This window comes from Aedes albopictus, chromosome 3, assembly GCF_035046485.1.
Source record: "Aedes albopictus strain Foshan chromosome 3, AalbF5, whole genome shotgun sequence".
NCBI classification, from domain to species: domain Eukaryota; kingdom Metazoa; phylum Arthropoda; class Insecta; order Diptera; family Culicidae; genus Aedes; species Aedes albopictus.
Genome location: NC_085138.1, coordinates 97,564,477 through 97,708,655, shown reverse-complemented (window position 1 = coordinate 97,708,655; position 144,179 = coordinate 97,564,477). Strand labels below are relative to the sequence as shown.

Sequence of the window (144,179 nt, the reverse complement as noted above, 5' to 3'; positions counted from 1 at the left end):
CCATACAAAAAACGATACAATTTTCTTACAAATCGAAAAAATCAGTCGGTATATAATCAAACATAGCCCAAACAATCATACAAATATGACAATTAATTGATCTTAAATAAACAACTTTTTTGACTTTTGTCGCGAAATTTTGATTTCTGGCCCATAGTGCGGCGCCGAGGTCGACCCGTCCATGCCGGTCCCCTGCCGGCTTCCGGTTGGACGGCGCCCCCGACTGTTGCAGGAGGTTAACCATTGATGTTCTCCTTCGCTTGAATGTTGTGTGAGTGCCCGTGACGAGGGCATTCTTTCCTCCTTGACGACCGGATTGATCGTGGTGTCGTGGTGGAGGGGTGGGTTGTTTGGAGTGGGACTTACCACTCGGATCCCGGGGAGATCGAGAGGTCCGAGGTGCCCAAAATTCAAAAGATACAAAGAAAAAATATTTCTTTAGATGTTTTTTATAAAGGTATTTTTTTAAAATTGCCCTGGTGTATCGAAATATTCTACAAAGATGCTTCAAATATGTATACCTTTTACTTTAGGGTTGAGCACCAATTTTACGAAAACATTGTTTTTTCTAGAATTTTCATGGAAAAGGGTCGGATTTCAAAAATTGCATGAAAAAGGGTAATTTTTCAAAAATCGGTCTGGCGGAACCTCTGAATATATTTTTAGAAAATCGAAATATTCTACAACAATGCATAATTTTCGGTACTTTGGTACACTTTCTTTTTTACACTACATTTTTTTAAGAGAACCCAAGGAAAATTTCTGGAGGAATCCATAATAAAGAAAAATGAAAAACATACAATCGTGATAATGCATTCTGAAAGAACACCTGCATGAATTTTTAGAACAATCCCCGCTGAAATCCTTCCAGGAAATCCTCTGAAAATCATGATCTGAAATCCTGAAAAAATCTCAAAGAAAATTTTAAAGAACTACATAGAAAGGAATACATTTCAAAAGAATTCTCGTTGGAATGATTTTTTGAAAGAATCTCTGAAGAATATTTCTGAAATATGTAACCCATGGAGAAACTTCTTAAGCATGGAAACTTTGTTGTGGTCGTCTAATGTTGCAGTTTTAAATTAGAATAAAATCGCTACCAAAGCATCAACTCCACTGACTTTCATGCAAAACCCCTCTCATGTTACAAACTGTGCCTTGCCTGCTCTGCACGTCCAACGGATCAATAAATCTTAAAAGATAATGACAGACTTCTGTGTGCCCGCAGATAGTGGATGAACCATTTGATCGAGCGTCCTGGCTGGCTGGCTGGCTGCCTGGCATCTGCTTCTATCTATCTCATCCAGAGGAGGGCTCACCGTTATTGCTGTTGAGAGCGGGCACTTTTGCGTAATAATCATCAGTTAATGACAATCTATTGAGGAAATAGCATTTCTTTGCTTTCGCTGAGGAAAACGTGAAGAAGAAGGGAATTGATTCTATGCCTCTTGGCTCACGTTTGACCTTTGGTTCAAAGGAAACGCGGGAGTAGATAAATGTGGATCCAATCGAGCTTGACCGTTTCAAATCAATTTTCTGATTCGGCTTTGGCGTAGGCTGATCGTAGTTCCAAAGAACAAATAACAGCTAAGCTATATTCAAATGTTTCCATTGGTATGAATGGTTGGTTGATTAACACTTTTTTCGCGTCCCTAAATTTACGAACATGAAAAGCTTAAAGAGAAATTAACATCTAAAGGCAAACTAAACAAATTGAGTTTATTTAATTAAAACATATTTTTGCTTCGGCGCTCTGAACGCACTCGGATTATGATGATTGAATTGTCTTCCACTCATAATTACACCAACGATACTAATTGCAAATCCACGTTTCCTCGACTGCATGAAGCTCACATACTCTGTGTCGTTAATCTGTTTTTGGATGATTCCACGTAAAAGTGATAAAAGTTTACGGCGGATATGCGATTAAACATGTACCAGCTGCAAAGCTATAAACAGCAACAACGTTTTAGAACCTGGATGACTCTGGTTCGGCAGTGATTATTGAGAGGATACTGCTCCATTGGTGTGGGCCATCGGAACCGTTTTCTCAGATCAAAGCTTTTTTGGTTCCGATTCGGGTCCTGAGTATCTGTGCAAAATTTGAGCACGATCAGTAGCGTCTACACTTTGCGCATTGCAATTGAAATTTATATGGGATTTTGTATGGAAAAACATACTTTTTTGCATTTTTGTCATAAATTGAAAAAGTTTGTCTGAAACTTTTTAACCGATACTGTAAAATGATATCCTAGGATGTTCTGAAAAACTTTGTTGAAGACCGCAACGCGATCCAGTAGTTATAACCAACGAACCGCATGCATGTATTTATGTTTAAACATTGAAAAAATAACAATAGCAACAAAATCATGCTGTTTCGCCAAGCAATGCCAAGGCTATAACTTTTTTCATAAGCATCAGATCACTTCGCGGTCTTCGACAAAGTGTTTCAATACACCCTAGGCTATGTTTTCACTTTATCGGTTACATGGTTTTAGAAAAATTTGATCTTGTTATGAGAGAAATGCAAAAAAGTGTGTTTGCCCATGTAAAACCCCATACAAACTTCAAACGCGATGCGCAAAATGTAGACATAAACGATTGTGCCCAAATTTTGCACACTTATTTGGGTCCTGAAATGGGATCAAAAAAGCTTTGATATGATGGGATACCATTGAATTTTTCGTTTTTCCATATAAACGATGACCCACTCTACTGCACCATACTGTATTCAGTGGCGTAGCAAGGGGGGGGGGCGATGGGTGCGGTCCGCACCGGGCCCCCGATTTCAGGGGGCCTCCAAATTAAGGAAGGTTTCTATTTAACATAAGTTTGAATAAAGTCTTAAAAATAGCGAAAAATTCCTATAAGTTCAACACTTTGCATAACTGCTTATAAGTATGTAGGGGGCCCTTCGTAATTATCAAGAGTTTTTTGGAATGGGCCACACAGATGACCCCAAAAGTACAAGAAAAATGCGTTAGAATTAAAATTGAATTTTACGAAATTCAGTATCGATATGGAAGTAAAATTCATGAGTATTGTGAAAACGTCCCTGATATCCTAATAACAGGACCAAACATAGTTGTTGACTTAGCTTAAGGTAGCGGTTGAAATCCAGAGGCCACAATTATAAAAATTAAGATCTGAACACATGTCAAGTCAAAACCGTATTAACACCGTTTTTTGCTTTCGTATGAAAAATAAGTGCTATCAACGATTTCACCAAGTATTTCTTTCCAAGTATTCTTTAAAGGGTTTCTGCGAGAATTCCTTCGGGCAAGGTAAATACTTACCTTGCCCTCGGTAATATGTATTACGATTTATCTAGCAGTTACTTCAAATACTTCTACCAAAATTCCTCTAAGATTTACTTCAGAACTTTTTTCATGGATTGCCTCAAGAATTCTTCTAAGCATTGATTTTGAAATACTTGAGTTGATACCTTCACGAACATCTCCAAGAATTTCTTCAGGAATTTCTTTAAAAATTTATCCTTCAAAAATTCCTTCATAGATAATTTTTTTACGAATGCCTTCAGGAATACCTCTTTGGATCCCTTCATAAAGTCCTTCAAGAATTATGTCATGAAGTCATTCAACGAATCCTTCAGATGAAACTTAAGGATTTTTTCCAAGGATTCTTTTAGACTTCTCCAAGAAGGATTCTTGCAGAAGTTCCTAATGGAAAATATCTTTGATGAATTTCTGAGATCATGCTTGATCAGGTATGGCTCCTGAATGGACTCTTGTGAGATTTTCTAAAGGAATTCCGGAGGAATTTCCGAACGAATCCTTGTAGAAATGCTTACAGGAAGTATTGGAGGATTTTTTAAAGGAATCCTCGAAGAATCTTCTAGATGAATTCTAAGATGTATTCGGAAAGAATCATTGGGTTGATTTTGGAGATATCTTTGATAACATTCTTGACGGAAGTACTATGAAGTAGTTGTAGAAGTATTAGAAGTACTATGAGGAATTACATCAAGAATTCCTGAAGAAATTTTGAAAGCAATGGGATTTTTGGAAGAATTAACCCCTCCTGGCCACCAAATTTAGTTTTTTTTAAATCGAGCCAACTCAAAGATTATCATTAACTCAAGGTTAAAAAAAAATCAAAAAATAAACTATGCTAATAATTAAGGTTTTTATCCACAGTTTTTCAAACCTCTTTTACTCGAGATCTACAGGAAATTTCGCAAAATATTTCTTCAAGAGAACCACTTCAATCTTGAAATAGAATTTTATCAAATAACACGCTTGGTTGAATGACTAATTTTTATTTATGTTTATTTATGGATTACGAGAACAGCATGCCAAATTTTCCAGATATGTTGGAACCGGTTGCGATAGGGAAAAGAAGAACTTTGTAGAACCATATGTTGCTATAGAGTGTTATGTGCTACTGCTACACGCATTTTCTCTAGTATTCAATCCAAACAAACGTCATTCTAAGAGCAAAATACCTGGGATTTATTTACGAACCCTTTCAAGGACACCTTTAGCAATCCCTTTATGCATTTATTCAGGAACTTCTTCAGGGATTCTTTCAGAAATTCCACAAGGGACTTCTTTAGGAGTTTCTCCTTCGTGAATTCTCCCTTGGACACCTTGCAAGGTTCCGATGGTGATTGTTTCGGACTTTGTTCCAAGAAATGCTTCAAGAATTCTTCCCATGATTCCTTCAGAAATTTTCACAGATACTTCTGCAAGGATGCATCGACGAATTCCTCCTGAAATTTGTCCATAGCTTGCTTCAGTGAATCCATCATGGATTGCTCCAGAGAATTTTTCAAGAATTCCTTTATGAGTTTCACCAGAGATTTCTCCGGGAATTTCTCCTAGGATATCTATAAGGGTTCCTCCAGTGATTGTTCCAGTACTTTTTTCATGGAGAAGAATTTCTCCAGGGATTCCCAAAATAATGTCAACAGAAATTCTTTCAGGTATGTTTGCAAGTGTTCCTTCCGAGATTTCTTCTGGGATTACTCCATATATTCCTTCAAGAATTCTACTAGAGATTGCTCCAACAATTCAATCTGGAAAAATCCGAAGTATTTCAGTAGGAATATCTTCCAGAAACCCTTAAAGGAAATTTTTCCTGAGATTGACTAAAAATTAATCCAGTTCCTTAAAACATTCTTTTGGGAGCCCAAAAATTATTGCAGACATGGATTCCTTCATTATTTTTTCTTACAGAAACTCTCCCATGAATTTGCTAAGAACGCTTTCCTGGGATTTCAAAAAGAATTCCTCGTGGGGTTGCTTCCGGGATTCCTCATGGGATTTCTTTAGGAATTCCTCTAGGTTTTCCTTCAGGAATTCTTCCAGGTTTTCACCCGGGAATTTCCCCTGTTTTTCTTTCAAGAACAACTCTAGAGATTATTTTAAAAAGTCCCCCAAGGATTCCCCCAGGAACACTTTTTAGAATTCCGTCAGGAGTTCCTCTTGGAATTCTTTCAGGAATTCCTCCAGAAATTAATTCCTCTTCCAGGGACTGTTTAGGTATTTTTTTAGGAGTGCCTTGAGGAACTGTTTCCGGGATTCCTTCAGGAACTGCTACAGGAATTCCTCAAAGAGTTCCTCCACGAACTCTTCTTAGAATTCCTTCAGGATTTTTCCAAGGATTTCATCTGCAATTTCCTCAGGAAGTATTTCTGGGATTCCTTCAGGAATTTCTCAAGGAATTCCTCCACGAATTTCTTCTGCTATTGCTTCAGGAATTATTCCAGGATTTCCTTCAGAAATGCCTCTTGAGAATCCTCCAGATATTCCTCCAGGAATTCTTCTAGAGACTCCTCCAGGAGTGTTTCTAGAGATTCATCCGGTAATCCCTACAGATATTCCTTTATGGATTCCTCCAATAATTTCTGCAGGGCATAACTCGGGAAATCTTTCGGTGTTTCTTTCTGGAATAAGCAATTTTAAAAATTCCGCTATAGCGCCTCCCAGGATCTCTTCTTAGGATTGCTTCAGCAATTCTTCCTTGTTTTCTTTAAGGAACTCCTTCAGGAATTAATTCAGTTCTTCCTCCAGGGACTGTTAATTCCTCTAGGAATTTTTTCAAGGATTTCTCTGAAAATTCCTCCAGGAGTTCATCTAGAGATTCCTCTTGAAATTCCGCCAGAAATTCCTCTAGGGATTTCTCCAGGAGTTCCTCTGGAGGTTCTTTTAGTAATTCCTACAGGCATTCCTCTAGTATATCTACCAGAGATCCCTCCAAGAAATCCTCCAGGGTTTCCTCAATGTATTCCTTCACTAAAGAGATTCCTCCAGTAATTGCTTCCTGGATTCTCCCAAGAGTCCCACTAGGAATTCCTACACAAATTTATCCAGGAAATCTTCAAGGGATTTTTTCCAGAGACTCCTACAGGAATTCCTCCAACGATTTCTCCAGGAATCACTTTAGGAAATCCTCTAAAAATTCCACCAGGAGTTCTCCTAGGCATTCTTCCAGGATATTTTTCAGGCATTCTTCCAGGGACGCCTCTTTGGATTCTTGCAGATATTTCTCCTGGAATTGCTTCAGGAACTCCTCCAGGAGTTTCTCCTGGGATTGTTTCAGGAATTCTTCCTGGGTTATCTCCAGAAATTCATGCAGGCATTCCTCCAGGAATTTCTCCAGGGTCTCGTCGAGGAAATCCTCCAGGAATTTCTTCAGGAATTTCTCCAGGAATTTCACCAGGAATAAACAAAAAAAAAAATCCATCATAAATTATGTCAGCAATTCATCCAGGAGTTTCTGCAGGAAACTCTCCAAAAGTTCTTCCAGGATTATCTCTAGGATTTCTAGAGTTTGTTCAGAAATCCTCTACGAATTCTTCCAGATTTTCTTCCAGCAACTGCTGCAGAGATTTCTCTAGGAATTCCGCTAAAAAATCTTCAAGGAGCTTCTTTAGGGATTTTCCAGGGGATTCTCCAAGGATTCCCCCAGGGATTTCTTCAGAAATTCCCTAGAGGATTTCTCCAGAAATTCCACAAGAAATTTCTCTACAAATTCCTCCAGGAATTTCTCAGGGGATTTTTCAGAAATTTCTCACAGAGTTTCTCTAAAGATTACCCCAGGAATTCTCCAGTAATTACCCCAAGAAGTTCTTCAGGAATTCCTCCAGCAATTCCTCTAGAAATTTATCCAGAAATTGCTCCTGGACATCATTCAGAAATTATGTCAGGAATTTTTTCAGAAAATTCTCTGAGTTTTTAGAAATTCTTGCAGGAAACTCTCCAGGAATACTTTCAGAAATTTTTCAGGGATTCCTCCAGGCAGTTCTCCAGGAATTTTACCTAAGATTCCTTCATGAATTGCTTCAAGGATTCCTCCAGTTATTTCTCCTCGAATTTCTCCAGGGATTTCTCCAGAAGTTCATCTAAGGATTCTTCCAGCAAATCCTCTAAGGAATTTTTACCGGAAATTCTCCAGGAATACATACAGCAATTTTTCTGGGATTTCTCCAGGTATTTCTCTAGATATTCCTCCAGGGATTTCTTCACAAATTTCTTCAAGGGTTCCTTTCAGAAATTCTTTCGAGGATTTCCTCCTTCGAAGAATTCCTCCAGAAATTCCGTTACAAATTCTCAAGAGATTTTTTAGAAAAACAAAAATAACAGAAATAGAAATATAATTCCTCTGAAGATTTCTCTGGAAGTTCATCCGGTAATTCTTTCAAGAATTCCTCAAGAGGTTCCTCCAGCATTTTCCACAGGAATACTCCTAGGAATTCCTCCAGGCATCCCTCCAGGATTTTATGCAGGGATTTCTCCAGGAACTTTTACAGGAATTCCACAGATACCACAGATTTTTTTTTTCAGGAATCCCTCCAGGAACTTCTCCAGAAAATGCTCCTAGACATCCTCCAGAAACTATGTCAGCAATTCCTCTAGAAATTTTCTCAGAGATTTTTCCGGGAAATCCTCCAGGAATACTATCGGGAATTTTTCAGGGGTTCCTCCAGACATTCCTCCAGGAATTCCTCCAGAGCTTCGTTCAGAAATCGCTTCAGGGATTCTTCCAGGAATTTCTCCAGGGATATTTCCAAAGATTCTTCCAGAAATTCTTCCAAGGGTTCTATCAGGAATTCCTCCTTGAATTTTTGTAGGGAATTTTTTCAGCTATTTCTCCAGCAATTCCTCTCAGAATTTCTCCTGGATTTTTTTCAAGGATTGCTTCAAGAATTCATCCAAGAATCTTCTCCAGGAATTCGTGCTGGGTCTCACTAAGGATTTTTCCAGGAATTGCTTCAGGGATTCTTCCAGCAATTTTTGCAGAGATTTCTCCAAGAATTCCTCAAAGGATTCCTTCTGAAATTTCTCTAAGATTTCCTCAATTTTTTTCTAGGGATTCCTCTCAGCTCCAGGAATTTCTCCAGAATATTCTCCAAGGAATCCTCCAGCAATTTATCTAGGATTTCTTCTATGATTTCCTCATGAGATGCCTTCAGATACTTCTCTAGGCATTCCTCCCATAATTTATACAGGAATTCCTCCAGGTAGAGTTTCAGAAATTCTTCCAGAGGTTGCTCCGGGAATTCCATCAGGGATTCTACTGGACTTCCACCAGGTATTCCTGTAGGAATTGCTCCAGGGATTCATCCAGGTATTTCTTCTTTAGGGATTTATCCAGTAAGTCTTCCAGGGATTGCTCCAGGAATTCCTCAAATGATTTCTTCAGAAATTCCTTTCAGGTTCTCTTCAAAAGTTCATTCAGGAGTTCTTTCGGACATTTCATTAATCCTTCAATCATTTTCATCGTCAATCATCTCCAGGGATGTACCCAAGAACTTCTCCAGGATTACCTGATGATTTCATTAAATTATTTCAAGAATTTCTGGAAGAATTCTTCCAACGAATAGTATTGGAAGATAATTTTTGAAGGACTTATACAGAAACCAGGAAATTCTAGAATAAGTAGTCCTCAAAAGGAGTTCGTAATTTCCAAAAGAGTTCAGCAATGAATGTATTTTAAGACATCATCAAAAAAAATCAGAGCTAAATAATGCACAAGTGAATAAAAATCCTTAATCTTCCAGAAATTGGTCACCGCTACTAGCACCACGTTGATATACATATGTAGAAGAGTTTTTTAACGTATTGTATAATATACAACAGCGTGACTGCTGAAGGGTTAAATATTTAAAGCTTTTAGAATATAATGTTATTATAGTAGGTACAAATTTGCTAAGGGTGCTTGCCCCCCTCTGACCGGAAAGCTGGCTACGCCCTTGACAATGCTTCGTAAGAAATCCTTGAAAGGACTTCAAGAAAAACCATTTGAGGCATTACAAAAAGAATTCTTGCTGAAATTTCTTAAAACAAATCTTGAAAGAATTCTTAAAGGACTCCTCTGGGAAAATTGGCTTAAGTCTTCGAAGCAAATCCTGGAGGAGTTTGTAAAGAAGTCCTTGAAGTGTTTCCTAGATGAATCGTAAAAGATATCTAAAAAGGAGTTCTTGTAGTTCCTCATTTGGAACACATGCTTGATGAAATCCTTAGAAAAAAATCTTAGATGCTTCGTGAAGAAAACCAGGACGAAATTGGTGTTATCGCTAGGTAAATCTTTAATGGTATCAATAGATGGAAACCTTGGAAGAATGCCTAAAGAATTTATTGAAAAAAAAACAATCCAATAAAAATTTTTGTAGGAATTTTAGTGAGAATGTTTGAAAGAATTCTTACATTTTTTTGTTATCATTTTCCTTTGGAAATTTCTTTTGGATCTTTTTCAGTAATAACTTTGGAAATCCGTGCAGCAATTCGTTAGGGTATATCTTTCAAAATTTATTTGGAAACCACTTCGGCAGTTACTCTGAAAAGTTCCTTCGGAAATTGGTTTGGGAATTCCTTAAGGATTTATTTTTTTCTGAATTCATCCTTCATTATTTAAGAAAAATCTTTGGCAATTCTTTTGAAAATTGTCTCAGCTATTGAGTTCGCAATTCCTTTGGTAAAAATTATCAAGAATTTTTTTAGGAACTCTGTTACAAGTTTCATCAAAAATTTGTATGGCAGTTCTTTTGAGAAACTGTTAGGCAATTCCTTTGGAAACTTCTTTGATCAGTTCTCGGCAATGCTTCAGCAATGGCTTTGTGAACTTCTTCAGAATATTTTTTCTACGGAAAATTCGTTTGAAGAATCCTCTGTTAATTACTTTGGGAATAACTTATTTTGAAAATGCATTTGGCGAATTTTCTGTAAGCTAACCCGTGAAAATCTTTGGTGGAGATTTTTTTGGCAAATCCTTCTAGCCATTTTTGTTGGATTTGATTATTTTTGGGGTGCTCTTGGACAATTTTTTTTAAACTATTTTTTCAATTCCTTTGAAATTTGGTTTGGTAACTCATTCGGAAGTTTCTGGGCAATAATATTAGAAATTGATTTAGGTTTTTATTTTTGAAATTATCTACGGCATTATTTTTCGAAATTCTTTGGGCAATAGTTTTAGAAATTTTTCAGGCAACCCCTGCGAGATTCCCTTCAGCAATTTCTTTGGAAGTTCCATCGGCAGTCCCTTTGCCAATATACCTGACAATTACTTTTGTAATTCTTTCAATAGTTCCTTTCAAAATACATTCGGTAGGTACTTTGAAAGTTCGTTTGCTAATTCGTAAATTAGGGCGGCAATTTTAGAAAATTTCTCCGTAAATTCCTCAGAAAATTTCTTAGGTAATTCCTCTGAAAATTTCATTTGATAATTTCTTACGAAATTCCGAAAAAATCTTAAAAAAAACACAAAAAAATGTTTGAAGGAATACCAGTAAATTTTTTGTTTTTTATTTGCCACTGTTCTTGGGGGAATTTCTGTGAGAATTCTTACATTTTTTTCATTCCTGAAGGAAGTTTGAGAGGAATTTCTAAAGGCCTCTTTGAATGAATTCCTTTGGAATTTTGAATATATCCATGGTAGAATTCCTTAATCAATCCCAGGAATAAGCCCAAAAATAATCCTCTGTAGAGTTCTTGGAGAAATCATTTAATAAATTAGGCAAGGATGCTTTATCCGATTGATGAAACCTTCACAGAGGTTCCTAACAAGATCTTTGAAGAAATTCCGAATGATTTGTTTTGAAGATATATTTAAGAAGTATTTAAAAAAAAATCTCGTACACTCCCGTTCAAAAGTTTGGGGTCACCCCCTCAAAAACATGTCATTTTTTTAGGCCCATATCTCCGCCAATTTGCGTCCGATTTCAAAACCCTAGGTTTCATTCAAAAGATAATAAGTCAAAGAAACTTTGAACATGATTTAAAAGAAACTTTTTCAAAAAAATTTGTATGTAAACTTAGCCCAAAGTTGCCAAATTTTCTAAAAAATGAATATAAACTTACGGCAGTGTCGCTGGAAGTTGGGTCGACCAAATTTTAAGATGAGAGCGGTAATATGACACATTTTATATTAGCTTTCAACTGCTTTTTACAGAACTTAGCTAAAAAATCTAGAAAAAAAGTTATTAAGTAAATTAATCCTTGATGTCATCGACCAAAAGTTTGGGGTCACCCCTCAATATGATGTATCGGCCAAAAGTTTGGGGTCACTTTCGTAAAACATGGAAAAGTGATTTGGTGATATCTTCGTCATCTATAGTTCAATTTTAATTATTTTTGGCTCATTTCAAAGATAATTAACTAAATTTACGTTTGATGTCTTCAACTTAACGTATTTAACGATTTTTGTATATAAAAATGTTATGTAAAGTTAGCACATTTTATCACGCTTCAAAAAATGAGGCAACTTTACGTTAAGTTTTAGTATGTAAATTTCAACAAATATGTGTGGTTCAATGTCTATGCAGTAAGTATCATTCATTTTGTTTCAAATAAGCCAAAAAGAATTAAAATTGAATGAAAAATGACAAAGATATCAACAAATCACTTTTCCATGTTTTACGATAGTGACCCCAAACTTTTGGCCGATACATCATATTGAAGGGTGACCCCAAACTTTTGGTCGATGACATCAAGGATTAATTTACTTAATAACTTTTTTTCTAGATTTTTTAGCTAAGTTCTGTAAAAAGCAGTTGAATGCTAATAGAAAATGGGTCATATTACCGCTCTCATCTTAAAATTTGGTCGACCCAACTTCCAGCGACACTGCCGTAAGTTTATATTATTTTTTTTGAAAATTTGGCAACTTTGGGTTAAGTTTACATACAAAATTTTTTGAAAAAGTTTCTTTTAAATCTTGTTCAAAGTTTCTTTGACTTATTATCTTTTGAATGAAACCTAGGGTTTTGAAATCGGACGCAAATTGGCGGAGATATGGGCCTAAAAAAATGACATGTTTTTGAGGGGGTGACCCCAAACTTTTGAACGGGAGTGTATGTATTTTTGAAGCGACTCCTGAAGAATGTTCGATGGGCTGGGCACCCTATATGAAATCTTAAAATTCCATTTATCACTAAAAAGATGATTGTAGGCATTCTTAAAGAATTCTCGAAGAAATTGGCAAAACAGTCTTAGGAGGAATCCTTGGAAAAACTTCTGAAGAAATTATTTGATTTTATCTTGTCAAATCAGGTATCTGTTTCCTTACTATTTATGCATATAGGCTCATATTTTCATCCTACTGAAAACAAAGGAATGAAGTGCTTTTTCGTATTTTAGTTAGAAGTGGGCACGAATGATAACAAAAATTACGAAATCCATCGGTGCGGTAATCGCTTTGTTTTCGAATAGGATATATTTGGGATTATAAGATTACTAAGGCACGTAGTCTTAATCAGGAATTCCCAGAGATTTTTTTGAAAGAATTTTCGGAGGAATTTCTGGAAGAATCAATAATAAATCCTAAAGAAATGCTTGACTGAGATGCTTGAATGGCAACTTAGAATGATTATTCAAAAGGTTTATCGAAATAATTTCTAAGGAGTCTTATCAAAAGTCGCTATGAAAATTTTCAGAATAGTGTTCAAAGGAATGCTAACAAAAATTCCTGAAGGAATCCTTGGGGAAACTCCTAAGTAGAGTAGATGAATATTAAAGAATTCGTTTGAAGAAACCCAGAAGGATTTTTGGATAGAATTCCTACAGAAGTTCCTCTAAGAATTATACATGGATTCTTTTGAAATTTCTTGAAGGATTCCTAGGATGAATCTCTTAATACAATTTTGAAGAAACTCTTTGAAGAATCCTTGCAGAAATCATTCAAAAAAAAATATTGCAGTAATTCATGAAAGAATCCTTGGAGGAATTTCTGAAGGAGTCCTTGGAAGAAATCCTTAAGAAAGATGAGTAATGAATGCTTGAGGAAATGTCAAGATAAATTCTAAAATAAATCAATGGATAAATGCTTTGGGGGTGTTCATAAACCACGTAGACCAAAATTTGGCTATCTCAGACCCCCCCCCTCCCCCTCGTAGACTTTTGTCCATACAAAAATTTTGAAATTTGTATGGAGCGTAGACTTTGGCCAGAACCCCCCCCCCCCCTCCCCCCAAAAAGTCTACGTGGTTTATGAACGGCTCCTTTACATCCGTGGAAAAATCATTTAAGGGATATTTGAAGGATCTCCTGAAAGAAACTATGGAGGAATGTTTGAAGAAATTCTAGAAGGACTTCTCTTCCTCTGACGGAACTCCGATGTAATTTCTTGAAAAAAATATCTGGTACAAAAAAATCATTGGAGAATTTTTTGTAGTGATTTTTTCTAGAATTTTTCAATTCTTTGATATTAAGATGAACAAATATTTCGAGAAATACTCGATGAAGCCTTTGCAAGAATCTTTTGAAGTACAGTGGCGTTTCGGTTTTATCACTAGTTGTTTTAATCACTACTCGCCCAAATTCACGGTTTTCTGTTCGATTATATCACGATTTTCATTTCGTTTTTATCACACCTGTTTTAAAACATTCCGAAATCAATATAAAATCAATACAGCATGGTCCAGTCCACCAAAACAGTTTAAAAATATAAGCTACGACTTATATATTTTGCAGCTGAACGATTTTGAATAAAAAATTTACATTTATTTCCATTGGCGTAACTAGGATTTTTTCCTGGAGGGGGCCCAGGGGGGGCCTGACCTGAGATGAATTTTAAGCGGGATGGGCGCCCGATATGTGAATATGCAAATCAGTATTGTAGTTTTGAGTAATCAAAATGACTGTTTCAGATTTGTTCATTGTTTTGTAAACTATATGAGTACGAACAATTCCTCCAAGCTCAATTCAGTGATTCCATCTTGGCTTCTTCCAGAAATTTGATCAAGAATTCATCTAGGGATTCCACTAGACATTTTTTCGGGGATTTGTCCTGGGATATCTATAGAGGTTCCTCCAGTAATTGTTCCAGTGCTTTTTTCGAAGTTTTCTTCAGGAATTTCTCCAGAGATCCTTTAAGGTATTTCTGCAGGTATTCAGAGATTTCTACAGGGATATCTCCATATATGCCTTCCAAAATTCCACTAGAGATTGCTCCATTAATTACATCCTTGGAATGATTCCAAGTATTTCTGCAGGAATGTATTTCAGAAATTCTTTTAGAAAATTTTTCTTACAGATTCTTAAAAAACACTCCAAGACATGCTTGAAAAAATTGTACAAAAAACCTTTAGGGATCCTAGTTTTTTTATCTGTATTAACGAGATTTTTAGCCCTAGGCTAGTTCATCTCGGGACCCACGCTTTACTTCCCTTCCGAAGGAAGAACTCACATTTTGCGAGTTTGTCGGGAGTGGGATTCGATCCCAGGTCCTTGGCGTGATAGTCAAGTGTTCTTCATCCCACCAGGTCCGCTCCACTAGGGATCCTAGTATTCCTTCAACAATTACTGCAGACATTGATTTCTTCATTTTTTTATCCAGGAATATTCCTACAAAAATTCTTCCAGGTATTCGCTAAGAAAGCTCGCCTGAGATTCCATAAAGAGTTCCTAATGGGGCTTGCTTCCGGGATTCCTCATCGGGTTTCTTCAGAAATTACTTCAAGAGTTCCTCCAGGGATTCATCGGAAATTTCTTCTGTAATTCTTACAAAAACGAATTCCGAGATTATTTTAAACATTTCTAGAAGAACTCTTATTGGGATTTCTTCAAAAACTCCCGCAGGAACTAATCCAAGATTTCAGGATTTCCTCAGGAATTTCAGCGGTTTCTTCAGTATTTCCCTTGAGAATTCTTCAGAAAATCCTCCTGGAATTCCCTCAGAAATCGAACTTTGTATTTTATCAGGAATGAATCGTGAGATTCCTCCAGGAACTCCTTCGGAAATTCCTCCATGATTTTTTTACAAGAATTATTCCAGGTATTCCTCCTGGCATGCCTCTAGGATTTCCATGCCAAGAATTTCTCCAGCTATTACCCCAGGTATTTCCTCAGGAATTACTCCAGGAATTTATTCAAGTTTGGATCCAGGAATTCTTCCATGAATTCCTCCGAAAATTCTGCATTCTCCAGAAATTGCTTCAGGGATTCCTCCAGAGATTTTTCAAAGAATTTTCCCAGGGATTCTTCCAAGAATTTCTCTAGAAATTTCTCTAAGGATCCCTCTAGGAATTTTTCAAGAGGTTTCTTTAGAAATTTCTCCTGGGAGTTTCTCCATGGACTCATCCCGGGATTTCTCCAGCAATTCATCTAGAGATGGCTTCGGGAGTTCTTTTAAAAACTCCAAACTCCACTAGATTGCTCCCAGAATTCTTCTGAAAACTCCACCAGGAACTCATCTAGAAATGTATCCAGAAATGCCAGTCCAGGAATTTTTCCAGGGATTTTTCAAGGAAATTCCCCAGGGTTTCCTCCAGGGATTTCTTAAGGAATTTCTCGAGATTCCCCCAGGAATTGATACAGGCATGTCTCCAGGAATTTATCCGGGGGTTACTCCAGGCATTCCTCCAGAAGTTCCTCCAGAGATTTCTATAGGGATTCCTCCAGGCATTAATCCAGGATTCCTTCAGAAGTTACTACCGCATTTTCTCCAAGAATTTATCTAGAAAATCCTCCAGGGATTCATTTAGAAATAACCCCAAGAATTCCTCCCGGAGTTTATCCAAGAAATATTCCAATAATTCTTCCTGGGATTCCTGAATGATTTCCTCCTTAGAAATCTCTAGGAATTTCTTCAAATATTTTTTCAGGAATCCTCTAGGAAATCCTCAAGGGATTCTTTTAAAAATTTCCCCACAAATTCTTTCTGGAATTTATTCAAAAATTATTCCAGGTATTCCTCCTGGCATTCTTCCAGGATTTCATCCAGGCATTTATCCAGGGACTCCTCCAGGAGTTCTACCACGAATTTCACCAAAAATTACCCCTGGTATTTCTTCAGGAATACTTTCGGTAATTTATTCAGGAATGGATCCAGGAATTCCTCCAGGAATTTCTTCGGAAATTCGTACAGCAATTCCTTCAGGAATTTTTCCAGGAATTCCTCCAGAAATCCTTCCAGGGTTTCCCCCAAGAATTAATCCAGGAATTTCTTCTCCGTGGTTTCCTCTACACATTCCTCCAGGAATTATTTCATGGATTCCTCTAGAAATTCCTCCAATGATTTCTCCAGTAATTCTTCCAGAAATTCTTTCTGAAATTGCTCCTGTAAGTCCTCCAGAAATTCCTCTGGAAATTTCTCCTGGAACTCCATTAGAAATTCCTCTCAGAATTCCTCTAGGAATATCTTTAGGAATATCTTTAGGAATTTCTCTATGAATATATTCAGAAATTTCTCTATGGATTCCTTCCAGAACTCCTCTAGAGATTCTTCCAGGAATTCATTGAAGGATTCCCCAAAGAATTGATTAAGGGATTCCTCCTGGAATTCATCCATGAATAGTTCCATGGAATTTCCCCAAGATTTCCTATAAAGAATTGTCCAGAAATTCCTCCTGAAATTCCTCATGAAACTTGTCCGAAAGTTCCTCCAGGAATCCCTCCTAAGGTTCCTCCAGAAATTTGTTTCAGGGATTTCTCCAGGGTTCTTTTCAAGAATATCTCCAGGGTTTCTTTCAAGAATTTTTGTAGAAATTTCTCTAAGAAATTTTGCGGAAATTCCTTATGAGGTTTCTTCAGAAATACCCCAGGAATTCCTTCAGAAAGTCCTTCAGGAATTCATATAGGAATTTCTTCAGGAATTCCCCTGGGAATTCCTCAGAAATTACTACCGCAGTGTCCCCAGGGGCTCCTCAAGAAATTCCACCAAGATTTACCGTAGGTATTTCTTCAGAAATTCATACAGGAATTTCTTCAGAAATTGATCTAGGAATCCCTCCAGGAATTTCTTCGGAAATTCCTACAGCATTCCTCCAGGAATTTCTTCCGAATATTCTTTCGGAAGATTGCTTCCGATATTCTTTCATGAGATTCTTCAGGAAATTCTATAGGAATTTTTCCAAGGGATTCCTCCGGAAATTCTTTCAGGTTTCCTCTAGGAATTAATCCATGAATTTCATCTCCAGGGATTCCTCTAGAAATCCGTCCAGGTGTTATTTTACGGGTTCTTCTAGAAATTCCACCAGGAATTCCTCCAAGAATATACCAGAAATTCCTGCAGGAATTCCTCTAAGGATTCTTCCGTGAGATTCCTCCAACAAGAATTCCTCCTGGAATTCCTCCAGAAATTCCTCTGGGGATTCTTCTAGAAAATTTATCTTGGAATTTCATCAGAAATTTCTCTAATGCTCCAGGAACTTTTCCAGGGATGCCTCCTTCAGAAATTTATCCATTAACTTTGGAGCCAAGGGCTGAAAGTCTCTTTAAAAAGACAAATCAATCAATCAATCCATTAACTTTTCCAGGGAATCCGCCAGGAATTTGTCCAAAAAATTTTCTAGGATTTCCTCCAGAAATCCATCTTGGAATTGCTGAGAAAATTTGCTTATGATTTCACAAAACAAATGTGCCTATGATGCTTCGTTCTATGATTTTTCAAAGTAGGTGGTGTCTGTGGAAAATGTTTGATTTTCACTGGAGTTTTCCGGAAAATTGGGCGACCCTGATTTTTTTCAATTCAGTTTTTCAAATATATATGATACCTACCTAATTTCATTAACCTTCAGAAACTTCATACCAATTTGTACGATAATAAAAAAAAATCCCCTAATGCTCCAGGCATTAGTCCAGGAACTTTTCCAGAGATTCCGCATGGAATTTTTTCAGAAGGTTCTCCCGGATATCCTCCAGAAATACATCTAGGAACTCCTGTGATTTCTTGAAAAATTCCTCTAAGGATTCCTCCAGGAATACATCCAGAAATTCTTCCAAGGATTCATCTACAGGGATTTCTGATGCGGATTCTTCAGATTTTTTTTCCTGAAATTCCTAACATAATTGCTCTTCGGATTCCACCAGGAATTCATCCAGGGATTCCTGCAGGTATACTTTCACAAATTACTCCAGGGATTCCTGCAGGTATTGCTCCGAGAATTCTTGTAATGATTTCTTCCGAAATTTCTCTCGTGATTATTTTTTTAATTTATCCAGCGGTTAGTTAAAAAATTATAGTATTCCGTTCATAATGTTTTTCAGGGATTCACCCAAGGGTTTTTTAGGATTACTTGTAGATTTTTTGAAAAATTTGAAGAATTTCTAGAGGAATTCCTCCAGCGATTTGTATTGAAATTCTTTTAGATAATTTTAGAGGGACATAGAAGCCAAGAAATTCTCCAAGAAGTCATCCAGGAATTCTTCCACAATTATCTCATGAACACCTAGTCTTTCACAAGTCCAATCATGAATACCTTCAAACTTACGATTACATCTTGCTGCACCAGTTTTTAAATATATTAAAACTTCCTCAATGACCATTTGAATTTGTGCGTTGTTTGATAGACGCACAAATACCCCTGGCCCACGAAATAAAAGAAATTAATAGTGACCAACTAGAAATCTTCTCCAGCATGGTTTTAATGAATACACTCGCGTTTACGCTTCACCTACGGACATCTATTCTCACTAGGAATTCACAAACTTTTGCTGGAATTCCATTGCTAATTCAACCAGAGTTTTTTCCCACATGATACTTGATTTCCATGAAGAAGCACTTAACCATATTTTGCAGTAATGCTGCTAGAAAATTCAAAGATTCATAAAGATACCCATCCAGGAATTCCTGGAAATTATCATTTAGATTTAATTTCTCAGCGATTTAAAAAAGAAGATGTACAAAGTATTGCTTTTTATATAATTCTGATTATATAATATTTCCAAACAAAACTAACTAATTACATAGACCATTTTGGACAATGATCTTGTAAAGAGCGACAAGTTGAGAATTGTCTCCAATAACTGTCAATTTAAACACATATTATTCCAAATAAATTTCTATTACTGTACATGCAGTTGAAACCCGGAATTTTCGACTAGCGAAGTTGGATTTTTCTCCAAATCCGTGCGTCGGACCTAACTTCGGAAGTGGTGCGCTGTATAGCTGTTTTCTATACAGCGCATCACTTCCGAAGTTAGGTCCGACGCACGGATTTGGAGAAAAATCCAACTTCGCTAGTCGAAAACTTCGATTTTCAACTAAATTGAGAATATAGATCTATGTTTGTCACCACGACAGTGGTTTTCAGATTTTTTCTGAATTCCATATATAAAGTCATGAAAATTTTCTGGGGGGGGCCTGGCGGATTCTGGGGGGGGCCTGGCCCCCCTGGCCCCCCCTCTAGTTACGCCAATGTTTATTTCTCGTTTCGCTAAATTCACGGTTTCGTTTATATCACGGTAATTTTTTTTTTTTTTGACCGTGATAAAACCGAAAAACCACTGTACTCTGAAGTACTTTTGAAAACATCCTCGGAGACAACACTGTAAGAATACCTGAAAGAGTGTTTAGAGAAATGTTGAATGACACCCTTGCATTAATCACTAGTAAGATTCTTGAAGACAAATCATTATTCAAGAAAGATTTTTTCAAAGAAAACGGTAAAGCAATCTTTGAAGGTACTCCTAAAAGATTACTTGATGCATTTCCTATATAAATTGTTTGAAAAAAATTCGACGTACCTAATTCTTAGGAAAAAATCTTACGCTCATTGATGGAGCTCCAGGATGTATCCTTGCAGAAATCCCCGAAGAAATTCATAAAGGAATACAGAAAAAAATAGCCATCCGTCAGCCAGTTTTCAACGTTTTGTACAAAATACAACGGCGTGATTATTTAGGAGTTAGAAGAATAGATTTATCATTGTAAAATATGTATATCTGTAATTTTCATGGGGCCCACAAATTTGGTTCCGCACCGGGCCCCCAAATCCCTAGCTACGCCACTGACTGTATTGCTGCTCTAAGCAATCATATCAAACCAATGGAATACACGTTTGCAAGCTAATGTTTACATTTGGATTTCAGAGTTTATTTGAAAAAAAAAAAAATGACTAGCTTTACTAAATCAATTTGATTTCTGGCGTATAATTAGACCACGCAATCCGAGGTACCCCTCTGTAAGGTATAATCCAGCATTATATTTTAAACAGAGCTTCACATTTGGTAACTCATGGCGTGTTGGCTACATTTTTAAAACGTTTGTTGGATTAGAGGCAATTGCGGTAAGTGTACGCACGTATATCAACCATTAGCGTGAGTAGCTTTTTCTTTCTTCTCGCTCATTCTCTTTGATATACACAAGAAAGAGCAAGATGAAAGACGCGGTAGGTGCGACGGTTGGAGGAAAACCAGAAGGAACTTGCTAATGTTAGGTATTCCTCAAAATATTAAAAATCTCTAATAAACTTCAGGAGGATTTCTATTACAAAGAAACATCTGAAAGAATTCCAGAATGAACTTCCGGAGGAATCCCAGAAGGGTCCGCAGGAATTCTAGACGGAACTCTTAGTGGAGAGAACTTCTGGTAGATTCGAAAAAGTAACTTCTGTTGGTTTCCTACAAGAAACTCCTGGAGGATTTAACAAAAGAATTCCAGAGATAACTTATAGAGGATTTTAGGAAGAAACCCTAGAAGGTTTCTAAAAGCGGCCAGCTTCTGAAGGACTTCCAAACGGAATTCTTGGAGGAAATACAGTAGTAAATGCTGGAAAAAAATATAGCGTTCTGGATGAAATTCAGCAAAAACTCTGTAGATATCCTGGAAGGAAGCCATTGAATAAAGCCTGTATCCGCAATAATCGGGACACAAAAGTATGGCTGTAGCTCTGCAATGAATAAGTGAAATTGGCCAAATAATTGACTGAGAACTCTTTGGTGTATGTTTATTATTTGTGCCAAATTTCATCAAAATCGATGCATTACTTTTAACTGTAGATGAAAAACAAACAGACGTGGTTTTAAGCATTTTGTACAAACATGACCAATTTTTATTCGCATAATAGATGGTTCTTTTAAGCTAAAGTTTAAAGTTCTATGATGATAATTATGAAATTTCGTTAGCAGTTATGATACTTATAGATACACTTTCTTGCAAAATTTCATCAACTTTGATCAATTGGTATGAAAGCTACTGCTGTTGATAGGTGTGAGTGTTAGGGAAAATTTTTCGTGTTTTCATGTGCGATGTTTGCCTATTCATAACTTTTGAATTTCTCTGCTAATTTTTATGTAATTTTGACAGAAGGTAGCTGATTATGTGTATATTTTGCCTGCAAAATTGTAAAATTATTGGTATAGTACTTTCAATAGTACAATCAAAACAATGAAGGGTGCTGACTAATTGCTTTCGGAGGGGCTAAAATCACGTTCAGTCCCAATACATGTTTCGACTATAAAATTGTTGATAGTGCATCAATTTTTTTTGAAATTTTGCCTATGCAACAAATGTGGATTGAGACGTTTGTGTTCGAAATTTCAGCCATTTCCATTGCAAAATTCAAAAGTTACAGCGCGAACAAGCAAAACTAGGGGCTGTACAAAATTCATTGGCGCACATTCTACTCTTTCATTGTTACAACAAAAAGTACTACTCCGATTCACATGAAATTTTGTAGGGGAAATGAACACATCTTAAGATATTATTCGGCCAAATTTGAGCTATTTTAATGTATATATTACAGAGTTATAGCTGTATTTCTGTGTCCCGATTATTGCGGATACAGGCTTTATTCCAGAAGGAGCTCCTATAAGAATTACAAAACGAACTCCTGCTGGAACATCTGAAGGAACCCTAATAAAACCTAAATAAATAAAACCCCTAAGATATTTCAGAGAAACGACATCTTCATTTAAAAAGAACTTTTGGAAAATCTAGAAGAAACAACGAAACAAAATCTTCTAGCCATCTAAACTTACACTTTTTTTTATCGAATTTCAGAAGATAACCCAACAGATACGACGAGATTACCAAGAAGAATTCCATATTCTTCTAAGAAGACTCCTAGATGGAACCCCTTGGGGACATGTGAATATAGTTCTGGGGGAATTCCAGAAAATTCAAAAGACATTCATGGAGAGATTCTTGGTAAAACTTCTAACGATAATCCCGATTAAATTCTTATTAAATTCCCAGTAGAACTCCTGATGGATTGTCTGGGAGAATTTCAAGATGATCTTCTGCGAAACTCCATAAACCTTCTTACACAATCCCACAAAAACGCCAATCAATTCTACATAAAGCTCTGTTCCATGGGATAGTTTTTCCTTCAGAATTCCACAAACTAACCGTCGACGTCCTAGAACAATTCCTCCCACCGTCGTTTGAACCCCAATCTTGCCAGAACTTACAAATAGCTTCTGCAACTGCAATAAAAGAGTCTCCATAATCCCAGGGGAATATCTCTTGATGCGTTATGAGCGTTTTCATCGAAATGTGCCAGAACACCATTGGAGTATCACGATTCGGACTTTCCTCAGGATTGAATAACTTTTTTTATGCGCACGCGAACAACACATTTATCTTTCAACCACACTGAGGAAGCGAACGAAAATTCTCTAAGTCCAGATCGTTGTTGTTTATGAAAAATCAAACATTTAGATTTTTTTTCTGTGTATGCATTTGTTTACAAATATTAAACGATTATAGGGCACTGCACGAAATTCACTCCTTTTCTTTCACTCTTACAAAAATTTTGTAATTAACAATTCCAAGAAGCGCCAAGGTTCCATAAAAAATTAAACAGTGTAGTGTCCTATATGGGAGAGCAAAGGGAAGGGAGGTGGCAGTAATTTTTCAGGAGGTCTCAAGGGATTCCAGCGGGGTACCAGGAGATTTCAGGGAAGATTTTCTGCCTCCTAAAGGGCTACATGGGATCCAAGGAAGTTTCAGTGGGATTACGGTGACATTTCAGGAAATTTAAGTGGATCTTCGGTGAGTTTAAGAGGTGTTTTCTAGGGTTTCAGGTGCGATACTTGGTGCTTCAATGCTGTTTACTGGGTTCCGGAAGGTCACAGATTCGTTATGCTCTGAAACCTCGTGTAACAATCACACCTGACCCTGTAACACCTTCGAAAATAATATATTCATGTGGCATGAGTATTCTTGATTTATTAGATGTGGGAACCATTAACTCTCTAATACCCCAATTTTTTTTATTATGATCTAGATATCATTTTTCGTTATCTAAAATCGATTTAAGCATGTTGTGGAAGATGATTCTTTTTAATTAACGATTTTGTGAATTTCGGTTTTTGATTTTTTTAATTTTTATATTTGAACATCCCCACATTTTATATTTTTCCTGGAAGCCTATTTGAGAGACGGATTTTTCGAGACGAAAACATTTTGAGATGTTATGATCATTGTTGAAATATTGTTATTTTTGTTTTTTTTTTCATAGCAAATTTTATTTTCCGTGTAATTTTAAGAAAATTAATTTTAGAGTGTATTCGGTTCCCTTAAACTATTTTACTATAATAGTATGATTTGGGAAAAATTTAAAATATGTAAATTGAAGCGATTCAATGCAAAATACACAATGACTTCTGAAAGGTGACTAAACATCAATTTTTCAATGATTTAAAAAAAGAGTAAATAAGCTTTAAAAGGCACCAAAAAACATTTTGAGATATAGATACAGAAAAGTCTTAAATATCAGCCAAAAATATAAAAAAATTGACTGTCCACGAGACAAAAATTACAAAAATGCTCAAACTATACCCCGTTTAAAGGCGGGGTTGGGTGTTAGAGGGTTAAATTTTGTTCCACTGATTCATTGATGGTTGTGACTCTCAGAACGCCCGATCAGAAAATCAATGCCTCCACTGCCTCACACTTCCGGTGCTTTAGTTATCCGGATGTTTCATTCGTCATTTTTTGTGAACCACTGTGATTTCATTGGTTCACATTTTTTACTGTTTTCAAATAAATACAATGAAAGTTTCTTCTGGTCATGCGTGAATGTTTTTGTTGCATGGTAGTCAAGACCTTAAACCCATGAATGTCATGGAAACTACAGTTTTTGACAATACATTTTGGATCACTGGATTCAGGGGCATTCCAGGAGTCTCGTAGGTATTTCAGAATTTTCAGTCGGTTTCAGGGTGTTCCGGGGGTAGGGGGGGCCGGTTTTTAGGGGTGCTTCATACTATTTAAACGTTCTGCAACCCCCATAATCCCTAGAAGTACCCATAAACGCCCTTGAATTCCTGAAACTGCTTCACAAAATCCCTTGAAACCCCATGAAACGCGCCTGCAATACCTTGAAATGCCCTTGAAACCTCCATAGTTTCATTGAAATGCTTTGCGTGCAGTACTTCGAGTTAAGTTTTATTTCAATCAACTAGTGACAGTGTAGTGAGTGCATGTAATTAAGTTAGGATTTGTGAATAAAGTTATTTTTTTTTATAAAAACCCGGTCTTCTGACCTAGAATTGGGAGTCCATTTGAAATATCCCTGGAAACCCCCTGAAACGACCGTAACCTGAAATGTCTCGAAACGCCTCTGAATCCCATTGAACCGCCTATCATAATCAATTTGAAAAGTCTCTGAAACCTCTTTGTTAAATCTTAAATCAGATTGTAGATCGTAACGTAATTATTGTATGGCCCAACTGCTCGAATATGATCATAGCTAGTTATCTCCTTTATTCCAATACCATACAAATAGCCATCGCAGCATGCGATCGCGTAGCCGATCGCTATCAGTATCTATCTTTGTACCGATTCTTTGCATCGATCATCCCGTATCTCGATAAAACCCGATAGCAGTCAGAATACAAAGTCAGTTGCAAATAAACCGTTCATAGCGTCAAACCGAATATCGTCGCGTTATATCCAGTCGAGCCAATAAAAGTTCCGTACTTATCATTCCCCAAAATCACTCCAAATTCGAATCCTACGCTCTTGAAATGCTTCTAAAAGACTTTGAAAGCTTTATGAACCGCCACTGAAATGCTATCTAACGCTTGGAAAACCTCTCGGAACGCCCTTGAAATGTTCCTGAAACCTATGTTTATGCCCTTTAAAGGCTTCTAAAGTTCCCTTGACTCCCCAAGAAACAATTATTGCCTCAAAGCAGTTTCTCAAAGCAGCGTTGTTAAGCTTTAAGTTGCATTATATTTGATTTGGAATAAATCTTTTTTACAACTCTTGTTCGCTCAAAAATGGAAATCTATTCAACTACAACCAATCATGACATTCATGTTTATTCAACGATCACACCTCGGTTGTGCAACTGTAGTTCAACACTGTTTGCCAGCCCATTATAAGCTCTTCTTTAACGTTTCTTAAACAAAGCTGTATGACGTGTTGTTGTTTAATCGCTTAAGACAAGTCTTAGAAACCATTGATTGCAAAAAAGTTTCTTAATCGCTTTTTTGTTACATTGGAATTAGAAAAAAAACTTTTCTTTTTTTTTCTTTTTCACATACATTTAAACTGAAATCACTCTTTATGACTACATATACTCATTTCAATCGAATTTGTATGACACAACCTAGGCAATAACTCGCAAAATTGATAAGATTCGGGACCTCGGGACCTATCGCTTCTCAGTTATCTGCATTTGCTCTGATCCAATCATGATTACATAAATCAGAAGATTTTAAGCAGTATATAAATATCCAATGCATGTGTAAAACAGATACCGTACATAAGTTGCTTAAACATTGCCTAAACATGTTTATTCGACTAAAGATTCGTCTAATCGTCCACGTCAGAAATGAAGCTGATCAATAATTTAATAGCCGGGGCCCGTAGCGTAGTGGCTACACATTCACTTCATAAGTGGATGGTCATGGGTTCGATCCCAGCCCCGGTACTTGCAATTTTTCGTCAGTTGCTCTTCACCCCGAGAGCAGCTGACACCTGACCCTCTTCTGAGCATATGCTCTAACAGACCCGGAAACTTGGATATCGGCTAACGGCAACTCATAATGGACCTCCAATCGGACTGGAAATGTACCAAAGAGCCACACAGCAACATCGTGCTCATCATTCTACCATGGACAGCAGCGCAAAGGCTACCAATTCGAATTAGAATTAGTGGAAAAAGAATAGAATACATTTAGGCGCTGTATAAAGTGTAAGTGCAACCGCGAATTGGAATCGCTCACGAAGTGCCCTTTGTCCACTAGAGCTGTAAATTATGCTAAGTGGTTGAAGAATAAAAACATAATTTAATAATCGTAATCGTAATGTTTTTGTCACGTTGATGAGCTTTTCAGTGAGCGTTGTCATCATTGGCCGTACTGGAGCCTAATAATAGCCGTACAGTTTCGTATGTAACGCAATGGTATTGTGCTGCAAAATTGGTGACTCTTTTCTTTATATTGCAAAGCAGCCGTTTAAGACGTTCCTGTCCATTGTTTTGCTGGTGTTGAGGAGGAAAGATGAGTTGGAATGGACAATGCTGCTGCATGTAATTGATGTTCCAGCCTGTGGAGCCTCGGATGCTCTTATTAAGCTCTCGATTAGCTATCATATTTACAAACGCAAACATGGCGAACGATGGCGATCAAGTGATACTATTACACTGCTGATCAACATTGTTCGTTAAAAGCGTAACATTATTTTAAAAGTACTGTCAAGCTATATCGGTGCAGCTGAATAAAATGAATAAGCAAGTGTTGTTGAACTTAATTTAAGCTTTTTTTTTTTTTAAATATCATATTTATAATAAAGGCATCTTATATATTGGAAACAGCGTAGCTTCAATCCACAGAGAAACAGACGTAACACTTAGAACAATTTCATTAAAAACATCAATCACACAAACGCAATCGCCCAATGCTAAACGTACTGAGTTTGGCCGGGTCACCACTAGGTGGCGGTAGTGAGCAAACGTCAAACAGGAGCAAAAACGAAGCCAGCGCCGCGAGTGGTCAACCGACCAACTACTGATTATTTGAATCAACCGTTAAAAAGATTATCGATGGTAAGCGATCAGAGTGTGACGTCTCACACTGGGACAGAACGCTGTTATGGACAGACAAATCCCATACACGGTCGTTTGCGAAAACCCATTAATGGGTGAAAAAACACCCATTTTCGCTAGAAGTGCCTCTCCCCATTTAATGGGTAAAGGATGTTTACCCATTAACGTGTAAAGGCGGTTTATGTCAGAAGATGGGTATTTATTTACCCATTATAGATAGCCGGCTATTTTTAAAAAATGGATAAAAATTCACCCATTTTCATGATTTTTACCGGGACGAATTATTCAGAGTTTTCATAATGCCTGGATGAGGATTATTAACCAAAATTACACCAGAATTTTATAAGTTTTATTTAAATAACGAAATATACATATCATTTGGCATACATTTGTAAAAATAATAATCGCTTTCCATCAAGAATAGATACTGCGAACTTTGATGTCATTCCGGAGTTCCGGAAACCTTGAGGACAGGCTTGAAGATGACATCTTGTGTAACACATCTGGTCTTTCTACTGAAAACCTCAGTGATTCAGGTTACCTCACTGAAAACAAAGATATCATTCAGGCCCCATCGATGGTTTTGATTTTAAAGTGTTTACCTGTAATAATTCATTGTTTATGTCTTGATACGCACCAGAGACTTCTCAAAAATTCCGAATAAAACACTTCGGCTGCGACTAAAATTATTGATAACTATTTTTTCTACCATTAAAGTGTAAAAAAATACCCATTTATAAGCTGAATAAGGATGATTCAAATGGGTATTTTTTTCACCCTTTTTATTTTGATAAATTTATACATTTTATGACAGATAAACATGCTATTCGAAAATGGGTGATTTTTTACCCATCAATGGGTTTTCACAAACAACCCAGTCAACCAGTGATCGTATAAGATGTTGAATAAGATGTTAAAGTGGAGGCGATATGCGTACAATTTACATGCGCCTAAATGGAGGCATGTACGCATATGGCCTCCACTTTATCATCTTATGCAACATCTTATACGATTACTGGTTGTCTGGGAACCGTGTAGAGCTCTGGATATCCATCCTACAGGTTAGTTGTCTTCAGAGAGGTGTCATGTAGGAGTTTTCACTAAAATATGGTTACATAATATTTGATCTAGACACAGCTGATCTAGATCAGTTTTAGCTTTTTTAGAAGCATTCTAGAAGAAAACTTCCTTCTGCAAAGATATTCATTCTGCTATTTTTGACATTTCTTTCGAAGACACTTATACTGTAAAATGCACACAAAAGGCACAGTGGGTCACTTTACTAAAAAGTAAAAAAAAAAAACGATTTTGATCAATACTTTCAAGTAAAAAATTTTGATTTTTTTTTGACTTTAGGTTAGCAAAAATAAATAAGAAAAAGATTATTCCATGACAAAAATCCAAATAATCACGAAAATTTGAGGTTTTTCTTATTAAAATAACTAAAGAAGGTGATCTACAATTTATTTGAGTGTTCAGGATAGAGACGAACCAGCCAAGGGCTGAAAGTCTCTTTAATAAAGACAAATCAACCAATCAATCAATCAATTTATTTGATAACTCATGAAGCAGCAGGTGGAGACAGCTTATTTTTTTGGCCAAAACATGTCAATACCACTAGCATCGATATTATGGGGAAAGAAAAGTGGGATAACTCGGGGCTTTTGATATACACTAGTATGAAATAACCACGAAAATAAATTAAAATTGACAGTTGAAATCAGGAGAACGTGCCTCTGGAGTCGAACTAGTGATACCTGATATCTGTCCATAAAAGCGTTCTGCCCCAGTGTGCGTCTGTTTCTCTGTGTTCAATCTTTATTACACCACTATTAAGTAACTAATGAAACCTACCATTAGTTCAACAACATTCTTTAAATTTTTGTTGGATTAGTTGTTCAATTTATAGAAATATGTTGAATAAATGTGCTGTTTTCACTTCATAAAAAATTTATTCGCCACTCTGTTCGACACATACTCTTGTTCAACTACTGGCGCTAGAACTTTTGTTAAATTGGTATGCTTATTACTGGTTCAGAATTGTTTCTTAGGGATTGACATGTCCAGATGCTCGAAGACACTACTGTACGGAGTTTCCTTGACTTCCTAGGGCATCCAAAGAGCATCTTCGTGTCTGACATACGTTTTACACATCCAAAATGATCATTGGCAGAATCTGTTCGAAATTCTTCAGTGAATAACTGTGGAAGTGCTCATAGAACACTACACTGAGAAGCGTCAAAAAGAAGAATGATTTACGATTTTGGTCAATCACATTCCCCGAGTGCACTTCTCGATGCATCACTGTACTTGGGTAGCCTTACAATTCCACGTCCGCGTTTTCGCATAAGCTCCTCCAGCCCTCCTCCCATTCTGAACTGTTGAGAACTTTAATCACAGAGAACAGACATCCAGGCTATAACAAATTTCATTCGGAAAGTTGTGTAATGATTTGAATCTTTACTTGAGTAAGGTTGCAAACCAATATACGATGACAACACTAACGCCACCAAACACCATATTGCCACAGTCAGTGGTGAATTGAAACATTTCAAGTGGTGAATTAAATTAGTATGGAAAATTAACCGATTGCAGCGCCACGCTATTGCCACTTGTGTTGCCGATTTCAAATGGCCGTTAAATTCCTTACACAGTTTTGGAACTGGACTTGGATGTCTGTTCTCTGTGCTTTAATATACTAAAGTTCTCAACAGTTCAACATGGAAGGAGGGCTGGATGAGCTTACGCGAAAAGAGATCCTATAGGATCTCTCGATTCCCGTTCTGTCCCACCATCATCGTCAAACATGCCTACCTCCACCGGCACGTTTTCCTCTCGGATGTGTATAATTTATGACCCTGACGTGAAGCACCCATTGCCCATCAGAACGTTGTTGTCGGCAGGATCTTGCATATTTCTTCGGCCGTTTGTTATCTTTTCTTCCTGACTGGCTGTCGGTGCGCGCGTTCTGAGATGTTGATATTCCTATTCTTCCGTTTTGTGTGCCAACTAAACGTATAAGCAAACGATCGGATACGCGGAGATTTGTCGGCTCAGATGATACCTACAATACTTAATTGATAGTTTATACACGCTGCTGGGCTGGCTGGGCGGAAATTAATCCGTTCGTTGCGCCAGTCGTCTGACGTTTTCGCGAAGAGCACACACGCGCAAACGAAAGAAGGTTCAACATGGACTCAAGGTTGAATATCTCAGTTATTTCTCAACCGATTGTGACAAACTACAAAATATTGCAATGCTTAAAAACTATTGAAAAAGGTATTGAGTGAGAGATTGAACAACTTTTTCCAAGCTACAGCCCTGGAGAAATCCTTTGTGGATTTTGGATAGAGATCCGCGGTGAAATTTCTGAAGGAATCCTAGGACAAGTCCTTAAGAAATCGTTGGAGGGAACCCTTGAGGCATTTCGCGGGGAAATTTCCGAAGGAGTTCCTTGACAAAATTTTGGAAGAATCCCTGAAGGACTTTCTTAAGAAACATCTTTGGAAAAACTGTTAGAGGAATTTGATTTCCGGGAAAATTCCTGGAGAAATCCCTAGAGAAAGTCTGGAAGGAATCCCTTGAGAAATTTCTAAAGGATTTCTTGAAGGAATTTTCGGAAGAATCCTCGAAGCAATTCCTGAAGGAATCTCTAGAGGAACTTCTTGACAAATTCCTGGTGAAACTCATTGAGAACTTCTGTAGAAAAGCCTGAAGGAACTCCTGGAGAAATGCTTGGAGAAATACCTAGAAGGATGCCTGGAGGAATTCCTGATTCAATTCCTATAGGTATTCCTGTAGAATTCCTGGAGGAATTCATGGAGGAATCCCTGAAGGAATTTCTGGATGAATCTCTGGAGAAATCCCTGGAAGATTTCCTAATTGAATTCCTGGAGGAGTTCCCGGAAGAGTTCTTGATGCAATCCTGAAAAAAATCCTTGAAATAATATCTGGAAGAATCTGTGGAAAAATCCTTGGAGAAATCCATGGAAGAATTCCTGGAAAAATTTCTGGGTAAATTTATAGAAGAATTCCTGGTGGAGTTCCTGGAGAAATCTCTGAAGCAATTGCTGGAGGAATCTGTGGAGGAATTTCTGAATAAATGCCTGTAGAAATGCCTGGAAGAATGCCTGGTGGAAGTCTTGAAGGAGTGCATGGGGGAGTCCCTGGCTGAATTTTCGGAGGAACCCAGGAGGCATTCCTGGAAGAATACCAAGAGGAATCCCTAGAGGAATCTCAGGATGAATCCCTTGAGAAAACTCTGGAAGAATTCCTTGAACAATTCCTGGAGCAATCTCTCAGATGAATTCCTGAATGAATTTCTGGAGGATTCCCTTGTGGAGTTCCTGGAGGGATCCCAGGAAGGTATTCCTGAAGAAACTCCAGAAGAAATCCCGGGAGCAATCCCAAGAGAAATTCCTAAATATTTTCTGGAGGAAGGCCTTTATTAATCCCTGGAGATGTTTCTGAAACATTCACGAAAGAATTCCTGGAGGGATTTTTTGAGCAATACCTGGAGCAATTCTTGGAAACCCCAATGAGAAATTCCTTAGGAAGTTCGTTAACAAATCCCCTGAAAAAAAAAATCTGAAGGAATCCATGGGCTAGTTCATCTCGGCAAGGAATCCATGTCTGCTGCAGTGATTTATGGACAAGTTATTGAAGGAATCCTGGTTGGACTTCTAAATGATTATTCGTACACAATTTTCTAAGAATTCCTGGATTAATTTTTGAAAAATCTCTCGCAAAAGAATTCCTAAAAGACATTCCTGCAGAAATACATCGAATAGTTCCAGATGGAATTATTGGAGTAATATCTAGCAGTATTTTTAAAGGAATATATGAAGAAACTTGAAGAAATCTCTGAAAGCTCACCACTTGCAAAAATTCCTAAGAGGATCTTTGTTATAATTCCTTTGGGAATATTTGGAGAAATTCCTGAAGAAATCCTCGAAAAAAGCACTGAAACAGTCACTAGAGGACCCTCTAAAAATATCCCAGGAGAAATTCTCAGAAGAATGTCTTGTGAAATCCCTAGAGAAATTCTTGATGAAATAAGAATGGATGAAACCATGATGAAATTATTAAAGGAAGCTATGGGAAAATTCCTGGAGGAATTCGTCGATGCATCCTTGCAGAAGTATCTGAAGACGATTCTGAAGAAATCGTTGGTGGAGCTCATGAAAGATTTCTTGGAGCATGCCCTGAATCGGAACCCTGCAAGACGTCCATGGAGGAATTTACGAAGGAGAAATTCCAGCAGAAGTCCCTTAATGGATTCCTGCATTATTTCCTTTTCCTGAAGAAATACCTGAAGGAATTTCTGAAGGTGTGCTTGGAGGAGACTCTTTAAAAACATCCATGTAAAGCCTCCGAGACCCTCGGGCCCCTTGTATGGCGTTGTCCATAAACTTCGTAGACTCAATTATGGTCATCTCAGAGGCCCCCCCTCTCCCACTCGTAGACTTTTGCCCATACAAAATTTTAGAAATTTGTATGGAGTGTAGACTTTGGCCAGAGCCCCTCTCCCCTTTACGAGTCTACGTAGTTTATGGACAGGCCCTAAGGAACATGATACTCTCCCTTGATAAAAAAATATCAAAAAAATACGATTAAATTTATTGTTACAACACTATTTTTCGAAAGTTATTCACCATTAAACATATTGTTATTTTTACAGCACACTTACCATCACCTTTATTGTTCTATACCATTCGGTGAATGGCAAATGGCATTTTAACAATAAGAAAATGTATCTCAACCATAACATTTCGAGAAAATGTTCATACATTGTTTCGTGAAAATAATAGAATGTATTGTGCTGATTTTGTTATTGCTTTACAATAAACTAAACAATCTTATGATTAGTAAACTGCCCACTGGCGTAGCCACGTGTGGGGGGGTGGTGTTTTAGAGTTAAAACCCCCCCCCAGAGCCAAACTTTGTTGAACAAATTTTCAGTATAAAGCGGTTTGCGACGAAAAAAATTTTTCGGCTGCGCCGCTATTTTCAAACTACGAATGCAATTGTTCATTACAGCTTACAAAATATGAGTGTCAAATCAAAAAAGGTATATTTAAAGGTTGAAAACCCCTCCCAGAGACAATTTCTGGCTACGCCACTGAAACTGCCATTAATACTTTATTCCAAAAGCTAGACTTTACATATACTGGCGTGAGTGAGAAATGGACAAATTGAGGTGAAATTAAAATTAATTTAATTATGTCATCGAGCAACGGACTCATGTTCCGTAACCGGTCGTTTGAGAACGTCGCGACCCGTTGGAAGCTTTCCGCTCACCACGCGATCTCTTCGACACAGTCGTCGATGAGAGGTGTGTGGACTTCCAACACACAAAAAACAATGCGCTCTCGCCTAGGCTTTACATATACAATATATGCGTAGTGTGGATGTACATCTCATTCCATCCGAAAGGGGTGCAATCTGTGGAAAAGATAACCTCGGAATTTTGTGTTGAACTTGAATTCAGGTTAGCAGCTACGTCTTCGAGTCTTCTCGTGGCGTAGCGGCAACGCGCCTGTCTAGTGAGTAGGAGTCGTGAGTTCGAGTCTCACCGAGAGGACGAGTAACTTTTTCGCAAATCTCACCTTAATTTGTCCATTTCTCACTCACGCCAGTATATGTAAAGTCTAGCTTTTGGAATAAAGTAAAACTTCCATTCGGCTGGTTAAGCCGCAAAAATCGATAATTAATTAATTTAATTATGCCATTAATAACAAATACAACTAATTGAATCACGTTAATTGAATCGTGGGTCATATACCAGACAACCAGTAATCGGAGGTAAAGGTAAAGGTAAAGGTAAAGGTAAAGGTAAAGGTAAAGGTAAAGGTAAAGGTAAAGGTAAAGGTAAAGGTAAAGGTAAAGGTAAAGGTAAAGGTAAAGGTAAAGGTAAAGGTAAAGGTAAAGGTAAAGGTAAAGGTAAAGGTAAAGGTAAAGGTAAAGGTAAAGGTAAAGGTAAAGCTAAAGGTAAAGGTAAAGGTAAAGGTAAAGGTAAAGGTAAAGGTAAAGGTAAAGGTAAAGGTAAAGGTAAAGGTAAAGGTAAAGGTAAAGGTAAAGGTAAAGGTAAAGGTAAAGGTAAAGGTAAAGGTAAAGGTAAAGGTAAAGGTAAAGGTAAAGGTAAAGGTAAAGGTAAAGGTAAAGGTAAAGGTAAAGGTAAAGGTAAAGGTAAAGGTAAAGGTAAAGGTAAAGGTAAAGGTAAAGGTAAAGGTAAAGGTAAAGGTAAAGGTAAAGGTAAAGGTAAAGGTAAAGGTAAAGGTAAAGGTAAAGGTAAAGGTAAAGGTAAAGGTAAAGGTAAAGGTAAAGGTAAAGGTAAAGGTAAAGGTAAAGGTAAAGGTAAAGGTAAAGGTAAAGGTAAAGGTAAAGGTAAAGGTAAAGAAGAAACGCAAGAAGGTAAGAAGAAGCAGAAGAAGAAAAGCTATGTAGATGGAATTTCTAAAATTTACTTTACAAATTAGTGTTGTTTCATTACATACATTTCAAATAATTCAGAAAACGCCGAACAACACAAAACGTAAAGTCGACTCGTCATCACCACTATCCTTCGCATCAGACTCATTTCTTGGCAATGGTTCTGTATGTAGTCGTCGTTGTCAGCGCGCGAGCATTGCTTCAGACAACCGAGGAAGACGAGATCCGATGGCAATGGACTATTCAGTGGAATAAATAAGAAGTGAGCAAAAAAGAACCACAGCACAAGCGGAAAAGGCTCTTCAAGCGGAGAACAAACGATCGCGCTTCGTCCGCCGTGCCATCTTCATCATGCCAACGAGCTTGGTTAGAGTTGCCCCATCGGAAGACGGACCGGTTCGACTTCGGCGACGACGACGACGACGATGGCGCAAAGGAATAGGGCTCAAAGAAATGCGCGAAAAAGTGGGAACAAAGAAATGGGATAATGGATGGAATGTGCGCTAAAATGTTTCGATTAGATGTGTTCAAGATCACTAACCATATAGATTAAGATGAGAAACATGACCTTAACGGAACTTCTATTGTATATTATTTGTTGACCACTTCTTCATTTTTCTAGCTAGACGACCCAACTGGGATAGAGCCCACTTCTCAGTCCAGTATTACATGAGTGAGTACTTCCACGGTAATTATCTGAGAGTTTTTTGCCAACTGACCAATTTGCATTTGTATATCGTGTGGCAGGTACGATAATACTCTTCAAAGCATCTATCGCTTTGGTTCACCCAATCAACAGTTCCAGTTGTAATTTTTAACGCTCACATGCTACTAAAGATGTCCTAAACCTAAGTTCTTCCCAAACCTTGATAACTGCCTCATTCAGGCAACTCCATTTCAAGTTCCCAGCCCCATCCGGTCCGGCCCAGCAGCACACAGCGCAGCGATAAGTAAGCATCTTCGTTTAAACTCCCATACACGATCATGTAGGTATGTGCACAAGCGCATAAGGATAAATCTCATGAGCTTTTACTTACCTACTCGCTACTCACTGTGTGGCTGGTCTAGCATGGCAAGGCACTCGATCGACCGGATAATAGGCCCATCAGGCAAGCAGCAACAAACAGCGCGCGATCAACGAACGCGCGACACCGTACGCCAGCCAGCCACCACAGCACAGCCAGGGCGCGCGATATGTTAGCTGGACACTATCGGGCGCGATCATCATCATCGCATCGCCGTTCGCCGTAGCTCGTCTCCGTTCGTTCGTCTGTTCGTTCGATCGTTTCGTTCGATGCTTCACGCGAAAGAACGCGATAGAATCGATTGAGTGCTGCTGCTGGTGCTGGTGAACTTCTTCGGCGAACAAAGAAGAAGTTGCCAAGCACCGCACACCATGGTACTACAGCCAGCGCAGCGCGAAAGAAAGCACGCACAGAGAGTGGATTGCGCGTCTTTGCTGGTTGAGGTGGGTTGCGGTGATTGGTGCGACGCGGTGCATGGTTCACGGTGTTTCATTTAACGTTGAAAGACAAAAAATCTATATTTATTTTTCACAGGTGAGTATCTATGTACAAGCAAAACTAATGATAGTGATGCAACTATGCGTCAAGTGATGAGTTCAATGACTGTTTACTAAACAGTGTTTAGGGTCTCCAACATCTCCCTGGAAATGCTACAAGCGTAACTAGTAGAGTTGGTCAGCGTTGTAGCAAAACAAAGCAAAGCAATGATCGTAGTTGCTACCCCGTGATTGACCAGAACAATCGAAGTTGCAAGAACCAATGAATGGTGCTTGGGTCTAGCTACACACTCTCAATGTGCACAACTCGAGAGTTCAATATTTTAAAGTCAATAACGGCGCCGGCCACGTCCTTAAGGTCATCAAATAAGGGAAGAAATGTTAGTTCGTCAACCGTTGTTACTAGAAACCGTGGAATCCACAGCATCCCTACAGTTGTCTCGGGAAGGAGTATTTGTTAGTAGGGTAGAGTAAGGTGTGGAGTGGACCTTGGAGCCACCTTTGGTAGGTGGTATGATCCACTGGTTATATAAAAATACACGTCACGGTCCTCATCACGATTATGATTTATTTGGTGGCGATAACCACCCCAACGCAATAGTAAGGGATCGCGTCAACATTGCGCGTCAGAATCTCCCTACCGAGAAAACCGACTGATTCACGGAAATAGTCGCGCGTCTCCCACAGTATTGAACTTAGAGTATACGGAGAATAAACTTTCTAGCTTAGATAGCTATTTTCGAATTATGTATTTTACTAAGGGTAGTCACATGTTTTACTTGTGATTTATGGTCGATGAGGAAATTTGGCCAATTTCTTTAAAAATTGTCAACGATTATTGTAAGCTGCAATGACTTTTTTCTAACATTTTTATCACTTCAATATGAGGTCAGCACCAGAGCTACAAGATTAATTTGCAGAAATCACCAGGCTCAAGGAGTCCTCATGAAAACGCTTTGTCAAAATTACCTCAACTCCTTCTAGGGTGTGAAGAAAAAAAATCGGAATGATCTCATCTAGTTCCATGTCGTCGGATGACCGCAACCACTCCTTGACCCCTTCAATTTTCTGCAATACCATAGATTACCAAGTGCGCATCCATTTTTATCACTTCACTAGGAAGGACAATGTGCACCTGCTCCAAACACGCGTCACTTTTTGATTTTTTTCCGCCGAAAAATGCAACGCGACCGAGTTCCTCGTCGAAACTGCACCAAACACCTTGTTGACCCAGTCTAGTAACTAGTGGCCTCTCGCTGTATCACAAATAATGTTTTATTCTCACATATGCTTGTGAACGCCACTCGTACTGCTCGTTCTAACACCTCGAGGTCAGTCTTGGTCCACTTTACCACCCCAAAGCTATAGGTCAACAGGGGCACAGCAAAGTTGTTGATTGCCTTCACCTTGTTGCCAGCAGACAGAAACCTCCTCAGAACACAGTTGGCACGATGCAAAAACTTGTCTTGCAGCTTCTTCCTGGCCGCTATGTGAAGTGGAGAATACTTCTAAGTTGAAGAAAGCCGAGGTATTTGTACGATTCACTTTCAACCATGATCCAAATCTTCTTCTGTTCATTGACACGGAAATAGCTGGCGTCCACTACTTAACCTCGGCGAAGATGGACTGACCGACATTTTGTCAGTTCCAAACTCCATCCGGATGTCGTTGCAGAACACCGTCACAAGTTGAAGTGGATGCAGCTTTTGCACTGACTGATTAAATACGCAAACAGCTACAGGTGGCCCATAAAGGTGTGGGTCATTTTTGAGTGCTCTGCTGAGGGGGTTCATCGCAATGCAGAACCGGCCACGGCTGGACCATAGCGGACTAAAGGTATTGCCTTGAAGTACCTCTTCCTGATACTCAGAGTTCTGTACCGCAGCACGATTGTTCCGTCGGTGCTCCACATTCCCATCGCTTCCCAAGCAACACACTTGGACGTTAATAAGTTCCTATAATTTAAATGCAACTACATTGAATGTTGTGCCCTTTGTACCAATCGTCTTATTAACGATTAAATTGCAACGAAACAAGCGCAAGAGGTGGAGCCAATATAAAACATCCATTTGTGTTATAAACGGTTTTAATTCGCAATCGATTTACAACCGAGATACAACTCATGGTCGAGTTACAAATTGTGACCGATTCGACAACTAGTCAGCTAGTCATCACATTCGTCACTGCTAGTGACTATGTGTCAACAGTTTCATCAATGTGATTAATAATTGTGTGGGTAAAATTTACCGCAAAAAAATGCTGAACGAGAACGTCAATTTTTGTGCCGTTCCTGATTTATTGGTAAATGATGCATTCTGGCTCGGTATTTCCAACGCGCCTCGATCTACTTATCATTTTACGAGTGAAAATTTAGACATTTTTAGTAAAACTATACGCGCCATATTGCTTTGACTGAGTTCATTTCAGCAGCTTATTTAATTCACCCGTATAATGCTGAAAATTAGTTTAGAATTTTTACTTGCTAAATCATGTCTAGGACAACATTGCTTCACACGGTAAGATATAAACAACGAAAACACACTTGGACGTTTACTTTTCGCCGACATTCAAGGGGATATCCATTTATAACGTAAAGGAATTTGATCATTTTTTTAACCTCCCCTCCCCTATTTTATTTATTTTTTTTGTAGGAACCCCAAATATTTAGATTTCAGTAACAAATTTTGAAAACGACGTATAATCAATGGTGTAGCATTGATTATACGTCGTTTTCAAAATTTGTTACTGATTTCTCAATCCCCCTCTCACCTCATACTATTACGTAATTTATGGATAGCCCCCAAATACCTGATGACTATTTCTAAATTTATCTAATGTCGTTTTCGGTTATTCATAGAGCGAACCTAGTTTCGCTCTGGATCCGCCCTAACTGCTGTCAAAACGTTCGTTTATTCGATCGGGTCGGATCCAGATCCGCCCCAGATCCGACCCAAACATGACGAGGTTCGCTCTGCTGATTTTTTCCGATCCAACCCGAGCGGGGTTCATCTGTCAAAATGGATGTAAACAATCCACCAAAACAAAACGTAAAAATCAAAATTTTCACCTCTACGAGCAAATATGAAGTAAAAGACCTTCATTACCGCAATTTACATAATCTAATTAGTGCGCCAATTAACATATGAGCATTCAATTATACGCTCAAAGGAAGAATTTAATGAAAATGCGCAACTGACAGTTCGATTGATTTTCATAATGTTTACATGTTGACTCGTTTGGGGTCGGATCTGGATCCGTTTTCGTTCGGTTATTGCGAGTCAGGGTCAGCTCTGACTCAGATTCAAAACCGAAAACGACATAAGTATTCTGCTAGCAACTGTGGAAGGGCTTGTAGAACTCCAGTTATGTTGTAATGATCAAAAGAAGATGATAAAACTTCTGTACGTACGGAATGCAGTGTTTGACATTTTGCCTGATTGGGAATCAAAGTTGGTTCGAAATAATGTCAAAATTTAAGCTCACGAAATGCTGCATCTTGTTGCCAGATATTTTTAGGAAGCTTCAGAACACCACTATCTAGTCCGACTGTAACATGTATTCAAACCCTTCCAGTGGTACCAGTCGTTCAGTACTACGTAAATAGTGCAAAATTTAACAACAAATGAAGCATTTACCAGTATATTCTTCATGGTTTGAAGAAGGAATGGTATAATGTATGAATTCTTTATTGAGCAATTCGGCACCAACATGTCAAAAGGGCGTAACTGCATTTACAACCAATGCTTTCTCACAAAGCTGTGGAGCGTATCCCATCCCTCTCGAGCAATCCACTAGCACAAATAGAAAGATAAAATCCTCCTCTTTCGATTAATAGATGTGAACTGCGTGAGATGAATGAAATACGACCCACAGCTCTGTGAGAAGGCATTGGTTGCAAAAGCAGTTACGCCCTTTTGAAATGTTGGTGCCGAATTTACTGATGTTTATGATGTTATTGCAATTTAATATGGAGCAACTATGGTATAATGTATAATAATAAATCAATTGTTTAAATATGAAAAACAACTTGCATTTATTTTACCTCCAATTAATTTTCTTACCACTTTAATTTTTATAAAATAATAGAATATGTTGAAAAATTCAAGCCGAAAATGATACATTTTATTTGTACATGACTTTGTTTTTTTCGAAACATTTAAGTTTTTAGAGTGCATATTATTATTTTCATGTATTCAAAAACCTTTTGTCACACATTTTGCAGCTTCCACCCCTTCTGCCAAAATTTTTTATTATGTTCTAAATTAGTTCCAAGTAAACATGTTTATAACAATCAGTATCAATGTTTTGGTTGTTTTGGTTTGTAAACGGTCGTAACTAAGATTCGTTGAAACAATCAGATTATACCTCTGTTACAAATTGGTTTCGCAAGTTTCAACTAACGATGACGTTTATTTACATTGCGCTAGTTGTTATAAGTATGTCATAACACAGTTTGGCTTTAAAAACAGGATTTTAACATCCGTTGTTTCATGAAAACTCAGTTGCAACATGTTTGCAACGATGATCATTTCTCTTTTAGTTGCAGGTGCTACTTGGATTGTTGCATGACCCTGATAACGCTTATGTCTACCTTGTACAACTGCATTACCTTAAGAAGCTACGGTACTGAGTCATACGCCTTCTTATAGTCGATGTACGCAATGGAATGACTCCTCTGCTTTTTGGCAACTTGACTGCACCTATGATGACCTGATCTTTGTAGCCTTGCGTGTTCTACTTAGCGTAGTTCAGTCATCGCGTTGTTGGCATCGCAGTGGTCTTGCATCCTCCTCCCCATTACGGACGACAGCTACTTGTACATACTCGAACGGCACATTATTGGTATGCACTTTTCTAGTTCAGCTGTGTTTTAGTCCAGCTGAAGAAAAGTGATGATAACCCTGGTAATGAACTCTAGAAGCTATATGGGGTCTTCTAGCACCATGTTGAAGCATTCCGCCATCCGCCCGTCAACCTTCATGAGTTTTGCAGCCCATTTTTTGGTATACCGGGTATCCTCACGTATATACATTGAACGGCTACGACCAGGCGGCCACAAGGCCTTGCTCAGAGCACTTGAAGCACGCCTCTAGTGGTTCATACATGTTGAGTGGGTACCCTGACTCTGATCTTTCCGCCTGCGGCCGCCTTGTCAACCTCCCCTAGAGGGAAGAGGGGATCTCGCACTGCTGCTTAACAGCGATTCAGATTCTCAGAATCGGTAATGTCAAAGGTACACTGAAGGATTTTTTTTTTTTTTTTTTGTCTGTATTAACGAGATTTTTAACCCTAGGCTAGTTCATCTCGGGACCCACGTTTTTACTTCCCTTCCGAAGGAAGAACCCACATTTTGTGAGTATGTCGGGAGTGGGATTCGATCCCAGGTCCTCGGCGTGATAGTCAAGTGTTCTAACCATCACACCAGGTCCGCTCCACAACACTGAAGGAGACTCGCACCACCGTCAGGGCTCTGACCTGCGCATTCTCCCTAAGACCCTGTTGGGCTAGCGCCTTGTATGGCATAAATGTCCCAAATGTCTTGTTATTCATCCGCCTCCATTTAGAAGACAAACGCGTCTCCCCTGTCGAGTTAGCGGACTGGCTTAGACTTCATTCTCAGGTTTCTCTTCTTCTCTACCGTAATCTAGAGGTTCTTTATTCCCCGATCCGAATGGTTCTTGGGGCTTATTCTCCTTGCCCCTTGACCACTTTGTAACCAGCATGGGTGCCAGGTTAAATACTATTGCGAGCCCAGGTTTCAGTCATGCAGCCCGAGCCTTGGGTAGGTTCACCCTCTCCCTACGAATCCGGCGAGCTGCGCGGCACATAACATAAGTGGAACTACATAGTCAGAGCGAAGGAAAAAGTTGTATCCTTTTCCAGGACGCGAAACTGTTATATCTTTTATAATAGGCGTCGAACTGTCACTTATTTTGGTAAACAAAAAACATCTGATCCAACCAGTATTCCAGTTTTGGCAAAGAATACAGGAACAAAGATTGGCATCTGAGATATGCACAAAACTAGCTGCTGGAAACTGTTACCGTACGGTAACTTGTTTTTGTTTGGTGTGGAGGCATAGGGTTACATCTTTGTAAAGCTAGAAAACGTTCCATTCAAATCAATCGGTCGATGGCTGCGGCGATGGGTCGCGTACACGAACCACCGATGGGTGGTGAATTTGGCTACTGTAGTGAAGGTGGCATCGATGGGGACCGGACGCAGAGAGAATCTCCCGTTCTCCAGATGGGGGGGATCGCTATCACAGGGGGCCTGAGCGAAATCACTGCTGGGAGCGAGAGCAGTTGTCTCCCGGTGATGAGACTGAAAAGTGCGACGAGCATTCAAGATCAAACGATAACCACGTGTACCGTAAAATCTTGGAAGTGTGTCGGTCAAGTCCCATAGCGGCTGGGCCTTGTGGGTAAATCTCCGCCTTCGTCCTCTGCAAGAAGGCCGGTTTCTTTGCCGAAAGGCCCGTGTAGCCAGGAAGTTCGCTTGGCCGCCTCTAGGCCCGCTAAACCCGGAAGGTCAATCCTTTCGCCAGAAGGGCGGGCGCATTATTCTAAAACCCACATCGCCGCCGGAAAGCCCGGAACGCCACTGGAGGATCTGCTTCGCCGCCGAAAGGGTAGCAGCGCTACTTTGGAAGCTCTTTTCGTCACCGGAACGCTGAACGAACCTGGCCGTCCGCTCCTGCATCCCAAGCTCCGTGATGCCAAACGTGTACCCGTTTCTTCGCCACGAGGCCAAACGCCTCTGAAAGCTCTGTCTCGCCGCCGCTCGCTTTGCGGCACGGTGAGCAGCTACGTCGCTGGTGAACCAGCTGTCTCACCACATAGTAGTGGCCCACTACCGTAACCTCCGGATCATCCGGTGCCGCCGGAACATCACCAGACCCCCCCCCCCCGTTGCCGACCGCTCACGGATATGCGGGGCCACCGACGTCTATTGTGCCACCACCGTCCAGAGCACCACCACCGGTGCATCATCCTTCGCTGGCCGGAGAGCCGCCACAACCGACCCGAAGTGTGCCCTTCCCGTCAAGCCGACCAATAAACGATTGTTCAGGTAAATACCCTCTTATTATAGGTACCACCCCATCCAAAACGCCCTGGGACCCGGGAGTCAAAAGAGGCCTTGTGAGCCCACCCTGGAAGCTGCCGTTGGCTGGACCAGCAGCTTGGGGCTTAGGCCGTCCCCTTCTGAGCCGGCGTGATCGACTCCCGGGGTCAAAAGTAGTTTCAAAACCCACTTATTCATTTTGTCATAAATTCATTGAAATCTTCGAAATAACACATACATGTTTCACATATCGATCTCCCTTTATATTTAAAACTCGAAAACGTATTTTTTTATTTGAGTTTTTAAAGTTCCACCACAATTTATGTCCTGTTTTAGATCTGAACGCGCTGTCAGTCTAGATCTATGAGATCTTTGTTTTACTCCACAGCAATGAAAAATGGTATACATGCTGAAAAATGGTATGGCAATAACTCATTTGCACGCAAAAAAATCCGTTCCGATATACGTGCACGCCCAGTCACGGCAACGGGAACAAACGGGAACTATGCATAGCAACGATAACAACAATAAGAAATGTACACCGTGAACTAGATGTCACGGTTTCTAGAATGCCCATATTGACAGCTGGAACTAGTTCCAGTTCACGGTGTATATTTGCTTGTTCACATATTTGCGTTTGTTTGTTCACGTTTATCAGAACGGTTTTCTGAGCGTGTGACATTTCGATGCCCTGTATACCAGCGTACGAACTCGGAAAGGCATCAACTTTTTGAGACAGAGTTCCACTTATGTTATGTGTGCGCGGTCTCATGCGCCATTGTCGAGCTTTAGGCAAGGAAAAAGTCAACCGTTTGGGTGTCCTCATCTTTGCATACATCGACCACGCTCCGCTCTTCAGCCAGAAGGTCATACTTCTTTTTGGCCAGAGTCACCGATGTTTCTAGTGTGATTCCATCAACTGCGATCAGCACGCTGGCGACTACCAGTGACTGTGGTAGTTCCATTTTATAACGTTGCATCAATTATCAATATATTATTGGTAAACGTTCAAAATTTCATTCAATTCGGTTCACTGGTTTCCAAGATATGACAGTTCAAAAAAATTGTTTCAAAATTATGTTTTACGAGAACGATTCTAGCTTCGCGAAATATCAACCAATGAAGCTCAAATTTGTACCAATGTTTGTGTGGACAAACAGTCAAAATTTGAGATTTTTTGTTGCATTCTATGAAAAACTACAGCACAATGATACATATTGCCCATTTTACTGGCATTTTACCAGATTTGCTGGTATGTCTGAAACATACTGCAAAAACTTGTAATTAGAAGGCACGAAATGTTGCTAATTGACAAATTGAGAGATGAAATTTGTGAAAAAAAATCGCGTTCTGGTGGGATTCGAACCCACGACTCCGTATTCGCTAGATCAGTGCTTTAACCATCTAAGCCACAGAACAGGTAATGGTTCTCCGGAATAGAAAGCCAAACTGACTCCGAAGCCGCACCGTGAATACTCCTCCCAACTAACAATCACTCATTTAACAGGCACCATTATGACTAATTAATTCAGCACAATGTTGAATAACATTTGAATTATTTTCACGTACAACCTATGTTAGGGTTTTGTTCACACAAATTTGGAGAAGTTATAAAGCATCATGTTGTGCACCATAGCTTAGTTTGTTGTTGTTCAAAGCATTTTACAAATGTAGTGGACAGTTGTTATTAAGCTTTGGCAAAAATGACTGAAAATAAATAAAATGCAAAAATGTTGAACTCTCGCGAGAGTAATTTTTTGCTCTCATGTTAAGAACACATGGAATAAGAGTTATATATAAAATTACCTAAATCCGGATTAGAACTCGAGACCTGTCGATTGCCAGCCGCATGCCTTCCTATCTGTGCTATCCTAGAGATGGTGAGATGCAGCACCCAAAACAAAACATAATCTTCCCATGACTCAATAATGATCACTCCTGAACTTGTGTTCAGCAGTGGTGAATTAGCACAACACGTGGTAATCAACTGAACAACGCCTTGTACTTCAACAACTGTTCAGCCCAAAATACGTGTTTTCCATTCTGATTTTGCTGTCAGTATTTTTATGGCATGGTGAGAAAACTTGTATCGAATGCGGCCAAAAAATATTGGTCCTTATTGAAACTATTGTTGCCAGACGTACTAATTGCGATATGAATATGTTTTTATTTTTATTAATTAATATCGATCTTCAAAAATGTATGAGAATATGTGGTGTGGTATGGTCTTGGACATGGTGCATTCACAGCATCTCTTCAGGTAATCTACTTATGCTCAGTCGAAGATCCGTTAAGCATTTTTTTATTTATGATTTTGTCATGCAATCTTGATATCATGTTCAATAAATAGTGCATAAGGATGTTCAGGGATACTTGAAATGTGTCGATTTCTGAATGCTGTTTGGTTATCTATGTGACTGTGGGAACAATATTCAGTAAACACGACAGCACTGAAATGTCAAATGCATCGATCCAAGCGTCTCGTACAATCGAACTGCTGCGGAAGATAAAAAATATAATAATTAAGGTACAAGATATCTTGTTACAGACTAATAATAATAAATAAATTCCTCATTTTTAAGTTGATTACGTCTCTTGGCACTCAATGTTAAACTACATAATTATATTTTGTTTAATTTTATGTAATTCGTTAAAAATATTGGTTCTTTAATAACTTGGTTGTCTAAACAGTTTTAGCCATGATTTATCCCATAATCCGAACAAAGTACCGAGTCAAACTATGACGGGCTGAAGGCGTTTATTTGACAAGTAAAAAGCACATTGTTCAGGAGCATATGCTTATCGATACATCAGCTTAATAAGATGCAGACAAATGTTTTATTAAACTCTTTTGTTAAAGAATCAATGCTTGTCGAATAAATTTCTTGTTAAACTTTTGAAAAGTGTTTTAATTTATCATTGTTGATACCGATGAGGAAAGTCGAACATTGACTACTCTCTCAATTGAAAAATCATTTCAACAGTAATGTGTAGAGCATAACCTTAGTTCAGCTATCATTACCATTATTAAGCAACAATTCAACAAGCTTGCTTGTTTGTGACTTGCAATTGTTAGTTGGGCTATTTCACAAACTCATCTCTCTTTTCGGCTTAGATACCAATCCACAACACACTCCTGTTTGTGCCCACTAACCAGAACCATTACCTGTTCTGTGACTTATGTCGAATTCGTTTTTGAACCTGGGTTGGAACTGGATCGGCGGAAAATGTGTAAACAAACAACATCAAACAAACTTTAGTACTAGCGAAACCGAAGTCGGGTTGGGGTTGAAACTGTGATCTGATCCAGTTCCAACCCAGGTTGGAACTGAATCAAAAACGAAAACGACATTAGTTGGTTAATGTGCCGGTCTAGCGAATACGGAGTCGTGGGTTCGGATCCCACCAGAACGCGATTTTTTTTTTACAAATTTCATCTCTCAATTCGTCAGTTAGCAACATTTTGTGCCTTCTAATTACAAGTTTTTCCAGTAAACTACAGCATGTTGAACTTTTTTGTGGGAGGAAAAAAGTTGCCTATCCTAAACATTTTGGCCACCTCCTGTAGTTGCCCTTATGACAAGGCATTTAACCGTTGTGAGTCCGACAAACTATTTCCTTTTTTCTACACCGTGTATTTTAAACAGGTGCTGGGAACCCGGGTACAACCCTGTTGACCGCATAATACTAATTGGTCGTATATACGCCTAAATTGCCGACCAACAGCAGGTTTTGGCAAAATAACGAGCTGTCTGAGTGCAACACCTTCAGGAACGTCGTATCAAAATGTCAAAGAAGCGTAACGCCTCATCGAGCAAAACAACACAAAATAGATTTATGTCTGCTTCTCTCTCCTTCGACGATCCCGGATCTGAGCCTGCTGGAGTTCCTTCAAAGATTCCTTCTGGGATTTCGTAAAGGATTCCTTTAGGGGTTCCTGCTAGGATTGCTCCAGGGATTTCAACTGTATTCTTTCAAAAATTTCTGTAAATCTTAAGAATCTTGCGGGATTCTTTTAGGCATTCGTGTCAGAATTCCTGACGGGGTTTCTCCAAAGATTCTTCCCGTTTTTTACATTCCTCCCGCGATTTCTTCAATTATTTTTGGGTGGTTTATCATTTCTCATGTAGCCGAATGTCACATTATCTTTCGATGTTACTTTGATAGTGCCTAGAATAGTAGAATAACACCATGAAACCCACATATTGTTCACGAATAAAAAAACATGGAGTAGTACAAACATTAGTTGAGAAGCCGTGTAGAGTATATCTGGTTGAAATTTTATATCAAAACATGGAATGATGAAGAACCTGGGCGTGTTAGTGGAATATCTATTAGTACGAGACACTGAAGAGGACCTTATAGGTAAGGTCGAAATACGTATCTGTCAAAGGATACAAATTAAAAGGGACAGCATTTCACGATTTTCGTTTTTTTTTTTTTTTTAATTTCTGATCATTTTACGAATGGTCAGTACGTAAAGACAGTTTGTGGGATACTTAATGAAAAACTCAATTGCTTTATTGGAAATCACTGCAGTAGAAACTACATGAAGTTACAAGGCCATGCATACTTTTAGGCGTTTATCGGGTTACATTTCTGCCCCAATTTATAAGTTCTGTTTTCTATTCTTTTTAAGTGATTATCATCTTTCTCCATTGTTTAGAGCTGTATTGTATCTATACGGATCAGAATATAACGATAACGTAGAAGTTGTGCTGAAATAGAACTTGAGAAAATTATCAGATACTGAGGACCTACAATGAAGTTTTTTTGGAACTACACCATAGACTTCCATTTTTTTCGTCAAATCATTTATTTTGTTGGAACTTGACCATTGATAATAAATTTATTTAAAGATTTAAATTGTGAGACACTTTTGACGTTAACGGGTTAATAGCATATATTTTCTCGATTCTAACACCTAACGAAGCATCGCGAGCTCGCACGGACAGAGTGCTGGAAAGAAAGAAGATCTCCGTGGCAAGATTATGCTCCCGGGGGAGGACAAGAGAAGAGGAACCTCACCGTCGTCGTCGTCGTCGATCGTAGTACGTCGGTACGGGCGGTGTTGAGCCTAGCCTGCGGGCACCTGTGGCTTTCGGTGTGTGAGTGCCTGCCCGGCATGCATTCCTGCTGGTGCTGCTGCTAATGCCGCGAAGGTGCAAGCGAGATGGCGTTCCCCGGCAAGAAGGCTGGAAGGTTCCCGTAGGATCACCGTCGTTTTGCAGCGCGCACCGGGAGGAAGAGCTGATCGTCACTGGCGGCCCGGGTCTTCGATCAGTTGTGAAAGATCGCTCGAAGAAATATGTTGGATTTGGTCTAGCTGCTGCTCGTTGTCATTTTTTTTCCTTCTGCTGCAGAGTGGGTTCAATAGTCTTTGCTTTCTTTGCTGCTTTATAATTGAGAAATTGTGTTTGAAGGAGGCTGAAGCTTCGAAGTTCGCGAGTGCGAATCTGTGGATTTTCTTGGGGTTCAGTGATTCCGCGAAGTTTTGGTGATTTGCGAGAAAAGTTCCTAAAGTGTCCTTCCTGTCTGAGGGGAGATCACACTTGGTTGAGCTTTTGTCCAAAATCATTCTCTAACTTTTTCGATTCTATTTCGTTTCGGTGTGAATTCCAACTTAGAAGAAAGTTTCGAAAAGTGCGGATTGCTTTCTGGGAGTTTGATCCTGACCGAGGAATACGTAAAGTGCCTGTTCAGTGTCAAGGAAGAGAATCGCGCCGGAGAAGCAACGAGGGAGGTTCCAGTTATCAGGAAGAAAAATTTAAATCAACAGAAAACCGAAGAATAGCGGCGAAACTCGAGATGAAGTCGATAATTTTATGTGTCTCGTTTATGCTGGCGTGCGCTGCAGGTATGTGTTTTGTGCCCTTTCGGGATCTTTACTTGAACAGAAAACTTTGGCGACAATCGAAGGAATAATTTGTGTCATAAATAAGTGAATATTGTTTCAATTTAAATGAATCGTTTGTTAATGTTCTGATAAAATTTGTGTTTAATCTTAAACAAATTTGATATTAACCACTACAATTTCTTTTGTTGAAAGTAAGTGAAGGTGAAGTCATTTCAAAGTTATTGTTGCCATCCCAATGTATGCATAAGCAGAATTAATTTTGGTGCCCTTTCAAGATGGGTTTACGCCTTGTTCTTCCACGATGACGAATGTTTGAATATCGTTTTCATCACCCCTCCTGGGGCGGTGGAATGATCCTAAGTAAATATTTGAATTGTTTTCCACTCGATGGGACAAGTGCGGTGTGGTACAGCATACAGGAAAGGTGTTTCTCTTTCTCAACACCCACCATTACGAATACGACGACGACGATGATCGGTTTGTGGTTTGAATGCTTATTTGGCCGGGTGAGTTCTGGATGAGCCAGGCTCATATCGTTAGTCCGAATGTGTTGTTTGCATAAGAAATTATCGCACCTCACCACCGGTCGTGATGGATCTCACTGTTGTGGTTTATGAGATTATTGTTAAGGATGGAAAATGATATCCTTGGAAGGAGAATGTGTTTTCCTAAGCAGATCATTAGAAAGCTAAACAAGTTAATCCCAAGATGTGGTTTGATGAAATGTTTCGACTCAAAACATAATAAAGTTGTAAAACATGATAGCTAACAGAATACTCAATACATTTTATTGTTGAAAACAAGAATTTTTTATGTTCCCCTGTTCAACTCTATGGTGAAATGTCTGAAGACAGTTCTGGAGGATCTCCTTGTTCTTGGAGATTTTTCTTAGATGATTCGCTGTCAGAATTTGTTTGCGACATATCTGTGGGGTTTCATTATACAATCATATTTTTTGTAGTAGAATTTTTGAAATCTAATGCTACGGAGAATATTGGTAAAATTTTGGAGAATTCCAGAAATATCGGAAATAAAAGCATTCGCGAAATCTTCGGAGCAGTTGTGGCTAAATAATTGTTAGGAAGCTTCTTCAACATTTGTCAATTCTTTTTAGACTTTTTAATACATCTCTAAAAGGATTTCAAATAAAATTATATTGTTTTTGGAAGAATGGATGGATAATAATCATAGATGAAAGAATTTTCTCAGATTTTTCGGAAAATGTACATTTTTATATGTAATAGGCAAGAATTTTCCTGCAATAGATGCTCAAATTTGAAATTCATAAACTACAAACAGCGAACATACATTGTTACGCTATCTTGAGAGACTATGGAAATTTGGCACGATTGACAAAATTTCCGAAAATCTATGGCAGAACTTTTGAAGACATGCGAGAAGGAAAATTTTTGCCGATGGAATTTCCAACAGAACTACTGTTGGCACTTTCAGTCCGTTTCGTGTGAACACTTTTAGTTAAATTTGTCGTAGAAATTATAATTAAATGACATGAATGCTGAAGTAATACTCACTCAGAAGAAATTGAGGGGCCCAGATGCAAAGGGGTGTAAGTAACCATTTGGTCGACTTCGAGCTGAGTAAATCAAGAAATTCTTCAGATTTCAAGCTTTAGAAAGATTATTTTTACGAAGATTGAAAAAAAAATACAATAAATCAGAGAAAATTGGGTCCATTTTAAAAGTTCCATACATTTTGAATGAGATAAAAAATTGATGAAAAATTTTAAACTTCATTTACTTTAAAGGTGGGTTTTGTCACTTACACCCCTTTACTTCTAACCCCCTCAATTGCATTCTTGCATACAAAAAATGAAATTCTCTTAAGAGTATTCACAGGATGGGATTCAGACGAATTAATTTTATTGTTTCTCACCGAATACTTCATGCAATTATCTAGCATGTTTATCAGAATACTTCCGTTTTTGTCAGTGATTCAAACAATCTCATCCGTATGTTCAGTAGATTCTCAACAAAACTCATGGATCGTTATCTATGTAATTTATTTGTTAGTTCATTAGAAAGCACCTGCTTTGGTTTCTGCAAGTTTTTGTTTTAAAGCAATTGAATTTTTTTTAAATAAATTCCTAAGAAACTCCAGAGACTGTATTGAAACTTAAAAAAAAAGTCCACGTTATGCCATTTAGTTTATCCACAAATGTATGGAGTTTGGGCCCGAAAAGTGGCTCAAGTTTACATAAAAAAATCAACCTTGAAAAAGTTTTTCTAAATTTATTCCTTCTGTCAGCCAGAAACTTTAGTTTATGAGCGTGATCAAGTTTGTAGTTTTATATGCTATCTCCAGAGTAGACGCCGCAAAAAGCCACAATTGATTCTATTGTTATAGAAAAAGTATAAACCCTTTAACTTTTCCTGTGCATGTTATAATATTGAGCTTATTATCAATGTACAACAAATGGTTAGAAATACACAAAAAAAACTTTTCAATAAGAGTCCAGTAAAACTTGCATATTAGGGCTGTCATTACTGCTACACTTTGAGGATATCAAGAGAGCTATTAGGATTTAGGATATATGACAATGCTTATGTAATTTCCAGGACTTAGTGTGTGAGTTGAATCTATGTAGGCATAACAGAGCTGCTGAAACAAACCTTGGAGAAGATAACACCGTTGTTTGAATATTTTCTTCAGCTTCTAATAAGAAGCTATAGAAAAACCCAGTAATCCTAGGAATACCAAGTGAATCTTACAGAAATATTAGATTCTCTTTATTTATGTATTACTTTAGATTTTAGAAGATAAGACGAATATATCCCCTTCGAGACGGAGCACAAAAAGAAGAAATTTCCATACAAATGGCTCAACTTTGTCTCCAGAACTTTTATATTTCTCAACAAAATAGCAATTGTTGTTCCTCATTTGCAAGAGCTACTCTTTAACTTTCATTTTCTAGCTTTGACTACCTTGATGAATCGAAAATTTTATTTTTTATTTTTTTATTTTGTTTACCACACTTTACACTTGCAAAGTGTATTCGTGTTGGATATTAGTTTAATCAATTATACGATTCGAGTATTATTAGTTATATATTTTTGTCCACGGATTTTGTCGGAAAGTTTGTTTGCACACATGCATGTATACATAACGGGTTAATTACTAAAACAGTTTACACTACATCAAACAAAAACTAAACAAATGAAAAAAAAACTGTTATTTCTCAACAGCACAATTGTGCTGGTTTGTCACGAAAGGGATATAAGGTTATACCAAAAACGTGAACAGGGTTTCTGTAAAAGTTGGTGATCCTGAGGGCAAACTGAAGACGATGAAAAAAAAGTTTGCATTCACAAAATAAGCTGAAAAATTGATCAAAAAGCTCATAATTTTTAATACTCTAACAAGAAGTTTTTAGAGAGCTGGTGATATCTAGAAAAGTATAAGAGGATATGGAACCTTGAAAAATAATTTGGCATTCCGGAAAGTAGCAGAGGATTTAAGACGCATGTCGGTGATTTCTCCATGCTGTTACTTTAAAAATCGAAACACATAGAAAATATAGATTTTTTGAAAAAAAAAACCAAAAACTTCCTGACATTACTTCAATAATTTGAAAGGTGTTGAAAATAGAAGACATGGATTTAAGGTTATTATGTGTCCAAATTCCTGGAAATTAAAATAAATTTATGGCGAAACAGAACACGGAAAGATTATAAAACAACAAAAAGAAAATACATAAATATTGAAAAAAAAAGAACTAGCTGATCAGATGTTTGTTTCCTGAGAATGAATTTCTAGATTCTATAGCTATAGCTCGCCAAAACTGTAGACAAATATGAAAATGATAAAATTATTCGTTATACTTCTTTGAAGAGTAGTTTACATTTCTAATGAAAGATTTTTGACGAATTCGAGTTTTTTTTTCTTGAAACAGTTGATACAGAAACTTCTTCTAAAATGCGGCTTTAACTGCATTCTGAATTTTCTGGGATGTTTCTAACAATTCCTGCAGAAATGTTTCGGAAAAATATTCAGAACTGTAACAATATATTTTAAACTGTGGCTCCGAAAATGTTAATGTTATTTTCAGTTTTTTATTTTTTTTTTCAAATTCAAAATAAATTTTCCTGCTAATTCTAGGTTTTCACATGTAGTAGATACCGTGAGCTGTTATTAGGTAAATGGACATTCGAAATGGAATTTATGTTTTGACTATTTTATTATTACACCATTTGTAGTGATATAAAAAATAAAATAAAAATACTGACGAATTTAACTTTTTTTCAGTTCTTCTTTTTTAGGTCGCAGAAAATTTTCTGCTTTTTTTCAACCATTTTTCAGTTTACACAATATTTGGTACTCGTTTTAATTTTATACCTCTGATGATGTTATAATGGAATCAAAATATAACGTGCTTCGAACTTTATTTTTGAAATAAAAATAATAAAAATTCCATTTCTATTGTTTGCAATTTTATGCTTATGAATTACTCTTTGTGAATTATTTTATATATTTCAGAATTAGATCATTTTTTTTAATACAGGTCGGACTCGATTATCCGGGGGTTCAATTAACCGGGGGCCCGATTATCCGGGGCTCGATTATTCGGGGAAAAGTTTGTTTTTGCTTTGTTTACAAATTTTCAGATTACAATATGTCAACAAATGTGATGAACATCAAATACAACACCTGTAAGAAGGATTTAGCCTATTTAAAAATTGTTTTTATTTTTTCACATTTTTCAGCTAAAATTTTATTTTTATAAAACATGGTTGTAATAATACTAGACGTTGTGTTTAGGCACTACAACGTCATGTATCATAGCTTCTATGTTTAACGAACAGTTTTGATTGAAGAACATCAAAAATAAAAGAAAAGAAGCATGGCTCGATTATCCGGGTGATTCGATTATCCGGGGTGAAATAATTTTGGAGTCACCCGGATAATCGAGTCCGACCTGTATTATACAAAAAAAAATATACAGTTTCCAATAAATAATATTTCATAACTTCCATGATAAGTGAAAGACGTTCAGTTTGGTTTACGCTATCGAAATCCACTTCCATTGGAAGATCAAATTCCTGTACAAATTTTGCTAGTAACTACTCCAGGACATTGGTAAAGAAATGTAGTTAGTACTTTCGAATGTTATCTGTGCAATTACACTCTAGATCCTATCATAAGTTTGCTTGGTTGACTTTGGAATTTTCACCTTTACTATATTCAAAGAATTAATTAACCCTGGAGGCCGTCGCGTCGTGTACTGAGTATACGGACCCAGAAAAAAACTCGCTTGTGGCACACAGCGTGAACGTTATGCCCAGGGCCAAATGTAGAAGGGCCGGGTGGTCCCCGGGCCCAAACATTTTGGGACCCCCAGATTTTTTTTGGTTACTATTGAATTCATGTTTCAGTTTGTTCAGATACTATTTGAAAATAAAAAAAAAAATCTCCCATCGCTTTTGTAGTTTCAAAGGGCCCTCACATCTGCTCGGGCCCCGGTCTCCCACAATCCTTTATTCGGGCCTGGTGGTGTCGCTGATGGTTTCACCAGAGAGTTATCCTGAAAAATTGCCAAGAATAATAAAGAATTTCAATAAGCATTTCAACAAAAAAATGTAACTTTCATAATTACATGTTGCTCTGTTGTTAACGATCAACACCATAGGCAAACTTATAAAGTTGATTTCTAAATATTGTTCAATTTCTAGTACCGTACATAAGCAGCTGTGTTGGTGAACTTTATTTTATCTTTTTCAATTTTTATTAACGAGCTTTTTAATGCGAGGCTAGTCCATCTCAGGGCCTTCACTTCCCTTCCAATACCAAATGAAGAACCCACATTTTGTGAGTTTGTTGGGAGTGTGGTCCTCGGCATGATGGGCATGGATAGCCATTCCTACCTAGCTTTTATAATAAAACACGACATGCGCTCCTATGTCGCCCCATTGCAAATACGAATACTGGTTATTAGCGTGGTTCAAGCAATCGTTTTTGCTCCACACCGCTTATTCGATTCATAACCAGATTCTAAGCCTTCTCCCAAAAAGTGAGCTGATTTGGTTGAAAATTGAGAGTGCACAAGCCCTTCAAAGTTTGTATGGGAATTACTATAGGAAAACTAAGTTTTTCATTCAATTGGCCGTAATATTTCTCTAAGTTCCCTAGAATGTTAGTTGACCCTTGATACTCCTAGGCTACTCTTTCAGCTACAACTTTACCGAAGACCACATTCATATCGGACGCCTCATTAATTAGTTATCGATTTTTATCCAACTGCAAAAACTTTAACAGTGTTCGTTCAGCTCCTCAGCAGGCAACATTGCTGCACATGGCGCCGGAGATAGCACACATAAATCATGGCTACTATGTTTCAAGGCAAATGCAGTGATGCCCATCGAATAGTGTAATCATCATGATCAAAGATTTTTATTCTGGATAAAAATCGATAACTAATTAATGAGGCGTCCGATTTAAATATGGTCTTCGGCAAAGTTGTAGCTGATAAAGTAGCCTAGTAGTACCAAGGGTCGACTAACTCTCTTGGGTGCTTGGAGAAATGCTACGGTCAATTGAATGAAAAACGTCGTTTTCCCATAGTAATTCCCATACAAACTTTGAAGGGCTTGTGTACTCTCAATTTTCAACCAAATCAGCTCATTTTTTGGGAGAAGGCGTAGAATCTGGTTACGAATCTAATAAGCGGTGTGGAGCAAAAACGATTTTTTGAACCACGCTACAGTGGTGATACCATTTTTCACCAAAAACGTCTGTACGTCAATGTCATACGTCTGTAATAGAGGACAAATCAAAACACTGCCAAACACTTCAGACTCAACTGACTTGCTTAAGTCATTGTCTTTCGTTTTGGAAAACATCAACATTCACCAACATCACTTTATTAACCACATCATTAGCCGACCAGAAAAATTGTCAACCCCTTGAACCTTCATCAGACACGCATCGCCAGGATGGCGCAAAATTGTTCCACCCAGGAGGGTTCTTGATGAGATCGTACCTACATCCCAGAACCTGAATAATATTCCGTTGAATGTTTTTGTTTTTTTTTATTATTATACCCTTGATGTCATCAACATCAGCACCTCATCAGATTTTGTACTCTTCAAAAGCTGTTGACGCACCTATTGCCGTTGCTTCCAACCGTGTAATTACCTTCCTTTTTACCTACCTCTCTTGAGTATGAAAATAAATTTCCAATACAATTGCTTTCATCCATTACATTGCACGGTATGGAAATGTTCTTCTCCATCACGTCTGGTTGGAAATCGGAATAATGTTCACCACGTGTCACACGCCGACCACCATTACTGACAGTCATCACAATGATAGTATCCTCTGGTGACGGGAATTTCATTTCCGTTACAATGATTAAGTATTGTTCCGTGCACTGCCACTGCTTAACTTGAACCAACTCTAAATATTTGCTACTAGATTTAACTGCAGATTGGTCCATGTGAAGGTTGTTATTTCCAAATTCATTTTAATCATCTTTCTAAAGTTTCAAATTCGTTCAGTTGTCTAACATCCAACTAACTTCAGACACACAGGATTCCAATTCGGAATACCTTCTTCCAGAGATTCGATAAGTTTTCTGAAAAAATAACTAAGATAAAACGGGGTTCGATACTTGCTAGTGTAAATAAATCTGAGCGTGTTCGTTCTTCGGAAATCAATTCTGCCATGTGGGAAATGTCTTTTGTTCTAAGCGACAAGACGAAATGGTAGGCACTTTACTGAGTACACCACTAGAAAAAAAAGCCCATTGATTTTTATGCATGTACTGCATTTCGCACGAGATTCGAATATCACAAACCTTTCAACCAAGAATAAATCGTGCTAGGGTATGTGTACCATTCCTTGGCCTAATATGCAAGCCGCCTTGACAATTTTGACCATGATGTGTGGACCCTATCACGCACTCTAGGCAGTGCATTTTTCTCCAATTGGCAATTGGAAGTAAACTAGCATGAATATTTAAGAACTTACTTAATTACGTTGAAAAGATTCGATGCGATGGTATGCAACGTTGGTCTACGGTACAAAACTTGGCCTATTAGTGGATACAACGTTGGTCTATTGCTTTTCAAGCGCTAAAACCACTTTTTCTCTAATTTTTTAATATTTCTGCTGAAGTAATATCGCTGTTTGTTCACCAATCTTACTTTAAAATTACATTTTCGGAGCCAAATTTTCCAAAAAACTATGAATAAATTACTTAAACTAAAATTCTTTCTTAATTTAGTAACGAAAACAACGCAACCCTTTATTATGTTATATTTTTACAGTCTCCGCACACAAAATCGTTCGTCCTGTTCATTCGCAAGCAATGTTGTTGACGTCTCTTTTTCGGTGTTGTTGACATCACACTTTACTGATGGGCCAAGATTTGGGTACATAGTGAAAAAAATGTCCTCAATATTCGGCCCACATTCAATTTGTAAAATTGTTATTTTTTGTTGAAAACAAATATACAAGTTCGAAATAGTGTCTTTGACCGTCGCATTAAATGTTAAGTTATTGAAAAGTCAATTCGAAATGTTCCAGAATCGTTCCATTTATGATCATGTGTATAGACTACCCACTAAGCCGAAGAATCATGACGTCTACAAAAGCAAAACAAAATGACATTTTCATTCAATTTTGATGCTCCAAAGTATTAAAATTGAAACGAAATGTTACAGTTGTTTGGCGCATAGCTTTTCCGATCTCCAGTTACGCGTGTTTGTTTGAGTTTTTGGTAAACGTTAAGATAGGCCGAACGAGGGGACTATGCCAACGAAGCATCCCGATACCCTATTTTTAGTTCTCGATGATTCGTTCAGTGGCCGCTCAAGGATCGAAATTATGAATGTGGGTCTCTCGTCCGCTCGGTGGAATTCATTGTTCCTCCGTTGACGCGATTCTCTTTTGCGTAAAACTTCTTCTTGTTTTAGCCACAATCACATCTCGAATGATGGATCGGAAATTAAGTTTATTGTTACGTAAGTTGAAAAACCGACAGTGAAGTGCATTTTGTTCTTCATCAAGTTGATAATGTATAATATGGAGAGACGGTGGAACGTACACCAGAACCACTGCTTATCTGGCGAAACTTGAGATGAGAAGCTTAACTATCATTAGTGGCATTAGTATGACAGAAACAAGAAATTACAATGTCGAAGAATTGAACAGAAAGCGGATTATACAGCAGGATAAAAGAAGCTGGAAGTTAAACCTTCAGCAGAATGTTTCCAACAGCTGTTAGCTCGATGACCTGAGTCCCTGACTTTGTTTCTCATACAAAATGAGCTCCCTTAATTGTTGCGTTTGAGATATTCATATCTTCGTCCAGAATTGTGAAATTCTGATTGTAATGTCCCCGCTCTGATGCACCGTAAATGCATCAATTTGGTTCTTGGCAAACCACAGATCTAAGAATTTACCCGGTATAATGCAAACATAGATGTTATCCCTTTTTAGGTCCGACGAGCGATAGCGATGATTTATTTGTGAATTTTTTTAATCGTTTATGGATCTTTTGTTACCTATTACTGATCCCACCCCTGTTTCTTCATTGGTACTTTTAGATTTATTTATGGGAAAATATTTACTTATTACGGAACGTTTTATTGGCTGCCGTTTCGCTTTTTTGTCTGTTTTTATTCCTTTCTCGCTTTCTATGCTTGTCGAGCGTCTAATCGTCTAATAATGGATTTCCAAGCAGCCGCAGGAGCTGCTGTCACCAACACAATTACATGTCAGCAATGTGTGTGGCAAAAGTGCAGTCGTTTAAAACAATCTATTATTTTATGTTGAAACTATTAAAAAACTTTTTGTTCTAACAAACATCCAAAAATTTAGACAAATAAAAATATTTGTATTATCAAACAATTAAGCAGTTCAGTTTGACCTAGAAATCAGGTTTTCGCTATAGTAAACTGAAAAATCGGTTGATTTGTACTTTAATTAAATTGTGTTTACAATTTACTTTTCTGTGTGTAAAGAATGGAAAACCCATTAAAAATAAACTGCCCGGTATCACCTGTGAGATCATGAAGTATAATCCTACAAACCGTTTTCGATTTATAATTTTTTGAAGAAGATAACTAGTTTTTTTAATACACTTTCATGATGCTGTTCAGTTCCTTCTACAATACCAGCTCGTTTGGGGACCTTAGGAGAGATTTAGGGACAACTCCGGTTGCCGAGAGAACAACCGGAAGTGTACGGACGTCTCCCAGGTGCCACATCTGCTTCAACTCCTCCGCTAGGTCGTGGTACTTGGTTATCGTGCCGGAGAACGTTGATTGGACATTATGGTCTAACGGTACAGCGATGTCGATGAGGGTTACCCGCTTCATCCTTTTGTCGTAAACCACAATGTCGGGTCGGTTGGCACGAATGAGGACGTCCGTAATGATCTCGCGATCCCAGTACAGCTTTAAGCTACTATTTTCCAGAACCGGGTCCGGCTGGTACTTGTAGTAGGGTACAAATCCGTCCACCAAGTTGTGTTTTAAAGAAATTTGTAGGTGCACAATCTTGCACTGCAACTTCGTTCTGACTAGAGATGGGAAACTGAATCTATTTTGAGAGTGAACCGCTTCCGATTCACTCTAAGAAAAGAATCGACTCTTTTGATCGATTCAGTAACTCATTTCTGTAACTTGAAGAAAAATATAATTTTGTGATTTTAGCCGACTCCTTTCTTATATGTCCAGTTTTCTAAAAAACTAGCTCGCAAGATGACGTCGCCATCTCAGCATAACGCAGTAAAATGCAGAATACACAGATTTAAGTTCTTTTAACTTAAGAATCGAATCACTAGCGCGAACCGGCCATACAATATACAAATGAAAAATGATCGATTGACAATGATTGCGATGTTCGGTTCTGTCTTTAGTGATGAAGTGAGCATCAATCCAACTCTTTTCGACAATTTGTTGAATTCGTAATGAACTTCAGCGAATCGTAACTCTTTTGAGAAGAATCATGGTTCACTCACTCGGTTTCGCGAATCGGTTCTTTGAGTCGATTCGCGAGTGAGTTACCCATGTCTAGTTCTGACGATCGAGGTAGGCTGATGCAGCTGCAACGATATGCTCGATCGTTCCCCGTGGGTACTGAATTGCATTTCTTACACCAGTCCTCCACGTCTTCGTGCAATATGTACCGCCGATAGTTCTTCGTCGCAATTACCCGGTCCTGGATGGCTACCATGAAACCTTCTGCTTCCGAGAAGAGGTTACCCTGCACCAGCCACGCGTTCGACGCCGCCTTATCGATGTGCTCGAGCTCCAGTTGATGGGGGTGCGTCCCATGCAACTCCTTCTGCTTCCACGCTACGATCATCTCGTCAACGGTCTTGATGTGGCAGTTCAGCTGTTAATCCTCCTGCGCCAGATGCAGGGTGCTGTAACCACATACAGTGCGATACATTTCATGACGGTTCTGGCTTTCTATGAAATATGCCCACAACTGCTGCATCTGGAGACACATAGTGCCTGGATATTGGTGACGCCTCTTCCTCCTACTGCGCGTGGCAGGGTGACTCTCTCGATGGACGACTTTGGATAGCGCATGCGGTGCTTGGTGAACGCCACTCGTACTGCTCGGTCTAACGCCTCGAGGCCAGTCTTGGTCCACTTTACCACCCCCAAAGCTGTAGGTCAACAGGGGTACTGCAAAGGTGTTGATTGCCTTCACCTTGTTGCGAGCTGACAGAAAGCTTCTCAGAACACTGTTGACACGATGCAAGAACTTGTCCTGCAGTTCCTTCTTGATCGCTGTGTGGCGATCCCGGTGTCCCGCCGGAAATGATCAAATTTAAAAGAGAACCAAACCCATACATGGCTTTTTAGATTTGGTCAACAATAGAAAAAAGTTTTATATCATATTTAGGAAGGCCAGTAGTGTCCCGGAACCGATTCCAAGTGTCCCACCGGAAGTGGCCTAATATAAAAGTGAACCGAACCCATAAATGCGACGCATCAAATCGAGGCTTTTTAGGAAACCTGATAAACAGTCAGCAAGAAACCAGTCTCAGATCACATTTGGGACAATCGATAGTGTATCGGAACAGGTTTCTTGTGTCCCACCAAAAGTGGTAATATGTAAAATTCAACCAAATCCAAGCTGGCGGTACATCAAATCGCGGCTTTCTCGATACTTGATAAACGCTTACTAAGAAAATAAGCTCAGACCACATAGCTTACTACCGGTAGTGTTTCCGATTCCGGTGTCCTACCAGAAGTGGTCAAAGATAAGAGTGCATCGAACTCATACATGCGGTTCATCAAATATCAGGTTTTTTTTTTGATAACCTGATGAACGGTAAATAAAAAAATAGTCTCAAATCATATTTAGGCAACCGGTAGTGTTCCAGAACCAGTTTCGGGTGTCCCGCCGGATGTAAAAGTGAACCAATTCCATGCATGCGACAAATCAAATCTCGGTATTTTTGATAACCTGATGAACGGTTAGCAAGAAAATAATCTCAGACCACATTAGAGACTCCTCTGGTGTTGCAGAACCAGCGTTGGATGATTCGCCGGAAATACAATGCAAGCGATACATATGTGTAAGAGAACAAAATTAGCATTAGCATTGAGCGAGTCGCACAAATTTGTATGCGGTATAGTCCTAAACCGCTGTTATGAGGGTTGCCTCCTTCCCGTCCATACCAAAGCACAAAGATTTGGGACTAATCTCTGGCTCTTAGACAAGACTGACACAATCCTTAAATGGTCGAGAACTGTCCTGGCCACGTCCTTGCGACAGCTGAGGAATGGGAAAGGATGGTTAGTTTTGGACACCTATGATAGATGTAGACAGCTATACGATCTCTCAGGCCTAGGTGTCACGGGAATTTGGGTGCTGCTAGTGGAAGGGTAAACTCCAAAGGACACGTTTAGTCAACATTCAGGCGCACCATAAGCTGCTTCAAATCAGTTGTCTGCCCAATTCATCCTGGTTTCATCGTCATATTGATGGCATTTGGTTGAATTACTAAATTCTTCTGTTGAAAATCTGAAATATAAAGTAAAATATATTACTTCGTGGATAGAATAAGCTACATATTAGTGATACGCTTGCCACAGTTAAATATTTTTACAATATTATATGTATTATACGACAAATTTGCCTCAATCCTTCCGAAATAAAATATTAATTAGCGGTAACATTGAAACACAAATACTACATAAACACGAACAAGTACATCAAACTTTGATCCTGGAATATTTATAAATAATATAAATATCACGAACAAAATTTGTTTTGGTAGATCTTACACCGCAACGCACCGTTCTAAGGTGATACACCCACGTTACGGGTTACATATGTGTAAGAGAACAAAATCTTGATGAAACTAAAGTGATCTCATCAAATCACGCCATTTTAGATTCCTGAGATGTAAACAAGGATGGGAACACTCACTTGCTGATTTCTCAGCCCAAAAGCGTGCAATCATATGACTTGAGATTTTTTTAAGTTCTACAAGTTTATTATTAAAATAATTAGAAAAAGATTCATAAAAAATGAAAATTGCTTGAAAATTGAAAAAGTTGTGGCACTTTAATTGAAAGCATCTTCTAGTTACTTGAGTATTCTGCTTTGATGCGTTTGCGCCTCCTCCGAATCTCAATATTCTTGGCCCAAACTTAGAGGTTTCTCTTTTTGAGTCATTTGAATCTAATAGAGCTTACAAATATGATTTTTAAAATGTTTTTCTTACAAAAGGAGAAACATTTCGTGCATTAGCATTATGAATTTTCTAGTGTTCAAAACAATCATTCCCTCTCCATTTCGCGAAGCACAAAGTAGCATAATTCCAAGAAAGAATTTCAAAGTAGAAAAACATAACAAGTTTGCAACCCACCTTTTTTCCCCATAACTGCCTCGAGGCATGAAACAGGTCAAACCGAGCATTCTTCTCTTGTTTGTTGATTCAGCTGGTTGATCACGACTAGTGCAAACCACAAACCAAGTCGATACCTACCAACCTGCTTGGTAAAAGTGCAAAGTAGTCCCCATCAGCTACCAATCACCGGTATGTACCTACCCGCGTGTAACCACACTTTCATCGTCTTCGATGGTCGGTCGTCGTCGTTCCGCATCGCCCCGTGAGGTACCGTTCTTCCAGATCCCCATTATTGGACGGACGACTTTGGACTGGGTCGTCGCATCCAGAATTTTAAACAACAGCTCGTCCGTTAACCGTGTGCTGCTGGTTGCCGCCAGCAGCGCGATTCGGAAGAATCGCCGGGGCTCTCACCTGTCCCTCTTTCCTCTCATTAACGCGCGTGAGACTGACACCGAGTGTGGTGCGGTAGCTGGAGGTTAATCAGCACTTAACCTCCCCGGATTCCGGGGAGCTTCCCTAACCCGATCCCAGCGAACCGTTTCGAGTGGAAACGGTTTTCCATTGGCGGGCGGGGAACCTGTTCGAATCTCTCTCTTATTTGGTGCAGTTGGGTATGTAAGTTGCGGTGGACAGTAGGTCACCGCGCGCTGGTTGCCACTTGCCACCATCAATCCGTCCATCGCATCGTGGTGGTGTGGTGTGATAACGGTTTCACCGGTCGACCGGCGACATTCACTTGCCGGTTACTACAACTGGAGGCGATGTGTCATTGCATTACCAATGCATTACGAGCCCTACAGGGAAAGCCGGTGTGGTCCCGGGCGGTGGAGAATGGGGCCTCTGATAGCTCCGAGAATGGGGTCAGTTGGGTATTTATGGTGGCAGTTCGTGACAGCATGGCGGTATAAACGGGAAGGGTGTACCGTTGTTTCAATAATACCGGTCGGATGACAATTGTTAATTCATGGGACCAAAGGTGTCGATGAAATAATATTATGACAATTTAAGTGCTAGCAATTAATTACCTTTCGTTCCATAAGGTGAGTGGAACGTTGATTGTGACAGCGTTATGCCGAATTTTTCCTGGATGAACGGGACACGTTATACCAACAAAAATTTTTGAGAGCACCTCTAAACATTTCTAAAGTGATTTTTCTTTAAACCTTTCGAGATCGTTATGTAAGTTTTCCTCCTGCAATTCCTGGAGCGATTCCTTCAGAAATACCCGGGTAGAGATGAATAACAAACCAATAACTAAAGAATAACATATTTTATCATTATATCTAAATTTGCAATTCTTTAGTTTTTTTATGAATGACACATGAATAACAAAATATGCTATCATTGTAAAACTTGGAATTGGCGAGTTATTATTGAATAGTATAATAACATAATAATAACAAATATTGCTATCATACCATCAGTCATAATTTACCATCATATTAAAATATGATATTATTTTGACATTCTTTTTGTTATTATTTTGTTACTACAATGGAAAAATCAGTTATTCTTTTGATGTTATGCCATAGAAATTTAGTTATTATTTTTGTTATTTTAACTCTTATTTCAAACAAATCAATAGCAATTATTTTTATTCAAACATTATATTTTAATGGTAAAATTTTCACTTCATTTGCCATTTCGCTCTACCCGGGTATGTATACTAATTCTTCCAGATATATTTTCTGAAAATCCTCCAGGAATATTACAAATGGATTTCTCCAGGAAAACTTACGTAGATTTACTTACCGAAATACGAGATTTAGTCTCGGTGGTATCCATGAGTACTTGCAATGTTAATGCAATCTATTTCACCATTTTGCTTTGCACTAGAAATGTTCGTATTAATTTAAACTAAAGATCGCAAATGGCTTTCTCCCCTCTATGTACGACATTCTTGAAATAAAATCCAATTGCTCGAGCTATATGTACTTTTATAGCCGGTCGCCATTTTTCCAACTAATTATAAAAATAGTTCTTTATAGATCATATCCATTCCTCGAGTCTCGATTCGCTTGCCATAGAATTCCTCCTCTTTCCCATAACTCTCCCTTCGATCACGGAGGAAGTTGACTCACCTCCTCTCACTAGCCATCATTCATTCTGGCACGTCCATTTCAATGAACCGAAGCACTAGCAATCAGTTGGCTTCCGCTGGCTGGCGGTGTGTCATCTTGATTTAATTAAAATCACATTTCAATATGAGCACCATCAGCCAGTCCGTTTAAAGAGCCATTCGGAAGAGCCTCCGGAATTCGTCGTCGTCGCCGTCATTTGCTTCCACAATCTACATACTAGCTAGGCTAGGTGCTTGTCCTCCTCGTCAATGCACCTGTGCCACTGTATAGGCAAGGCACCTCCTTTCCTAGTTTGGAAGCATCCGGCTGTTGAGCAAGGTGAATGACGTGCTTTTCCCTAGTTTTTTTTCCACTTTCTCGGCGACATTTGTATCCGTTCTGTTCGAAAGCCAGTGGAAGGATGTCAGCTTTTTTTCAATTTTTTGCTACTTCATCGCCCGGGTCGGTGATATTCTAACTTCTGGCACCAGGAGTTTTGAGAGGCTGTCATCAATTATGGGCACACCATCAAGTCACCACCGTCGTCACCTCCAGACTGCGGAAGAGAAAACCAACTTGGTAGAATATTCATGGTATAGGTTTTTGTATGTCGTTTTTTCTATGACATTTTCTGCATGAATTACTCTAGACGGGTCAACTACTGAGTACCTTAGTTCCATTCATGTCATTATTTTTGTTGCGTAGGGTAGGGCAGAGGGTCGGATAAGCTGAACTTCTTTGAGCCGAATCAAAACCGTCGTTTGATGGATACGCTAAAGCTAAAAAAGGTTAATTAATTTCAACTAATTTCAACATAGATTCACAATCTTACAATTTTTCAGTGCGACCTCTATCTCTTCCCTCACTGTCTATGCATACAACTATTGGCATCGGCTTTGCCGGATCTATGGTGTGCGCTGTAGTAATTGAATAATAAATTTATACACTTTCCGCAGTATGTAAATTGATACGGTCTTACTTGAATATTTTCTAATAATCTGTACGGTTATTCTACAGGAATATTTAACTTTCTAATTCACTCAATTAATTAACGTTCTAAACTCTTAGCCTTCTTTTCTCATTATTTCCATTTCATTTCCATAACGATCCTACGATGTCATAATCTGTCAAATTCCATGCTCCTATTTTGACATAGGAATCTTCGAAATAGTATCGCAACAATTTTAAAGCGCACTTTGGAAGTCCAGTCTAATTAAAATATTTATTTTTACTGAACAAATCCTGACGAGTATTCCCAAGTAACAATGAGTGCTGATCAGTGAGAGTAATAGCTGAACATTGGCTGGTCAATGGTGTCAGAGGCTGAATACAACAACAGCTGAATATTGGTCTGGAGTATGGCTTGTTCAACCTCGTAAGTCAGCAATACATAGATGGCTGAATATCCAGTTGAATAGAATATTATTCATCTGTGTAACCAGCTTTAAAACATACACCAACTTGTAGATTTAATAATCTCTTGCTCTACCTTTAAACAAATAATTGTTGACAGCTGACCCAAACAAGTTTTTTGTAGAGTTCACATCGCTTCTTCAGCCTCAATACAAGCTTAGTTCAATTCATGTTCTTGATTATTCAGACACAACAACTAATGCTTTCGTGCTCGAGGATTCGTACATAATTGTGTTTGGAGTAGGTACTAACTGTAAACTGTAAATCAGGAGGTCCGAGTTCAATCCCCAGTTTTCCTATAGATTAATTTATACATTCTCAAACATCTCTTCTGGAAATAAAAAGCCGCAAATGGAAGTGTTTATTTTTGTTTTATTTTACACAATAAATAAATCTATTGATTGCTGATTAAGCGCATATTAAGCCTCGAATCAGCCTTTCAATGAATCTCAAATCAGCCAAAGGTTGAATAAAATCACCAAAATTAGATGTTTAGGGGCTGAATAAATGATTATACCTCTTGCGCTCAGCTTTTGTTAAAATGAAGGCTGCTTTAAAATAGTTGAAAAAACGTTTGTACAGCATCAAATTGATTCCTGGGTTTCTGAATCATTTACTTTTGAAAAACACCTTATTTTTATCTTCAAATAAATATAACTGGAAAACGGTATGTTGTATTGAAATGATACTTTTGGCAAAGATGTTTGAGGATGTTAGAAGGACTGAAGAAGAAATTTATTTTACGTTCAAGTTCCAATGAAAACATTTATCTAATCATAACTTAGTTACAGCGGAATTAAAAAAAAAATAAAAAAAATAAAATAAAGAAATGTATGGAACGTCGTATGGAGTGTTACGAGTTTATTTTTTACTGTTTTATCCAAAAAAAGGTACTATTGTTTCTCAGATAGGGGAAATTGTGTATTTTCAGCAGTTTTGTTCTCTTCGCCATGAGGGGTTATTGAAAGCTGTTAAACTCAGAGTTGGCCTCAAATCCTTCCCAACGAAGCTGAATTATACGACCATTGTCTATTTTTTTCATTTTATACTTTTGCTCATTTAAAAAGAATAAAAATTCCAGGAAAAAAAAATACTTGGAACATTTGGCTATTCTGAGCTACTTGGAAAATATCGGGGCTAGAAGTCAGCTTTCTACAGAAAAAAGAAGGCTAAGGTTTTTGGAAAATTGGAATTATATGACTCTTTAAGAATTTCTACTAGAGCTGCATCAGATGAAAAGGAATTTGTAATTCCATTAAGTGTTTTACCAAGAATAACATCGGTGATTACTGCAAGAGTACCTTCAGAGTTTCGCCTAGGAAGACCTCCGAGAATTCCTCAAAGATCATTGGCAAAGATTTGAATAGCTATCGCTTTCTTCAAAATTTTCCTCAGAAGTCTTTCGTGAGTTGTTCTAAAACACCTCCAGAATCACCACATTAATTCCCTCAGAAATTACTCCAGAATTGTCTCACATGTTTTTCCAGCATTTCCTCCAGAAAACCAGGAATACCTGTCCACGAATTCCCCCAGGATTTCTCAGGAAGTTACCCAAGAATTCGTTACCTGGAATATTTCTTAAAATTTTTCTTCAGAGATTGTAAAGACAAAGACAATTCACACCGTCTTCAGCCAGAGGCTGCACAGACTGAACACTTAACTTACAGTAGACAACGGACAACACACAGAACACCCAGTGGCCCAGTGATGAATTTTTCGTTTGACGAAAAGCTTCCACCGACTGGAGCGGGAATCGAACCCACACTCCGAGGCTTACGATACGCCCAGACGACTGCCGCCGCTAACCGCACGGCCACAAAGCCCACATGTCTTGGAACTCTTGGTGGAGTTCCACCAAGAGTTTATTTTCTCGAAAATCTTCCTTGGATTTTCCCAGTAAATCACCTAAAAACTTTCCAAGGAATTCTTTCAGCAATTCCCCCTGAATGCCTCTCAAAAATGTTCCCAAGATTCCTTTACGAACTTCTATGAATCCTAGCATCCGAACATTTTCGATGGATTTTTTTTATTTCCCAGATTTTTTTAGAAATTACCCTTGGAATTCTAAAACAACTTGTTAAGAATTTCGTAAGAATTTTTTTCAGAAATTCTACCTTGAATCAGGAATGCCTCCAGAACTCGCTTCAGAAATTTCTCCTTGAATTCTAGTACAGGAATTTTTCTAGGAATTCTTCCAAAAATATCTCCAGAAATGCTTTCAAGAATTTTGTCAGGAATTCTTTAAAAAAATTCTTCCAGAAATTCCCAAAAGAGTACTTCAGCAATATCTTCTGCAATGGTATCAGGAATTCCTTCTGGAATGTATCAAGAGATTCCTTGGTATCTTCAGCAATTTATTCAGGGATTCTTTCTATGAAATCTCCCTCAGGAGCGTCTGCAGGGACCATCACAATTTTCCTAAATAATGAATGCTCTATAGACGAAGGCTTCTCCAAGAATATACCCAGGGGTTGCTCCAGAAATGTTTCAAAGAATGTATCTACAGAATTTTTTTTCAGAAAGTTTCCAGGCATTCCACCGGAAATGTCTCTCGGGATTCTCTCATAAATAACCCCATGGATTCTTCAGAAATATTTCCTGGAAATACCTGTCCACGAATTATCCCAAGGATTAAAAGAAAGTTGTTCAAGAATTTGTCACCATTTATAGTTTTTTCAGCATTCTTACAAGGCCTTAATTTTAAAAAATATAACTAAAACCTCAAGTTATTCCCCACGATTTTTTCTTAAAATTCACCGGAGATGCTTTCTTAGAATCTCCCAAGAATTTTCTCATTTATTTTCCAAAAATTCTTCCAGGAATTTTTCCACGATATCCTCCAAAAATTCTCCAGTGAATTTCATCAGAAATCCTAGCAATTTCTCAAGAAATTCCCTCGTGAATTTTTGCACTTTGAAATCTTCCTAAAATGTGCTCCAGGAATTTCACCAGAAAATCTCTAAAAAACTCTTCCAGGAATTCTTAAAAAAAATTCTTCCAGAAATTGTCGAAGGATTTCTTCGGAAATTTTCTTCAAAAATTCCCGTAGAAATTACCTAAGGAAATTTCATGAAAAAATCCCCAAAATATTTCAAGAACTCCCCCAGGAGATTCCTCAAAAAAAAAAAACACGAAAAAATCATTTAGAAATTGCCCCATAGAATTACTAGCATTATATTTTGAAATTCCTCACGAAATTTTTCAAGAATCGTTCAAGAATCCCTCCAGAAATTTCACCAAGAATTCCATCAGATTTTTTTCCTGGAATGACTCCACAATGTTCATCTGGGTGTTTTTTTTTTGAAAATTTCATTCAAGAATTACTTCAAAAATTGCCCAAGGAAATTTATATAAGGATTACTTCAAAAATTCCCTAGGAGATTCATTAAGGCTTGTCATATGTGCTTGCTTAAGAAGATTTCCAGGAATAGTTCACGAATTTGCTTAATTATTCTTCCATGAGTTTTTATTTAAATGTCCCATGGCGAATTATAAATATTTTTTCCATGCATTTGTCAAAAAAATACCACAGATTTCATCAGAAATGCCCCCGAGATTTCTTTAATAATTTCACTCTGGATTTACATTGTAATTTTTCTAGTAGTGTCTTCAGGATTTCCCTAAGAGGAATCTATCTGGCATTTCACGAGTGCTTTTTTAAATACACCGCGATACCCCCAGAAATTTACCACAAATTTCTCTTGAAGATGACTTCAGAATGTTTTCTGAAATTCCTCAGGAATTCTTCCAATCATTTTTAAAGAATTTTTTTTTTTGGGAATTTCTCAATGATTTCCCCAATCAAATTCTCCCGTGAATTTTACCATGAATTTCCCACAATTTTTTTAAGAAACTCCCTCATGAATTCTTTCTCTTCAGGAATCTTCCCAAAATCTTCTCCAAGAATTTCACCATTACTTCTTTCAAAAATTCTTTCAGAAATTCCGGCAAGGATTCGTCGAAAACTTGCCATTGAAATTTCCGGAGAAACTCTCTCAGGAAGACTCCCCCAGAAGTTGCTCTAGTAGTTTCAGTAACTCCTCCAAGAATTTTCCCAGAAATTTCCCGAGGAAACCTAGAATAACTGATCCATAAAACCCTCTAGGAATTTTTACAAGAATGTTCCAAAATTTCTTAAGAAAATGCCGCAGAAATTACTCCCTCATAATGAATTCCGCCAGAAATTCCTTCTGGAATGGCTGCTGTTTTTTTTTTTCAAATTTCTGCTAAGAATTTCTTGAAGAATTACTCCCGGAAACTTCTGTAAGGATTACTTCGAGAAATCCCTGGGAGATGCCTTCCGACATTTCGTTAGTGCTATCTTAAGAATATGCCCAGGAACTGTTCATAAATTTCCATAGAATTTATTCCTTATTTTTTTTTAGAAATCTCTAATGGTGAATTTGGAAGAATTTTTCCATGCATTTGTAAATAAAGTTACCAACATTTTTTTTTTAAATGCCCCCGAGATTACTTTACCAATTTCACACCGGGTTTATAAAGATTTTTTCTATGAGTTTCTTCGGCATTTCCCAAAGAGATTCGATCTGGCATTCCACAAGTTCTTGTGTATGTCGCTCGCTGTTATCTGTAGTGTGCAGTGCAAGTTGTCCCAAAAAGATTAAGAAAAATCTATGTGTTTTATGTTAAATGGCATTACAAGAAGCTCCAACTCTCTAACTGCATTCAAAAACCGCATAACGAGAGACGGTTGACTGCTTATCCCTTGAAAAAGGTCCAATACACGGGACCGAAACGTCGGGCTATGCCAAACTAGCCGTTTCAATGCTCTTAGACTGAGAAAGCCACAACAGTTCAACATTTTCTTCAATTTTTCATGAAATTCCATCCATTCCTCTCAATAATTTTTCCAAAATCTCCGCCAAGAATTCCACCAGGAATTCTCTGAACTGTTTTTCCAGAAATTGTCGCAAGTATTCTTCGGATTCTCACTGAGATTCCTTAAGAAATTTCCCGAAAATATTTCAAGAACTCCCTTAGGAGTCGCTGTAGGTGTTTCTTCAATTTCTCCACCAGGAATCATCACACACATTTCCCGCTGAAATAGGAAAATTCCTTGAAGAATCGCCCCAATGGGATTCTTTACAAATTTCGACAAAAATGTTCTAAAACTCTTGAAGAAATTTTCCCTGTAAGTCCAGTTTTCCAGAAGTCGTGTACGACACCTTTAAGAAAATATTTAGAACATATTCAGGTGTTCCATCAAGAATTTCATCAGGATCTCCTCAAAAAATTTCTCCTGGAATGGCTTCACAAATTTTCTCTGGGATTCTTTTAAATTTTTTCCCTGCTGTTCTCCAAAAATGCCCCCGTGATTTCCTCAAAAATGTTACCCGGTAATTCTTTAAGGATTTTGTTTTAGCGATTTTAGAAAGATTTATTCAACCATTCCATGAAAGCTATCCTGAAAAGATCCTCAGGGATTGTTCTTGTAATGTTTTCTAGTAATTTTATCCTGAATTTTCCAGGGGTTGCTTCAGGATTCCATCTGGAATCCCACAAGTGCTTCTTAAGAATGTCGTCCATGTTGATATTTTCAAGAATTCCTACAGAGCGTCAGTAAGGAATTCGCCTGACAAAACCTCCAAAAAACTCACACGAATTGATCTTCTCTGGATGTTTTCAAAGAATCCACAAAAAAAATCCCAATAATTTTCCAAGAATTGCTCCAGGGATTTCTCCACGATTTCTTCAACCTCTCAAAATTCTCTCGCGAATTACCAACAATTTCTTGAGAAATTCCCTCACCAACTTTTTCACTTCAGAAATCTCCCCAAAATCGCGTCCCAAATTTTCACCAGGAATTCTTTCAAAAATACTTCTAGAAGTTTCCAAAAGAATGCTTCAGAAGTTTTCTACAGAAATTTTCATTGAAACTTTTTCTGAAAATTCCTCAAGAAATTTTCCGAAAGTATTTGAGGAACTCCTCCAGGAGTTGCTTTGGGAATTTTCTCAGTGACTCATCCAAGAATCCTCCCACAAATTCCCGAATAAGTCTCTAAAGAATCGCCCAAAGGTATCCTTCAGGAATTCCTAGAAGAATGTCCCAAAATTCTTGACGAAATGTTTCTCCTAGAAATTTCTATGAAGATTTCTTCAAGAATTCCCTAGAAGGCATTCCAGAAATGCTTTCTTGAGAAGATTCCCAGGAATTTTTCCCCAATTTTTATAATAATTCTTCCATGACTTTTTGTAGAAATCCGCCATGGTTAATTCAGAGTAATTTTTCCATGGTTTTGTCAAAAAGTTGTCAAATTTTTTCTTTCAGAAATGCCCCCGAGATTATCTTAGCAATTTCAACAACTCTAGTAATGGATTCATTCATTCAGTAATTTTTAAGGAGTTTTTTCAGGATTTCCATAAAAGATTCCATCTGGCATTCCAAAAGAGCTTCTTACAACAAAACCAAAACCCCAGGAATTGCCCTAAAATTTATCTTGAAAATTATTTAAGAATATTTTCTAAAAATTCAGGAATTCTTCCAACAATATTTAAAGATTTCTTTCAGATTTTTTTTTTCTAGATTTCCCCACACAAATTCTACCGCGTATTTCACCACGAATTTTCCACTATTTTCTGAGAAATTCCTTCACGAATTCTTTTTCTCAAAAATCTTTCCAAAATCTTTTCCAAGAATTCTCTCAAAAATTGGAAGAATTTTTCAAAGGATTTGTCAAAACAATATAGCAGATTTCTTCAGAAATGACACCAAAAATTTTTTACCAATTTAACCCTGGTTTTATTTAATATATTTTTCTAGGAGTTCCTTCGAGATTTTATAATAAATACAACTGTTTCTTTAAAGAATTCATAAAAACAAAACAAAATTATTCCTTGTCAGTTATCTCAGGATTTTTGCTAGGAATCACTCTGGAACTCTATAATTATTTTCAAAGACTTTTTTCAATAATTTCTCCAAGATTTTCTCCAAGAATTTTTCCCCACACAGATTTTTCCGTGAATTTTACCACGAATTTTCTACAATTTCTCGAAAAAATCTTTGACAATTTTTTTTACTCAGAAACCTTCCTGCAATCTCCTCCAACAATTTCACCAAGATTTCTCTCAAAAGTTTTTCTAAAAATTCCCGGAGGACTGTTTCGGAAATTATCTACCGAAGTTTCCGTAGAATTTCTCTCAGGAAATTTATTAGGAAATTCCCTTACAAATTTCAAGATTTCCTATAGGAGTTTCCTTAGTAACAACTCCCGGAGTTTTTGCAGAAATTCTCAGAAAAATGCTTAAAAAATCGTCGCACAAGAAACCTTTAGGAATTCCTACAAGAATATTCTAAAATTTCCTGAGATAATTTCCCGGGAATATTTCCAGGAAAGACTCAATCAAGACAAGCTCCAAAAAATCACCAAAAATAAATATCGCTTCGGTGTTAGGTACACATCAACACAGTTCGTTTTGATTATTGAATTGAAATTATCGTTTTTCATACTTCGATGTCAGTGTATTTGATTTGCCATAAATTTAAGTACTTTGACCGTTTGCATCAAATTAATAATCTCCTATTTCTCCTTTCTCGCTTTACAGGTAATAACCATCAATAAGTTCCACTCAAACATAACAATTTCCCAAGACGCCTCTCTAAACGGTATAACAACATAATCATCATCATCACCACCGAACCGAGTCAGCACCTCCAGAATCATCCATATTCACAAGCACCACCCAATCGATTCGAAAACGTTCTCCAATATGTTTCAAGTCCTAACCTATCATAACCTCTAGAGGTCTAGAGTCCAGGTAGTAGGTTCAGGAGCGTAAAGCTGCAACCTCATCGTCGGTAATTGAATTCGATAGAGCCGCATCATGCACGTGGCCGGTCAGCAGCACAGTTCGGCCACTCGGCACCGTTCCTAGTGGCATCACTACTGTTGTTATTGTACCACTTGTTTTCCCTTCAATCATCATCGTGTGCTCCTCCTTCTCCTCCTGGGTCATGATGATGATGGTGCTTTAGAAGACTCCCACGTGCATATTTGCACCTTTACCGCAACTCGGATTCAGGAAGCAACAACATCAGGGATTAGTAATACTTAACACCATAGCTTTCTCTGTCTCGATTCTCTGCGCTCTGCTGTTCTGGATGTGATTGGCGCCCGTTCGCGGTCAGTTTCCAACAACGCAACGGGTTTGCGAATTCATGTTCCCGTGAATGACGTCAAACTGCAGCACGCTTCGCCAAAAATGTGCTCGCCGCACAGTTAGAGGGAAAGCAATGCCCCAAAAAATACGCAACCAGCCGGTATTTAAACGATCACGGTTGTTTGGTTGGTGTTTTGATTCCGGACGGAAAGAAGTAAACATCAGCGCAGCATCCCGTAAGAACCCCCCGGATGATTCAGCCGTTTCACATCTGTTGCTGGCGAGTCGGATACCTAGTTGAGATATGACCCTATCGAGGAAGAATAACAAATGCATAACAGGGCTCGGAAATTCTCCAGGAATGTCTTCAGGGATTCCTCCAGGAATGTCTCCAGGGATTCCTCCAGGAATGTCTCCAGGGATTCCGCCAGGAATGTCTCCAGGGATTCCGCCAGGAATGTCTCCAGGGATTCCGCCAGGAATGTCTCCAGGGATTCCGCCAGGAATGTCTCCAGGGATTCCACCAGGAATGTCTCCAGGGATTCCGCCAGGAATGTCTCCAGGGATTCCGCCAGGAATGTCTCCAGGGATTCCGCCCGGATTGTCTCCAGGGATTCCGCCTGGAATGTCTCCAGGGATTCCGCCAGGAATGTCTCCAGGGATTCCGCAGGAATGTCTCCAGGGATTCCGCCAGGAATGTCTCCAGGGATTCCGCCAGGAATGTCTCCAGGGATTCCGCCAGGAATGTCTCCAGGGATTCCGCCAGGAATGTCTCCAGGGATTCCGCCAGGAATGTCTCCAGGGATTCCGCCAGGAATGTCTCCAGGGATTCCGCCAGGAATGTCTCCAGGGATTCCGCCAGGAATGTCTCCAGGGATTCCGCCAGGAATGTCTCCAGGGATTCCGCCAGGAATGTCTCCAGGGATTCCGCCAGGAATGTCTCCAGGGATTCCGCCAGGAATGTCTCCAGGGATTCCGCCAGGAATGTCTCCAGGGATTCCTCCAGGAATGTCTCCAGGGATTCCTCCAGGAATGTCTCCAGGGATTCCTCCAGGAATGTCTCCAGGGATTTCTCCAGGAATGTCTCCAGGGATTTCTCCAGGAATGTCTCCAGGGATTCCTCCAGGAATGTCTCCAGGGATTCCTCCAGGAATGTCTCCAGGGATTCCTCCAGGAATGTCTCCAGGGATTCCTCCAGGAATGTCTCCAGGGATTCCTCCAGGAATGTCTCCAGGGATTCCTCCAGAATGTCTCCAGGGATTCCTCCAGGAATGTCTCCAGGGATTCCTCCAGGAATGTCTCCAGGGATTCCTCCAGGAATGTCTCCAGGGATTCCTCCAGGAATGTCTCCAGGGATTCCTCCAGGAATGTCTCCAGGGATTCCGCCAGGAATGTCTCCAGGGATTCCGCCAGCAATGTCTCCAGGGATTCCTCCAGGAATGTCTCCAGGAATTCCGCCAGGAATGTCTCCAGGAATTCCGCCAGGAATGTCTCCAGGAATTCCGCCAGGAATGTCTCCAGGGATTCCGCCAGGAATGTCTCCAGGGATTCCTCCGGGAATGACTCCAGGGATTCCTCCGGGAATGTCTCCAGGGATTCCTCCGGGAATGTCTCCAGGGATCCCTCCGGGAATGTCTCCAGGGATTCCTCCAGAAGGCCTCCTTTTTCCCTTTTACTTTGTTAAAATCTGGATAAAAGAATATTGAAATTTTATCCAGTACCTCACTGATGAAACAGTTCTGATTGTTACATTTTCGTCACTGCTTTCTGATCGGAACGCCTCTGTTCCCACGGTAAACCCGTGTGCCGAGCGGGGGTGGTGAACCGGGTAGCCAGCAGCCGCCCGTCTGGGAAAATCTTAATAATTGAACCGATTGATTGCGAATCTCAGAAGGTGGTCGAAGAAATATGGGCAAATTGATAATTTGCTGTGTGGTTGCATACCTACCACCATCAGGAAGCATTCCGATTGGTCTGATTGAGTGCGGGAGAAACGGAAGCCAAGTGATTCCAGTTAGGCGAGAATCGGACCGGCGTTATTTGTAGTCGGAGAACGAAGACGGTAGAATGGAGAAAGCCGTTCCGTTTGCTGGTGCAATCATCAGCTGATTGGAGGATGTTGAGCTTCGTCGGAGAAAGGATTTGAGATAGGCGATGAAGGTTGAAATCTTTGCGCTTGATGAAGCAATCGATTGGATCCTTTTTGCTACAGAATGAAGGATTGAGGAAACCGCAAGAATTCCTCTGTTGAAGCATTGCTGTGTTGAAGGGTGCTGACCTGGAACTGAGGCTGTTGAAATGTGACGATTACCTGATTAAGGTGTCAATTATTGAGGTTTTAATCTTGTCTTTCTCTTGGCTTCTTGGCTATACATTTCTACCCAAGTAACATTTAATGACCAATTAGCCTCTTCAAGTTTATTTGACTAAAAAAAGTAACTTGAGTATTGAAACTTGGTCTTTCCACTTGATTTTATTTTCTAGTGAGCATTAGTTCTCAATTTTCAAATGTAATTGATATAAATATTACATGAAGGCCTAAAAATCATCTATCGAAAACAATGAAAGAGCATCAATGAGGATTTCTAAAGATGTCAATTGTTTCAGTATGATATTTTTGAAGAAAATTCTGAAGTACAGGCAAAATTTAAGTTTAGTTAATGAAAGAATTGTTAATGGATCTATGGCCTATTTTTTGGAAAAATACGTAAAAGAAAACAAACAAATAATACCTTTATCCGGGGCAACATGAACCATTATTTTTTTAAATTTTCTTCATTAGTTTCTCTGTACAAGCAAATGCTACATGTTTTATATTTTTAAGACGAACATGAGCCTTTTAAGTATGTTTTAAGCTACTTACCAAGAAAGGTTTTTAAAATTAATTATTTTTTTTGTTTTTGATGATGTGGGATCTTAGTGAACAATATTCGTTTGTGTTGAGAACACTCTTACTCACTAAATTCGGGGTCTCCAATTTCAAATGTGACACCCAAATCTTGACAACTATTATAACTTTTAAGTTATTTTAGAAATAAAATTAAAAAAAACGTCCAATTGTATGTAGTTTTTTAATTTGGTAAGATACTATATTCAATAAATCGTCAATGCAGGATTTTATATTTTTATCTGATAGTTTGGACTATTTGGTTTACCCCAAAATGGTTTTAAATGTTTTCTGAAGCGTGTAATCATCTAAAAATTGATGCTTGGTCACTTTATAGATGACATTGACTCTTTTGCATTAAATCCCAACATTTTACACATTTCAATTTTTCCCTAACCATTCTATCACAGTGAAATTGTTTAGTGAAATTAAATTCACACTAAAATAGTTTTCCTTAAAATGAAAAAAAAAAACAAATCGTGAATTAATTTAAAAAAACAAAATGTATTAACAATTATTACTAATAGTAATTTACTATATTTCAAAATGTTTTCATTAAAATAAACATTGGTATCCTCCTAGAGGTTTCAGGAAAAAATAAGCATTGAAATAGAAAAAAAATAGAATAAAAAAACAAAAAATAATTGATCACCATTTGATCATTATAACCTTTCTCGCCACCACCGCTATTTGACGCAAAATTGAGTAATTCCACCGAAGACAAAACAACCTAAACATCATAAGAAAATGTGTGATTATGGCGATACTACTGAATAATGGAATCAATTATTTATATGTCATTACAATAGGTATTTAGTAATAAACTTGTCTGCCGTAAGCGGCAAAATAACAAAAAGCATCATACAAAATGTTTATGAAACACTGAGATACATGAATTTCACAAAAAAAATCTCCAGGAATTACTTCAGGGGATCCTCCAAGAATTCCACCAGGAATTCTCTTAGGCATTCTTCCAAGAAAATTTCCAGGCTTTCTTCTAGAAATTCCTCCAGAAATTACACCAGGAATTAATTAAGGAGTTCCATCATAAATTATGTCAGCAATTCATCCAGGAGTTACTCCAGGAAATCCTTCAGGGTTTCCTTCAGAAATTCTTCCAGGATTTTCTCTAGAAATACATTCTGGACTTTTACCAGGAATTCCGACAAGATTTCTTCCACTTTTTCCTCCAGGAATTGCTACAATGATTCCTCCTGGAGTTCCACTAAAAACTCCTCCAGGATTTTTTTCAGGGGTTTAACCAAGAAGTCTTCCAGGTATTCTTCCAGGGATTGCTGTAGGAATACCTCAAGTGTTTTCTTCAGGAATTCCTCTCAGGTTCCCTTCAAAAGTTCTTTCAGGAGTTCCTGCGGAAATTTCGAAAATCTTTCAAGCATTTTTTCAAAGATGTACCCAAGAACATTTCCAGGATTATCGGATGACTTTTTGCGATTTTTTAAAAAAAGTTTCTGGAGGAATTCCACTAGCGAATAGTATTGAAAGATAATTTAAAAAGGACGCATACGAAAACCAGGAAATTTCTGGTCTGTTCTCAAAAGAGTTCGTAACTTCCAAAAGAGTTCAGCTATATTTTTTTATGAATGTTTTGTAGACATTAACAAAAAAAAAAAAAAGAGCAGAGCAAAATAATGCACATGCACGAGTAAATGAAAATTCTTAATCTTCCAGAAATTGATCACCGCTTCCAGCACCACGTTGATTTGGCGAGTTTTTTTAAACGTTTTGTACAAAACACAACAGCGTGACTACTGAAGGGTGAAATATAATCAAGGGCGTAGCCAGGGGGGGGCCGTGCCCCCCCCCCTGACCGAGCAGTTATATTCTAACTTAACCGAAAAACTTAGAAGATCAGAGCTGTTTTTGACTAGTAAAAATAAAATTCTCCTGCATCCTCGTATTTTTTTTAATGTATGCAGGAATTCCTTCGGGAATTCTTGGAGGAATATCTTCGAAAATTCTTGAGGGTATTCCTTCGGAAATACTTGGAAGATATCCTTTGGAAATTCCTGAAGGAATTCCATCCAAAATTCCTGGCGGAATCCCTTGGCAAATTCCTGGAAGAATTCCATCGGAAATTCCTGAAGGAATTCCTTCGGAAATTCCTGAAGAAATGCCTTCGGAAATTCCAAAAGGATTCTTTTGAAAATTCCTGGAGCAATTCCTTCGGAAATTCCTGGAGGAATTCCTTCGGGAATTCCTTGGACAGTTCCTTGGGAAAATCTTGCATGAATACCTTTGGAGATTCCTGGAGGAATTCTTTCAGAAATCCATAGAGAAATTCGTGAGGAAATCCTTAGGTGATTTCCTTACGAAATTCCTGGACAAAATAATTCCAAACTTCCTGGAGGAATGCTTTTGTAAATTCCTGGAGGAATTCCCTCGGAAATTGCTGAACGAATGTCATTGAAAATACCTGGAGGAATTCCTTGGGAAAGTCCTGGAGGAATTCCTTGGGAAAGTCCTGGAGGAATTCCTTCGGAAAGTCGTGGAGGAATTTTTTCGGAAATATTTTTGGATTTCTTTTGGAAATTCTTGCAGGAATTCCTTCGGAAATTCCTAGCGGAATTCCTGGAGCAATTCCTCCGGAAATTCCTTTGGAAATTCCTAGAGGAATTCTTTCAGAAATTTCGGGAGGAATTCCTTCGGAAATTGCTGGACGAATTCTTTTGGAAATTCCTGGAGGAATTCCTTCAGAAATTCCTGGAGGATTTTTTTCGGAAATTCTTTTTAGATATTTTTTTTGAAATTCCTGGAGGAATACCGTCGGAAATTCCTTGCAGAATTCCTTCGGAAAATCCTGAAGGAAATCTTTTGGAAATTCAGGAAGGAATTCTTTTGGAAATTCTGTTAGGAATTCCTTCAAAAAATTCCTGGAGGAATTCTTTCAGAAATTTCGGGAGGAATTCCTTCGGAAATTCCTGGACGAATTCCTTTGGAGATTCCCGGAGGAATTCATTCGGAAATTCCGGGAGAAATTCCTTTAGGAATTCCTGGAGGAATTCCATCGGAAATTGCTGGACGAATTCCATTAGAAATTCCTGGAGGAATTCCTTCCAAAATTCTTGGAGGAATCCCTTCGCAAAATCCTGGAAGAATTCCTTCGGAAATTTTTGGAGAAATTCCATCGGAAATTCCTGAAGGACTTCGTTCGGAAATTACTGGAGGAATTCCATCGAAAATTTCTTGGCGAGGTCCTTCGAAAAATCTTGGATGAATACTTTCGGAAATTTCTGAAGGAATTCTTTCAGAAATTCCGGGAGGAATTCCTTCGGAAATTGCTGGACGAATTCCTTTGGAGATTCCTGGAGAAATTCTTTCGGAAATTCCGGGAGAGTTGCTTCGGAAATTCCTGAAACAATGGTTAAACCGCTTGGCGCACACCCACATTTGATCAGCAGTCCTGCTGAGTAAATTCATTTTATTTTGTATGATGAAAAGCATCTAAACTTGAATTACTTGAAATAGAAAGCTTTTACTGAAAAAATATTTGGTAGGCTTAATAGTAGTCACCATTGTGCACAACCACTACCAAATATTTTTTCGAATAATGTATTCCACTTCGATAAATTTGCCTTTGGATGCTATTCGCCATACAATATTTTTTCGATTTACTTTTAGCGATTTTTCGCGCATAGAAGCTAGCGCCACATTGGTCAATGCGGAGAGTAGGATAACAGCCGATGTATTGCAATTTTAGAGAAAACTTTCCATTTTACGGTAGAACGAAAAGCTACCGCAGCTGTCAGACTACTGATTTTCACTGAAGTATCATCAAGCGGCCCAACCGATGCCTTGGATACGACGCCGATGATCATTTGTTTGTTGTTGGTTTTCAAGGGTTTTCAGAGCATTTCACCTTGCAAGCATACTTTGATTTGGCCTTCATTTTCAATGATATGATGATTTTCATAGCTGCGGTAGGACTTTGACAGCTGCGGTAGAACTCGGCGGCTACGGCAGAGTGGAAATTTTTCAAAAAATCCGCAATAGTTAATTCATTTCTTCAAAAAATCCTGGAGGAATTCCTTAAAAAATTCCAGAAGGAATTCTTTCCAAAATTCTTGGAGGAATCCCTTCACAAATTCCTGGAAGAATACCTTCGGAAATTCCTGAAGGAATTCCTTCGGAAATTCCTGAAGAAATTCCTTCGGAAATTTCTGAAGGAATTCCTTCGGAAATTCCTTGGGGAGTTCCCTCGAAAAATCTTGGATGAATACCTCCGGAAATTTTTGGAGGAATTCTTCCAGAAATCTATAGAGAAATTCCTGAGAAAATCCTTGGATGAATTCCCTAGGACATTCCTGGAAAAAAATCATTCTAAACTTCTTAGAGGAATGCATTTTATGGCTTCTGGACGAATTCCTTTGGAAATTCCAGGAGGAAGTCCTTCGGTGCTGGAATAATTTCTTCGGAAATTACTAGAAGAATTCCTTCGGAAATTCCAGGAGGTATACTTTCGGAAATTCCTGGAGAAATTTTTTCGGAAAGTCTTTTTGGATTTTGATTTTGGAAATTCCAAGAGTAATTCCCTCGAAAATTCATGGAGGAATGCCTTTACAAATTCCGTTAGGAATTCTTTCAAAAATTGGAAATTTCCAAAGGAATTTGTCCATGAATTTCCGATGTAATTCCACCAGAAATTTTGCGAAGGAATTCCTTCAGGAGTTTCCGAATGAATTCCTCCATGTTTTTCCGTGAGAATTCCTCCAGGAATTTCCGTGGCAATTCCTCCAGGAATTTCCGAGGGAAATCCTCCAGGAACTTCCGGAGGAATTCCTCCAGGAATTTCCGAAGGAATTTTTCCAGGAATTTTCAGGGAAATTCCTCTTGGAATTTTCAAAGGATTTCCTCCTGGAATTTCCGAAGGAATTCCTTCATGAATGTCCGAAGAAATCCCTCCGCCTCCATGAATTTTTGAAGGAATTCCTCCATGAATTGCCGAACAAATTCCTCCAGGAATTTTGCCAAGGAATTTCTAAAGTATTTTCCGAAGGAATTCCTCCATGAATTTCCGAAGGAATTCCTCCAGAAATTTTCCGACGGAATTCCTCTACGAATTTCCGAAGAAATTCTTCTAGGAATTTTCAAAGGAATTGCTCTTGGAATTTTCAAAGGATGTCCTCCTGGAATTTCCGAAGGCATTCCTCCATGAATGTCCGAAGGAATTCCTCCATGAATTTCCAAATGAATTCCTCCAGGAATTTTGCGAAGGGATTTCCGAAGAATTTTCCGAAGGGATTTCCGAAGAATTTCCAAAGGAATTTCTCCAGAAATATTCTGACGGAATCCCTCCACGAATTTCCGAAGAAATTCCTCGAGGAATTTCCGGAGGAATTCCTCCAGGAAATACCGAAGGAATTCCTCCATGAATTTCCGAAGGAATTCCTTCAGGAATTTTGCGAAGAAAATCCAAAAGCATTTTCCGAAGGAGTTCCTCAATGTATTTCCAGGAATTTTCAAAGAAATTGCTTCTGCAATTTCCGGAGGAATTCCTCCTGGAATTTCCGAGGGAATTCCTTCATAAATTTCCGAAGGGATTCCTTCAGGAATTTCCGAAGGAAATCTTCCAGAAATTTCCGAAGGAATTCCTGCAGTAATTTCCGGTGGAATTCCTCCAGGGATTTTCAAAGGAATTTCACCTGGAATTTTCAAAGGATTTTCTGCCGGAATTTCCGAAGGAATTCTTTCATGAATGTCCGAAGGAATTCCACCAGGAATTTTCGAAAGAATTTCTCCAGGAATTCCTTCACGAATTTCCGAAGGAGTTCCTCCATAAATTTCAGACAGAATTCCACCAGGACTTTTGCGAAGGAATCGCTCAAGGATTTTCTGAAGGAACTCCTCCAAGAATTTCCGAGGGAATTCTTCCATGAGTTTCCGGAGGAGTTTGTCCACGAATTTCCGTAGGAATTCCTCCAGGAATTTTCAAAGGATTTTCTCCTGAATTTTCGAAGGAATTCCTCTACGAATTTCCAAAGAAATCCCTCCCGGAATTTCCGAAGAAATTTCTTATGGATTTGCTTTGAAATACCTCCAAAAACTTCCGAATGAATTTCTCCAAAAATTTTTGACGGTTGTCCTCAAAAAATTTCCTTAGGATTTTCTCACATAATCCCCAAACGTGTTTCTGAAGGAATGTTTGAAGAAGTTTCTCAAGTTTTCGTAGGAGTTCCGCAATACATTTTTGAAGGAATTTCTTGAGGAATTTCCGAAGAAACTTCTTAAGGATCTTTCGCTGGAATTCCTTGAGGAATTTCGTAAAGATTTATAAAAAAACCGAAAAAAATCCTCAACGAACTTATCAAACAATTTCTCCCGAAATTTCCGAAGGTATTCCATAAGACGTTTCAAACATATGTCAACAAAATTTCCAAACGAACTCCTTTAACAATTTCCGAATTTTCCTTATCAAAGCATTTTTAACCTTCCGTAACTCGCGCGGTTGATTACCTGCGTCAGTACCACGCTAATGCTGAGTACAAAAAGCGAGATTTTTTCAACGTGTTGTACAAAATACAACAGCGCGATCGTTCGAGGGTTAAAGGAATTCTTCAAAGAATTTCTGAATGAGTTCCTCTAGGAAATAAAAAATCACAAAAAGCATTTCTTCAGGAATTTCCGAAATATTTTTTTAAGGAAGTTTTGAAATATTTTTAAATAAATTCCTTATAGAATTTCAGAAGGGATATCTCATGAGACTTTTAGTGGAATTTTTTCAATATTTTCGAAAAAATTGCTTCTGGAATTTGGGAAGGAATTCTCACATAAATTTCCGGATGAATTCCTCCAAGAATTTTTGAAGGTATTCCTCAAGAAATTTTCGGAAGAATTCCTCACGAAAACTCCGAAGGATATTCTAAATCTATTTCAAAGAAATTCCTCAAGGAATTCCCGAAGAATCTTCTGAAGGAAATCGTAGAAGAACTCTCGAAGGAATGTCTTATGGAATTTCTCAGGGAGCTTTAGAAATGAAGGAATTCCTCAAGAAATTTCTGAAGAATTTGTCAAGGAGTTTCCGGTGGAATTCCTCAACGATTTTCGAAATAAATTCCTGAAATTATTTTTTAATTCATTCCTTTGAAAATTTTCGAATGCATTCCTCTAGCAGCGAAGAAATTTCTCCAAAAATTTCTTAGGGTATTCCTCAAGGAAAGGAATCTTAGTTTGATTGGAATTTTTGAAAGAATGCCCGGAGAAATTCTTAAAAGCTGGAGCTTCTCAAACGGATTTCTGGTGGAATTAAGAATGATATTTGTAAAGAATTACTGGGGAAATTCTCAAAAGAATGCATGGTGAAATTCGTAATAAAACTTCTGGAGGAATTATTGAATTTCTGAAGGTATTCCCAACGGAATTACTGCAAGTTTTCCGAAGGTAATTTCTTCTGGAATATCTACATTAAAATAACCTGGAAAAATATTAAAGAAATTTCTGGAGAAACTGCTGGAAAAATTCAAATTCATGATGGCATTTGTTAAGAAATTGCTGAAGCAATATCTTGAGGAATTCCTCAGGATTATAATTATATATGTTTCTTCCATTGAACCATTCCTGTTAATCACCAATATTTCAAACTTCACTTTTATTTTTTTTAAATGATGAAGTATTAGATCTCCTTGTTACTCAGGGTGTCTACTACCTGGAAAAACCTGGAAAACCTGGAATTATCAGGGAATTTCATTTACCCTGGAAAAAACCTGGAATTATCAGGGAATTCTGGAGTCAATCAGGGAATTTTTGATAGTAAGGAATTTTATTGAAACTAGTTTGAATTTGATCAATATAAAATTATTTAACAAATTCTGGTGAAATATATATAGCCATTGCTTGCATTTCTGGAATAAGTTTCTCCTGAACTCATAGAGTTGCTTTTAAAAGATCTTCAAAGGGAGCTGGCAGCCGAAGTTGGGAAGCAACTTCTAATAGCTTATTTTATTAGCTTTATTTTTTTTAGCTTATTTTATTAGCTTCATTTTGAAATTAAGCTGAAACGCTTCGAGATTATTTTGGTTTCTGGTGGATCTCGGAAAATTTCTAGATAGAATTTCCAGATTCTTAAAAAAATCACAGAATTTTATGAAGCATTCGGTTAGGATTTTTTTCAGGATAACTCGCCAATTGGCGATTTACCGATATACTAATTGAAGTCAGAAGCCAGTGACACATCTGAGGAAATTTTTAAACTGTACTCCAGCCTTTACAAAGGTTCGAATGGAGAACCAGAAGTCCCGGAAAATGTCTGACGGAAATCTTAACATATATCTACCAGAATATAAAAAAAAATCTTGGAACAAACTTTTAAAAAAATATCTCAGGAGTGCACTCCTTATTTACCATGGTAATGAAGATAGGAGTGAGTCGAATTACCAAAAGAATTGCCAGTCTAGTTTTTGGTGACACTCCTTTAAAAGACCTGACGTAATTGCTTGTATAACTTGTAATACATTCTTTGGGTACAAACCGTAAGGAAATTTTTGGAAATTAAACTCGGCAAATTTGTGTACAACAAATTTGAAGTATTTCCAAAGAATTCCTGGTAGAGTATCGTGCAAATCTCTGATTACACTAGTTTACAGCATTTTTGAACTCGGTAAGCTGATGATCATTTGTGGTGTAGAATCATGCCCTGAGTTCGAAAACGCGAAGGAAAAAAATTACAGTAGAGCGGAAATTTTTTCGACTTTCCATACAAGGTTGATGATTTGAAATCGATTTTGGATCTATTTTTAAGCAACGTCGCTCACTTCATCCATCTCATTCTCCGTAATCATTGCTCCGATTGAGCTGAATTTTTTACTGTAACACGCCTACATATGGTATGTCAAAAAAACGTTGAAAAAGAATTTTTAGATTGTTTTTTTCTTATTGAAAAATATACATTTCTTCATATATTTTTGGAAATTTGGCTAAAATTTAAGGAGATCGTCCCTAAAACTCGCCAATATGATGAATTTCATCACTCTGACGCAAAACCTGCATTCAGATGATCTAATGGTATTGTATTCAGCTTTTAATTTATGGAAAAAGATTTGGAATTGGTTGAATTAAACGCAAGATATTTGAATTTTAGTAAATTCCATATTTTTAAAAGTTGTAAAACTCAATTTTGAACTAAAACTCAAAAACTGCTCTACTTAAATTTTTTTGAAGCACGGTTTCGAAATCAGTGCTAAATTGTGCTTCAAAAAAATTGGTCGTTGACAGAAGTTCACGACTTTCGTTTTATTTTGTAAACTAGTGTTATTCTTAAATCAATTTTTGTCAAATCCCTTAAATTAATGATTGGTTATCTGCTTGAAGAAAAAGCGTAATTTTATATAATAGTTTAGAGGTTTTTTTCAGAAATTTTTAAAAAAAGTATATAGGGATTGTTTAGTTTGATGGAATGTAGAATACTCTAAGTGATTTTTTTAAATCTGTAGATTTTTCGAATAATTTTGAAATCAGACTTATTAAGAACTAGCAGTCCCGGCAAACGTCGTCCTGCCTGTCTACTCTGTTTTTTGACACCCGGTTCCATGAAGAAATGCCCCTCAAAATGGAATTTCAAGTTTTCCTGTTTTTCTTGCCTTCCCGGTCACTTTTTCTAATTATTTTTTCGTACGAACACGCCGGAGCCCTGGCGGAATGCAACAGTGAAAGTATTATGTCGATCTGTTGACCCGTTCGCGAGCCTATTCGTGACATACAAACACCATTCCATTTTTATTTATATAGATTGTTTTCATGAATGTCGACAGTGTCTACTGAAATGTTGCAGAAAGTTCTCTATTTATTTTAGAGATTTCCAACCCAAATCCGTTAGAATATCAATATGGCAGCCAAAATGGCTGACTTTTGTACCTTCTCGATTTAAGGTGCAGAAATCTCATAATAACCTAAACCAGCACGCCGGATATTCTAATTTTAAGTTGTTTACAAGTGAGCAAGAATAAAATAAAAATTGCACTATCGTTGCAAGTTTATTTCTTGAGTTTTGTACATCTAGATTTCTGATGCAAGGTTGAATTGAGAATTCAAGAAGGTTATATGAAATCCTATAATGACTAATTTAAGAAATCGCCGCAATTCTATGTAACTGCTCCGTTTCTGCCAGAAGTTTAACCTGAAATAAATATAGTAATGCCACTGCAGATTTCCTCTAACAAAATTCGGCAAAATTATCTGCTTCGTATATGGCAAATGTGATGGTTCGTTCAAATCACTGGAGTGGTTATTATGTGTACCTGGAATTATTTTCTAAGACCTGGAAAAAACCTGGAAAAATCAGGGAATTTTATTTTTGCAAACGAGTAGACACCCTGTTACTGCAAAGTGGTTTTCAGTGTAAGGGTGCTCGCCCCCCCCCCTGGCCGAAAAGCTAGCTACGCCCTCGAATATAATATAATTAAATATAATGTTGTTCAATTTCATCATGTTACGTTTAGTTATAAAAGCTAGTAGGTTTACATCCCCTAAGGGAACGTCCATAAATTACGTCACGCTTTGAGAGTGGAGGGGGGTGGGTGTTCAGCAAAGTGTGACGACCCATACAAAACTTTCAGAGGTCTCATACAAAAAGTGAGACATAGAGGGGAGGGGAGGGGGTTAGTCAATTTTTGCGTGACGTAATTTATGGACGTTCGCTAAGTGTGCTTGTCCCCCTGACTGAAAATCTTGCTACGTCCTTGGCTCAGAGCATTCCTCTAAGATTTTCTACGAGGATTACACCAGAAGTTCTCTTCAAGATTTCTCCAGGAATTTATCCGAAAAATCCTCCAGAGCTTTCAAGTGCTTTTCCAAAGATAACTTGAGAAATTCTTCAGAAGACCCCTGTACAAATTTCCTTCGCAACTGAATACAAAAAATGGATAAACAAAAACAGGTCATAATGCTGAAAAGCTCATAAAACACTCCCAAGACACACGCTAGTTCATCACTTTAGTGATATTCATTTGGCTTACATGCCTCTTTTTTTTTTTTTTTTTTTTTTTTTTTTTTTTTATCTGTTTTTATTTAGCATATATTCAAAAACTGTTTAAAATGTTTTGCAAAACAATACTTATTGTTCCATCGTGATTCTCGTATTACATTTTTAAATTCATTTACGCAGTCTGTGCAGTTTTTCTTTTTACCAAAATTAATTATATTAAATTTCATTACTTCCACAACAATCCAAAGAGCTGCTTTTGATTTGTGATCCTTCTCCCCTATGTTCAGTGACAATATCTCGTCTGGACTTTGGATTACAATTTTCATTCTATCACGGATTATATTTCTTACCCAGTTCCAAGTTTCTTTAGAATCACCGCAAACTTCGATACGGTGCTGCATTGTATCACGAGAATTGCAGTATTCACAAAGGGAATTCTGAATTCCTGATACGTTGTGCCTTAACATTTTGCTTTTTGTAGGAATTAAATCATTTAAAATAAGAAACAAAGTTGATTTGGCCGATGTCGTTATAAACTTTTGATTCAAATTTTGCCAGATGTTTTCCCAGTCTACGTTAGGTATTTCGTTTTGAATTCTAGGTGTTATAGCTTTTTCGTTGATCAAATAAGAATAAATTAAGCCGGTTGTGTTTAAAACAGTCTGCTGTTTTAGTCGTTCAGCTGCTTGCAACCATTCTCGAGTATTTCGAGTAACGAATTTGTTTTGATATTGTTGGAGCATGAAATCATCAATGTTTTGGTCGGGGGTTTTGTCCATGTACAAAATATTTCTTATAAAGAGGCTTTTTGCTTTGCATTCGATATCTTCTAGTGCTAATCCTCCTTTGTAAACAGGAAGATAAAGTTGATCTTTAGATACGCTGTAAAAATGCCCTTTCCATATAAATCTGAAACAAATTTGACGTATTTGTGCAATATGCTTGTTGTTAGGCGGGAAAATTTGTGCTGTATACCACAGCTTTGATAACACCAGTACATTAAGTATTACGGTCTTTTGAAAAATGTTTAGGTTTCTACGATAGTGCATTGCAATAGAAAATTTTATTTTGGATATCAGTTTGTTATAATTACTTTCAATTGTTAAACTGTAATTACTGTGAAGATTTATTCCGAGAATTTCAAGATTGTCGACCTCTTTTACCATATGGGGCCCTGAGTTGCAATTGTTAAATCGCAAGAATTTTGATTTAACAACATTCAACCTTATTTTAGCATAGATGCTAAAGTAGTTGACTAACTCCAAGACCTTATCAAACTCGTGATTGTTGCGGATCAAGACATTGATGTCATCCGCGTATGCAACTACCTTTACGAAGTAGTTGCTTATCAGACAACCACCAACAGCATCATAAAGCATGCGAACTAGTGGTTCAATGTATAAGCAAAAAAGCGCCATACTTAATGGGCATCCTTGTCGCACTGAAGTTTGAATCGGAAATGAGTTTGTGAAAAATCCATTAAATATAACTTTCGATGTTGCATTTTTGTATAATTTTTTTAGACAATTAATAAAAATTCCAGGAAAATTAAACTTTTCCAGAACAAGCCACAGAAAATCGTGATCGACTCGATCAAATGCTTTTTCTAGGTCCAAACTCAATAGCATTCCTTTGAAATGCCTTGTCTGTTTGGCCTTCAGCATGATGTTTCTTAAGATGCGTACATTTTTTGTGCAAGATTGCTCAGCAATACAGGCAGATTGACCTGGTCCTATCAGTTTACTCAACAAAGGGTGCAGTCTTGTCCACAAAATTTTGGTGAACAATTTATAGTCCGTATTCAACATGCTGATGGGGCGTCGGTTATTCAAATCATGGCTGTCGCCTTTCTTAGGGATTAAAGCTATGATTCCGGCTGAGAAAAGTGCGGGTGGGTATTCACCTTGTGTTAGGTATTGATTGAAAAGTTTTAGCATATCATGTTTAACTATATCATAGCATTTTCGATAAAAAGCATATGATAATCCATCCGGACCCGGTGAAGAATTTTTGGATGCATTTCGTACAACGTCGTCAAGTTCTGACATTTCAATCGGTTTACTTAAAGTTTCTTTATCTTCGTCAGTTAAAAATAATCTTACTGAACTCAATGCACTATCATGATCGACCAAATCACTGTTTTGCTTTTTGAATGTGTTAGTATAATAATCGAAAATGCCGGCCTTCAAAACTCTGGCCTCGGAAGTTAGTTGTCCGTTGATTCGCAAGACGGCTGCGGACGATGGAGTTGATTTTTTCAATCTGGATGCGATTTGAAATAAACTTAATTTTTCATCTTGTAGAACATTGTCGTTGTGGAACGTTCCTTTGTAAAATTCTATTTTCTTCTGCTCGATTTGCATCAGCTTTGATTTGACGATTTTCATTTCATTATCAACAGGCTTGTTATTTGCTTGTTCTATAAACAGTTCATCTAAACATCTGTAGTAAAAACTTTTTTCTCTATTAATTTCTTGGTTACGGTGAAACGATTCGCTTTTAAAAAACTTTTTAACGTTAAACTTGAAATCGTTATTCCACCAGAAATTTAGATTGTTATACGAATTGCGGTTTTTCAGATTAGTGTACATGTTTGCAAATCTCTCCATGATATCGTCATGGTTCAAAAAAAACGGGTTCAATTTCCAATATCCACGGCCAGTAAAAATCACCTCCTGGTTCTTAGTAACATCAAGTTTAAGAATAACGCTGTGATGATCAGAAAAAGACAACGGAATCGTTTTGATTTCCCGTACCGAATGAATCATACGCTCTGATGCGTAGAACCGATCTAATCGAGACTTGGATGCACCTCTTACAAAAGTGTAGTTTGCATGCTTTTTCAAAATTACTTTTTCCACATCTTTTAAATCGAGAGATTCTACTAACGATCTAAGGCCACCACAAAAATTTTTCACCGATCCCAACATGTCATCTCCATTCAACACACAGTTAAAATCTCCCACCAACACATTTTCTACGCCATGGACAAGATGAATGAGTACATCTTCACGAAATAACTTCTCTCTTTCCTTTCTAAAACCGCTACCCGAATGTGCATAGATGTTAATGAAATTCACCGAATCGACCGTTAATGACGTGATTCGACCATTGATATTCAGTATAACGTTTGAGTACTTCAAGTTATTACGCAAAAGGACTCCAGTTCCTTTTTTGTCTTCGCTGATGTTGACTATGGCCGTATGACTACCTATAAACGCAAAATTTTCGAAAGCGAGCTCTTGAATGAAGATTATATCAAGATCGTGATTCCATATGAAATCTTTTAAAAGTGACTTTTTGACCTGAGAGTTAATCCCATTTAGGTTGATTGTACCAACATTACGAATAAACGGCATGGATTGTTCACATTTTGATTGGTGAGTTCCCGATAAACACGCTGCACTCACCTATACTGCTCTACAGATTTATCTTCAGAGACAAGCACTACGCTTGATCTCCGCTCTCCTTACCTTTCGCTTTTTCTCTGCGCTTACCCGTACTCCGAGACCTTGATCTTCCAGACAACTGTGACAGCAGTTGTTCCATTCGTTCCACAGTTTGTTTTTTGCTCCGAGAGCGTGCTCTTCTTGGTGATACCTTGCTGGATGATCCACTGTAGCCTTCCGATGCCTCGACAGTATCCCTATTTTGCTCAAGAGCGATATCGGCAGCATCCATGCTCTCGCTCTCTTGGTGTGTTGATACAGATGAACTCGTTGTCTTCGTTTTCGAAATTGTTCCTCCTGATGTTCCAGGTTGGTTCACGGGATGTTCGCTTGCTTTCGAAGCAGTTCCATTGTTTCTCGATTGCAATGGCGTCATCTTCAGTTGAGATGCGCCATCATTGGATTTTGGCCGATTGTTCGCAAGGGCGCCGGCTACTATTCCGCTGTAGAGTAATGCGGGGCAAAAGTTCGCACGGGGCAAACGTTCGCAGTGGGTCTTTTTCTGAGCACGAGTTAAGAACCCAAACAAATCTGTATGGGTTCGACACATAATCAGGTCAGCTACTCGTCAATAAAATTTGGAATGATTTCGTTATGGTTTGGCAGAGTTATGCGAAAAAATGTGTTTCTATGGGTTTTGATAGAAATTTTGGACCTTTTGAAATAAGAATTTGTAGTAACATGAAGAAGAAGAATCTCATAACCTCTTTATGTCGGGGAATCGTTATTCCATAGTAGTTCGCGAGGTGCACTCGAATAAACAATAAACTACTAGTGCTTCCTGCAGAAAGGGACATTGTTATAACCTCGACAGTGGGGCAAAAGTTCGCAGTAGCTGTGGGGCAAAAGTTCGCACTAGATGTCTGAGTCTAGTACATCAATATAATTACAGAATCTTCGAAGCAATGATAATTTCGTATAAAAACTACTATACATGCATAATATGAGTAGTATGCACCCTGAAATCGTTGCGACAGAGGGTCTGAACTTAGTTTTGTAAGAAAATTGATTGTTTAAGCAAACATTATGTTCACGCATTTAAATCAATAAATGAAAAATGGCAAAAAAAACATTTTTAAACAGTTTCTTCGTCATCCTCGTCGTGTCTTTCCGTATGCTTCTGAAGGTCTTATGTTCATCTACTTTACCGGGGTCTTTTATAGCTTAGTTTGTAAATTCACAGTTATAATCCATCACCGTACTGACGGGGATAAGATTCGATAACAGTCCCGTTCAACAGTTTTGCTGCATATTTGATTTTTTTTTTCATGCATTTTGTGCAACACGTATCTCTATGATTACCCCACAATGTATTTTGACAACTTCAGTAACGCTGTAAAGGACAGCTCTTAGTTAATAGTTGTGGAAGTCTCCATAAAACACGCTCTTTACAAAAGCTGAACACCAGGTCGTATTCCAGTTGGGTCGTAATTCTAAGAACAGAAAGAAACAGATTTCATGGCTAGAGTGAAGAGATGAACATGAATTAACATGAAATAAATGAACATCTCACCAATAAACTACCCTGTACAAGGTGCGAACTTTTGCCCCGCATAATGCGAACTTTTGCCCCCACTATGGGGCAAAAGTTCGCATTTGAGTACTTGCTTTAAAAATTGTATTACTAAAACTACAAAAGGAACGCGAAAAAATCTAGTACTACGTTTTGAAGGCAACATGATAGGGACCCGTTTAACGGAGAACAACAATATTATTTTCTTTTCGTTCAATAGTTATTTTGTGAAGTCTGTTAGGTGCGAACTTTTGCCCCGCATTACTCTATGATCCTGCCGTTGCAGAAACCTTCATACTCTTCGCTTTGGGGCAATCGGCCTTCAAATGCCCTTCTTGCTTGCAGAAAAAGCATCTGTTCTTCAACCCCTCATAGTACAGACGCGCCTTGAAGTGACCGATGTACAGGTTGGCAGGGACCTCCTTGGCTATTTCCATGTGGACACCGCGAATTCCACTGAACACCGCGTAACCGTAGTCAGAAGGGTAGCGCTCACGAACGTGTTGTCGTATCGTCCCGAATTGGCCAAGAGCCGCGGCGATGTCCCTGTCGTCCACCTCCGGAGGGAGGTTGAAAATCCTCACGTACCTGAATAGCTGACTGGCAACTTCGAGTTTTACAAACGTTGATTCTCCGTCTCCATACTCAAAACGGTACTGCTCCTCAATTCCCGATACAAAACAATTAAAGTCCGGCTCGTCCAGAAACTTGATGTAAAAACAGCGGTCGTTTTCATCCTTGTAGATCGTGTGTACCTCTGGTGCGGGAATTTTCAGCACATTTGCCGTGAACCGGATCACATCCAGATGAGCAGGTGCCCGGAGACCACTCGCGAAAACTACCTTGAGCGTATTCTTTCGTACTTTGTCCATTTTGTAATATCTATTCAGAGAATAGATTCCGTTTGAGAAAATAAAAAGGTGCACTAGACGTGCGGCAAAAAAATCTCAGTACAGTCGATAAAACACGTGTTATCGCATCGACGTCCGAGTGAACACTGAAAGTGCTAAATTGTGCTTCAAAAAAATTGGTCGTTGACAGAAGTTCACGACTTTCGTTTTATTTTGTAAACTAGTGTTATTCTTAAATCAATTTTTGTCAAATCCCTTAAATTAATGATTGGTTATCTGCTTGAAGAAAAAGCGTAATTTTATATAATAGTTTAGAGGTTTTTTCAGAAATTTTTAAAAAAAGTATATAGGGATTGTTTAGTTTGATGGAATGTAGAATACTCTAAGTGATTTTTTTAAATCTGTAGATTTTTCGAATAATTTTGAAATCAGACTTATTAAGAACTAGCAGTCCCGGCAAACGTCGTCCTGCCTGTCTACTCTGTTTTTTGACACCCGGTTCCATGAAGAAATGCCCCTCAAAATGGAATTTCAAGTTTTCCTGTTTTTCTTGCCTTCCCGGTCACTTTTTCTAATTATTTTTTCGTACGAACACGCCGGAGCCCTGGCGGAATGCAACAGTGAAAGTATTATGTCGATCTGTTGACCCGTTCGCGAGCCTATTCGTGACATACAAACACCATTCCATTTTTATTTATATAGATTGTTTTCATGAATGTCGACAGTGTCTACTGAAATGTTGCAGAAAGTTCTCTATTTATTTTAGAGATTTCCAACCCAAATCCGTTAGAATATCAATATGGCAGCCAAAATGGCTGACTTTTGTACCTTCTCGATTTAAGGTGCAGAAATCTCATAATAACCTAAACCAGCACGCCGGATATTCTAATTTTAAGTTGTTTACAAGTGAGCAAGAATAAAATAAAAATTGCACTATCGTTGCAAGTTTATTTCTTGAGTTTTGTACATCTAGATTTCTGATGCAAGGTTGAATTGAGAATTCAAGAAGGTTATATGAAATCCTATAATGACTAATTTAAGAAATCGCCGCAATTCTATGTAACTGCTCCGTTTCTGCCAGAAGTTTAACCTGAAATAAATATAGTAATGCCACTGCAGATTTCCTCTAACAAAATTCGGCAAAATTATCTGCTTCGTATATGGCAAATGTGATGGTTCGTTCAAATCACTGGAGTGGTTATTATGTGTACCTGGAATTATTTTCTAAGACCTGGAAAAAACCTGGAAAAATCAGGGAATTTTATTTTTGCAAACGAGTAGACACCCTGTTACTGCAAAGTGGTTTTCAGTGTAAGGGTGCTCGCCCCCCCCCCCCCCTGGCCGAAAAGCTAGCTACGCCCTCGAATATAATATAATTAAATATAATGTTGTTCAATTTCATCATGTTACGTTTAGTTATAAAAGCTAGTAGGTTTACATCCCCTAAGGGAACGTCCATAAATTACGTCACGCTTTGAGAGTGGAGGGGGGTGGGTGTTCAGCAAAGTGTGACGACCCATACAAAACTTTCAGAGGTCTCATACAAAAAGTGAGACATAGAGGGGAGGGGAGGGGGTTAGTCAATTTTTGCGTGACGTAATTTATGGACGTTCGCTAAGTGTGCTTGTCCCCCTGACTGAAAATCTTGCTACGTCCTTGGCTCAGAGCATTCCTCTAAGATTTTCTACGAGGATTACACCAGAAGTTCTCTTCAAGATTTCTCCAGGAATTTATCCGAAAAATCCTCCAGAGCTTTCAAGTGCTTTTCCAAAGATAACTTGAGAAATTCTTCAGAAGACCCCTGTACAAATTTCCTTCGCAACTGAATACAAAAAATGGATAAACAAAAACAGGTCATAATGCTGAAAAGCTCATAAAACACTCCCAAGACACACGCTAGTTCATCACTTTAGTGATATTCATTTGGCTTACATGCCTCTTCACCTGGAAGATCCACTTTGGGTCTTTTACATAAACTTGTTTACAATATCGAGGAAGGATTCACTAAAAAGCTATCTTGCTTGAGTGTTTTCTTGGATTTCAAAATAAAGTAAAGAAATCGTACCATGTTAGAAACAGCACGGAGTTATGGTATATTTCCAATGATTGACTCTACCAATTGCCCAAGTAACACACTTGTCACAGAAGAGTCACGGCGGCGCAGGTTTTTGTTGCGCAGAAGTCACTGTGACTAACTTCTAGCAAGTTAGCGTTTATTTATTAGAAGTACGTCACAATGACTTCTGCGCAACAAAAACCTGCACCGCCGTGACTCTTCTGTGACAAGTGTGTTACTTGGGTGGAATCACCAAATGACCCGGAATCAGATTCACCATTGTTCTTACCTAGAAACCGACAACGATTATACAGAAATTGCGTTGCGAATTTATTATTCTGCCATCCATGTTCAAATCGATATTAAACTTCTTCAGAACATCTGAAGTGCTAACCCCACTGTTCAGACAGGAATGCAAATCTGAATCCAGGCAGAGCTGAGTCCCAGGCATGGATTTTTTTTCCATCCCCGCATATTCCGCTCAGCTGACAAGCCGGTAGTGCTATGATTGTTCCCCTTGTGGGCTCCCCCAGTCATCAGTTGGTAAAAGCACCAAAAGATCCCCACCAGCTGATAGCGAATGAACATTTCCATCATCATGGGTTTCCATTTTTCCGCTCGACAGTCTTTCGTTATCTGTATACCCCATGGGTACGCTTTGTGGTCAATGTCAACGACAACGGCGACGGCGACGGATTTATCGTGGGAAAGATGACCCAATGGCAGTGGTTTGGTGGTTGTTGGAAGTATAGGGGCTTGGAATCAAATGTGAAAAGTGCGACTGGATGACAAGTGCATCCATCCGCCACTGGCGAGTAGAAAGTACCAATGTAGTGGTTTTCTGCGCTGACAGTGATATGAGGAGGAAAAACGTGCACTTTTAGTGCTGTTGAACTTGACACAAAAAAGAGGGATTGAGTCTGTGGTACCTCGACCAACTAACTGCACCTACCCTTTGAGATGCACTACTTGATGGCTGTCTTTTATGGCAAAGAGCATTGATGGGAGTTGCAGTTTCAGAAGTGTTTTTTTCCTTTTCGGAACGTGTGCGATTGCATTTCGCATACATGAGTACAAAAGTGTAATGGATTTCAACCAGGGTTTTTATTACGTTCTCTTATTCTATGACGAGTTCACGGTCTTGAGATCAATTTTAACAAGTTTGTTCTAACCATATCAATCAAGAAGCACATTTCTAAAAATACCAGAGGGGCCATGGTTGGCTTTACATATTAGTAAACCACCCACAATACTACATTTTCCATCCATTCACCAGGCACGTCCTAAATGTACTGTGAGGACGGGATCCATACACACATGTTACATCGTGCATCGATACCCTCCGGAAAATGAATGGCTCATCGCACTATCTTTGCCCGGAATCCATTCACATACTATATTCACGCTTCTGGAATCAACCATCGTGTGCTGCCTGCGTGGTGTGACCGACCACCGACCGGTACCGAGAATGTCCAATCGTACGTGTCCAACGAGGACACTGTCGACCATGGTCATCCATCCATTCCATCATCCCCGCTGTAAATTTCCCCATCGCCGAACTTTTGTTCATTGGGACAAAACACAGATCCCACAGAATTTGCATGGCACCCTGACCGTAACCAACATCGAACCTCCACCACCGCACCACCCTCGTGCCCACACGGTGCACAAACAAAATGCAATTATTCAAATCTGGGTACACACCGAAGGTGGTGCCCCCAACCGGGTGTGGCGCTGAACCGAGTTGAGCTGAACTAAACCTTGCCTAAATATTCACCCATACCTGCTGCAGAACCCTGCGGAGCCCCGTGAGAAATGAGTACGGAACGAAATTTAACAGATGAGAGGTGTACGAAAACATCAAGTTCATGCGCTTCCGGTGCTAGCTCCTGCTGCTTCTGTTCTGCTGTGTGCTGCAGAGCCGGAAGCACAGGAAACCAAGCAATGTGTCAAAGTCAATTCCCGGGTTGGGATTGGGATTCCGGTGGGAGTAGAAGCTGCCCTTCCTTTAAGGAGTGTTAGATGCTACTTTTCCTGTACCTTTTTATAGCTACATTCGTGGTCGAGGTGCATATTTATAAACCTTTAAGACTGCAGTTTGAATTCGTAGTATTTAAATAATATGAAATGGCAAACTCGCGTCTTATGCCTCGAGCATATGTGCTTGTCAAAAACTCCGATTGTCGCTACGGCCCTGCTTGAACTAGTCGACATGTAATTCTCGATACCACTTTCTGAATCATTTCACAGGTTAGAATACCGATACAAATACAATATTTAACAAAACTATTGAGCGTTTAATAATAAATGACAATATAATGTATGGTTGATGTTTGATTTTTAGCCCACAAAAATCAGCTCAAAAGCAGGTTTTGTTCCAGTTGGGGCGTTATGCCAAGAAAAAGCAGAAAAAAAGAAGAAGGAGGAGAATAAGAAGAACACAACGAAGAAAAGGAAAGAAAGCCAGTGTTTTGAACGAAAGAATGCAGTTCGCAAAAACTTAAACGATGGGACTCCATAGACTTTCAGGAACATTACTGAGATATTTCAGGGGGTTTGCGTTTCAAAGGTAAAGTTAGGATTGAGAGGGGATTTACAGGGTTTCATAGGTGTTTTAGAAAAACCTGCACTGTTGTGATTCTTCTGTGACATGTGTGCTGTTACAGTATTTCATGAAAGTTTCAAGGGGCTTAGAAGCGATTCAGAGGGATTCAGGGAGCTCCCTCGTCTCTCTCTCTCTCTCTTCTTGGCGTAACGTCCTCATTGGGACAAAACCTGCTTCTCAGCTTAGTGTTCTATGAGCACTTCCACAGTTATTAACTGAGAGCTTCCTCTGCCAATAACCATTTTGCATGCGTATATCGTGTGGCAGGCACGAAGATACTCTATGCCCAAGGAAGTCAAGGAAATTTCCTTTACGAAAAGATCCTGGACCGACCGGGAATCGAACCCGTCACCCTCAGCATGGTCATGCTGAATACCCGTGCGTTTACCGCCTCGGCTATATGGGCCCTCGTAATGCCCCTGAAATCCATTGGCAATCTTTGAAACGCCATGGAACCTCCTGAAACTCTCTGAAACAGAACTTCCCTTGGATTGATCACCTGATCCTGAAACGCCCCTTAAGCATTCCTCAAGACCCTGAAGCCCCCTGAGATCCTCTGGCAACATCCTGACACTCCCAGAGAGCCTCTTGAACGCCCGTGAAACCCATTAAGCCCAAGGGCCCCTAAAACACCCCTGAAACGTAAATAAAACCCACAGAGGCTTTGTGGAACAACCCCAGACCGCTCCTGGAAACTCCTAGTAAGCCCTTGAAGTACCCCTGAGACCTCCAGGAACGCCTCTGAAACTCCTCAAAACCTCTCCTCCTCAAGTGCCCCTGAAACACCTCTCAATTCCCATGACGCCACATGAAACGCTTATGAAATTCTCTGAGTCCCTCTGAAATACCCTTGAGATAATTTTAATACCGTCGGTTAAGGATAATCACCGTGGACCTTTACTATTATTTGGTTCGATTGGCTTATATCGATGAATTAAAACACAAGTTGCATGTATTTAATTGGCGTAAGCCGAAACGCGTTCACTACTTTTCAGCCATCATATGCTGATCTAGACAGAACAGCTTGGCTGGTCAAAACTACACTGAGTTTTGACCAGCCAAGCTGTATGGTCTAGATCAGCATGCTGCGTCTTATGATGGCTGAAGAGTAGTAAGCCGAAACGCGTTACGCAAATTAAATACATGCAACTTGTGTTTTAATTCACCGATAAAAGCCAATCGAACCAAATAATAAAAACTTTAATACGTCTCCTAATCCCTCTGAAAACTATAGAGACTTCGTAGAACGCCTCTGGAACCCCATGAACTCCTCCTGAAGCGCTTCCAAAACGCCTCTTAAGCCTTTTGAGTCCCCCTGAAACGTCCCTGAAGCAATGTGAGACTCTCTGAAACGCCTTTGAACCTCCCTGACACCAGCTAAAACCCACCAGAAATTCCTCCAAAATCTCCGTTTGGAGCCTCCATGAAACCCTTTATCCCTTCAGGACGCACGTATAAAGTACAACACTACCAAAAAAAAACCTCGCTCGCGTCCTGAAAGGTTAAGAAGTCTTGGGAAACCTTTGAAACACCTGAAGCTTTTGAAGCCCATTTGAAACTCCCATGAAACCAGTTGAGCTCCCAAGAATTGTTATGAAACTTCTTAAAACATCTCTTTCAGTCATAAAACTCCTTCGAAACCCTCTGTTCGTTCTTTTTCTTAGAACCTATTTGTTTTTCTTTTTCCTTAGAACTCATTTTGCTCTTCTCAGCTACTCATAATCGAAGTACACTAAAACCTCTTAATTCATGTATCTTTTTCATGCCCTACAGAGGGAGAACTATTCAGAACCAGTATTGCGCATAAGCAAATGTCATAACGGTAACTTGGATCACAGCGACCAGATGGCGTTTATAGGAGAGAGCAACGGGAGGTGGCAGAGGCGTTCCAAAGGGCCTCAGGGAGAACTTAGGGGGTGCTAGTACCGTTTCAGGAAGGTCTCAGAGGGTTTCAGAAAGGTAACTAAAGGTCTCAGGACCACGGTACCCGATAACCCCTGAAGAATTCTGCCAGACTTTGAAAATTTCGGATGTTGGGTCAAATTAGAGCCAAATGTTGCTTAATGTTGGACGAATGTTGGACCCACATTGGACTATGTTGGGTTTGGTGGCCACAGTAAAAACAATGAAAGGTTTATGTCGTGTTGAACGTCATCAATGACGAACAAAGCTTTAAACCTGCGAAGTTAGAAGAAATTATAATAGAAGTTCAGCGTCCTTCTTGTTCAAGAACGGATGTACCGATCAGCATGATTTTTGCATGGTTCAATTCGTCTTCGAAGCGGTTGCGTTACGAAAACCAAGCAGATGAGTACCAACATTCTGAAAATAGCTATTTGCAATACGATCAGGGTTTTGAGAAATTGTCCATCTGTTAGTGGCTATTATCAGTCAAAATTGTGGAAGCGGTACCAGCTATCTGATGTTCAGTTCTACTGTCCTCCGTCGAATATAGTCTTCAGAAACATGGTGAGATCGTTCCTATCTATATTTTCACATGGATTAATTCAAAACTAGCAATTATAGGGGATGGTATCAAAACATTTTTTTTTTTCATCTTGAAGAACTGCTATTTTTTTTTATTTCATTTAAATTTATAATAAGGGGAAGGGGTAATCATTTCTTTCTCGTTTCAGAGAGCGAGTAATGGCACTTAAGCCTAGGCTTACGAGCCAGGGCATAAGGAGTAAATTCCGTTGCCCCATCCCAGGAGAGCATCGATGGAGTGTCATTAACTTTTTTAGCAAAGTCACTCCTAACGATTATACGTACAAACCCAATCCCCCTGAAAAAGAAACGGTTGGTACGGTTGTCCCCGTTTCTTCTTTTATCACATTCAAAAAATTGCGTTAAGGCGAAACTGGAAGCATTTCCTCACTTTTTGGTTTTTGATTTTTTATTAAATAACGAAGCAATATTTTCAAAATCGGGTTTCGTGCACATGTACAGTATGGATCGAGGTATCTTCTGAAATTTTTTGTGGTAGAAAATGTTATTCGTTTTTGCAGAAACCATTTTTGAACAAAATTTCATAAAAAAATGGTTTCTGCAAAAATAGAAAACATTTTCCACCTCAAAAAAAAAAAATCAGAAGATACCTTGATCCATACTGTACATGTGCACGAAACCCGATTTTAAAAACATTGCTTTGCTATTTAATAAAAAAATCAAAAACCAAAAAATGAGGAAATGCTTCCAGTTTCGCCTTAAGATCAATATTAGCTCTTCACATTTCCATCTGCAACATCCAGAAATCGAAAGATCTGAAAATTACTGCTGAAGATCAAAATCAGTTCTTTCACACATTCATGTAAAACATGGCGCGTCCAAACCAACACAACTACCATTGACCGCAAACACCTTGGAAAACGTAGAACTTGATGCTCATGTTAGCTCCTGTTTTCAGATACGAGTCATAGTGCAGTGATAACGTCACTGATCATAAACCACAAGGTCACAAGATCGATTCTGGTCGCGGCCATATTTCTTTTTTTTTTACTTCTATCCATCTGTCAGATCATTTTTTGATATTGGTTTGATGTTCTTCAGCCCAGATCTGCCTAGATATTAGTTTGATCTTATAATATCTAAATGAGATATTATTATGGTCTTCCTCATATTTATTTTTAATCTTATTTTTGATTTTTTATTTCTTATGTCAAACAAACCAATAGCTAAGTATGATCTTGAATACTTCACTGAGTAATATCTAATGATGATATTGATTTGATTTTTTCTTCTACTCGGGTATCATTTCAATTTTGAAAAGAGAAAGTCGATGAAGAGAAATCAATCATGTCGTGATTATCACGCCGAGGACCTGGGATCAAATCCCACTCCCGCATACTCACTAAAATGTGAGTTCTTTATTTCGAAGAAAGGTACACTCGTGAGTCCCGAGATAAATTAGCCCCGCGTTAATACAGATAAAAAATATAACATGGCAATCTCGTGTATCATGCCTTGAGCATTAGTATGGGACAAACATCAAATACTCGCTCCCATTTAGGTCCCATATGAACTGTGCAAAATTTCGGCGCAATCGGTGAAACTATAATTAAGCGCAAACGATTCAAAGTTTTCATAGGGTTTGCTATGGGAAAAGTTGCACTTTCAGATAAAAAAATCCCAGAGATCGCCCTTTGTCTCCTCAATTCAAATCGCTCAACGCTTCATGTAGAAAAATCATTTATGAAACTTTCCTTCGAAGACTGCAAAACGATTGGATGCTTGTGGAAAAAGTTATTGATTTATTACCGATTAGTGATCCAACGAACGGCTTTTTGTTTTCTTTTATCAGCAGCTTTGCTGCCGTTATTGTTGCATTATTATTGACAAAAAAAATCAGAAAGAGACAAATAGCTTAAGCAAACTCATAAGAACTATTGATTGAAATAAAAACCGTTGTGTAAAATTGTTGAAACACGATTATCTTAATTATAAAATAAGCGAAATTGCTAGTTCCAGCTAGTTTCCAGATATTTCAGAAAACCCATTGGAGGCTTTTAAAGCTATGGATAACTTTGTAAAGTATTTTGTCAGACGCTCAAAAGAAATCGTAGACAAAATTTTTAGGGAAGCCTCTCATGCCGTCGTTTATGAAATGTTTGGAAGCACTTCAACTGAAATTTTAGATAACGGGTCTAAAGAAAGATTATTCTAAATGCCAATATTGCAGATATTCTGAAAGGATTCAAGTTCTTATTCAATTTTATTTGAAAATAAATTTGGTTAAACTGACAATCTTTTTCACCAGCGGAAAAAATGAAAGATATCTTGATCTTTAGCTGTTTGTGTATGGAAACAAATTTTGAATTTTAACCAATTTCACTCCGTTATTTAATAAAACAATCAAAAACCAAAAGTAAGGAAAAGCATACAGTTAAAACGAGTAAGGAAAAATTCCTAGAAAAAGTTTTTTTTTCAAAATTCTTAAGAAATTTCTGTTAAACTACCTTACTATATTTCAAGCCTAACTTTATCAAACACCGTATCTAACAAAATCCGCAATCGGAGAAAATCGAAGGGGAAGTTCGTTGTTCTCATAGCAACACATACATTGAGCATTTTAGAAACGTGAAAAATCCGGGTATTTTTTCACATATCACCCCCAAAGGTGAGTGGACTTTTCCTTCCGCGAATTTTCGCTCTTCCGCTGGCGGTATAGCTGGAGCTACGCCTCGAAAAATGTGATTTCGCGAGTGAGTCCCGATCATATTTATCATCACAAACACGTTGTCAGTTGCATATAATTATCAGTTGAGCAAATTGGAAGAAAAAGTGTGAATTAGTTTTATGTAAAATCAGAACGAGAGAAGTGAGGAGAGTAGTGTGCGGTAGCATTTTCCTCACGTATGACACTTCGGCTGAAAAATGAAAATTCTGCTGAGGATTCTGCCGGTGGAGTGTTCCAGTGCCGTATTAGTGTTAAACAACGCGAGTTTTAATGAAGACCTATCTGTAATGGCTAAAACAATTAAGTTATTGAAAAAGTCATGAACTCGAAGTGAACAAAAAATATAGCAAATAGAGGGGAGTTTGTGCCGCGTTTGAAAAAAAAAAATATTGGACGATTCAAAACTGGGCATGTCGGTAGATGGCAACCACGGGCAAGTGAATTCACATACGATACGACAGATCAATTTTTCCGCCGTGGTCTGCGGAAAAATGAGATGTGAATGATGATTATAAGTGCTATGGATTCCGTCCAAGATTCCGTCAATTGGGCGTAAATAAGGCAGAGGATCAAGATGAATCAAACTATGGATTATGGGAGAAAGCATTGACTTGGTGAGATCAAACCATTATGTATAATTATATATTCGGCATACGTTGGGGATTCTTTGAATTTGACAAGTCATATGGCCAATTTTTATACACCTTACATTGGGCTTGGAGTGAAATTATGGTTTAGACAACACAACACAACACCAGATAAATATCGGCCTGCTAGGATATGTAGTATTTGATACAATACCGTCAACCTGCAATATTTGCACAACACACTCTCTACCCTTTAAATATTCTTCCATCAAATTTGTACAGTTTGCCACCCAGAGTGCCGACTTAAAATATAGCTAGAAAAAATACAAGCGAACCAAAATAGGGTTCATCTTGCAATGGTGGTTCGTTGTGGTAATTGTCAGATCCAACCTAGGTTCAGAAAGAAATATATTTGTAAATCATGATATGAATTTTTTGAATTATCATTTAAAATTTCTTTGATATATTTGTAGCAATTTTCTCTTCTTGTTTTGCTTTTTATATAGGCTTATTATTCTGTACATTCCAATCGGGGAAGGGATCATTATTATTTTTTCTCGTTTCAGAGAGCGAGTAATGGCGCTTAAGCCTAGGCTTTGAAGTCAGGACACATGGAGAAATGCCTGTGTCCCATCCCAGGAGAAGAGACGTCAACTATAACGGAGTGTGCATTAACCTTCTTAGCAGCACTACTCCCAACGATTTTATGTCCAAACACCATTCCCCTAAAACGAAACGGTTGGTACGGTTGTCCCCGTTTCTTCCTTCATTCAATTCAAAAAGGTTTGTCAATCATGTTATTCATAAGTGGATAACCTGATTGCCTTAAGTTTTTGAATTATCTTTCAACCCATTAGTCTGCACAGTGGGCCTGGCCATTTTAATATTTGTGTCACATCATCTCTGATATGCTGCAAATATTAATGCTGACAAGAAAATATCAGAAGAAATTTTGATACTTCCAGGATGCTTTTCAATACTGGCTGTGCAAGCACTAGATTAGATTAGATTAGATTAGATATCACCCCCAAAGGTGAGTGATACAAGTAATACTTAACGAAATTCAGCACCTCATGTAAAAATCTATTTTTCGTTTACATATGTTACATACGGTGTTTGGTAAAGTTCGGCTTGATTAATTTAGAGAATTTTGGAAATTTGGCAGTGGAAATCCCTGGAAGAGTCGTTTCCTGGAAATATCTTTCTTGAGATGAATACAAGAAACAAGTGTCTCTGAGAATATCTAGCAGAGCCTGCGGCGATCTCCTTGACGAAAAATAGTATGAAATGTGAATGGGACGCATGACAGTTTTTGTTTGAACTCATGAGAGAATATGAAAGGACAAATTTTGGAATAATGTGCCCGATTTCTTGAAATAAATTGCTAGATACATACGCCCGCAATGGCCAGAACAAACTTCTCAAAAACAGCAGAAATTAATTTGAAAAATTTCAAGAATGTAACAAAACTTTCTTCCAAAAATTCAAAATTATTCTTGACAATATTTTCCAAAATATTTAATTTACAGAATTTTCTTGTAAATTTCAGGAATTTTGTTTTAAATTTCTTCAAGAATTCTCCGCCATATGGCTAGGGTCTCCAGTAAGCCTAGTGGTTGAGGCTATATATCGCTAACCCGGAGATGACGGGTTCGATTTCCGTTCCGGTCGGGAAAATTTTCTCGACTTCCTGGGCATATCAATGATACTTGCCTCACAACATACAAATTCATGCAATGGCAGGCAAAGAAAGCCCTTCAATTAATAACTGTGGAAGTGCTCAAAGAACACTAAGTTGAAATAAGGTAGGCCAAGTACCAATGGGGACATAGAGCCAAAAAGAAGAAGAAGAATATATCTCTAAAGAAGGACTTCTAAAAATTTCACAAAAGAAGTGCTTTCTTTAGTAGTGTGGGCACTACGTGAGCGATTCTAGTTGGCAGCTGCACTTCCACTTTTGTACAGCGCCTAAATTTAGTCTATTATTCTCTTATATCGAATTGGTTGCTTGTCGCGCTGATTTATGCTAGGTACGATATTTCCCATACAATTCACCCTCCAGAAGTTGCATGCAAGTTTTCATACTAACATAAAATGCTTAAATCTATCAAATTTGATTAGGTAAAACAAAATATTTTGCATGAGTCCTTAATTTAGATGTTAATTGACCAACTAACCTTTTGATTGCTTAAAAAAATATTTCCAAGCTTAATGGCTTGCAGTCAAAAAAGCCCAAAATCGCATATTTTGCCCAATAAATTGAGGTATAGCTCAAAATTGTGCCGTGTTGGAGCAAATCTGAGCCCGGATTCGGATTCAGCAGCCCAAAATCCTTCGGAGACACATATGTAAGTTTGCTCTTGAGACAAAAAAATGTTGCGCTGTGTTATCAATCCCCTTTTTGTTATAGTTTAGATAAGTTACATATTAATTCCTCTAAAAATTTATCCAAATTCTCTTGTGAAAGAAGTAGCAAACAATTTCTGTTGAAGATTTTTCTAGAACCTGCTGTTTTCAAGAAGTTCAATCGGAAATCCTCCTAGTAATCTATATTCTAAAATTTTAGATTCTTCTGACTTCTCTACAGGGGATAGACAAAATGCTCGGGACAGGTAAAATTTTCACTTTTCAAAAAATGGTCAAATAGCAATGCATTTTTGAAAAGTGCAACAAAAAATATAAAATTTTTACTGTAAGTTGATCAACTAGTTGTGTATCAATGGTCCAAATTTGAAAAAAGATCGGGCTATTCTACATGAAATTAGAAAGTTTCTAGAAGAAGTCATAATTATTCGATAGCCAACTTTGAGCTGATATATCTCCGGATTCAATGAACCAAATGCAATGAAATTTTGAGCGTTCATGACTTATATGACTAGCTTTTAAAAACGTTTGACATAACCTAAAATTGTTAACACGGAAGAAAATTATAGCGTTTAGATTATTTTTCTGATATAACACCATATTATCGTAAATTTCAACATCATTTCAAAATTCGAGATGGTAATTATGGTTTATTTGAATTCCCTCTAATTGACTTCGATATGATCAATGTCAAGTTTATTCAAACTTTTTTCAAAGTTTATTATATGAGTCAAAAACGCTTAGAATTTTATTGCATTAGGTTCATTGAATCCGGAGATACAACAGCTCAAAATTGGCTATCGAATAATTATGAATTTTTCTAGAATATTCCCAATCTCATGTAGAATAGTCCGATCTTTCCCAAATTTAAACCATTGATACACAACTACTTGATGAATTTGAAGTAAAAATTTTAGCTTTTTGATGCACTTTTTGAACATTTTTTGAAAAGTTATAATTTTGCTTGTTCCGATCATTTTGTCTATCCCCTGTATGTCATATTTTTTGGATTCTGTTGATTTTTTTCCCTGACAAGAGCGCAGCAAATCAGGGACATTTATTTTTGAAAATTTTTGTACTTCTGATTCTAAGACTTTTTTGAATGATTATAGATTTGGCAATGCTCTAAGCTCTCGATATTTATGAGAATTTTGGAATACTGTTTGGAAGCCCTCACATGAAAGTACTCTATATTTTCAGATTACCTAAGCAAACAAGTATGTTTGACAACTAAGAAATTCAGAAAATTTAAATGTTGGGCAATTGCAGTATTGTGGTCAGTTCAAATTGCTGCACCCATTTTTTGAATAGTATATTGTTGATAATTATTATTGGCCATGATTTGGCATAATTATTGAATATATTTACAATAGATTGCCAGATTTTAGATTTTTTTTATCTCTCATCCCAGCGAAGCGAAATTATTCTTCAACGAGTAGTGGTTTTCAAGTGTTCCCGACTAGAAAATTACATCAAATTTGTATCATATGGTGATATGATGTTTTAATATTTTTCTCTAACTTATTATGTTATAAACTAGCTGCAGGATGATGTTAAAATAACTAAAATTGTAACAAAAAGTATACTGATCTAATCAAAATTATATCCTATATTGTTATAATCATATCAAAATTATAACAAAATGTGAATTTTGTTTTTTTTGTTTTTATTAATGTGTGAATTAAAATGTGAAATGAATTTTAGCCTCTGGATTACTGGTTTCTATCATTATTTGATATAATTTTGTTAAATTATTTCTCAAATGTCGAAGATTCAAAACTAAATTATAGTACAATGAGTTATGAAATAGCATTTATAACATAATGTGATATAATTGAGTTATAGTATTTTGAAAACACCAAGGATGTTGAACACGATTATATCACAATTATAAATATCATGATTTGTTAGGATTATGTTATATTTTTGCTACAATTTTCTAGTCAGCTTCTTTTACTGCGTTTCATTAACTTTATGTCTAGTTGAATTGAACAAGGGTAACAAGTGGCTATCGAGACTCTTGTGTTGAAAAAAAAAGAAAGTATCCGCAATGAATGGCATACATTGTGTAAGTTTTATCCAAGAGTGCCGAACTTTACTCTTATTTACTCTTATTAAGAAGATTAAGTCAAAAGAAAATCGGGTTAAGTACCGTAAAGCGGGGTCAAATTGATGTCCGGCTCGAAATTGATCAGCTATTTTTTCGTCAGATAACGCGTGCTTCTGGTGGTTTCTTTCTAAGAATCGTGCTGTTTGAATCGAATATTGTACGGAAATTGCAGGGAAACTATTCAAAGTACGCTTTATCTTACGGAAAAACGACTGATCAATTTCGACCCCGAGATAAATTTGACTCCGGTTTACGGTACTGTACCTTTTAATTCCACTTTGCATCCTTTGACAAATACGTATTTCGACCTCAACTGTAAGGTCGTCTTCAGTGTCTCCCCGACTAGAAAAGTATATGTTTATATCATATTGTGTTATGGTGTTAAAATTTTTTTCTATAACTTATTATGTTGTAAACTAGATGCAGCATGATGTTATAATAACTTAATTTGTAACAAAAAGTACACTGGTATAATCAAGATAATAACCAATTTGGTATAATCAGATCAAAATTATAACAAAATGTGATATGAATTTCAGCCTCGATATTGCTATTTTCTATCAAAATTTTTTTAATATTGTTTTCCAAATGTCGAAGACTCGAAACTTAATTATAATATAATAAGTTATCAAACAACATTTATAACATTATGTAATATACTTGAGTTACATTTGGTTACAACATGATTATATCACAACGAGTTACAGATCATGGTTTGTTAGGATTATGTTATATTTTTGTTACAATTCTCTAGTCGGGTCATACTTGACTCGACTCGAGTCAAGTAAAACCATAGTACTTATCAGAGGTTTTGGTAATGGACAGTGTCTTACCAAAGTAACCTTTAAACAAAAACTGTTTCACTGTTGCTTCGCTTACATCACTTGTAGCCCATGTTGTCTCCGTTGTCGCTTGTTCTAAAAATCTAGGTGAAAATAAATTAAAATTAGGTTTAAAAGCATCAACTATGCACAACAAAAAACTTTTTCCAGGAGGGAAAAGTTTCAAGCAAACTTGAAAATTCACCAACAACTACGGTGCACCGCGGTGCGGTGGGAGCTGCTAAATGAGGCGCATAATTTTCCACTTTCCACCGAGAGTACCTGATGCCTCTCAATAAAGACTTAGTGAGTAGGCGACTGAAACTGACTTCCAGTCTTATGTATATACGTACATCACACAAAGTCTACTTAGAACGAAGTATGGCCCCCAGTTGTGGCTTATTTGATTTCTTCGAAAAGTAGTTCAGTTCGTGTTGTTGAGAGACTTTTCAGTTCCAGTTATTTTCGAACTCTGTCTATGCCTGGAATTGTGTTCCATTTGCTGGAAATTGCGATCAGAACCATTAATCATTGGTAACATTGAAAGTAGAATTTGTGGTTAATTGCCTCGATTCAACCCAATCTCCACGCAAGCGGACATGAATCCGTTTGTTCTAGGAAATTCTGTCATCAAGTTTCCGATACAGTTGTTGTCCCATCAAGAAGCCCACCTCTTTGGATGACGCTCGAATTCTTCGAATCACAATCATAAAACATTTCTGGCGTAAAAATATAAACGTCATTGTTCATTCACCGGAACAGCTAGAAATAGGATATGCTTGACGCATAAAAAAACAGGCCAGCTTCCACGAAATAAAAAGCCACATCCATCATAGAGCGTGGGGATCCATTTCAGTATGTACACACAGGAAACAGATAGATTTGAGCGCTCTTAGTCCCGGCCGGTGTGGTATTTGGGTTTCCATCTGCTCGAAACCCGATTACGAAACAATGGAGTAAAATAACACTCAGGGACCGAGCACAGACAGACATTGACACGTCGTCGTTCGTTAATCCTATTGTGCCTGTAACCGGCTTTGTAGGGCACGGTTTCCCAGCTGAGTGAATCCAGTAGTTCCAAATTTATGAATATTTCGGTGACATGATGGAAGCACGCGCGGTGAAAAACAGTCAATGGGCGCTCCTTCCATCATTTGCTTTCCGAGAATAGCACCAGGTCGTTCCATATGGTTCTTCCAGGAATTTTTCGAGCAATTCCTCTAGAATTCTTCAAATGAATTCTTCCAGGAATTCCTATGGAACTCTTCCAAGAATTACTTTGCAATTCTTCCAGGAATTCCCCTGGAATTCTTCCAGGAATTCCCCTGGAATTCTTCCAGGAATTCCTCTGGAATTCTTCCAGGAATTCCTCTGGAATTCTTCCAGGAATTCCCCTGGAATTCTTCCAGGAATTCCCCTGGAATTCTTCCAGGAATTCCCCTGGAATTCTTCCAGGAATTCCCCTGGAATTCTTCCAGGAATTCCCCTGGAATTCTTCCAGGAATTCCCCTGGAATTCTTCCAGGAATTCCCCTGGAATTCTTCCAGGAATTCCCCTGGAATTCTTCCAGGAATTCCCCTGGAATTCTTCCAGGAATTCCCCTGGAATTCTTCCAGGAATTCCCCTGGAATTCTTCCAGGAATTCCCCTGGAATTCTTCCAGGAATTCCTCTGGAATTCTTCCAGGAATTCCTCTGGAATTCTTCCAGGAATTCCTCTGGAATTCTTCCAGGAAATCCTCTGGAATTCTTCCAGGAATTCCTCTGGAATTCTTCCAGGAATTCCTCTGGAATTCTTCCAGGAATTCCTCTGGAATTCTTCCAGGAATTCCTCTGGAATTCTTCCAGGAATTCCCCTGGAATTCTTCCAAGAATTCCCCTGGAATTCTTCCAGGAATTCCCCTGGAATTCCCCTGGAATTCTTCCAGGAATTCCCCTGGAATTCTTCCAGGAATTCCCCTGGAATTCTTCCAGGAATTCCCCTGGAATTCTTCCAGGAATTCCCCTGGAATTCTTCCAGGAATTCCCCTGGAATTCTTCCAGGAATTCCCCTGGAATTCTTCCAGGAATTCCCCTGGAATTCTTCCAGAAATTCCCCTGGAATTCTTCCAGGAATTCCCCTGGAATTCTTCCAGGAATTCCCCTGGAATTCTTCCAGGAATTCCCCTGGAATTCTTCCAGGAATTCCCCTGGAATTCTTCCAGGAATTCCCCTGGAATTCTTCCAGGAATTCCTCTGGAATTCTTCCAGGAATTCCTCTGGAATTCTTCCAGGAATTCCTCTGGAATTCTTCCAGGAATTCCTCTGGAATTCTTCCAGGAATTCCTCTGGAATTCTTCCAGGAATTCCTCTGGAATTCTTCCAGGAATTCCTCTGGAATTCTTCCAGGAATTCCTCTGGAATTCTTCCAGGAATTCCTCTGGAATTCTTCCAGGAATTCCCCTGGAATTCTTCCAGGAATTCCTCTGGAATTCTTCCAGGAATTCCTCTGGAATTCTTCCAGGAATTCCTCTGGAATTCTTCCAGGAATTCCTCTGGAATTCTTCCAGGAATTCCTCTGGAATTCTTCCAGGAATTCCTCTGGAATTCTTCCAGGAATTCCTCTGGAATTCTTCCAGGAATTCCTCTGGAATTCTTCCAGGAATTCCCCTGGAATTCTTCCAAGAATTCCCCTGGAATTCTTCCAGGAATTCCCCTGGAATTCCCCTGGAATTCTTCCAGGAATTCCCCTGGAATTCTTCCAGGAATTCCCCTGGAATTCTTCCAGGAATTCCCCTGGAATTCTTCCAGGAATTCCCCTGGAATTCCCCTGGAATTCTTCTAGGAATTCCCCTGGAATTCTTCCAGGAATTCCCCTGGAATTCTTCCAGGAATTCCTCTGGAATTCTTCCAGGAATTCCTCTGGAATTCTTCCAGGAATTCCTCTGGAATTCTTCCAGGAATTCCTCTGGAATTCTTCCAGGAATTCCTCTGGAATTCTTCCAGGAATTCCTCTGGAATTCTTCCAGGAATTCCTCTGGAATTCTTCCAGGAATTCCCCTGGAATTCTTCCAAGAATTCCCCTGGAATTCTTCCAGGAATTCCCCTGGAATTCCCCTGGAATTCTTCCAGGAATTCCCCTGGAATTCTTCCAGGAATTCCCCTGGAATTCTTCCAGGAATTCCCCTGGAATTCTTCCAGGAATTCCCCTGGAATTCTTCCAGGAATTCCCCTGGAATTCTTCCAGGAATTCCCCTGGAATTCTTCCAGGAATTCCCCTGGAATTCTTCCAGGAATTCCCCTGGAATTCTTCCAGGAATTCCCCTGGAATTCTTCCAGGAATTCCCCTGGAATTCTTCCAGGAATTCCCCTGGAATTCTTCCAGGAATTCCCCTGGAATTCTTCCAGGAATTCCCCTGGAATTCTTCCAGGAATTCCTCTGGAATTCTTCCAGGAATTCCTCTGGAATTCTTCCAGGAATTCCTCTGGAATTCTTCCAGGAATTCCTCTGGAATTCTTCCAGGAATTCCTCTGGAATTCTTCCAGGAATTCCCCTGGAATTCTTCCAAGAATTCTCCTGGAATTCTTCCACGAATTCCCCTGGAATTCCCCTGGAATTCTTCCAGGAATTCCCCTGGAATTCTTCCAGGAATTCCCCTGGAATTCTTCCAGGAATTCCCCTGGAATTCTTCCAGGAATTCCCCTGGAATTCTTCCAGGAATTCCCCTGGAATTCTTCCAGGAATTCCCCTGGAATTCTTCCAGGAATTCCCCTGGAATTCTTCCAGGAATTCCCCTGGAATTCTTCCAGGAATTCCCCTGGAATTCTTCCAGGAATTCCCCTGGAATTCTTCCAGGAATTCCTCTGGAATTCTTCCAGGAATTCCTCTGGAATTCTTCCAGGAATTCCTCTGGAATTCTTCCAGGAATTCCTCTGGAATTCTTCCAGGAATTCCTCTGGAATTCTTCCAGGAATTCCCCTAGAATTCTTCCAGGAATTCCTCTGGAATTCTTCCAGGAATTCCTCTGGAATTCTTCCAGGAATTCCTCTGGAATTCTTCCAGGAATTCCTCTGGAATTCTTCCAGGAATTCCTTTGGAATTCTTCCAGGAATTCCTCTGGAATTCTTCCAGGAATTCCTCTGGAATTCTTCCAGGAATTCCTCTGGAATTCTTCCAGGAATTCCTCTGGAATTCTTCCAGGAATTCCTCTGGAATTCTTCCAGGAATTCCTCTGGAATTCTTCCCGGAATTCCTCTGGAATTCTTCCAGGAATTCCTCTGGAATTCTTCCAGGAATCCTTCTGGAATTCTCCCAGGAATTTCTCTGGAATTCTCCCAGGAATTTCTCTGGAATTCTACCAGGAAATTCCCCTGGAATTCTTCCAGCAATTCCCCTGGAATTCTTCCAGGAATTCCCCTGGAATTCTTCCAGGAATTCCCCTGGGATTCTTCCAGGAATTCCCCTGGGATTCTTCCAGGAATTCCCTTGGAATTCTTCCAGGAATTTCCCTGGAATTCTTCCAGGAATTCCCCAGGAATTCTTCCAGGAATTCCCCAGGAATTCTTCCAGGAATTCCCCAGGAATTCTTCCAGGAATTCCCCTGGAATTCTTCCAGGAATTCCCCTGGAATTCTTCCAGGAATTCCTCTGGAATTCTTCCAGGAATTCCTCTGGAATTCTTCCAGGAATTCCTCTGGAATTCTTCCAGGAATTCCTCTGGAATTCTTCCAGGAATTCCTCTGGAATTCTTCCAGGAATTCCTCTGGAATTCTTCCAGGAATTCCTCTGGAATTCTTCCAGGAATTCCTCTGGAATTCTTCCAGGAATTCCTCTGGAATTCTTCCAGGAATTCCTCTGGAATTCTTCCAGGAATTCCTCTGGAATTCTTCCAGGAATTCATCTGGAATTCTTCCAGGAATTCCTCTGGAATTCTTCCAGGAATTCCTCTGGAATTCTTCCAGGAATTCCTCTGGAATTCTTCCAGGAATTTCTCTGGAATTCTTCCCGGAATTCCTCTGGAATTCTTCCAGGAATTCCTCTGGAATTCTTCCAGGAATCCTTCTGGAATTCTCCCAGGAATTTCTCTGGAATTCTCCCAGGAATTTCTCTGGAATTCTACCAGGAAATTCCCCTGGAATTCTTCCAGGAATTGCCCTGGAATTCTTCCAGGAATTGCCCTGGAATTCTTCCAGCAATTCCCCTGGAATTCTTCCAGGAATTCCCCTGGAATTTTTCCAGGAATTCCCCTGGGATTCTTCCAGGAATTCGCTTGGAATTCTTCCAGGAATTACCCTGGAATTCCTCCAGGAATTCCCCTGGAATTCTTCCAGGAATTCCCCTGGAATTCTTCCAGGAATTCCTCTGGAATTCTTCCAGGAATTCCTCTGGAATTCTTCCAGGAATTCCTCTGGAATTCTTCCAGGAATTCCTCTGGAATTCTTCCAGGAATTCCTCTGGAATTCTTCCAGGAATTCCTCTGGAATTCTTCCAGGAATTCCTCTGGAATTCTTCCAGGAATTCCTCTGGAATTCTTCCAGGAATTCCTCTGGAATTCTTCCAGGAATTCCTCTGGAATTCTTCCAGGAATTCCTCTGGAATTCTTCCAGGAATTCCTCTGGAATTCTTCCAGGAATTCCTCTGGAATTCTTCCAGGAATTCCTCTGGAATTCTTCCAGGAATTCCTCTGGAATTCTTCCAGGAATTCCTCTGGAATTCTTCCAGGAATTCCTCTGGAATTCTTCCAGGAATTCCTCTGGAATTCTTCCAGGAATTCCTCTGGAATTCTTCCAGGAATTCCTCTGGAATTCTTCCAGGAATTCCTCTGGAATTCTTCCAGGAATTCCTCTGGAATTCTTCCAGGAATTCCTCTGGAATTCTTCCAGGAATTCCCCTGGAATTCTTCCAGGAATTCCTCTGGAATTCTTCCAGAAATTCCTCTGGAATTCTTCCAGGAATTCCTCTGGAATTCTTCCAGGAATTCCTCTGGAATTCTTCCAGGAATTCCTCTGGAATTCTTCCAGGAATTCCTCTGGAATTCTTCCAGGAATTCCTCTGGAATTCTTCCAGGAATTTCTCTGGAATTCTTCCCGGAATTCCTCTGGAATTCTTCCAGGAATTCCTCTGGAATTCTTCCAGGAATCCTTCTGGAATTCTCCCAGGAATTTCTCTGGAATTCTCCCAGGAATTTCTCTGGAATTCTACCAGGAAATTCCCCTGGAATTCTTCCAGGAATTGCCCTGGAATTCTTCCAGCAATTCCCCTGGAATTCTTCCAGGAATTCCCCTGGAATTTTTCCAGGAATTCCCCTGGGATTCTTCCAGGAATTCCCTTGGAATTCTTCCAGGAATTACCCTGGAATTCTTCCAGGAATTCCCCTGGAATTCTTCCAGGAATTCCGCTGGAATTCTTCCAGGAATTCCGCTGGAATTCTTCCAGGAATTCCGCTGGAATTCTTCCAGGAATTCCGCTGGAATTCTTCCAGGAATTCCACTGGAATTCTTCCAGGAATTCCGCTGGAATTCTTCCAGGAATTCCGCTGGAATTTTTCCAGGAATTCCGCTGGAATTCTTCCAGGAATTCCGCTGGAATTCTTCCAGGAATTCCGCTGGAATTCTTCCAGGAATTCCGCTGGAATTCTTCCAGGAATTCCGCTGGAATTCTTCCAGGAATTCCGCTGGAATTCTTCCAGGAATTCCGCTGGAATTCTTCCAGGAATTCCGCTGGAATTCTTCCAGGAATTCCGCTGGAATTCTTCCAGGAATTCCGCTGGAATTCTTCCAGGAGTTCCGCTGGAATTCTTCCAGGAATTCCGCTGGAATTCTTCCAGGAATTCCGCTGGAATTCTTCCAGGAAATCCTCTGGAATTCTTCCAGAAAATCCTCTGGAATTCTTCCAGCAATTCCTGTGGAATTCCTCTGTGATTTTGCTGGAAATCCTCTATTAATGCTTCTGGAATCCCTCTAGAAATTCTTCCATTTTTAACCGTTTATCGACCATTTTGTATGGAACAACCATTATTTGTGATGAGCTACATACCCTCCTACAACAACATATATTTTGCCAATGACGACTGATTTCATGGAATTCGTATTCACAGAAACACACCTCCCAGCTACCCACATCCCTCCTCCACGTGCCCTGCCCGACAAAGTGCATTATTTAATCAGTGTATTTTATTTTTATTTTTTTTATTTCCCGCCCGCAGGCCAACGTATCACCACAATCCAGCTGGATGGCGTCCAGTACTTCGTGAGCCGGATGAATCCCTACTCGCCGGAGTTGAACTACTTCCTCGCCTACCAGTACTGCCGCTCGCTCGGACTGCAGCTTGCCTCGTTCGAGACCAAGGAGAAGGTCGAATCCATGACACAGTACCTGACGAATGCCGGTGAGTGCATCATGTGTAGTCAGTAGTGGGGACACAACTTTTCCGTAATGAGGGATATAATATGGGGGTGAAATTGAATTAGGCTTGGAACTGGCGGGTGCTTTTCTGCCATCCATCAATTGATTTATCGAGTTGATTGTAAATGTAACTAAAATGTTACAGCAACACGTGCGAGATTAAATTGAAACACTGATTGCAGAACATGCATTCAATTTCTATTATCAATGTAAACTTTTTCAGGTAAAATTGGTCTTTTTTGATCTTTTGATGGTTGATTTAGTAATTTATTATATTATGCCAAAAAAGAATCAATCTACAATTCTACAGTATGCTAATATGTCATACAGTTTGTGGTTGCCGCTCCTCCTGATCTTCAACGCTCTGCAAAATAATACTTCAAGCACCAGCAGGTAGTCCTCGATTATTGGATCGATTTCCTATAAACATTGTCAAAACAGTTCGTGAAGGAGAGTGTAGAATTAGTTAAAAAAAAAACAAAAAAAGTTCCTGAAGTAATAGCTGAAACTAACTTACAAATCCTTTATATTTATGGTTCACACACAAATTTCTGATGGATTTCTCAAAGGACATGCCGTTGGAATTTCAGAATCCAAATATTTTCTTCAGGAATTTGCCGAAAGTGTTCAGAAAGAATCACTAATTCGAAGAAATAAAAATAATCCTAAAGAAAAGGAATTTTTTGAGTATGTTTCCATGGAATTTCCGAAGACATTTCAAGAAAGATCGTAGCAGGAATTCCCAAATCCATAAATGAAGAAATTGTCCACAGAATTTATGGGAATTGTGCATACAAAGTTCTTTTGTTTTTTTTTTTTTTTTTTTTGTATTTACGTGTATTTTAACTTATGCTAATTCTACACTTCAAGTTCTTTTGTGAACCCCTTCTGCATAGAGTTTTTAACGCATTTTCAGAAAAAAATCATAATAATAGTTGATGAAATTGACCCAAAAGAATTACATAAGACATTCCCGAAAAAAAATTTCTCGAGTATTTCAGAATTGCAAAGAAATTCCCAGGGGCATTGTCGAAGGGTTTCTCAAAGGCATTGCCGGAGGAATCGAGACTCTGTTTACTTTCCATTGGATGCTTCCAGCAGTAAAAAGTTTATAACCTCCAGTTTCTGGAATCGACAGCCTGGTGGCAACACCGTCATTTGCATTCTATCCATCATCTCTGGTACTTTCAATTGTTAACTTCCTGAAATTTTCACCGCAGACTCACGGAAGAATGGTAGTCGTGAACTGTCAAAACGGGAAAGATTTGTGAAAAGTAAGTCCATCAAGAGAGATTTGGATATCCAATTTCTAAGTATATTGCTCCCGCAATATCTAAAACGAAATGCATGAGAAATTTCCAAAATATTGGCGAAGAAACTCCCGTAACAGCTTTCGAATAGTTGGCGATGAAAATACTCTTAACTCTAACTCTCAAAGAAATTGTCGAAGGGATCACCGATGGTTTTGGCAAAGCAAGTGCTCAATGATTTTTGGTTGAAATTTCTTAATAAATTTTCGAAGGGAATCCATAATGATTGCCATAAAATCCAAATGTCATTGCCATTTCAATTTCAAAGGTGTTACTAGAACAAATCATTTGTCTAAGGGCTCACAAAAATTTAGGAAGAAATTCTCTTAAGATCAAATAACAAAACGCTGTGTACTACACGAAGTTTTACGAAAATTTCAATGTTCTTTTTAAATTTAAGTAACTTTCGGAGAAAGGAGTTTCCAGGAGAAACACAACAGAAATTTTTGAAGAAACTTCTGGAAAGATCCTCTGAGAAATTTTGAGAAACACATATTTCAGAAGAAATCCTCATAGGATTTTTTTTTTCTTAAAGATCGCTTTGAAGCAATTATGGGGGGATTATAAGATTTTTTAGAAAGTCGTCAGAAAACTTTCAATAGGAATTCTTGGAGGATTTTTTGGAGGACTCTCCTGGGCAATGTGGAGAATTATTTGGAGAAACTGTGGTGGATTTCTCGAAGAAATTTCTAGAGGAAAAACTATGGAGGAATCCTTGCCAAACTTTGTAGAACAATCCTCAGCGGAGTTTCTGGATGTATTTCTTAAGTATCCTTCGAATAAACTGAAGATGTTTTTGAAATAAATTCTTGAGTATCCCTCAAAGAACTCCATAGAAAATTGTGTAGCTGAATTTCTGGGAGAATACTTGTAGAAATTTTTAGACTAATGCTTGTACAAAATTTGAAAGAGTTTTTTGAAATATTTTCTTAAAGATCTGCACAGGGACTGCAGAAATTCTTGAAATAACCTTTGCATGAATTTATGAAAAAAAAATAAAGGAACTATCGGAAATCCTCTGAAATAAAATTTAAGGCGTGCCCTTAGAGGAGTTTCAAAACGAATGATTGGATCCTTTTTTAAAAGAATGTTCGGCGGAATCCTGAAGGAAATTCTTGGTGAACTTGTGAACAAATAATCGGATTTTTTAAATTTTTACTTAAATTTATATTCTCAACGGCACTCAAAGAAATCCTTGAAGAAACTTTTAGATGAATACTTGAGTTTCGAAAGGAATGTTCGAAATATTTTTGAGAAAGAAGTTCTAGTGGAACCCGTGGTCAAATCCACTGGGAAATTTACAAATGTACTTCCATTTGAGCAATCTTCGGAGGAATTTTCGAAGGTACTCTTCAGAAGAATCCTTGAAGTATTTTCTGATGAAAGCATCCTTGAAGGAAGTCTCATTTTTATTTTTCTAAGGAATCTGTTGGGGTGGAAATCTTTCATCGTACACAACAATTTATTGCAGCTTTTAATTGGAGCAACTTCAATACTGAAATTCAAATTGTTCATTTATACACAACTAAAATGAACTGTTATTTCCCTATCTTTCCAGTGTTGCCAGTTTCACATCGAAATATGACCACAACCGAAACTTAGGGGGAAATATTTCGAGGAGTTCAAAATAGAATTTCTTTAGAGAAGTTTTTCTGGAGATTCTTTAGAGAATTCCTTGGACACATTTTCAAAAACTTTCAGGTGTTTTCTTTGGTAGAACACTCGGTGAAGTTTCTTAAAACCCTCCAAAGGACATTTGAAGGAATGTTTAGAGGGGTACCTGAATTTTTAGAAGGTTGGAAGTGAAACGGGAAGGAAATTTTGTAGAAATCTATGGAAATTTCTACTGCGGTTTTTGAAACAAATTCGAAAAAAAGAAATACTTTCGTTTCTGGTAGATTATTCAGAAAATAATATAAACGATTTGGAATATTTATTGGAAGGAAATTATAGAGGAACCCGTGGACAAATCCCCGGAGAAATTTACAAATTAAGATTCTTGTGGGAACTTCTGTTGGAGTCTTTATAAGAATTTCTGGAGCAATCTTCAGAGGAGTTTTAAGAGGGACTCTTAGAAGAATCCTTGCAGTAATTCCTAAAAGTATTTTTGAAGGAAAAACCCTAAGATCTAATTCTGCTGCTATTTTCCTCTTGATGAACCATGGGGAAAAGTTCCAAGGAGATTCTTGTAAAACTTCGAGGGAAATTCTAAAAAAATATTTTATTGATTTGCTGAGGAATTCTCGAAAAATTTTGAAGGAACTTTTGTAGAATATTTTAGAGGAACTCTTAGAAAAATCCTTGGAGTAATGTCTGAAGGCATCCTTGTAAAATTCTGGGGAGTCGTCAATTGAACTTATAAAAAGGAACTTTTTGGAGGAATTTCCAAAAAAAAAACTCAAAAAAGGCCAAACCAAAAATTTTATATAAATTCCCAGGAGAAATTCTGCTGAAATTTAAAAATTAGCTTGTGGATGAAGTTTTGGAAAAAAAATGTTAGAAAATTACTCCGAAAATGCTGAAATAAATCATCAAAAGAACTCTTGATGCCGAGGCATGCTCATATTTTTTTTATTTGAAGCTATTCAAGATTATCAATGATTCGGAAATCCATAAAAAAATCTCTCAAGGAACGAACTATTGCAATAATTTAGGATTTTATCCATAATCATACTTATTTTTCTCGAAAACCACATGAAATTTTGCCAAGTATTTCTCTAATACCAAACTTTAGCCATTTAATGTTGTTACTATACATTCTATATTCATAGAATGCAAAAATAACATGCCAAATTTACCAGATATGTCGTTACTGGTTGCGGTAGGGATAGAGAAGAACTTTCTAGATTCTAGAACCATATACGTTTTAAGAGTGTAGTAGCTCAAAATACACGAATCCATACAAACGTTATACTAAGAGAAAAAAAACCTGGAATTTCTTTATGACATCCCCAAAAAATTCTCAACGCATTTCTTCAGAAACTTCTGCGGGAATTCTTTCAGGAATTCCTCAAGGGACTACTCTAGGATTTTTTTCTTCGTGAATTCCTCCATGGACGCCTTGCGGGGTTCCTATAGTGATAGTTCCTGAGCTTGTTCCATGAAAAGTTACAGGAATTTCTCCCACGATTCCTCCAGACATTTTTACAGATATTTCTGCAAGGATGCACCAAATAATTCCTCCCGGAATTTTTAGTGTTTTCTTCATAGGTTTCCCAAACAATTCTTTCAAGATTTTTTCAAGGGATTTCACCAGACTCTCCTCCGGGAATTTTTCCTGGGATATCTTTGGAGGCCCCTGCAAAGTAATTGTTCTAGTGCTGTTTTTGAGGATTCCTTTAGGAATATAATCAGCGATCCTTTTAGCTATTTCTGCAAGTATTCCTTCAGAGATTGCTACAGGGATTTCTTCATATATTCCATCAAGAACTCCGCTAGAGATTGCTTCAATAATTCCATCTGAAATTATTCAAAGTATTTCGGCGAGAAGAATTTCCAGGAATTATTACAGAAAATTTTACCTGAAAGAACTCCTTCAAAATTTTGTACATAAAAACCCTTCAGACGTCCTTCCAAAGATTGTTTCAATGCATTCACTGGATTCAATCAACACCTAATCCAGAATTTACTGCAGACTTGGATTCCTTCAGATTTCTTCCAGGCATTCCTATAGAAATTCTTCTAAGAATAAACGAACTCCTAAAAGAATCTCGCTGTCGTAGAAGTTTTTCTGTGCTTTCCTAAAGAATTCCTCATGAGATTGCTTCCGGGATTCCTCCAGGAATTTCATCAGGGATTACTCCAGAAGCACATGTTGTGATTCCTTCAGGAATTGCTCCTGGAATTCTTTCAGAAACTCCTTAAGGAATTGTTAAAAGATTCCTCTTGCTTCCGGGATTCCTCTTGAGGTATTTTTAAAAAAATAAATTCCTCCAGTGATTCTTTCAGGAACTGCTAGAGGAATCCTACCAGGAATTTCTTTAGGAACTGCTACAGGGATTCTTCCTGGAGTTCCTTCACGAACTCTTTATAGAGATTTTCCAAGAATTGCTTCTACGATGGGGTTATTGAGATTCCTTTCATCTGGTATTTATTCAGGAATTGTTTCCGAAATTTCTCCAGGGATTCCTCCGGGCATTCTTGCAGGGATTTCTCTGGTAACTTCTGCAAGGATCGGTTGAGCCTAAGGGGGCGCTCAAAACGCTTGAAGTTTGTATGGGAAAACTTGACCAAATGTATGCAGGAATTTTAAGTTTTCGAATTTTACCGCTAGGTGGCGCTGAAAGCGTTCAATAATCAAACCCTTTGGTATTATTGTAGCTGACTATATGCCAAACAACTTTGTCGAAGACTGCAAAGTGATCCAACGTCTGTGAAAAAAGTTATACCCTAGGAAAAGTGAGGATAAACTTTATTGTTATTTTTCCAATACATGTAAAGAAATAATATCAATAATGAAATCTCAATACTTTGCCTCACTTTGCCTAGGGTATAACTTTTTTAACAGCCGTCGGATCACTTCGCGGTCTTCGACAAAGTTCTCTGGCATATAGTCACCTACAATAGAGCTTGCTGACGTTCATTCACCTCTCTCTTTCAAGCATGCAGGCGGGATAGGATTTGTTTTCATCGGGAAACCTTTCCTGATGGCAACAAATCCTATTCCGCCTGCATGTTTGAAAGAGAAAGGTGAATAAACGTCAGCAAGCTCTATAATACCAAAGGGTTTGATTATTGAACGCTTTCAGCGCCACCTAGCGGCAAAATTCGAAAACTTAAAATTCCTGCATACATTTGGCCAAGTTTTCCCATACAAACTTCAAGCGTTTTGAGCGCCCCCTTAGGCTCAACCGATTTTGCTCAAATTTTGAACGTAGCTTCTGGGAGTCCAAAACAACTGATTGAGGAGGTAAGACTTGGCATTTTTTGAAATTTTTGTTCTTCATATAAGTGTGGGCCACCTGTGTATCCTTATGCGACTCCTGGTTGTCTGGGAAGTGTCGTTCAGTATGTGCCATTCATATATCTAATCAACTCTCATCTCTTTTGCAGGCTACAGCAAGTACAACTTTTGGACGTCCGGCAACCGACTGGGCACGGGCATGTTCCTCTGGATGAGCACCGGTCTGCCATTCAACGCCACCTTCGATTACTTCGAAAAGACCTCGGACGCCACCACCGGGCTGGACCCCCTGGATCACAACAGCAACACCTCGCCCCAGCGCACCGCCCGCGACAGGTAACTTCATGTGGTGAAAACTCAGATGGGTGATACTAATCTGGACTCGCTTTCCACTTTACAGCAGCAGCGGTATCGAGCGGGGCTGCGTGCACCTGAAGGCTCCCTCCCTCCGGTGGGAACCCGAGGACTGCCTGGCGGTGAAAGACTTCATCTGCGAGCAGACCAGATGCTACTACTACAACTACGGTAGCATTCCCGTCTCGTCGGCGCAGGGGTAAATATAGTTCCAATTTAAAACACAAAACACCAAGCAAACTCGAATCAATTAAAAGCAAACAGCAATTAGATCCATCACGTATCATCAGAGAAACAATGTGAGAAAGAGAGAGAGAGAGAGACAGAGAAAAGTACAGAGAGCAAAACGTAAATAAATAGAAAACAATCAATAGAAACAGACGCGCCATCCGGCACGAATCGGTGTTGTTCGGTAGCATTTATACGAAAAAAAAAACCGGGTGGGATTCACAATCACAGCATCAAAATCACAGAACAAAAAACCGAATTGTACCGATTTCATTCTAAAAAAACACCCCCATCCGTTAGAGAAGATCAATTTCCGATACGAGAGTGCGAACTCTCGAAACGATGAAGCCCCCCACACCCCCTGACATAGGTGAGCTAACGCCATTTCCACCATCTATATGTTATGTATACGTGTATCATAAGTTCTAATCAATCGAGGTTGTTGTTGTTATTATTGTCACTCTCTCTATAGCTGTGGAAAATAAATCGTTCGCACCCTTTTTCCGCATCCTTTCCTGTCGTTTTCCTATTTCATGGGATTTGTTCTGAAATGGGGTTTTCAACTGGAGGGAGGCGATGTGCTAGAGAAGCATTGAATTCGATGTTTTGTTCGAGTGATTTTTCTCTCTGGAAATCTGGCAACACTGGTAAATGAAAAGGAACTCCCAAAACATTTGAACTTTATTCAAGATTCTTGCGATTTAAACTTTTGTTCCTACAAGCGCCACGCTTCTCTGCCACATCGGGATCTCCAGTTCCTTCATTCTATCTACAATCTGAAAACCTAACCTTTTCACGCTTTCGGAAACATGCTTTTCGCCACGCGCCTGCAACCATCCGGTTCACTCACTGTATCCATCACACAGATTAACACCCCTTCCTCGATCCATCAAACATGCATCGACTCCCACCCACGCTTATCGACAACAGCGCCTGAAATGACTGACGGTGACGAATAGGTAGGATACGACATCCGACTATGGCGATGAAAGGTGACACACGGAATGACGACTAGCTCCCACTGGTAGGGGATATTGGTACAAAAAGAACTGCGTTGAATATCTTGACGTAACAGAACAGTCCCAAGAACAATACCAAATATACCTCTTATACGTACTTTTGTACGGTAAAGTTATGTACATCGCATAAGGTACAACAAAAGTGCTTTATGCGTACAAAGATGGAGGCGACACGCGTGCATTGGTGGGACCATAACAACACTTTATGACTTAAGGCGTTACGTTATGCGATTTACGGTGTAAACTATTGCGATGTAATACAGCATCTTATGAGACTTAAAATATTTGTTAAGGCAATTCTTATCGCCGCAATGTTAAACTAATCACCTTCCCAAGTAACATTTTGAAATTCAATCAGCCTGGAGAGGTTTTGACGACCGTCGGAAAACCTTACCACTTTTATTTTGGTTTTATGGTCGTTTCCAGAACCTTTTCTAGACTATTTAACTTAAAAATGTTATTTAGGTTTAGTCTAACGAGCCAGTCTTCCCATTTATATAGAAACAAAAAACAAAATTATGACTGGTTTTGTTATTTTGTTATAAACATCATCGGTTGTTAAAAAAAGGTTTCGTAAATCATTAATAACCAGTTTAGTTGCTTTATCCCAATGCTACACTTTATACTACCGATGATGTGCGACAATCCCACAACAGTAGCGACACCTACGAAGCGAACGAAATCGATGTTTATGCTGCATCAACAACAACAGTCAGCATCAGCAACACCTCCAGTTGTTGTTGTTGTTGTTGCTGCATGCATGACGGTTTTCGTCAAAAGGGAGAAATTACCTGGAAGTTTGCACTTCCTCCTCACGGGAAGTCTGTGCAAACAAGTTTTTATTGGGCCATCCCACGCATGAAGTGGCAGCTCCTGTATGTAGGCACATACGAAAGCAATTGGGTTCTAAAATTTAAGACAGAATTTGTTTCAATAATACAATCAAACATGCTATTTTGGTTACAACAGAACTTGTTCCTAACTCTAAAAACAGAAGAATAATTTAGGAACTCGGAGTAATTGGTCAACAGATCTAGTTTGTTATTAAACCTCAAGATGATAGTACTCAGGGTCAAATATTTGACCTAAAATAATTGAATATTTTCTTTAGTGTCAAACATAAATTTACTCCAGAATATGAGTTTCATTTCATTTTTCATATTCTAACCTGTGTACTCTGACTTTAAGGTAGACATCAATTGATGTAATTAAATCGGAAGAGTTTCTACAAAGCGTTTCTAGTGAAACTTTTTCACTTGAGATACCTAGTATGTCAAATCATGAAAAAGTTAAATGTATATGCTTGGATCAGGTTTTGTGGACCAAACCAAACATCTAGTCAGGGCTTTGGGGCCCTATTGCGAACCGTTCCTCTCTGGAAGAGAAGTTGAACGAACTGGTGGTATTTATGGGATTGGTTCCATATGAGAGGTGTTGGTTATTTGGAAACGTTTAATTGGCTATGACTATGGGGGGCAGGAGTTGAACTGTTGGCAACGATTTCTGGAAAACTGCCGAGTATTGTTAGTGTTCATAAATAGCACTAAACAATCTTTCTTTGGAAGCAGTGTCAATGGATTGGCACAACGATCTTTATACAGAAGCTTTAAGGATTAAAATAATTTCAAACATTCTGATTCATTAATCTGGAGACGACGGGTTCGATTCTCGTTTCGGCCGGGACAATTTTCTTGACTTCCTGGGCATAGTGTATACCCCGATGTTCAAAAAATATGGAAAACAGGTAGGGGGCCTGTACCAATGATGGCACTACTCAACTTTTTTCGTCAATTTTAATTACCCTAAGGCCTAATTACTCTAAATTAACGTTTTATAAAAATTTGTCTCCTGAGGGGGTGGTCGTAGGTACCGATTAATGTCAAATCCCATATTCACTCAATCTGATACGGCTAGGGCGTTAACTGTAAACACCCTAAATTTTTGAAGATGTGCACCACGTGGGTGGTGGTAATAATCACATTTACCCTTTCACATAGGAATTTGGAAAAAAAATCGGGTTTGATTTTAACATGAAGCTCCTTAGTCGTCGACTAACCGTGACTAAGGAGGACGACAGGACTGCACCGCCTAAGGAAATCTATTTGCACAAAAATAACGAGAAGACCAACGAATGTCTTCAATATGTTTAAAGGTAGCTAACTTCCATACTTAAGGTGAAACTGGAAGCATTTCCTCACTTTTTGGTTTTTGATTTTTTATTAAATGACGAAGCAATATTTTCAAAATCGGATGACGAAGCAATATTTTCGTGCACATGTAGAGTATGGATCAAAGTATATTCTGATTTTTTTGTAGTGGAATATGTTTTTAGTTTTTGCAGAAACCATTTTTGAACAAAATTTCACAAAAAATGGTTTTTGCAAAAATGGAAAACATTTCCCACCTCAAAAAAAAAAAATCAGTAGATACCTTCATTCATACTCTACATGTGCACGAAAACCGATTTTGAAAATATTGCTTCGTTATTTAATAAAAAATCGAAAACCGAAAAAAATGAGAAAATGCTTCCAGTTTCGCCTTAACAGGAAAAATATAGAAACGGAGCCAAAACTACTTTAAGTATTTATTACGGCGTGTGCTAATCATGGAAATCATGTACCAGTTATGGATATATTTTTTGAAACTTAAAATATTTATCTAATATTTTAGAAAAATAACAAATACATCAGGTATCACGACATTCTTTGGGCCACTCAAACGATTTCCGATGAAATATCTGCATATATAAATTTTGCCATTTTGGCCCTTTTACATTTCAATATGTAGTATTGCGCAGAAGCTTCAGTTTTGACCAGGTATCTATTTTGTTTTTAAAATTGATAGTTTAGTTAATTAACGGTGTTCAATTTGTTTGAGATTTCATCTGAAATTTATTAAAGGATACTGTGCAAAGTGGCCCAAATCATTCTCATGGTTCCTGGACTGACCTGAATCGAGCCCTTTACTTTCAAACGATTCATCCACAAAATAGTCCACGGGATTTTCCATCAGTTGCTCAAAAGATCGCTTCAGAAATTCGTGCATGTGTAGCTTTAAAAAAAAAATTTCAATAATTTTTCTAGAAATTTTCCAGGGGTTTCTTCGGTAATTCGTGGCCATTCATCCAGAATTTTTTGCGGGCACTTCTTCAGAAATTCCATAAGAAATAGTTCCTTGGTGTTCCAGAAAATTTTCAAGAGATCATTCTTATGTGGGCTTTCTTCGTGGGCTCCTTCGGATATTTACCCAAGATTTAAATCCAGGGATTTTTCTTTTTTTTTTAAGTTTTCTGTAAGCGTTTTTCAGTTCGTCTAGTTATGCCTTCAAAGATTCTTTAAAACATTTCAGATTTTTTCAAGTTATTTCTTAAAAAAATCAACGGATTATTTTAAAATTCCATCAGGAACTCTTCAAAACGCAACATCAGAAATTTCTTCAGGATTTTTTTTGTCCACTAATCCCTTTATAAGTTGTCAAAGGATTCAGAAGTCTCTCGAAGAGTTCTTCCAGGATTTCTTTTTGAAAATATTTAAATTAATCATCATTGACTCCACTGATTCCAGTACCTTTGTCTGTCATTTCTGCAGGAATGCATCATGTTTTTTACATCCCTTCAGATATTTTCAAATTTCAAAATTTTCCTAAGATGTCTATCAGAAATTTTTTCAGAAACTTCTCTAAAATTCACCCAAAAGTTTTTTCTTTGAATTACATTCAGAAGTTTCTAATGAAATTCTTCTCGGGATTCCTTCAGGGATAACTCAAGAAATTGTTTCAAATATTATAACGATTTCCACAGGGATCCCTCGAGAAATTTCTCCAGAAATTACAGCAGAAATTGCTTCACTGATTTTTGTCCTGGAGTACCTCCAGAGAGCTTTCAATTATCTATTTTATTAATGTCCAGAGGTATCTTCAGGATTTATTCCTGAGATTTTTTTAGAATATCCTCCGAATATTCTTATTTAGCCATTTCTGAAAGAATTCCTGGAGAAAACTTCAAAAGAATCTCAGTTCACATTCCTGACGGTACCAAGGATGCAATATCAAGAAAAATCTGGTATTAATTTTTGCAGAAATCCTTGAAGAGTTTTCTCAAGAAATTCCTGGAGGAAGGTGTGGATGAATTTCCGAGGGATTCCTTGGAAAATTATAAAATAAAATCATCAAAAAATGTCAGAAAAAAGACATGAAAGAATTTTTGATGAAATCTTCTGCAGAAATTCCAGATTTCCCTAAAATACAAAGATATACAAAGATATATTAAAAAAAATCTCTGGAGAAATAAATGAAAGTATATGAGCTGCAATTTATGAAAGAATCGCTGAAGGATCACCTGAAGAAATCCTAAAGAAATTCCTGAAGGAATCCAAGGAGTTCCTTCAAGGACTGAAACAATCCTATTTTAAGTTCGTACATGGATTCCTTCAGAAATTTTTGAAGTAACTCTTCCAATGGTACAAACAGAACTTTTAGGATTTTTTTCGTTGGAATTTTCCCAAGAACTTCTCCGGAAATATTTCAATCCCATTCTTTAACGATTTTTTCAAGCGATTTCTCAAGAAATTCCAACCTCTAAAGATTCCTTAACCCAAGTAGAATATTGGGGTCAATATGGTCCAGACAGGTGCGCTGAGCGTGCACTACGCCATTGTGGTGCGAACTTCTAAACATCCTAGAAGGGTTAAAAAATTACGCTTCCAGCAGATTTTTTTTCATAGCGTCTTGTAAGCATTCCTCTAGAGATTTCTGCAGAAGCTTCTTTGGGGATCTCATCAGAAATTTACCCAGGATTTTTTTTTCAGAAATTCTTGATACAATCCTCCAAAGGTTCCTTCAGGTATTCCTCGCTTCAGGGATACCTTGACAAACGCATCCAGAGATCTTCTTAGCCATTGCTTCAGATATTCCTGCAGGAATTGTTCCTTAGCCATCAATAAATTATTCCTTCAGAAAATTCACAAGAGATGCTTCGAGAAGCTCCTCCAGGTATTCTTCTGGGACACTTTGAAAAATTCAGTTTTAGAATATATTCAGGTTTTTTTTTCAGGGATTTTCAAAGAATTTTTCTTCTCCAGAGATTCTCAGGAATTGCTTCTTAAATTACTCCTGGATTTATCTATTTGCATTTTTTTCTTGAAATTATATCCGCGTTACCTGTTTTCTAGTTCTTCTAGGAACTCCTCCACAGATTTTTTCAATAAAACGATTTCTTCATAAAGTTTCTTCAGAAATTTTGTTTCTTCAATTTCTGCACTCTAATTCGTAAATTTAAACTTACTGCTTATCATTCACACCCTCAGAAACTTCTCCAGGAATTCATTTAAAAAATCTCTTTGTTTATTTCTGGAAACATTCCAAAAGTTTTATCCCAGAGTTATCCCAATGAATTGTTTTCAATTGTTTATTTTAGGAACCATCCCTAAGAGTTATTTCAGGGATTTCATTGGAAAATTCTCTAGGGATTCGATTTTTTTTGGTTTTCCTTCAAGAATTCTTCCAGTGATTTGTCTGTTAAAAATAACAGCTTTCTAAAATTTCTGGAAGGATTTTAAAAGGCATAGCTAAAACACGTGCCTATCACGCCGTGGACTTGGGATCAAATCTCGCTCTCGTCGAACTTACAAATCGTGAGTTCTTCCTTAGGAAGGGAAGCAAAGCTTGGATCCCGAGATGAACTTGCCCCGGGTTAAAAATCTTATTAATGAAGGTTAATATAAAAAAAATAAAAAATAAATGCAGGAATCCTTGAAAAAAAATTACAAAAAATCTCTGGAGAAAGAACTTTTAGGGGAATCCGTGGAGCATTTTTGGAAGGAAATCTTCAAATAACGACTGAAAAAAGGAAAAAAAAATATGTATTGAAATCTTTTGCTGGAATTTTTGAAGAATTCCTTAATACGAGAGATAACTCTGGAGTAATTTCTGAAAGAATGCCTATAGGAAATCCCACAGATATTCCTGTTAAAGTTCCAGCAAGACTTACTGAAGAAATTTCGGGAGTAACGCCTGGAGAAGCTCTGCAGGAATACCCAGATGGAAGAATTTTTGAAGCCATCCCTGTGGGAATATCTGGAAAAACATCTGTAAAGATTCATATAAAAATCTTTTGAAAAATGCCATGAGAAATTCCTGCAGAAGTTCCCAGGAAACTATTCAGAAGAATTTTCTCAATATTTTTTTCCATAATTTACTTAAAAATCTATTAAGTAAGACACCAGCGAAGGGCTGAAAGTCGCAATAATAAAGACGAATCAATCAATCTATGATGTAATTGCTAGAAGTATCATTCGGAATTAGGAAAAGCTCGCTCGCTGTATAAAGCGCGAGCGCGGAGCAGTTTTAGGACCGAAAAGGCTCGTGTCCCGAAAGGTTGAGGGAAAATTTAGAAGCGTTTCTGGAATAATACTTGGAGGAATAAACAACAGAACCTCTGAAATAATCACTGATTGAATTTTCGACGATATATTTGAAGGAATTTCTACTGTATCAATGAAAGTCAAAATGCAGGAATCTCTGGAACAGGTTTCTGCATAATTTTCTGAAGAAACTCCTTGATATATTCCTGTTTGAAATTTGAATGGATTATCTTAAGAAATCCCCGAATAAATCAGATTTCTTGAGGACCCATTTGTACGAATTCTGGAAGAAATTTCTTAAAGATTTTCTAAAGAAATGTTGTGCTTCGCCCTGATTTTCGTGCGGGAATACTTCCAGAAAAAAATATTAGTATGTTTTAGGAATCTCTAGAAGTATCTCCAGGATTTTTCCCGGAATTTCTACAGAAAGTTATCCTTGGATTCCTTCGAAAATTCTTCAGAAATTCCTCAAGAATTCATCTAGTATTTTTTGGTGTTAATTTTTTAGAATAAATTTCAGAGAAATACTTTTTATAAATCCCTGAAAGATTTTCTGAAAGTATCCCTGATATAATCTTTTAAGAGATCTCTTGAGAAATTCCAGTGCGATTTCCCAGAAATATTTTTTTGGAGAATTTTATGAATAAATTCTTTAAAGATTCTATGGTGAAATTTTTAGAGTTATTCTTAAAGGAAATGTTGCAATAATTTCTGGAAATTGCATGGACGAATACTTCTGCATGGATGGAACTTCTAACTAAAGCAACCTTTGTGTGAATTTCAGTAGACATCTCTGGAGGAATTCCTACTGAAATCACTGAATGCTCTTTTCCAAACCAACCATAGAAGATGTTTGTGTTTTTCGTCAGAGTTTTAATTCCTTCTTTATTCTTATTCGCTTACCAACCAACTTTATTTACTAACGGTCATCTGCAGGAGATTTCACTGATCATTCGTTTGGCAAGGCAATACACTTGATTCTGAAACTGCTAATGCAAGAATGCCTGGATTTTCTGCAGAAATTCCTAGATACATTTGTTTCGGGAACCCAGAGAAGTTCTTGAAGAAATCTGAAAGTTCATGAGTACCAGTAAAAACATGCACGAAAACCTAAAGGAATCTTTGGAAATTATCTGAAGATGCCGCTGGAGAAGTCCTTGAAAACCCTGAAGAAAATTCCGATCGAATTCCTGACAGAGTTTCAGCACAAATCTATTGAAAATTTCCCGAGAGAATTATAGAACAAAATTCTTATGTTCTTCTTCAAGGGAATATTTGTGGGAAGCCTGTGGAGAGAAATTTTTAAAAGAGTCCCTGGAAAATTTTGTGTAGAAAACGCTGGAAGAATATATGAAAAAACCCTTGGTTCAAATTTTCCGACAAATTCATGAGTTTATCCTTGTGCAATTTTGGAAGGAATCCCTTGAAAATTTTTGAAAAGGAATCATTGGAGAATGAAGAAATCTATAAGGGAGTTTTTAACAGAATCTCTGGAGAAATTTCTTAAGAATTCTTGTAGGAAATCTTTGAAAGATTTTCTAAAGAAATGCTTGGCGAAACTTTTGAAGAACGCTTTGAAAGAATTTCTGAAGGAATATTGGGAAGATTTTCTGAAGAAATGCTGGAGAAATTTCTGAATGAATTCTGGAAATTTGTTTTTTGGAGGATTGGGAAATTGGGTAAAGGATTCCCTGGGTGATTTTCTAAAAAAAATCTAAGAGGGTTTTTTGTAAGATTCCATGGAGAAATTTCTGAGGAACGAAAGAATTCCTGAAGAAATCTCTGTCTGAAATTCTTCAGAAATATTCGATAGAATTCGTACTGAAATCAGTGAGAGGAATAACGCAAAAATCTCTGGAGCAGTTTGATATGATTCTGCAGATATTCCTGGATATATTCATGCAAGAATTTCGAATGGAATACCTAGACAAATTCCTTTCAAAATCTGTGGAGGAGCTCATGAAAAAATACCGGCACAAGTTTTTTAATGAATTTCAGGAAGATTTTCTGTAGATACCGCTGGATATTTTACAGAAAAAAAACTTTGATGTTATTTCTTATGAAATCCCTGCAGAAAATAGATTCTGAAGGGAAGTAATCCATGAAAGATTTCTGAAGAAATATTTAAGGGAATATCTGAAGAAGGCCTAGATTTTTTAGTTCAAGAATTTCTTCAGAAACAGCTTGAGAAATTTCTGAAAGAATCCTGGGTACGAACTCTTGAAGTAATTTATGAATGAATCCATTGAGCAATTTTGGAAGAAATCTGTATAAAGTTTTGGAAGAATCGCCAAAGAAATTTCTGACGGAATCTCAGGAGAAATTCCTGAAACAGACCTTGGAAGAATTTCTAGATGAATTTCTAAGGAAATCTTGGGAAGATTCTCTAATGAAATCTGTGGAGAAATTTCAGAGTGAATTCTGAATTCTTAATTTTCTGATAATTTGGAAAAAAATTTGTGAAGGAATCCGTGGATGATTTTTTGAAAGATTTCTCGGAAAGGTTTCTGTAAGAATCCATAGTGGAATTTCTAAGGAAGACCCTGGAAGGTTTTCTAGAACAATTTTTGGAGAAATTTCTGGAAGGCCCCCTAGAAATCCGGAGCAATCCATCGAAGATTTGCTGAAAGAATCCCTGGAGAACTTTCTGAAGAAATCTGTGAACGATTTTCGAAAAAATAAGAGGTTTTCTATTTAAACTTAAGCGTCTTACTAATTGATGGACAACTCAAGCTACTAATTAGTTTTGTAACCAACCTTGCGAAGACGATTCGACGCATCACACAACAACAAAGTCACAAGTACACTCAAAACATCCATATCCTTTCCTTCTCAACCTCGACGAATTTTCCTCTTCATCCTTATTAAGACCTATCCTCAAATGGAACGATCAGTGGGAGAATCGGTTTTTATTTAAAAATAGTCTCATCGTTTTATGGCTTTTGGTATGACTTTCACGCTTCGCTCGTGAAACCCTTTCTCTGGTGGCTTCGGACCTAACCTCAAACATAGTTCATGAATGGGTGGGACAATCCCAATCTCATTTACGTCAATAGGTATGAAAAAACAGGCACAGAGAAAAAGTTCATCATATTCCTGGCTCCTACTACTAACCCTATAATACACACTTACCACTCACTCATAACACAAAAAACATTCAGTCAGTCAGTCAGTTAGCCAGCCAGTCTAATACAGTTCGCGCTAACATTTGGTTGGTGGGTTTGGAGTTAGTTCATATTATGTACACACACTCGAAATTATACAAACAGAAACCGATTAAACAAATAGAGCCTCTAATGCATAGCAATAGACAACGCGATATAGAATAGAATTGCGCTTGGTGGGCGAAAGGGGGCCAGGAACGGTTCACGGGTCCAGTATGCGAAAATATGCGATATTTGCTTTGATTGGGATTGACCCGACCGTTCCCAGTCCCCCGCAGGCCATCGAATGATCCGAACCTAAACCGAACTTTGTGGAGAACTGTGCAAACACAAGGGACTGCCAAAAGGCCAAACAATGCCAAACTAAAGCAAACCGTAGTTTTTCTCTCGGCTTGTAGGTGTCGCTTTTCTACTTCTGCTGTCTTCCTTCATCTGTTCGTATTAGTTGTTGATAATTCTTCCTGTTTAATATAGATAGCTGCGAAATGGACTGTACCGGATGATTTCCTAATGGTGGTTCTCGAATACTTACAGCCGTCCCATCACCACCGCATCAACCACTTCATCAGGATCACCCGTAAGCTTCACGACAGTCGAACGCATTCCGACGACTCCAATCCCTGTGACCTTCTCATCTACAACCTTGGCACCTCGTCTCGAAGAAACTTCTCCTCTGGCAGCACTGCTAAACGTCAACCCAATCCCAGCATCGCCGGAAGCTGACAGCAGCTTGGAGTCTCACAGCGAAGAGGAAGCCTTGTTGGACGAAGAAGAAGAGGAACACGATGACGAAGAGCACGAAATCGAGGACGAAGATGAATCCGAAGGCCGTTCCCAACAGGGTGACGACTCCGAAAGCCAAGACGATCACCAGCAACTTCACGAAGAGGAGGAACCCGTCCACGAAGAGCATGACATCCCCGTCGAACAGAAACTCAAGCAGATTACTCGCGAAATCGAGGAGATGACTCACTCCGATCGGGACGTGGACAACGGACGCCAGAGCTTCCTGTCATTGTCCGATCTGATCAAGAACATCCGTCCGGCCGAGAAAGTCATCCCACAGATCGATTCGTCCTATTCGAACACGATGCGCGTGCTCGGAGAAGCCATCACTCACGGAGAGAGCCGAGCCGTCAAAGTCTGAGCAAATCACTCATACATACTACATCGTCACCCCACCACCCATGCACTCACACGCATACACTAACATTCATTGATTCACCAAATCATTGATAACACAAAACATGATCATCATTCATCACAAGCACCACCCATCACACCCATCCATGCACTCTGTCTCTCATCAAATCACCGATCGTCATCAATCATCATCAGTTCGATCGTATCGTGGTGTTTTCCGCGGGACAACACCAGGGACTTTGCTTCGTCGACCAAAAACTGGAGGATGAGAGCTGGACCTGACACTGGTCGGTTCTCCTCTCATTAGCATTTGCTTCGCATCCAACAGTCGACGAAGGTAAAAGTAGCCTCGTGAACTTCCCGAAAACACCCGATCGAATCGAGTGCATCGCATCCTCTCATCATCTCATCGCACGCACCGGCACGCTCATTTGAATCACCCATTTGCCCACATTCATTGAAGCATCGTCACTCATGTCATCGCGCACATCATCACATCATCTCACATATGAGAAAGAGAGAGGAACAAATCTGAAACTTTGATTCACTGAGCGCATTTCAACATGAACAACAGCAGCAAGATAATTAGTTTTACCACGTTCAATTCATCTCCATTTTATTTTTCCGAGGAAGAAAGTGATAAGATTTCTTTCCGCAAAAAAGGGAACTCAAGTTTACTAAGTAAATACGATAAACAGTAAGAATAGAACTATCCTGAAAAATGATGATAAAAAGCAAATCAATCCCAAGAGAATGATTAGACTGTACTGAAGTTTAGTTTGTAGGTGAAAGAATAAAATAAATAAAATAAAACAAAAAAAAAAAACCTATCGAGGAAATCAGAGTTCGATCAAGAGTTTGATACAACCCTGGACAGTGATACGGACGAATGTGCCGTTTAATGAAAAGTGAAATAAAATAATGTGAATTTTTGTAAAAATTAAACACAACGTTGTTTGACTATGGAGAAATGCCCCCAACTCAAATAATTGTTCCTGAAAACTAATATCGTCATCATTTGCACTCATCGCTCGAATACTTTTAGTGCTAGCAAATGCAAGTCCTCTTCAAGTATGGTCTATGAAATCTATGAAACTTTTGAGATAACACCTTATCAATATTAGTACGACACAATACTAAGATTGATTGCGGTAGCTACTCTCCGTTATAATCACGCCCATCTTGTAGCCCCAAATACGCCGTTTTGCTTCAACCGGATCTGTGATCTGTGGCAATTTTTGCAGAGTTGCTGTTCGGCATTCTTGCAGCATACTTTGTCTACCGAACGATTTTGATTTGGTAATCTGCTAGATGCTGGTAGTGATGAAATCAGAGCTGGTTACTCAAGGTTTTCAAATTTCAGTGCACCCTATACTGATACGGTTTCGAGGAAATGATTTCCATTATTGCACTATTGCCTGAGAATCATTCCAGGGAATTCCCTCCAAAAATCGATGCTCGAAAATTCAAGGTGCTCAACCCCTAAGTTAAAGATATGCATATTTGAAGTATTTTTCGTGGAATATTTCGATTTTATTAAAATCATGTAGAGGCTCCGCCAGGGCAATTTTGCATCAAAATTAAAAAAAAAAAACAAATCTCTTTAATATTCTTAGAATTTTTATTTTCTTTTCAATGTTTTTTTTTCTTTTTTTATTTTAACTGCCGTTGCAGCCATTCATCCGTTCGTTTATTTCCTATGTTTTTCTAAGTACTCAATACAATACCCTTCAATATTGGTTTTAGAAAAAGTGTGTTTATATTGACGGCAAACCCTTTGTTGTGCTGATAAAAAAAATATTTTTCGAGCATTTTCCATCAAAACTTGCTAACAAAATATATGTAAATATAAATTTTTCTATTTTCAACAATGGAATTTTTGTCTGATAGTACTATTCATAAGCGTCATTTCGTTATAAAAAGATTGAAAAAATATTGTCTAGAATCTGAGATATTACGCTTATACTGAATGGACAATATTTCAAATGTATGCAGTTCTGTATATTGGTCTTTGTTACACTCTAATGTGCATATATGTAATAAAGGCTTGGCTAGAAATATAAGCTGTATTTATATTTCCAAAACCAATACCTTTAAAGATTGCTAAGAGATGAGCATGAGCATGAGCAGGGCCGGATCTAAGGGGGGGGGGCGGGGAGGCCCGGGCCCCGGGCCCCCACATTTTAGGGGCCCCCACAAAAACCTTTTTTGGTTGCTAACATTAGCTTTATTTTTCATATTACTCAAGTACTGTACTGAAAATAAGCAAAAACATTTTTGGTCATCTCTCCGAGGGGCCTCCACATCCCCTCGGGCCCCGGGCCCCCACAATCCTTAATCCGGGCCTGAGCATGAGCATGATTGACCGCCCGCGGCTGCTCCTCTGTTATTGCAAGGACAACTGCATTTACACAAAGAACCAACAGATGATGCTTGGGATTAGCTTTCTCTTCATTGTGTAAATGCTGGAATCCCAATACTTTTCAATAAGCAATACCAGCGCCGGCCGCGTCCGAATGCAGGTCAATTGAGGATAGGGAAGGAAGTGATGACGTGATTCTCGCTTAGGCCAATAACCGAGGAATTCTCTACGCTACTACGAGAAATCACTAGGAGTTTGGACAGGGGAAATGGAGATGTGTTGAGGATTTCGTCGTGGTAAACGAATGTAATGTTTTGATTCGCGATTAATAATGCGCTCGCGAAGAAATACCCTTCTAAATCTTGGACGACGAACGCGATCTATTGTGCCTCAAAACTCACCCTACATAAGTTATTCATTCACAACTAAGGAGAACACAATGCTAAACACCGACGCATCTGTAGTTTGCGTTTCCGCGTGAGACAATGCTGAACGCGATCGATTCACAAGTATTAACAAAATAACACGTGATAAATAAATCAGAAAGATCTTGATCTTACCGCATGGTTCGCCGTCTATCTTTTACCGACCCTCTCTTTTTCCAGAAATTCATGCAACCTTTATTTGAGTCAAAACATTTATTCATTTGGACTAAAATATTACAAATGTCGACACCGAAGATAGATGACGAACCATTCAAATTGATGTGTTCATGCAAAAAATGAAAGGAAATTATATATTATCAACTAAATGTGCATTTGGAGCTAGCGCCGACACATGACGTGACGAACTTTTCAATATTTGTTAGATAGATACACAAAAACCAGAGCAGAATTGTGTAAATCCTTTAGCATTAATTATTATTATTATTATTATTGCTATGATAAAATGGAAAGAGCTCACCAATTAACATCCTTCGAAGTGTCCAGTGCGTATGTGCTACAGCATCTTCCACTAATTGGCCTCTTCTCCGAAATCACACTGAACCGCTACAACTACACACGGGTACGACGATGTGGATATTCAAATTGACGACGACGCAGCCGGTCCGAATAAAAAAAAAAGCGGCTTTTTCACTTTGCCTCAAAAATCACACTAAACAAACGAAGATGAGCACAGCCAAATCTGCGACGACGACGACGCGGCAGCCCCAAATGAAAAAAAAATGACCTCTTCACTTTGCCTCCAAAATCACGAAGATGAGCACAGTCAAATAGACGATGACGACGAACGATCCGAATGAAAACGCGGCCTGTACACTTTGCCTCCAAAAACTCAAAGCGGCATTTCGACGTTGCCTCCAAAAACACACTCACCTTTAAAGATTGCTTAGAGATCCATAAAAAGTACAAAAATATTGAATAAAAAAACAGAAATTAAAAAATATTACAAAAAAAATGTTTTTTTTTTTAGAATTTTTATGAAAAAGGCCGATTTTTCAAAAATTGCCCTGGCGGAACCTCTACATGATTTTTTTTTTAAGAAATCGAAATATTCAACAAAAATGCTTCAAATATGCTTTTCTTTTAATTTGGGGTAGAACACCTTGTCTTCCGAGCATCGATTTTTTTTTGGACAGCCCACACTTCATGCATTATTATTCACAAATTCTATAGCTGGAATTATCGCACAAGGGGCATTCTTGCTCGAATTTCTTCAATCAGTCTTTCAAGAGTTCTTCTTAAAAATTCTGGAAAATTCTCCAGCATTGCCTTCAGGAACACCGCAAGAAATTCCTTTGTGGTCTCCGGATCTATAAAAACTTTTCTGCAATGCTTACAGATAGAAGATTTTTGCAGGAATTCTTAGAATGATTTTTGCAAGAATTCCTTCAAAAATTTCTTGTATTACCCCTTCAAAATTCATCCCTGTCCATGCAATTCTATGAAATTTCTCAGGGGTTCTTCTAGTTATTTACCAAGAAACTATCCTTGGTACTTCTTCAAAAGTTTCTCTAGAAGTTTCTCAAACATTTTATCTTGAAACTGATCCACTAGTTTTACGAAATTCCTCAAACGATTCTTCTGCTAGTTCCTCCAGTTCCTTGAGATATTCATCCCGGATTTGCTTTGGATTTATTCAATCTTTCCTTCAACTATGCTTTCAGATTTTTTTAATCTCAACAATTCCTCAACAAGTCTAGAAATCACTCCAAATTTGTTCTTTAGTATTTCATAGAAATTTTTTAAAACAAATTCTATAAATACCTGGTTCTCCAGTGCTTCCAGGAATTATTTGAAAATCTCCTTTAAAAACTTTTTTTTTTCTTTAGGGGTTCTTTAAATAGTGCCTGAGAATTTGCTTTTTTTTGCAGGAGTTGCTTCAGAAATTTCTCCTTGTAGTAATTTCGGGATTCATGTGTATAAATCCGGTCTTGCCGGGGCCATTTTCATTTTTTTTAGAAAATGAAAGCAAATTTTCTCAGAAATACAAAAAAATGAACTGCGCAAACATTTTTACAAAAATTTTAAAAGTTGAGGAAATTCGTAAAGAAATGCCGGAAAAAACTATGCTTTAACTCGAGAAAAATATTTTTGAGAAGGTTTTTTCATAAGCATGAATTGCAAATATTTTTGGAAAGCACTTTTTTTCGTTTTTGAATTATGGCCAATTTTGTTTAAAATTGTCCAAATGTGCCATATAAGCCGAAAATCGTAACTCAAGAACGAAGCATCGTAGAAACTAAGTTTTTTTTAATGAAAATGAGAGCAGATTTTCTCAGAAATCCAAAAAAATATGTATGAAGTAGAAAAAGTTTTCCACAAAATTTTCCACCGTTGAGAAAACTTATAAAGAAAAGCCGGGAAAACTATGTCCGAACTCGTGGAAAATTTTCGAAAAAATCATTATCCACAAAATGGGTCATAACTCAGGAAAGAAAAAAAAGTGCATTCAAAAATTTCAGCGATCAAAGCTTATGAAATTATCTTCTCAAATTTTTTTTTTCACGGGCCCAAATTTTTTTCGGCTTTTCTTTACGAATTTTCTCAACAGTGGATTTGTGGAAAACTTTGTCATATTTGAATTTCTGAGAAAATTTGCTTTCATTTGAAAAAAACTTTGTTTCTACGATGCTTCGTTCTTGAGTTATGATTTTTCAGTATAAGTAGTGTCAGGGGAAAATAAGAAATTTGCATTTGAGTTTTCCGAAAAAATAGCTGACCCTGAATTTTTCTCAATTTTTTTTATTCATTTATCTATGAACCCTGCCTGTGAAAAAAGTTTCATTAAAATCTGAGACCCTTCGACCCAATTTGTACGATAATGAAATAAAAAGCCCAACACTAAGTTTAAGCGAGGCAGGCCAAGTCCCAGTGGGACGTAGAGCCATAAAGAAGAAGAAGGACACCACCCCCCCCCCCGTTCGTATTTTTAATCTGTACCTATTACATTACTTGTCACCAGAGCCATAGCTTGGTTCCATGGCGCCCTTGGCAAGCATCGAGATGAACGCTCCATCACTTTTTTTTGCAAAAGTATCTTGGTTTTTAAAAGTTTCTTTCAAAGTTGGATTTTGGGGATTTGAAGAAACAAATTCTCTTTGACCTAATTATTATTTTTTAGTGTTTTTATACGTGCATTTCTTTAGAAATTTTAAGGGGAGTCGCTCAAAAAAATTACGAAATTTATTTTTCTTATACGAGTATATGTAGGTAAGAATACTTTTTGCATATAAAAAATCACACTCACTAAGATCATAAGAAATGGAATTTCAGATTCCCAACATAAATAGGCTGACCAGATTTGTCCCGTTTAAATACGGGACACATTTCGGAAACTCAACAAAAAGGAAATAAATGTCCAAAAACAGTACTGAATGTTGTCAATAATGCTATTTCAGAGAGAAAAAACGAAAAATTGAGTCAAAAACGTTTACTATGCTCCAAAGACAAGTGTTTGAAAATTTCGTTGTCCCGTTAAATACGGGACGGATGGTCAGCCTAAACATAAATGATGTGAGCAAAAAAAAATCGGATAAGGTACTGTTCCTTTGAATTCCACTATGAATTTGCATCCTTTGACAGATACGTACAGGGGATGGCCAAAATGTTTGGGATAGGCAACTTTTTTTTCACTCACAAAAAAGTTCAACAATCTATAACTTTTCATAGAGCGCACCAAAAAATCTCAAATTTTGACTGTTTGTCAACCTATTATATGTGCATCATTGGTACAAATTTGGGCTCGATTGATTAAAATTTCGCAAAGTTCGCGTAAAACACTATTTTTCAGACAACTCATTTTTGAGGTGTAATATCTCGGAAACCAGTGAACCGAATTGAATGGAATTTTGAACGTACACTAACAATATGTAAATGCTTCACAAACTATTAAAACAGAGGTACTTTTTAAGCGTTGAAAAAAGTTATCATGGATTGACACTTTTTCGATTTTTCTCGAAAAAAGCATTTTTTTTATATCAATGTCAATAAATTATAGTGTTGATATCCAAAGATTTTCCACTTCTGTTCTCAAGTTATCTCTAATCAGATATATTAGAGCCTATTTAGATTGAAGGAAGAACACATTTAGTAATTTTTGTGTGGTATTGTAAATTTGACTTATTTTCCTCTATATGGGTAAAAATTTCAATCCGTTATAACTTAATTCGCCGTGAGAAAATATTACATTTTGTAACGTCGTATTGAGTATCAATATATTGTTGATAAACGTTAAAAAATTCATTCAATTCGGTTCACTGGTTTCAGGGATATGATAGTTCAAACATGAGTTGTCTAAATAATAGTGTTTTAGCCGAACGGTTCTTACTTCGCGAAAAATTAATCAATCGAGCCCAAATTTGTACCAATGATGCACATATAATAGGTTGACAAACAGTCAAAATTTGAGATTTTTTGATGCACTCTATGAAAAGTTACAACATGTTGAATTTTTTTGTGAGAGAAAAAAAGTTGCCTATCCCAAACATTTTGGCCATCCCCTGTATTTCGACTTCAACTGTAAGGTCGTCTTCAGTGTCTTGTACTTGACTCGACTCGAAGTACGAGACACTGAAGACGACCTTCCAGTTGAGGTCGAAATACGTATCTATCAAAATATGTAAATTATCAGTGGAATTAAAAAAACAGTACTTAACCCGATTTTCTTTTTACTTACTGGAATTCCACTAACACGCCCAGGTTCATCAGATCATAAATGATGTATAAATATGGTCCAAAAATCTCACAGTATTTTTTCTATTATTTTCTTTTCTGGATTATTTGTCCAATTGAAATTTGTTTACAAAAATACTTAATTGACTATCCAGGAATTTTTTGGAATCCTAACATGTTTTTTTTTTAAATGTTCGGTTTTACCAGAATTATTCAATAACTTTACCAACTTTCAAAGAAGACCAGTAAAAAAATAGTAATCATTAGACAAAGCACGGACATGGAGATTTCTCTATATGAGGGATTCCACGGAGGCACGCAAGTCGATCCTGAGCGACCATTTCAAAAATATCTGAAACTTTGCACAGTTTTTCAATTTCATCTAAAACGTCATTTTTCGATATCAAATCTTCATATAGAGTCACGTCTAACTTTTCAAAAGGGTGTATGTGAAAATGGTTGAAAAATATTCAAAAAGCTGCACAGCAAAAACGGTTCGTTCGATTGTTATGATTTTTTCAGCAAAGTTAGATAACTTAATGGGGATTGCTAAGAAAATATACACTGTAAAAAAATTTTTTTTTGCATTAAAAAAATATCATTTTTGTCACACAAACTCAAATATCTCAAAACCCTATCTTTTTACCAACGTGATTTTTTCAGGGAAAACGGTCCATTATATTAGCTATCTACCATAAAAATTTGGTGATGGTAAACTAATAAACAAAAAAGTTATGATATTTCAAACATTTCACAATTTTTACATTTAGTAAAAAAAATATGTTTTTTTTACCGTGTACATTATTCAGAGAATCGCATTATGATGCTGATTTTATTGTTAAGGCTACCGCATGAATTAAACAAGTTATTTTCATGATATTTTTATTTAATTATTCATAACTATTATAGCATCTATTAGAAACTTAGACGCGATCCAGTGTAGTGATCAAAAGTATTGATAGTGTCATTATTTTTATTGTACGTGACTGGCGAAAAATTCTGT

At 38.1% G+C, this 144,179-nt stretch overlaps 1 protein-coding gene across 5 annotated transcripts; it reads left to right on the top strand.

The window, feature by feature from the left end:
• The first annotated feature begins 48,411 nt into the window (after positions 1-48,411).
• On the top strand, positions 48,412-136,622 carry LOC109411141 (uncharacterized). Of its 5 annotated transcripts, none has more exons than XM_029874763.2 (6): positions 48,412-48,563; positions 48,827-49,056; positions 117,021-117,203; positions 123,583-123,769; positions 123,834-123,986; positions 135,092-136,622. In XM_029874763.2, the coding sequence occupies exons 2-6, from the start codon at positions 49,008-49,010 to the stop codon at positions 135,702-135,704; spliced, it is 1,185 nt and encodes a 394-aa protein (XP_029730623.2). In that variant the 5' UTR covers positions 48,412-48,563; positions 48,827-49,007; the 3' UTR covers positions 135,705-136,622. The 5 variants fall into 5 exon arrangements, with proteins under 5 accessions (XP_029730623.2, XP_062717079.1, XP_029730628.2 ...); XM_029874768.2 differs by having other exon boundaries at positions 48,421-48,563; positions 48,830-49,056; XM_062861094.1 differs by lacking the exon at positions 48,412-48,563 and adding an exon at positions 48,676-48,696 and having other exon boundaries at positions 48,830-49,056.
• Positions 136,623-144,179: the final 7,557 nt, after the last annotated feature.

Coding starts and splice junctions, on each gene's coding strand:
- LOC109411141 (XM_029874763.2), top strand. CDS start 49,008: ATGAAGTCGATAATTTTATGTGTCTCGTTTATGCTGGCGTGCGCTGCA. Junction 117,204..123,582: donor ACAGTACCTGACGAATGCCG/GTGAGTGCATCA, acceptor TCTCTTTTGCAG/GCTACAGCAAGTACAACTTT. Junction 123,770..123,833: donor CAGCGCACCGCCCGCGACAG/GTAACTTCATGT, acceptor TCCACTTTACAG/CAGCAGCGGTATCGAGCGGG.